Source organism: Ylistrum balloti, unplaced genomic scaffold (genome assembly GCF_031769215.1).
Source record: "Ylistrum balloti isolate Yb309-2 unplaced genomic scaffold, AGI_CSIRO_Ybal_v1 Utg369870, whole genome shotgun sequence".
Classification (NCBI taxonomy): domain Eukaryota; kingdom Metazoa; phylum Mollusca; class Bivalvia; order Pectinida; family Pectinidae; genus Ylistrum; species Ylistrum balloti.
In genome coordinates, this window is record NW_026782013.1 from 340,593 (window position 1) to 484,771 (window position 144,179).

A 144,179-nucleotide genomic window follows, 5' to 3' on the forward strand; every position below is an offset into this window, starting at 1 on the left:
TGTTCCTACAGTTTTAGTCACTAGCTAAATAGTGCAACACCGATTGTATAACGACAAATCGTAGATTGACTTTGAAATGCTTGTATGCTCATCATTGTTTGTATCTGTACATACTCAAGATTTCAATTTGCCCAGGGCCTTGAACTGTCATCCTATATCAGTGAATATGTTAAGGATGGGGATTACTCGCCGAATTGTGTGCGTTATCTAACATTCATATCGAAATATTTACGATTATTACTATATATTTATCGTTTATGCTGAAAACAAAGCAAAGGAGAGGCGTGTTTACATAGTTCGCAGAAGTGGAGACGTTTATACTTTCTGTTAAGGTGAACAAGGTGTGGTATCTTATCTCCCGATGATAAACCCATCACCTCGTCTACCGATGTTCATAGGTCAACAAGTGACTAAGGTTACTCTGTCAATATCCGTAGCTGGTACAGGTGGGGTGCACAGGTGACAAGTTTTTCACTCCCATATCAACGTATCATACCCTTAACATTACTTACAATATCACAACTTCAAATAAGTTATGTATTTAGTAACGTGTCTTGATCGTTTTCAATATCGATCTACCTGTTACCTCTGTTACCACTTGTTAGTTTATCTCAGCGAATGGAGGCGCATTTTGTTGAGTCAACTCGTTGTCCGGTTGTGCCACATAAAAACTAGGATAAAACTTGAACGGTACTTGCTGTTCAAAAGACTCTTAAAAGTGTTTAGGGTAGTTCTAGCTTTATATCGCAAGAAATTTATCTTTAGTGCTAAAGTAGAATATTGTAATGATCCGCCTACAAATGTGATATACTTTCAGGCTGACAGAGACATAACCTAAACCGCTGTATTATTTGATGTTAAAACATGTAAAATGAGAAGCGTCTCCATTGACGACACCTGACATATGAATCTTGGTAAATCCCAGAAAGTAAAGTCTCGTTTTCAATTGAGAACCAGGTATTCAACGATTACTCTGACGACAGTAAAACTCCCCCATATTTCTCATCAACCTGCATCTTTTGAAACTGTGCTATGATTTTGTCTGTCAGTTGACTTCTTGAACGAAAATCGTGACAATGGGAACAGGCTACTGAATATCGAATCAACTGCGACATGTACACGGGTTGGGAATGCTTGGGTTGTTGTTTACATGAAATGAAAAAAATCACAATGGGGCAACCGAAATCATCACGCTTATCATAAAGCTTGGCGGAAAACTGTTCATGTTGGTTTCGCTGTAGGAAAAGATGAGATAAGCGGGTGAAGTATAAAGAGTCTGTCGAGACCTTTATTTCCAATTCTGGTGGGTATATACGATTAAACGACTTTGTCAAGGTTTTTGTGACCTGTGTTGGTAAGCTCTTCGATAAATTCAGATTCGAGTTCCAATAGGTATGCCAAAAGTCTGTTGAAAGTTCATACCACCAAACTCGACGAAGATGTCGTCAACCGGAAACACGATAATTTTTCTATTTTCGTAAATTTCCTCTTCGATAAGGGCGTATTTTCACGAAATAAGCCTCAACATAGCTCATAACCATATACAGGGCATCCCAAATATATGATACTATTACAAAATGCAGCAACTTTGCTCATCTTTAACGGATAATTTTCATTTATACCTCAAACTAAAGGTGACATTTAAAATGTTTTGTTTAAAAACATTACGGGAAAATACGTCAATGCCATTATAACATCGTCAATGACATCATAACTAACTAGTCATATTTCTGGCAGATTCTCAAGGTGGCTCTTTCCAAAAACACGGACAAAGAAAGTGCTAAAGGATGTTAGGTAGTAATTGTTAGTAACATAGATATAAGTAACCTGATAGTGTACGAACAGGATGTTAGGTAGTAATTGTTAGCGACATGATTGTGTACTAACAGGATGTTAGGTAGTAATTGTTAGTAACCTAGATATAAGTAACATGATTATGTACTAACAGGATGTTAGGTGTTTATTGTTAGGGTAACATGATTGTGTACTAACAGGATGTTAAGTGTTTATTGTTAGTAACATGATTGTGTACTAACAGGATGTTAGGTGTTTATTGTTAGTAACATGATTGTGTACTAACAGGATGTTAGGTGTTTATTGTTAGTAACATGATTATGTACTAACAGGATGTTAGGTAGTAATTGTTAGCAACATGACTGTGTACTATCAGGAAGTTAGGTAGTTATTGTTAGTAACCTAGATATAAGTAACATGATTATGTACTAACAGGATGTTAGGTAGTTATTGTTAGTAACCTAAATATAAGTAACATGATTATGTACTAACAGGATGTTAGGTAGTTATTGTTAGTAACCTAATATATAAGTAACATGATTGTGTACTAACAGGATATTAGGTAGTTATTGTTAGTAACCTAGATATAAGTAACATGATTGTTTACTAACAGGATGTTAGGTAGTAATTGTTAGTAACATGATTGTGTACTCACAGGATGTTAGGTAGTAATTGTTAGTAACCTAGATGTAAGTAACATGATTGTGTACTAACAGGATGTTAGGTAGTAATTGTTAGTTACATGATTGTGTACTAACAGGAAGTTAGGTAGTAATTGTTAGTAACCTAGATATAAGTAACATGATTGTGTACTAACAGGATGTTAGGTAGTAATTGTTAGCAACATGATTGTGTACTAACAGGAAGTTAGGTAGTAATTGTTAGTTACATGATTGTGTACTAACAGGATGCTAGGTGTTTATTGTTAGTAACATGATTGTGTACTAACAGGATGTTAGGTAGTAATTGTTAGTAACCTAGATATAAGTAACATGATTATGAACTAACAGGATATTAGGTAGTAATTGTTAGTAACCTAGATATAAGTAACATGATTATGTACTAACAGGATGTTAGGTAGTTATTGTTAGTAACCTAGATATAAGTAACATGATTATGTACTAACAGGATGTTAGGTAGTAATTGTTAGTAACATGATTGTGTACTAACAGGATGTTAGGTAGTAATTGTTAGTAACCTAGATATAAGTAACATGATTATGTACTAACAGGATGTTAGGTAGTTATTGTTAGTAACATGACTGTGTACTAACAGGAAGTTAGGTTGTAATTGTTAGTAATCTAGATATAAGTAACATGATTGTGTACTGACAGGATGTTAGGTAGTAATTGTTAGTTACATGATTGTGTACTAACAGGAAGTTAGGTAGTAATTGTTAGTTACATGATTGTGTACTAACAGGAAGTTAGGTAGTAATTGTTAGTTACATGATTGTGTACTAACAGGATGTTAGGTAGTAATTGTTAGTAACCTAGATATAAGTAACATGATTATGTACTAACAGGATGTTAGGTAGTAATTGTTAGTAACCTAGATATAAGTAACATGATTATGTACTAACAGGATGTTAGGTAGTAATTGTTAGTAACCTAGATATAAGTAACATGATTATGTACTAACAGGATGTTAGGTAGTTATGTTAGTTACATGATTGTGTACTAACAGGAAGTTAGGTAGTAATTGTTAGCAACATGATTGTGTACTAACAGGATGTTAGGTAGTAATTGTTAGTTACATGATTGTGTACTAACAGGAAGTTAGGTAGTAATTGTTAGTTACATGATTGTGTACTAACAGGAAGTTAGGTAGAAATTGTTAGTTACATGATTGTGTACTAACAGGAAGTTAGGTCGTAATTGTTAGTTACATGATTGTGTACTAACAGGATGTTAGGTAGTAATTGTTAGTTACATGACTGTGTACTAACAGGATGTTAGGTGTTTATTGTTAGTAACATGACTGTGTACTAACAGGATGTTAGGTGTTTATTGTTAGTAACATGACTGTGTACTAATAGGATGTTAGGTGTTTATTGTTAGTAACATGATTGTGTACTAACAGGATGTTAGGTAGTAATTGTTAGCAACATGATTGTGTACTAACAGGATGTTAGGTAGTAATTGTTTGCAACATGATTGTGTACTAATAGGATGTTAGGTAGTAATTGTTAGCTACATGATTGTGTACTAACAGGATGATAGGTAGTAATTGTTAGTTACATGATTGTGTACTAACAGGATGTTAGATAGTAGTTGTTGGTAATGTTGATATAAGTAACATTAGAGTGTACCAACAAAATGTTAGTCAGTTATTGTAAGCAACGCAGATATAAGTAACATGATAGCATATAGACAATATGCATCATCTTTGTTGAGTTCATTAATAGTAAGAACTGGTTATTTCATTATCAGTGTAAGAATAAGCAGGCTAACATGACAATACCTAAAATGGAAAGCTACCCAAAATGGAACACATCCCAAAACGTTTGACAGTGTTTTCATTTTGTAATACAAGTGAATAATAACTAGATCTGTTCTAAACAAGAAATAAGGTGTTTTTATATTACTATGGCATGTTTTATCAACATATCTTCTTTATGGCATGTTTTATCAATATATCTTCTTTATGGCATGTTTTATCAATATATCTTCTTTATGGCATGTTTTATCAATATATCTTCTTTATGGCATGTTTTATCGATATATCTTCTTTATGGCATGTTTTATCAATATATCTTCTTTATGGCATGTTTTATCAATATATCTTCTTTATGGCATGTTTTATCAATATATCTTCTTTATGGCATGTTTTATCAATATATCTTCTTTATGGCATGTTTTATCAACGTGTCTTCTTTATGGCATGTTTTATCAACGTGTCTTCTTTATGGCATGTTTTATCAACGTGTCTTCTTTATGGCATGTTTTATCAACGTGTCTTCTTTATGGCATGTTTTATCAACATGTCTTCTTTATGGCATGTTTTATTAACATGTCTTCTATGTTGCCTATCATCTCTATTTAAAATCTGAAAGATGAGATTATAAAACATTTTTGATAGATAAGTGACTGGGTTTAATGAAAAAGTAAGTAAACTTTATAAAAGGAAGAAAAATATTCAAGATAATATTGGTTACTTCTATAGGATATAAGAGGTGTTCCATTTTGGGTACCTCTATCTGTTGAAATGCATTGCTGAATCTAATTGTAATAAGAAATAATCTTCCATATGTAAAACGCTAACAAATAAAGTTTGTATTGGAGTAATATGCACACTTTAGATTAACAATGGAATTGCATGCATATCAAGATTCATATGTGAGAAACTATAGTTTGCAAGGCTGTGTGCTTTCCTTTAATAATAATGTGACAACTTTTCACCTAAAGTTTATGGCAATTCTTTCTCTTTTATTTCCTAATATGTCTTTCTCACTGAAAACCACAACATACAAAAATAAAGCTCAATAGACTCTTTATTCTCTCAGACAAACCATTCACATTGCAGGGAAAGATCTCTCGCTATCAAAATCCTATTTCACTCATACATACAATCTTGCATTGTTCCCCTCCAAACTTCCATCGTTTTATTTCATGTTTTATCATTGTATGATTGTATTACTAAAAAATCTCTAATATTTACAAAAGACTACAGATTCAGATGTAGAGGTGCTAAATGTAAACATGTAACACTGAAAGACCAAATACATACATATCTTTAAATATGCACTGAAAAAACCCAGACAACAAAAAAACTATACAACAGATGATTTTTAAAAGAAATAAAACAGTTTTATTAAAAGACTCCAAGAATACAAGTTCCTATTGGTATTATTTCCTGAAGACTGAGTCACAAGCAACTTTTTTGTACCACAAACAAAATCTTCTGTCCAAAATGAGGTGCTTTTCCCCTTGAGGAATTATAATTCTCCAAAGATTGATTTTGTCACCTGTGACTTTTTTGCATGAAACATGAAATCTCTTGTTCCTTTTGAGATATTTTTTCATAAGTGGCAACACTAACACTGTCACCGGTAACATTTTACTACCACTAGTCACATCTCTTCCGATAACTTATTCTGTCCCTAAACCCACTTCCTCCTTCTGTGATCTAGTGGTTCCTGTACCATTGTGTACTGCCTGTAACATACTGTGTAGCTGTAGAAGTGTCAAGTAAGACTGTTCCCAGGGTAATGTCATATTTGTGTTCAGTGAATTGTTGTGGTCAGGATGATAAAGCACATAATGACACATAATGCAAATGCTGACTTTCCTCCCAATAACCAACTGCATACACAGTCACATCAATCGAAACCCACAGGACTCTGCTCTTAAGACAAATGACAAGATTACAGTCACTTGAGTTTCCAACAATAACATACCAGTGTCCATGTACTGTAGCCCTTGTCTTCTTATTCAACAGTATAATCTGGTATTAAACATTATGGAGATGACAATCTAACATGATTATGATTTGCTGCTTGTGGTGACAGCACCCATTCTTGTTGGGTCCTGTGAGGGGTAGTGTACTGGCATGGCGGAACCCATCATCACTCTTGGAGGGGGACGCATCGGCATCATTCCTGGGGGAGGGGGAGGTAACCTCACACCTGAACAGACGAAAAGACATAATTCAAAGTAAATTCATAACTTTTCTAGTAGAAATTACATTAACTAATATGATAATAGCTGAACGTAATTTTATTTAAGTCATGACAATATTATATCAAACTTGAGCAGTTTTGTGTTACAAACCTGGTGGGGGAGGTCCTCTGAACATTCCAAATGGCATCATGTGTGCACCAGGAGGAACAAGACGAGGAGGCATTCCTCTTGGAGGACCAGGTGGCATTGGAAGGTGGTTGGGGGCATTGGGTAAATTAAAGAAATTATTTGCAATTTCTTCTGGTGGTGGAGGCAAGGCTGAAAGTTGACACCAATGCAATCAGAAGTTATCAATTACACTTAAATGAATCTATTATGGCGACTTCAGCAACACGACAGGTGTCTATATAAACACACATATTACTCTTACTATATCAAAATTACTGAAGCAAATTGAAACATGTTTGGTACATTGCATATGAAGTTATTTCTAATCATATTTATGTAAGAAGGCTATTACTTTTCTGAAGGAAATTCCAAACCTACAAGCTACCTATTACAAAAAAGTAACGTTATAAGTAAAATAAAATATTCTCATTTTTTTTAGAAAATCAGTTATATTTATTAGTTCTTTGTGTTAGCATCATTTTATTCTCATCCAACATAATATCAACATAACTGAAAACATGTCAGACAAATGAAGCTAAATCTGTGACCAAGTACTTACCCCCTGGAAGACCAGGTACTGGCTCAAGAGCTTTTTCTGAGTCCTCTCCATCTTTCTTTGTGATTCCTAGCTGGGCTTGAGATTTACCCCACTTAATGTTGAGACGTCTTCCACCCATAATCAGTTTATTAAAAGACTTCTCTGTGGCATTCTCAGCTGCCTGTCTTGTTGTGAACTGCACAAATGCACACTGCTGCTTACTGGCGATGTTGATTGATCTGATTTCTCCGAACTGGTAAAAGTGGTCCCTACGGACACAAGGTTTGATACAGAATTTACCACTTAAGCTTTGGTTTATTGTTATAGATGTGTAAAGGAAATACTATACATCAGTTACTGGTGTAAGAAGTAAATATGTTATGTGGTCTACTTGTAAAGCTGACATTACAGAAGATAAACATCAAGAAAAGAGTACACTGTTGACTGTTTTAAACATTTTGAAGCTCTTCTGAGATGAACAAAAATTTTGTATAAGTAATGATAGGCAATAACTCCATTTTCACTATGTTAAACTCAAGTTGTTCACAAAATCATGTGAATTTATGCCCAAAAAATTATGTTTGAAATGTTGATGAACAGGTTATTTGCATAACCAGAAGCGTTCGAATATCATGATACAAGGGAGACAACCATTATACACTTGTGCAAAACACAAACCTGAGTTCGGTCTCTCCTATTTTGTCCCCAAGATTTCCAACATAGAGAGTTGTGATGGATTTATCTTCTGGAGCATCTAACTTTGGCATATTACTGTAGCGGTTCATGAGTTTGTCTGCCACAGGGTCATTCATTCCGTAGAATCTGTCCTTTATGTTTTGATCTGCTAGAGGATCATCAGGATCTGTTGGTTTGTCATGTCTGCGGCATAAGATAATTTATTCTAAAATAATAGTAATAAGATATGTTTTTAATTGGATAATTATCTCCAATATACTCAAGAATTCTGATGCTAGCCCAATAATGGCAGCCATCTTTCTGGTTGAGATAGATAGTTGGAGAACTTTATTATAACAATTCTACATCATGTACATGTATTCTACATCATCAATGCTTGAAAGGAGGGTTTTAATTGGCTAAGAACATGTAAAAGACTGTTTCACACGAAATTGTGCAGTTTTCAGTTTTTTGTTGACTTTTGTTGATATTGAGATAATTACATCACTTTTTAGCTCAAGTAAGTTTAGAATGGGGATAGTATGTTTGTTTTTATGCATATACAGGAGATTAGATCGTGAATTTTGTGGTCAAGTGTTTAAACAACAAAATTCCAGTATATGCATAAAGACAAACATACAATTCCCTAATTGATATCATCCATTTGTCTTAATTGTTCAGGCTCTAGTTTCACAAATCTTCCTTAACTTAAGGAAGTTTCCTTAACTAACTTTTGTAATACTTTCTTACATGAAATTTTAACCTAAGGAAAATTCTTTAAGTTAAGGAAGATTTGTGAAACAGGGGCCAGATCAACCTAGAGAATAATATAACTTCATTTCTACAATAAATAATAACAACTGGTAAGTTCATTGTGCCTGTCATATGTTAAGCATATGCTCTTGGATGAATCGGTCCCTGGCTAAGAATTTCAGAAACTCATGTATCATATGTAGTCCTGATGTTATATTTTGAGATACAGTGAGTAGACCTTTGCAGCAGCACCAATTGTTCTATCTACAGAGGTATTTATAGCATGTTGTATTGGGTTTTTATTACTCCCATCATTCACAGTAGATGTTCACAGGAACACACATTGTTCTGCCTAATAAGTATTAGGTTAAGTATCAGGAATGATAAAACACTTAAAAGTTATACGATCATACCTGTAGGGACACTCCTCTCCTCTCTTACACTCCCCCTTCACCCAGAAGGAGCAGATATGAGGTCTATTTCGTTTGTAGTAGGGTGTTGTACGGGCCAGTTTCAGAAGCATGTCACTTGGAGTCTGAGCTTTACCCAACTGTCCAGGTGCAACAGTACCATCACCATTTGCGATCTGAAAATGACAATTATCAACTGCAGTTTAGTATTTTTCCGTGCATTTTTCAAAGTGAATTTTTTTACTATTTACATCAATTATATCGCAACTCATTTAACAAGTTCTAATAATATAATAAATTGTTCTAAAAATTACTGGAATAAAATGTTAACACACACAGTTGCAAACATCTACATTACCACTGCAATACTATTCAGACATGAATTTTATAGTTTTATGATGTTTGAAACAAAATATGCATTCACAGAGCCATTTCGTTGAATCTTTTAAAAAAAAAACAGACAGCACAGATCAGTAGGGAAGCAGATCTCCAAAAACGTTTTGCATATGTAGGATTAGAGGTCCAGTCATGCCTGGCAGAATCTAATGGCAGAAAACCAATAGTCTGCAAAATTATATAAAACAATGTCATGTATATACACATCTGAGAAAAGTTTATGAAATTTTGTGAAAGAGAAAGCAAAAAAAAAAAAAACCCTTATCCTTGGTTTTTCTGAATTTCAGCTCAAACACTCTTAAATTGTAAATTTCAAGCTGCAAGTTGACCAAAATATAGTTAAGTTTATTGTAAACTATGTCTCTGCAGATTCTGTTTTGTCTTGGCGATTTTCAATGGATAAGGAAAAAGTGTCCTATATGTCCTTTAATGTACATGTATATTGTAATAAATTGGTATAGTGTCTTCCTTATCATGTATATAATATATTTGGGTGAAGGCATATAGAGGGTAATGGGGAATGATTTGTTGTATACTTCAGCTTTAACTGACACCGGGAGGGGGACCATGCTGATAGTCGACAGACTGACACGGCTAATGGCTTAGCCGAGAGCTTGACCTTAGGTCAATTGGACTATCAAGGCTTCAGAGGAGTTCCTCTCCAGAGAACAGATGTGTGTGTGACTGTCTCGCTGGATATTTCGTTGAGGTCTATTACCTCAGGGTTTCTTGTGTGTTGATCTGGGCTAATATAGTATGTGTTGTATAAAGTGTAAATAAACTTGTAAATAGAATTTTTGCTGTTGTGATGTATTTCCACTGACTCTGTAGATATATATCCACCCAGTCATGTTACAATATCTATACTAATCCTGGTCACAAATGTTAACTGTACAAACCTCATTCTCCATGTTTTGTGTGTAATACTCTTTGTTTACATCAGACTTCGGCATGTTGTCTTGGATCTTCAATGCTGCATCTCTCACCTGCACAGGTAAGCCTATGGACAAAATCAAGTGTTTATAAGATCTCTCATTAGTACAAGTAGGACTATTGTTAGTCAAGTGTTTACAAGATCTCTCATTAGTACAAGTAGGACTATTGTTAGTCAAGTGTTTACAAGATCTCTCATTAGTACAAGTAGGACTATTGTTAGTCAAGTGTTTACAAGATCTCTCATTAGTACAAGTAGGACTATTGTTAGTCAAGTGTTTACAAGATCTCTCATTAGTACAAGTAGGACTATTGTTAGTCAAGTGTTTACAAGATCTCTCATTAGTACAAGTAGGACTATCGTTAGTCAAGTGTTTACAAGATCTCTCATTAGTACAAGTAGGACTATTGTTAGTCAAGTGTTTACAAGATCTCTCATTAGTACAAGTAGGACTATTGTTAGTCAAGTGTTTACAAGATCTCTCATTAGTACAAGTAGGACTATTGTTAGTCAAGTGTTTACAAGATCTCTCATCAGTATATGTTAGACTCTGACTAGTCAAGTGTTTACAAGATCTCTCATCAGTATATGTTAGACTCTGACTAGTCAAGTGTTTACAAAATCTCTCATCAGTATATGTTAGACTCTGACTAGTCAAGTGTTTACAAGATCTCTCATCCGTACATGTAAGACTATAATGGAGTCACTGAATTACAAGACCTCCCAATGGTTAAATTTTAGACTGATAAAGTATTTACAAAATTTCTCATTGGTACACATAAAAGTATTGCCAGTTAAAAGATTACTGGCTATAGTCAATCAAACAATTACAAGACCTTTCATCAGTACAAGTAATAAGAATTAAGTCATTCATATGAAATGGTGAATATTTTCATTATCTCAGTTGAACAGAGAAAAATCAAAATGCAGTTGAATGATTCATTTAAAATTTTAGCGATTCTTGTTGAAAATATATCAATTTCATGAAAATGTACACAAATGCCCCCTCCCCCAAAAGATGTCATGAACAGTTTTATTACCATACTCAAGATCTAAGAGGCAAGTCTGACACACATTCTTTATCTTTGAACATGTTTGGCACACTTCAGTCTTTTTGAACCTCATACGTGCACCAGGACACCATCTGAACACTGTAAAAGGACGTGCACAAATCTTGCATTCCTTCCCATATTTCTCCTTCATCTGAAAATACAAAAGCAAACAGGTGTAAGGAAACCTAATTGATGCAAATTCTGCCATTCTACACATATAAGACTCATGAAATTTAATACCATATATGTATACATGTATTTGTAAAAAATATCTACAATGTTTCCTCTAATTTTAACATCTGAATTCAAATCTGGCACATGATGTACAATGTAATTATGTATAAATATTTTTTGAACTCTCAAGTTATAAGTAAAGATTGTCATTGATGTTACATGAATGTATGGCTCAACTCTATAACTCTATCAGGACACAGTGGCACTTCTCAGTTTTTATCCATGTACAATAACACTACAATGTCAGCACTTATTGAAACTAAATGACCAGTACCTTTGATTTACATAATAAGTTTGATTCATGATTTACATACTAAAATAGTCTTGAAATGAAAATGTCTATCTTTTCTAGACACAGCTCAGTTACCTGGTCAGCTCTTGAACACTAAACTTATCTTTTGTTGTTTTAATCTTTCTAAGAAATACTTGTCAATGACTAAAAATATTGTTGGGTAAAATTAAGGAGACATGTAATGACTTTTTCCAATCCTATTAAATTTATAGAATTACTTGTCAATGACTTAAAATACTGTTTGGTAACATTAGAAGAAACATTTCAGGACTATTTCCAACACTGTTATAATTACATGCAAATGTTGTTATGTTTTTGCAAGGTCAAATAGTACTGGTGTAATGGTGGATATTGACATCGTCAAACTCAATGCTCCAACATCCCCTAAAAATATTCAGCCTTTATATTTTTGTTGTGGTGACAGTCCTTTTACACCTCAACACACAAATAACAATTTTCTGGATTAATAGTGTTGTAAAAACAAACAAAATAAATTAAGTTATTTTTTGCATTGGCATGTACCCAAAATCACAGATGCATTTCTTTGGAGCAAAACGTGGATTGACATTTCATCCCTACAAACTCGTAATTAAACACACACACACATTAAGAGACCATGCGGAACCTAAACATCACAAATCAAGCTTCAGAAAATATCCTTCCAACAGTCAAGAAATAGTGACAATACACTTCAAATGTCAAATTCCATGATGGCTTCCTGTCAGCCATATTCAGCCTCAAAATTTACTAGACACAACTAGTGATCAAGGATTATTCTCTTTGTACTTCTAAAGAAATGGTTATAGCAAACTTCAACTGTCAAAATCCAAGATGGATGGGCACAACAAGCTATAGCAACTTACATGTACATCTTTAAGTTTCAGAAATATCAATACACTACTTCAAGATATTATGATAACAAGAATTGTTACCTGACAAAATTTCTTAGATGTCAATAGTTAGCTGATATCTGCAAATTTTGGCAACTAATAACTCACTGTTAACTGCTTGTGCATTATAAAAATTGGGGTAAAACTTAAATGGAGCATTGTACCAGTGCCATTTAAGCTACATTCAAAAGTGCTTAGAGTAAGGGGTTTGACTTCTGAACTTGAAAGTAAACATGGATGAGTCCATGAAGATAAAGGTTTCAAAAGTTCAGACCCAGCATATAATTTTCTTTGTTGACTGACTCACAGGATAGCTAAAGTTCATTTTATTATTAAAAACTACAACCAAATCATTTTCAACTTTTTCTATCATTACACGGAAAATGGAAGGTGAACCACATACTTGAATAACGTACTATCTGATGGGCTTAAAAGTGTTTGTCAGGTTGATTTTATTCAATGTATGCAGATTCTGTTCTGGTGTTGCAAACTTACCATGCGTATGTAAGGATTGTCTCCGAGACATGTCTGGCATAAAATCGGAAAATCCTAAAACATGAATAAGAAATTCAATATATATAATGTTCAATGTATACAAATAAATTGAATTCAAAAGATAAAGCATTTCCACAAAAATATATACTTGGGTGGTATGCATGGGTTTATTAATTTTGTCAAGGCAGTTTTCTGATATATAGGCATTCTTATGACCATAAGGTTACGTGAGTCTATCAAAAAAGCATTGAGAGGCAACAAGCGTCATGAAAATTTCTTTTAAGATACATAATGAAGTTAGCGACATCAAACATGTTATTGCCAGGACCATAATACACCTATGTAACAAGTTTCATTTTGTATTTGTGAAATAGGTTTCGTTAAATTTTCTTTGGTCATAAGTACATGTGTGTATCATTCTCTAGCAACACCCTCAAGCTACAGTGAACGAACTTGGCACTCGCCCACTCGCCAAGGGGGAGTGATATCATTATTGGGCGAGTAAAATCATAAATTGACTTGTCCGGTTTGGTGAGTACGACAAAATTCCTCTCTCCAAAATAACGTGTTTAATTTCTTTGACCAATACGCTGAAGTAAGTTTGTAATATATCCGAGTTTACAGTAACTTAATCGTACAGTAGTAATGTGTCCCGTAGTAAGTACACGTAACAGTTTTCTGGCTAAATCGCTGTGAAATATGTCACCACTTGTTGATGGGTTGTGCTACTGACAAATACAACCGTGTTCCGATTGGCGGATACACTGTAATGGGACGCTAATCACTAGCAGTGTTACATCCAGCGTGTTTTCGGTTCATCAATTCAACATGTCCCTATTACGGTATGGCTTCACCGGCGCAAAAGCACCAGTTGTGACGCCGATTGGGAATAACAATAATACCAAACTGAAAGAATATGAGAAAAACAGAAAAAGAATATTCAATTCAAAATGGAAGGTTGGCCATGCTTGGTTAGAAGATTAGGAAGACGGTACAGGTATGTACTGTAAATGGTGCAGAGACAATCGTGAACTGTTGAAGTCTCGTGGATTGATAAAACGCAACACCACTTTTATTGATGGGTGCTCATCTTACAAGTTGGAATCGATTACATACTTCTGTCACCAACTTCAGTAAATAAAATTAACCAGATGTTAACATGTCTCAATTCTTTATTGTTAACCCTAATGAAAATGAATCAATGTAGCCATTAATAATTTGGGCGAGTAGAAATTTGTTTTGGGCGAGTTGATTTCTATAGGCACTCGCTCGGTTCGGCGAATAAAAAAATTGTTAAGTTCCAACACTGAAGCTATATATATTAAAATACTAAATAAAGTTAATGACATGTAAAGATATCTTCTTAATATGATCATAATACATTAGTGTATCAAGTTTCAGGTTCATAAAAAGATATATGAAAATGGGGATATATATATGATAAGGAATTCTGACAAGCCTCCAATATAAATGAGTCCAAAGGAGGAATCCCTAAAAGTGATAAAGTTAAAATTCATGATCATCTGTGACATTTGCACTTAATTCTCACTCTGGCTGCACACTATAGTAAATGGAGAACAAAGTCAGATATATAAAATGTCATTTTAGCACAATGTTATGCTACAGAGGTGAACATTTTTTATGCAGTTATACAAAATCATAGTCACTTAAGCTAGGGGTGAGTCATGTTTGAAACATGACGCCCATTTGGTTACAAAGTTTTAAAATAACTATAAATGTTTCTATTTCAAAATGACTCTGCATTTTGAGTAATTAACTACTCAAAGCAGTACTGTACCTGTCCCTCAAATGCAGGACTTTTTTATTATTATTATTATTTGCGGGGTTGTGCCCAGGCAGATTATGGAAATATTGAAAACATATCTTTTGATGTCGCTACATTTAAAGAGTATATTAAAAATATTTTCTGACGAAGACTCACGTGTTGGCGCTTTTTCGATAGACCAGGTCACACAATATAGCCAATTTCTCTTAACCACGTTTATGAAAATTTGAGCATTTCAAACATACACGATGTTGAGACAATGCTGTCTCTAACATATTAACTGTTATCCAAACTAGTATTCATATGAAAGGACAAAAAACGCTTCTAAAAATAAATGATACGAGGAAAACAAAAATACACAAACTTACAGACTCTTCCCAATTCTGTCGATTGTACGTATTCGCTCCTTTAGAAGCCGCCATCTTTGTAGTCAGTGTTTGGGTGATCTATAATTTCAAAGCGGAACGAAAAATATCATCTTTTTATTTTTTTTGTAAGTGTCAAATACATAATAATAACCATTTGGTAACAAGTTCTTTAAAATCAAATGACAAAATTTAAAGTACGAACTTTTTTTTTATAATGTACATTTCATAATGCGTTTCGAAAGTTTATTTTCACGTTGTTTCGTAAATTAATATTTTCGTCTAAGCCATTGCCGTGTTTGTCCTTTAAGAACATATCCAAGCATCTAGGTGATTCTGGTTTGTTTTGATGAATCTTGGCCATCATCATCATACGTATTCGTGGATTTCGAACAGTTTATACATATATTTAGATGGCGTTTCCCCTACATGTATAAGAAACATATTGTCGAAAATAAGTCAATGATATGATAATGTCCAAACGACTGATTATCTCCGGAAAATTTGTGTAGTGGTAAGTCACGGGTAACAAATGTTTCAGAACCCAGATGTATTGTTATCGTCTCGACCTCGGTTCCGAAACGTTATGTATTTCGGATCGGTCATTTCTTCAAGCTGTATTGTTTCTACCAAATAATAATCATTTTCAACTGGTTGAAGGTTTTGTCATTATGGTTGATTGTGGAAAGACACGGAGAGAAACAGAATTAATTATGGAAGGAGGAGATTTGAAGGAAGATAATGCGCCACGGATACTTTCCACGGAAGTTGGTTCACCAACTTTTTTTGTGAAATATTGATAAAAATATATGAATACACAGAATACCTAAATTATTTCAGAAGTACCAAAATGACTTTATAAAGAGTAGACAAATATCTTCCTTAAAACTAGAAATTGAGAGTAGGCTAGAAGGCACTTTTACTAGCCTCGGTTAGTGATAATTTCTCATTACTCAAGGGATTGAGTGGCCAGCCAGAGATCGAAGGGTTATTCAATCGAACACAAGCAGCGACAGGGTATGTTTTTGATGTGTTTGACCAATCCTAAGGTAGAAGCTAAAGGAGTCGTTCATTTTAAAAATTTACTGAAACAGTTTGATTTTTAAGTACAAAAGGTATATACATCTTCATAAGCATCTGCACTAATGTTTAAAGGCACTGCTAAGTATTTTGATTTGCAACTCACACATTATTAGATAGCAGATACTTTCCACTGGTAGAAACGTCTATGGACAAACAATCAGTTTGGACATTGTAGTGTTTCAGGGATCCAAGGACAAACAATCAATTTGGACACTAGTGTTTCAGGGATCCAAGGTCAAGGCCATAGTCAGTGATGCTGGATGTTTAGAAAATATTGCTTAGTTCAATTTAAACACTAAGCAACTCAATTCTTGCATAGATTTTGGTCCATATTTATACAAGGATAAAGTAATGAGTATACTTTGGACATAGTCGTTTATCAAATTCCACTTTATGCTTTCATGGAATTTGATAAATCTTTATGCAAAGAACAAGTATAAGTGTACTTTTGACATTGTTGTGTTTCAGCAGTAAAGGTCAAGACTTCGAGGGCAAGGCCATTTTTGTCTTCATTTTCAAGTTATATTTATATGAAATAGAAAAGTAATTGTCCTGACAATATTACGTTGTGTTTTTCAGCTATGTTTAACAGACTGGAAATAAGATGATACAAAATGATATTCACAAACATCAGTTCCATTGATTTCTGATAAATCCAGCATGTTACTAAGTTACTTCTAACATGTACTTTACTGAGACTATGATTCCACACGTATGTAAATAGGTATGTAACTAATAGAAATATGTATGTAAATGTATGCTGCTGCAGCCTTTTCATGTGATCACAGAAGATGGAACCCTGCAGAAATACATTGAATTGGGTTGGCTGAATCATAAACAAGTACAATGTCATCCAAGGGAATCTTCTCCATAAGTTTTAACCAGGATCATGGTAAGCATGTCACAGAAGGAAAGCACCATTTACATATCATGATGCACATTTAAATCTTAAAATTTTCCAAAATCTATGTCTTATCAAATCGTTTATGATATTGGTCTAGTGATCATTACAGGAAAGAAAAGGGATCATGGGATGTATTTAGATATCTAAGTTGGTTAGAGCAGTTATCTTGAATCAAAGATATATGATTTGATTCTCAGTCTGATTCTATCTGTTCACTCTCCTCTAACAATATATATGGTATATAAATTCTTTGAAATGTTTCATCAGACAAAAGACCAATACATCAAACATTTAAGATGTTTCAAATCATACATTTGAAAAATATGTGGCAGCTTTATGCAAATCATACTTTTGAATTGGTGTCAGGTCAAGGCAGCTTTCTGTTAAAGTGGTACAATGTATCATAAAAGAAGCCATGTAGATATGCTTGTGGTGGGCTTTACTGAATCAAAATGACCTATTGATCCTCACACATATGGCCTCATAGCAAAAGAGTAACTTTAATGGTCAATGTTATAAATTTCACCACATTTTCTATAATAGTAAAATGAGGTTATAATTCACATATATTGCACATGTATAATTGCATATTATTATATGTATATTAATTTATTAGGAAATAACAATTGTCATCAATGGCTTTGGTGTACATGCCTGAACCAGGTGTAAATTAATCATGATCCTAATCAATTTCAGGTTGTTTCATATGTGCGACAGATTCAGGTCTTCGGATCTATAACGTCGAGCCTTTGACACAGAAGTTATATCTCAGTGAGTATGACATCGAAGTATTAATGTTAAGTATTGGTTATTGCTTAATACACATTAATGATCATTCCAGAAACTTCCTAGTATTTTTACCTTTTCAGAGCATGAGGCTCTTAACTAGCTATATAAGTTTTGATTTAAAACTGAAGCAGTCCTAAACAATGTAAAGATCAGAAAGAATAGAGACAGATTGTATTGTTCTAGAGATTGGATGACATGATGCCTGTACAGTTTCATCAATAATACTCAAACATGTACATTTATTTTTTTTAATGGAATTTATATGTATTCTCTCTGTTATGGATCACACATCATGTAGATGTATATTTACAATGACCTATTCCCTTTACCACATACAATTACATGTAAAAAGCAAAGAACTAATACTTCCAGGTACATATGATACTTTATACTAGATGATAAGGTTAAACAACAAGGAATAACAAGTTTTATTCATGGAAAATGTACATATAGGTACTGCTATCAGTAGGATCCAGACCAACAAGAGTGATGTATATGGTTGGCTGCTATCAAATGCATTGAAATACATTGAAGTTTCCATTCATGACACAGTGATGTGAATTTTATTAATTTCAGATGAAGCTGTTGATATATATTGTATGTAAATATGCTTATGCTGTTTTAAATTCAATGTCTTGCCGTTAAGATTAAAGACTAAATCATTTATAATACCCAATGTCTTTTTATAGACTTCAACCCAAGACTCTCTTGATTTACCAATTATGATAATTAATATTGCAAGTATTGACAAGTCATTAATAATATACATAAAAACCTGACTGTACACCACATGTTATCTGACACAGAAGAGTAGACAATTCAAGAGGAAGTTATTAAAGAAATCTTACTGTACATAAACCATTATCTGACAGAAAGCAGTTGACATGTAAGAGTGACTACATTTAACAAGTCTTACTGTGCACCAAACATTTTCTGACACAGACCATGACACAGTGGGAAGCCTGGCATGTGCTGAGATGTTGTTCCGTACAAACCTACTGGCTCTTGTTGGAGGTGGCAGCTTTCCCCGCTTTGATGAAAAAGCAGGTAATGATCTTATGTCAGTTTTACATGGTTCACAATGTTTGAGATGTTCTTGTTGTCAGCAGTCACTAATATAATGATTTTAATTCAAAGGGTCAAATACAGGTTGATTATATGATCAATGCTGGTAGAGTGTGGGGCAAGTCAAGGTTGTTTTCAGTGACCTGTCATCATCCAGCATTCATCTCTGATTACATTAATCTACTGAATGCCAAGACACCTGGAGAATAGATTAGGGGTGGAAGGTGGCCTCTGGGTTACAGGTTCAAGGTAGTTGCGAGGTATTGGCCGCAGGTCAGTGGTTTTTCATTACCACCTAACCTGGCACATCCTTAAATAATACACCTGTTAATAGTACATACAGCAAATATAAACAAACAAAATAATAAACACCTCAAGTTTTATATCCAGTTTTGAGGTATTAATGTTTGGGATCACCTGTCTGGCCACATGCTTTCTCAGAAAAATACCATTTCTATTTATAAATATATATTTCACTAGATAAATCAGGTGAAGTTCTAGTGTATACAGAAAAAAGTTTATACACAAAAAGAGCTTAAAAGGTTTTCCATGGTAACAATGTGATATGGATATCAATGATATCACTGACCTTATCAACAAGAAAGAGAACTCATTATACAAGGAAGTAAAATATAATATTTCAGAGTGTAACAAAAATACATTAATCAAAATTGTTGTGTTCAGAGTTAAAAGAATCTTAAAGAATCAACCAATCAAGGTAGTTTTGTTTAGTAAAATTTTTCCTGCTTGATCAACAGTACTGATTTGGGATGACTCCCAGAAGGATCCAGCTAAAAAGGTTGTTCTGGAAATAACATTTGCACAGCCAGTAGTGGCAGTCAAAATGAAAAGGGAAAGGTATGATTAAGATTGTATGAATATAAAAAAGTTTATTATTAATATTTTTCATACCTTCTTGCTTCAGTTAATGGAAATTTTAGGTTTTATCACTGAAAACTACTTTGATATCATACTTTAATATTAGTGTACTAAATATTTAAGTGTGTAAATTTAATGTGTTAATGTATGATAGTGTGTAAAGTTGTTGTTATATGTCTAATTTGTGTTAATATCATATTTGTAAATTATTGTTTCAATAAGTAAAGGTATGGCACCATCATAGTATATTAAAAGTTCCAAATGAATATAACACAATGTAGGCATGATCTGGTGCTCTAATACCTATTAACAATGATAATGTCTTTCTTTTCACTAGGTTGGTAGTTGTGCTGAGAAACCAGGTCCATGTGTTCAGTTTCCCTAACAAACCCCAAAAGTTGTTCACATTTGGCACCAGGGATAATCCTAAAGGTAATGAGATATGTTACATGTCACTCTGTTTATCTAATATTTCATAATGTACTGGTGATTTACATGTCACTCTGTTTATCTATAATGTACTGGTGATTTACATGTCACTCTGTTTATCTAATATTTCATAATGTACTGGTGATTTACATGCCACTCTGTCTATCTATCATTTTATAATGTACTGGTGATTTACATGTCACTCTGTTTATCTATAATGTACTGGTGATTTACATGTCACTCTGTTTATCTAATATTTCATAATGTACTGGTGATTTACATGTCACTCTGTTTATCTATCATTTTATAATGTACTGGTGATTTACATGTCACTCTGTTTATCTATAATGTACTGGTGATTTACATGTCACTCTGTTTATCTACTATTTTTATAATGTACTGGTGATTTACATGTCACTCTGTTTATCTACTATTTTATAATGTACTGGTGATTTACATGTCACTGTTTATCTACTATTTTATAATGTACTAGTGATAATATAACTACCAATGAAAGTGTTGATAGAATCACAACATCAATACTGAACAGTTAGACATTAAATTTCATTATTGAAACCAATATAGATAATGTAAGTACATGTATACTTGAATCAGATCCTTCTTGTTATTGTCAAAAAAAAAGTATGGGTATCTCTTAATCTACACTACAGATTTCTTTGAATGGTTTGATATCACTACAAATGAAATTGAGAAGAATTTAATTACCTTATGTATACATATACAGCTCACCAGTCAATTAGTTTCATCATGATCAGTGTAAATGTGTGTGTTAATGTTTTTTGAAATGTAAAGAAAATATTGAGGAAATATTCTTTGAAAGAAGAAGGAAAATGTGACTAATTTAATGATTTAATCAATCATAAATGCCATGACAATATGTGTGAATTAAAGTTACTTTTTCAACTTCCTACATCCTTATCGTAAACATAAAACTGGCATCTCATGTAAAGTGAAATTAAATTCAAGAACAGTAGTTTTTAGATTTTAAGTATGTTTTACTTGATCAGGTCTGTGTGAGGTCAGTGGGTTTGGCCAGACTTTGGTGTTTCCTGGACACAAGTGTGGAAGTATTCAAATTGTGGTATGTAGCACCTACCTAACAAATACATGTAGTTTAAGCAGGTAGATACATAATCAGTTAAAGGCTACATATTTCTGTTGTTTGTTATTTTATACCCATCCACAATGCTGATACCCTCTAAAACATAAGTGCAATAATACTGCAAAACAATACTGTTACAAATATTCACATTGCTGCAGAATTATTATTTGCTGTCACTTTTGATTAAAGTCTATTGTACTTGTATAAATAGATGTGCATAACCTGTAAGATTTGAAGTCTGTAATGTATTTCTGTATATCATCCTTTACTACCTTTACTATAGGCATTATTTTACAAAGAGTTAACAAGACAGGTAGAGAGACTTGTACTATTTATGTGATGAGATTTTAATAATCTTGATTACCTCCCTACTAAAGTGAACCTTGATAATTTCCCTTCCCCAGGACAGGTAATGTAATTTGTAGTAATTAGGTCAATATATTTCAACTGGGATTGATTACCTCCCCATTTCCCGGGTAAAGTGATATGTAGTACTGGGTATTTGATTCAATAGATTTCAAAACACAGACACGATTGGCCCTCTTCCCTCGGACAGGTAAAGTCATGAGTATAACTAAGTTCATAGACTTTTACACACACATAGTTTGGATTACCTCACTTCTTTCAGGAATTGAGTAAAGTCATATTTATAGTACTGAATATATCATAAGGTTTTAACACTCTCTTTTGGTAGGATCTGGAGACTACTCAGCCTGGTCAGTCCTCCTCACCTATTACCATCAATGCCCATCAGAATGACCTTGCTTGTCTTGCACTCAACCAGAATGGCACACTCCTGGCAACTGCTTCTAAAAAGGTAACGCAAGATTATATGTAATGAGGAATACTGTTGAGGAGCAATGTGTTAATTGTATTCATAGTACACAAAATAGTGTTAATACCTGGTAAATTATATTGGTCATCAAATTCTGTAAAACTAGGTAAATACACTGAGGTCTTGTTTCAGGGAACACTAATAAGGGTGTTTGACCTTGTGACCAAAAAACAAGTTGTAGAGCTGAGGAGAGGAGCAGACACTGCAATGTTATACTGGTAAGGCTATCATCCTATAACAAATACTATCACAGACACCACAATGTTATACTGGTAAGGCTATCATCCTTTAACAAATACTATTACAGACACCACAATGTTATACTGGTAAGGCTATCATCCTTTAACAAATACTATCACAGACACCACAATGTTATACTGGTAAGGCTATCATCCTTTAACAAATATTATCACAGACACCACAATGTTATACTGGTAAGGCTATCATCCTATAACAAATACTATCACAGACACCACAATGTTATACTGGTAAGGCTATCATCCTTTAACAAATACTATCACAGACACCACAATGTTATACTGGTAAGGCTATCATCCTATAACAAATACTATCACAGACACCACAATGTTATACTGGTAAGGCTATCATCCTTTAACAAATACTATCACAGACACCACAATGTTATACTGGTAAGGCTATCATCCTATAACAAATACTATCACAGACACCACAATGTTATACTGGTAAGGCTATCATCCTATAACAAATACTATCACAGACACCACAATGTTATACTGGTAAGGCTATCATCCTTTAACAAATACTATCACAGACACCACAATGTTATACTGGTAAGGCTATCATCCTATAACAAATTCTATTACAGACATCACAATGTTATACTGGTAAGGCTATCATCCTTTAACAAATACTATCACAGACACCACAATGTTATACTGGTAAGGCTATCATCCTATAACAAATACTATCACAGACACCACAATGTTATACTGGTAAGGCTATCATCCTATAACCAATACTATTACAGACACCACAATGTTATACTGGTAAGGCTGTCATCCTTTAACAAAAACTATTACAGACACCACAATGTTATACTGGTAAGGCTATCATCCTATAACAAATACTATCACAGACACCACAATGTTATACTGGTAAGGCTATCATCCTTTAACAAATACTATCACAGACACCACAATGTTATACTGGTAAGGCTATCATCCTTTAACAAATACTATCACAGACACCACAATGTTATACTGGTAAGGCTATCATCCTTTAACAAATACTATCACAGACACCACAATGTTATACTGGTAAGGCTATCGTCCTATAACAAATTCTATTACAGACATCACAATGTTATACTGGTAAGGCTATCATCCTATAACAAATTCTAATACAGACATCACAATGTTATACTGGTAAGGCTATCATCCTTTAACAAATACTATCACAGACACCACAATGTTATACTGGTAAGGCTATCATCCTATAACAAATACTATTACAGACACCACAATGTTATACTGGTAAGGCTATCATCCTATAACCAATTCTATCACAGACACCACAAAGTTTTACTGGTAAGGCTATCGTCCTATAACAAATTCTATCATAGACACCACAAAGTTTTACTGGTAAGGCTATTGTCCTATAACAAATTCTATCACAGACACCACAAAGTTTTACTGGTAAGTCTATCATCCTATTACAAATTCTATCACAGACACAGCCATGATAATTCGCTGATGTATATAGATCAGATATATTGACCTAATGAAGGTTTTCATTTTTTAAATTGAAATTTAAACCCTACAATATTTTATTTGTAGTATCTCCTTCAGCCATGACTCAGCTTTTCTCTGTGCATCAAGTGACAAGGGAACAGTCCATATATTTGCTGTCAAAGAAACTCATTTGAATAAAAGATCCTCGTGAGTACACTTCAAGAGATGATTTGATGTTGAGAACTATAAAGTTATCAGAGAGATGAAACATTATTTTTCTAGTTGTCCAGAGCACTAATAATGCAATGTAAATATATCTATGTATCCCTAATCCACTGAAAATATGTGTGTACCTCTGATCCCCTACCAATACATCTGTGTACCTGATCCCATATAAATTTGTTTATGTACCCCTGATCCCTAGTAATATATATATACTCAGTCCCCTGTAATGATATCTATGTACACCTGATCCCCTGTAATGTCTGTATATCTAGTCCCCTATAAAATTATTTGTGTACACAGTCCTTTCATCCATGATAAATATGTCTGTACCATTTATCACATGTTATGATGTCTATATACATCTCTCTGATGTGTAGAAGTATAAAATGTAAACATTATAGAAACATTCTTATATATTCATAAGAAAAAATTGAAATTTCCAGCACATCATATATTTGCATTTTGCACTGATATTTATTTTACTCCACAGCTTCAAACAAATGGGGTTCCTCGGAACTTATGTGGAGTCCCAGTGGGGCCTTGCCAGCTTCACTGTGGCTGCTGAATGTGCCTGTGCTTGTGCATTTGGACCAGGACATTCAGTCATAGGTACAAATTCTTCATCTATTAGTTCATCATAAATCTTTGGAAGGTTCAAACTCCATTGTTAATAGATAATTGTATACAATCATTTTATTACCAAACCACTATATTAATGTATTATTTGGTCAATATATGTGTTAATCTAATTCTATCGTTAAATCCAAGGGTCCTATTCTTGATTTACCATCCATTTCTGTGCCATTGCAAGTATATGGCATTACTTGGTTTGTTTTCATTTACAGTGGTTCTTGAATACTATGACCTTGTTGATAAATGATAAAAGGAACTTTATAAGCATAAAGGTAAAAATTTCTTGGATTGGATTTTTGGCATTGCTCCAAGAAACTTTTCCTGAAGAATGACTTTAATCAGCCTGGTTATTGACCAGTTTCTGAAATATGGAGTTAGTTAATCAGCTGCATAGAAATGAGATCTTTTTGATTTTTGCCATTATGAATACCAAGGATACCTTTATATTATTTCTCTTTTCTGTTTTCAGCCGTGTGTGTGGATGGAACTTTCCATAAATATGTGTTCACCACTGATGGCAACTGTAACAGGGAGGCATATGATGTATATCTAGACCTAGGGGATGACATGGAATAGAGCAAACGGGGAATGGCATTTGCCATACCTTACAAACAAGGGAGATATGAATACAGGATGTATGAACAAGGGTTGACCAATTGAAACTTGAAAAGGATGTTGTTTTATTGTGTCACCAGTGATAAAAGACTTGTTTGTGATTACATTATTGTATAATTATAAAACAACTGATTGATAATTGTTGTTATTAAAGCACTATCTAATGAAATGTATATGTACATATATATATGAAGGATATAGAAATTTTTGACCGTTACAAATGTCTTGGTATTGTATTTAAACAAAGTAGGAATTTTGCAGAAGCAAAAATTAATCTTGTACGACAGGCTACAAAAGCCAAGTGTGCTCTGTATACTAGAATTCATAGTTTAAGATTACCTGTTGACTGTCAATTAATACATTTTGACCAAACAATTGTTCCTATATTGTTATACGGATGTGAAATCTGGGGTTTCTCAAGCACAGCCTGTATAGACAAAGTACATTTAGATTTTTTGAGAAATGTACTTGGTGTTAAAAAAAGTACACCGAGATATATGTTGTATGGTGACACTGGACGTGTACATATCAAAACACGGATGGTTACTTACTGGGCTAGAATTGTCGAGTCACATGACTGTAAACTTGCTCACATAGTGTACAATTTTTTGTTGAAATACAATTACTTTAACAATTGCCAGTCTCAGTGGTTACAAGCAGTAAAGTCTACATTGGACAATTGTGGTATGAGTAATATTTGGCATACACTACTGCAGACAGAGGTCATCAAAATACCATTAAAATCTCATGAAGTTATCATTAAAATCATTAAAAGTGTTAAAAATGGCCATTAAATCTTGTATTGATATATTTTAACAGGTTTCTGCTTAAGCCATTAAAAAGGCACTTAAAATCTTGTTTTAAGATACAATTACAAAGAATTAATTGTCATTTAACACCCAAAATTTGATGTAACATGCTGTTAAAAAAATTAATGTTGATAAAAGATACTTGAAATTTGTATCTTTGTGTTTTAATTGCACTTAACAGAAAAATAATGGCCATTAAAACGTTTCCTTAATTTTGTACACGACCCAAGTTCATTTTAATTATTATTACTTTCTTTGCATGACAACAAAGTGACTTAATTGCCATTAACTTTGCTATAAATTATTTAATTGCCATTAACAGTCAATGAACAAATGCTTTATCTGAAATTTTATTGAAGGTGTTTTCCAAGTGCCATTAAATTTCAACAACCAATTAATTAACAGGCATTAAATTCTTTAAGTAAAAAGTAATTTCATGCAAGTCTATAAATCTCTAAATTTAAGTGTCATTAAAACAATCTTATGTATATATATGCCATTACTTTAAATTTGGATACATATGTATTTGACTGGATTTGCAATTGATCACAAATAAAATTGCATTATATAAATCATGTATTTTCTTGGCTTATCAATTCCTAGGGAAAATTGTAGTTTCTTACATTTTAGTTTGTAATCATAAACATTCAATAAAAAATTGTTGATATTTTTCAATAGACTAAGCTGTGAAGTACACGGCAAACATATATCTATACCTTTTGAGTGAAACACTAATTTACATGCGTTTGTACTGAACCTTGTCACTGTTCAAAATCCATATTTTCTCTGTTTCAATCGCTGTCACCAGGGGTATTGAAAGGCGGTTTGTCAGAATATAACTACATCTAGCTTTTGCAGATTTTGGCAAGTCATTATTCTGAGCAATTGCAAACCATAGTTTGGTTTCTGAATCAAAATGGATATCTTTTATCCATTCCACAAAAGCTAAAAATTGTGAACTACATGCATCATTCATGGCTTTATGCTCTACAAAGTATAAAATACGTCGGAAACCAACAAATTTCCCTGACTTAACTTTTCGTTCAGGTGGACCTCTGTCAAATTCACAGCATATAAATGATGAAATAGTAAGTGCGTTGCTTCTTTCTTTTACTTCAGAACAGTATGACACTTCATGGCGAGTGATTGGATGCGTTTCCTTGTGGTAATAGTACTTGAAGTACCGTTCACAATTACATCCTGATGTATTGCACTCTCTATGAATTGCCTTAACATCTCTCTTTTTCAGTACAACATACTTTGCTGAATCACTTTTATTTTGTGACTCTTCTCCAATCAAATCATTTACATTCATTTGTAAGGAGTTCAAAGAAATGCGTCCAGAGCTCAACATGTAGTGGCACCAGTCATGTAAAAGGAAGGTTTCTATAGTGGTGGCTTCAGGATATCGCTTATTTAGAACTCTCTTACAGATCCAGGAATTGAATCTTTCGTAAGTGTACATCCATGTTCTGTAAACTGGCCCGAACCGCCTTAGACCCTCTGGAATGTCATGTAGAAGACGTATTGTAATGTTCTGCAAATGCAGCGGGAAGTACATTTCTAGCATAACAAGAGCCTTATTTAACTTTCATTCTAAAATGTCAATGTCGGTTGCTGTGATACTCTCTTTACAGATTTCAGCTAAGCAGTCAAATAGAAGAAAAAGGGTTTCTCTACATTGCTGCTCTAATAGGCCATGTAAACAGAATTTAAGAATACCATTTGTGGCGAGTTGTTTCCAGTCATGAGATTTTAAACAAGTAGTTTTACTAATAAAGTTGGATGGTTTTAATCCAAAACCTATTGGAACACGAATACTCTTTGCACGCTCATCCGCAAGGATTATTTCAGTTTTCGATAACTGGAATGGGAGATCAGATGTTTTCTTTTCGTCGCACATTTATTTTGAGAATTAAACTTTTTTCTCTTATTAGAAATTCTTAGTGTCTCTGTTTCAGTGGTTTCACCTTCGGAGTCGGATTGAAGATTACAAGCAATGTTTTCACCATGATCAACATTAGCACTAGTGTTGCCTCTGGAAAGAAGATGGAAGCGATTCATTTTCTTTTCAGAATTGATGATTTTTTCCATGTTGACTTTGTTACCAGTGACCACATTCATAACATTCTGTACTACATCTTTTATTGTGTGACATGCATCGGGGAAGCATTCATTCACTCTGTCATGTCCCTCTAATTTTGCTAACACATTGTTTTTACATCCAGTGGCAGTGGCAACACAGTTTGCTTGGGTTTTGTTTTTTGTCTTTTCATAAGCTTTTCTGTAGTCTAGCACCTTAGAGAAATTCCGTTCGGGGGGTTTCAAAGACTCATCTTTGTTTTTTTTCACAAAATGCAAACAGTCTAAACGAAGAACATCATTCTTATCAATTAACAAAAATTTTCCTTTTCATAGTTGCACCTCAACTGAAACCAAAGTCCAGGGAAGTGTGGCAACGGCTAGGAGCCAATCTGCAAAACCGGAGAAAATACATGTGTGATGAGGACGAAGGAAAACATATTTTAAAACCTGTAAAATCTAGCAGCCACGGTACCGATATTGTGCCAAGTACCAGTTCAGACGGTCCGGATCAATTTACAATTGGGCAAATGGTTCAGCTGACCAAAAAGCATGAATAAAAATAGCATGGCATCAGGGATTATTGTATCCACACATATGGATGACATGTTTGTTGATATTGCCATTCAATCTGTAAATGAAATTTCTTCAGAGGACAGAGACTCAGAGTCTGAACTACCTGAATCTGCAAGTAATGGTGAAACAAACTTATCCAGCAAACTAATAAATCATGTCATCAAGTGGAGGAAAGATCGTCTTGCTGCAGCAAATTTGAACAAAAGGAAACAACCAGATGATGATAAACCAAATGCTGAGAAAATTAAAAAACATGTGACGGTAACTACTGTTGGAAACAGTTCAGGTGGAAAGGGTACAGAAATTCCAGGGAACAGTTCTGGTGGTAAGAGTACAGAAATTCCAAGGAAAGGGAGTTCTGGTGGTAAGAGTACAGAAATTCTAAGGAAAGGGGGTTCTGGTGGTAAGAGTACAGAAATTCCAAGGAAAGGGAGTTCAGGTGGTAAGAGTACAGATAATCCAGGGAACAGTTCTGGTAGTAAGAGTACAGAAATTCCAAGGAAAGGGAGTTCAGGTGGTAAGAGTACAGAAATTCCAAGGAAAGGGAGTTCAGGTGGTAAGAGTACAGAAATTCCAAGGAAAGGGAGTTCTGGTGGTAAGAGTACAGAAATTCCAAGGAAAGGGAGTTCAGGTGGTAAGAGTACAGATAATCCAGGGAACAGTTCTGGTAGTAAGAGTACAGAAATTCCAAGGAAAGGGAGTTCAGGTGGTAAGAGTACAGAAATTCCAGGGAACAGTTCTGGTGGTAAGAGTACAGAAATTCCAAGGAAAGGGAGTTCTGGTGGTAAGAGTACAGAAATTCCAAGGAAAGGGGGTTCTGGTGGTAAGAGTACAGAAATTCCAAGGAAAGGGAGTTCTGGTGGTAAGAGTACAGAAATTCCAAGGAAAGGGAGTTCAGGTGGTAAGAGTACAGAAAATCCAAGGAAAGGGAGTTCTGGTGGTAAGAGTACAGAAATTCCAAGGAAAGGGGGTTCTGGTGGTAAGAGTACAGAAAATCCAAGGAAAGGGAGTTCTGGTGGTAAGAGTACAGAAATTCCAAGGAAAGGGGGTTCTGGTGGTAAGAGTACAGAAAATCCAAGGAAAGGGAGTTCTGGTGGTAAGAGTACAGAGATTCCAAGGAAAGGGGGTTCTGGTGGTAAGAGTACAGAAAATCCAAGGAAAGGGAGGTCTGGTGGTAAGAGTACAGAAATTCCAGGGAACAGTTCTGGTGGTAAGAGTACAGAAATTCCAAGGAAAGGGAGTTCTGGTGGTAAGAGTACAGAAATTCCAAGGAAAGGGAGTTCAGGTGGTAAGAGTACAGATAATCCAGGGAACAGTTCTGGTAGTAAGAGTACAGAAATTCCAAGGAAAGGGAGTTCAGGTGGTAAGAGTACAGAAATTCCAAGGAAAAGGAGGTCTGGTGGTAAGAGTACAGAAATTCCAAGGAAAGGGGGTTCTGGTGGTAAGAGTACAGAAATTCCAAGGAAAGGGAGTTCAGGTGGTAAGAGTACAGATAATCCAGGGAACAGTTCTGGTGGTAAGAGTACAGAAATTCCAAGGAAAAGGAGGTCTGGTGGTAAGAGTACAGAAATTCCAAGGAAAGGGAGTTCAGGTGGTAAGAGTACAGATAATCCAGGGAACAGTTCTGGTGGTAAGAGTACAGAAATTCCAAGGAAAAGGAGGTCTGGTGGTAAGAGTACAGATAATCCAGGGAACAGTTCTGGTGGTAAGAGTACAGAAATTCCAGGGAACAGTTCTGGTGGTAAGAGTACAGAAATTCCAAGGAAAAGGAGGTCTGGTGGTAAGAGTACAGAAATTCCAAGGAAAGGGAGTTCTGTTGGTAAGAGTACAGATAATCAAGGGAACAGTTCTGGTGGTAAGAGTACAGAAATTCCAGGGGACTGTTCTGTTGGTAAGAGTACAGAAATTCCAGGGAACAGTTCTGGTGGTAAGAGTACAGAAATTCCAAGGAAAGGGAGTTATGTTGGTAAGAGTACAGATAATCCAGGGAACAGTTCTGGTGGTAAGAGTACAGAAATTCCAGGGAACAGTTCTGGTGGTAAGAGTACAGAAATTCCAGGGAACAGGTCTGGTGGTAAGAGTACAGAAATTCCAGGGAACAGGTCTGGTGGTAAGAGTACAGAAATTCCAGGGAACAGTTCTGGTGGTAAGAGTACAGAAATTCCCAAGTTCAAAAGTTTTGTGTTGATGGAGTATTCCAACGAACAATTATATTGGGGAATTTTACAAACGGCTGACATGACAAATGATTTCATCATAAGGAACACTTGCAAACCATTTTACAAAGACCAGAAAGTTTCAATTGACGAATTCGAGATGAAAATCAGTACCCGAGATTATGAAGTAAATCCTGACATGAAATATTGTGTATGGAAACTTGCTTGTGAAAACCAGTTCATTAAACTTTTACCTAAAGGGAAATTTGGAACAATAGTAATGAAAGACGACCACATGAAGGACATGTTTTTCAAGGAATTTCAGAAGAATTTGGAAAAATACTGACTAGATTTCACATAATTTCAGCCTAGATATGATGTAGATGAAAATGTATACAAAACAAAGAACATTACAAGTTTTGTCAGACTTTATTTTTCTGTTCTATTAAATATATGTGTATACAAATAACATCAATACAAACATGATTGCAATACAAGTGGCATTGCATATCATAGAGTTCTCTCATACTATAAAAATGATATTAGCATATCGTACAAGCTAGGTATAAATTACCTTTTTTTCATTCAGGGCAGGAAGTCTTGCATCCTAAATATTTATGTAAGACAAATTGTCTTACATTATTCTACATTCTCTGCACTACTGGAAAATTTCATAGTAAAATGGAAGGAACATTCATGTTGAAAAACTTGTCTAATTTCTGCACATTCTTTTCATTTTACCATTCAAAGTGATAGATTGAAGGCATCCTTTCAATATTGTAACAATAGTGCTTTCACAACATAATGATGTAATAAATTTTCTAATGATGCAGAGAATAGATATACATGTCTTATTATATATTCCATAGATAATCAAGAATGCCATATAATTTAATGGTTATTAAAAATCTAGAAAAATATACCTGTAGTAGCAATTATTCCTGAAAAATGTAAGGTGATATATTGCTTCTCTTTAAGGGGCATTAATGTTCATGGCTGTTAAAATACCATTTTTGTATTTGAAATACACCATTAAAACATGGAAGTATTTTTTATTTTAATGGGCTGTTTTCTTGTCCCCATTAATTTTGTACCTTTAATAGTAATTAATTAATGAAAAAGATCAAGTTAATTTCCATTAACAAAAACCATCAAAAAAATTTGATAGGCGTTAAAAATAAAAATGGTTCCCTTTAATTGCCATTAAATTGGCGAGCTTTTATATTCCTTCCAAAAATATATTTAATAGCTATTAATTTTCCTTTTTTAACAGCAATTAAAGGTACAAAATTAACAACTTAATTAATAGCTTTTTAATGGGAAATCTTAATGGGCTATTTAATGGTCATTTTAATGGCTTGTATGTGCAGTAGTGGAGGTTAATTAAATAAAGAAATCTGAAAATCTGAAAAATCTAAATTATTGACTTTAACCAAGATCCCGATATGTCATTAGTCAACTGTATCGGCATGGAACTGAAAATTTGCTACAGATCAAGTTATGGTTCGACTTTATCAGTGCCATATCAGACTTGAGATCCTGGTCCATTTAAAGCTTGACAATATCAACATGCTATTAAACCTTGGGTACTGGCCATAGTTGGTCTAAAATTATTTTAAGTGTAGTTAGCCTTCGGTCTTTGTTGGAGTCAAGAATTGACCTTTAGTTTTCAAGACACTTATTCAACACCCAGTTCATACGGCATTTTGCAATAGATTTAATCATTAATACTTAATATGAAATTAAATACTATATTAACCTTGTGGGATATGTTTTTATTACATAATTTAAATGGCTGAGTAATTTACTTGAAGTTGTACTGCTATAAACTTAAAAGGGACAGCTTACACTCTATCGTAACTATTTAGATCTTCCAGATGTAAAGAAGGCTTTTATATATTACATTTCTACTTCAACTATTGTTTACAGTATCTAACCTATAAGTACAGAACACAAAACACAAAAGCCCTGACTAAGAGTTGGGATTACTTGCGGACAGTTAAATTACTAATATACAAACAACTTTAATGAGTTTTCATTTCATATAAGATTGTATGAAACAAGTCTTTTAGAAGTTTTTAAGAAACTTTTTATCACAGAACTCAGAAAAGTTACAATTTAACAAGTACCAAGTACTATGCACAACTAGGGACCAAGGGGAACCTCCATATGAAATTTGAGAAAGATCCATCCAGTACTTTTCAAGAAATAACGGTAACAAGAATTGTTCACGGACGGACGGACGAACCACGGACGGCAGGGCGATTTGAATACCCCACCATCTGATGATGGTGGGCTAAAAATATGGAGGAAAATATCAAATGAAAGCAGACAATTCTTGACAATGTCATTGTCCCTGTTATGACATCACACTCAATCAGAGGGTGAATCTCCGGATCTGTTCACAATAACAACACAAAAGTATTACGATTCTGGAGTGTAGTTTATTGACAGTGAATCAACACTGTAAACATAGGGTGGATAAGAAACATCAAACATACACAATCACTAAGGTACGTTGATGGCGAGATATATACATGTGCTCTATGTACACGTACCTTTTAAGATTGTACCGACCCCACTAGGGTTAATAACAATATTTTGTACATATTCAATGTTTCTGTAAAATGTTATTTATATTTGATAGTGTAAAAAACTTAGCCATACAAATTCCACAGCAAAAGGAAAACACATGGCAGACTGAATAATTTAAGATCTATATCAAGTACATATATGTGTCCATGTTTACTTTGTGTACATATAAGTTGAACTTAATGTAGAAATTACATGTATTAAACTCACTGTTAAGTATGATTTGAGTGCCAAATTTTTTCCATAAAATCCATTTACAATGAAAAGTGACTGCCTAAATACTTGTATTACTAGGTACAAACAGTTAACCAAGGAAATCCATGTAATACAAAGTAAGCTTTCTTACTGAAACATCAACAACCTAATAGTGAGGATTTCATACGGAGGAAAAAAAATCATTCCTCTATTTAACAAAATTTGGAAGAGCTATTCCAGAATTAACTGATCAGACACCATCCAACATTAAATGACTTAAGGAATATATTACAAAAAACTATAGATGCTTCTCATCTGCACTGCACATTTAATTTAAGAATAGCCCTAAAATGTAGTATGAAACAATTTTTTATGGAAAACTGATATAGTTACCATGAAGAAAAATGTATTTCTGAGAGCTACTATAAAACTTGTGTCTTCAATTAAAATCTGTTTAAAAAACATTTCTATTTTAAAACCCCAAGAAGCAATTCTCATCGAATTTAACTGATGTCCAGTTTTTAGCCTGCTGTGACTTTTCTATAGAATTTGCATTAATCAATGATAGTTTTCACCTTCAATAACGATAGAAGTCATATTAAATAACGATAGAACTTACATTAAATAATGATAGAACTCACATTAAATGATGATTCCTACTTTGAATAAGTTGGTTAATGAAACAAGCGAGGTTGAACTATGACAGCCTCGTTTACATATCTAAGAAGTTGATCAAATATTATTCATATAACGAAATGGAAATTTTGTCTTGTTTTGATCAATCGATACCTTTTGTAGGTCTGAATTTTTTCTATTCATTAAAAGTCTCATTTTTAGTTTTGCCAATGACTGTTCAAGTGTGTCAAATATTTCCTCTACGTAGAGGAGGTAAACATAAACACACATTTGGTTCTTGTGCAATTTTGCATAATACAATATGATAAGGTAAATTGCTGTTACAATTCTAATTTCAGACAGTTTAACACTGCTGAATGGACAATTGCACTAATAATAAACACACCACTACTGACACTGACATTCATAAATAGAAACAGCTTTCATATGTACAAAAATTAATTGAAAACAACACAAAGGATAATGAAAATATCATATATTAACTTTCTCTGAAAAACGTTACCTTTTTTCTGTTATTATACGCACATTTTTATTTATCAACACAATATTCACATCCAATGTTCACATACATTCAAATATTCAGTAAATCATAAAGCCTGCGCTATCCATGGCCAGGATGCCATTTAGATCTGTTTATATACCTATATTCCAAGTATCTGTTTAGTCTTTCATTTTTTTCTGATTTTGAGCCCAATGAATTTGAGTAAAAACTGGAATGCCTCATATGATAGTAAGTTATCGTATCAGATTAATATTTGCAGAACCCCTTGCAAAATACTAGCTCAAGGTATAATACATATATACATTTATAAAAGTATACATCTTTACTGCAAGAAAGTAAATAATGGAAGTTTAGTTGCATATCCAGGCACATTACAACAAAACATCAAACTCTTATGATTTACCAACTCAAAAATTAAAAGAAAGAGTAGTTTATGTCCTATAAAAGAAACTCTCCAAATTAAGAAGTTCCTTGTACATGTGTCAGTCACCAAATCAAATATAAATGCTAACGATTCATGACAACATATAATGTTACTAATGTAACAAGTACTGTCGCAAGTGACTCAAGCACTTCATATTTACATGTGTATATCATTTTCTTCTGTAAGCTACGTACCAACATCACAGTCAGTAAGACAATCCCAATACACACAGACCACACTGGTTCTCACATCGCTCAACATTCACACAAAACATATAGGTCGCACACTCTGGACAAGTAAGGAGAATCCCTGACATTCAATAACACATCCAATATTTTAAAGTTACCAGAAACAATGTGCCCTACCAGATATTTATCTCAACATGAACGCACTATGAGGTTCATCTTACAATTATTATTATAAAAGAAATTACAAAGATATATAGTTTAAAGTCACATTATGTTGCTCATGACAACATGATGAAAGTACAGATAGGCTACCAAAATTGTCATATTTGTTAATTTATGTAATATGACATATCAATCAAAACAACTTTAATTTCCTACTGGAAAAAAAGTCATGTGACCTGATATATCAGATGTGGCTATATAATATAATGATCTCAGGTTATTAGGTACACAAAAGATATATTGAAGGTTTAGTGTGTACAATTACAATTACTTTTACAATTATTTTAAACTACAAACCATCCACATATACACATTTTGTATTTTTGATCTATAACACATTTTGTATTTTATAATCATTCATTGATCCTGCAAGTGGAATTTTTGCTCTAAATTATGACAAATCCTTTATAGGGCTGCATTCACTTAGAATAAGTGAAGGAATTTTTCAAATGCTTAAACTTGTATTTAAAGTCAATCTATATATAACTCTAGTAGGAGAAATCTAGCTAATAATTGATAGCGAAGTTAAAATATCGTGTAGAAAATCTTGTCTTCCATCATGATTTTATAATAGTTGTGTTATACATCATTCCAAAACCTTATCTTTAATGATTTTGTCCCATTAACTACATCTAAATATCTGTATATCAAGTCTCTGATAACCATAAAATTCCAAATTGACATGTTACATGTCATCAAGAATTCACAACTCCATGGGTTGGTCGTTAGGGCCACATGAACCAATAGTTCCATTCTGTCATCACAGGGAAATTGAAGAAAAAAGGAAACCAACATGACATTCCGATCTCACTTGTTTAACAAGAGGTATCATGAAGAATATATCTTGTTCAACTGATCACATGAAGGAGTCTCTAAATTACTAGCTTTTTCATATAATTTTCCATCTGCATAATTCCTGGCTCGCCATAGCATGTTCTCTTCTGAAAAAAAAAGGATTTTGTACATTTAGGAAAATTTTCAGTGAAATACAAGGGTATTAAAGGCCAAACTACTGATTCACCAACTCATTTTGTATATACAAGAACTCTTAAGCTACATGTTAAAACCTTCTGCCCTCTTCAAATTGCTGCAATAAAGTCTTCGGTAATGTTTTCAAATTATACCTAAAACTGAAGTAAAGAAAATATGTCTTAATGTGTATCTAATATGATCAATTAACCTACCATTTTATGCTTTAGGCATGAGAGCATCAAAAAATGTTTATAGGCATTGAGAAGCCACAAATTATTGCCTGGTCTGGTGAGATCTTATTTATTATTGCAGACATATTAGACTGAATTGGTTGTCAATATCTATCAAAAGAACATTTAATTGCATTGTTCATAGCGTCATGTTACACAAAATTTGATGGCAACCTAACAAGGTCTAAAGGTTGATCAATCAGAATTAACTCTGAATTCACCATGACACTCCACTCCACTAACATGAAGATGTATATAGGACATACTGAAGGTTATATACTTGTACTTCCTGGTCATGTTAATTTATGTATTCAATGTTACCAATGAGGTTTCCTTGCCATCTTTATACTTACTATAGCTTCTCTCTCGCCAACAGTTTTGGCGTAATGATGATATATACTCTTCCTCTACTTGTCGTTCTAAACGCCGTAAATCACTCTTGAATTCAACTCGAAAATCTCTTTTTACATAATATGGAACTTGAAGATTTCCTGTTTTTCTCTGAACAGCATATTTTCTACAAAGAAAACCATGTTTTTATATATAAGTAAAGACAATAGTAAATTTTATGTAACACTCTATTACAATGTTTTGAAATATTTGAGTTGGATCCTTTAAAATAAATGAAGGAAAAGCCAGAAAACATTATATGCATATAAAATGATTTCTTTGTAACAGACTTTAAAAAACAATTACAAATTTCGAAAACTTAAAATTTCGAATATAATGTGACAATCCAGATTAATGGGTTTAGTCAGCATTTATAAAAGTTTCATCACTTACTCTGTTTTATGCATGTTGAACAGTGGATCGCTGACAAAGAAACTACTAAGAAGGGATAGAAGGACTAGTAAGATTATTGGCGTTAACTGCAGTAGTAAAGTGTAGCTCCCCTATAACAGAAACAAATGATCCATCAGTTCATATCAAATACAAGTATTTTTTTAGATATTTTAACAAGGGTACCATGCTCTATGTTAATAACCAAACACTGTTAAAATTAACATTAAGCTGATTTTCTGAACCAGTACTTAAACTTTTTTAATTTCCATTACAGATAAATATCAATGGGACTTCTATGTATTATTACTGGCTTAAACCTATAATAAACTGTTACAGACTTATAATAATCTATTATACACTGTTATAGACTTAAAACCTACTATTTACTGTTACAGACATAAAACCTACCATACACTGTTATAGACTTAAAACCTACTATATACTGTTACAGACATAAAATCTATTATATACTGTTACAGACTTAAAACCTACTATATACTGTTACAGACTTAAAACCTACTATATACTGTTACAGACTTAAAACCTACTATAAACTGTTACAGACTTAAAACCTATTATATACTGTTACAGACTTAACACCTACTATAAACTGTTACAGACTTAAAACCTACTATGAACTGTTACAGACTTAAAACCTACTATATACTGTTACAGACTTAAAACCTATTATATACTGTTACAGACTTAAAACCTATTATATACTGTTACAGACTTAAAACCTATTATATACTGTTACAGACTTAAAATCTATTATATACTGTTACAGACTTAAAACCTATTATATACTGTTACAGACTTAAAACCTACTATATACTGTTACAGACTTAAAACCTACTATATACTGTTACAGACTTAAAATCTATTATAAACTGTTACAGACTTAAAACCTACTATATACTGTTACAGACTTAAAATCTATTATATACTGTTACAGACTTAAAACCTACTATAAACTGTTACCGACTGTTACAGACTTAAAACCTATTATATACTGTTACAGACTTAAAATCTATTATATACTAATACAGACTTAAAACCTACTATATACTGTTACAGACTTAAAAACCTATTATATACTGTTACAGACTTAAAACCTACTATAAACTGTTACAGACTTAAAACCTATTATATACTGTTACAGACTTAAAACCTAATATAAACTGTTACAGACTTAAAACCTACTATAAACTGTTACAGACTTAAAACCTATTATATACTGTTACAGACTTAAAACCTATTATATACTGTTACAGACTTAACACCTACTATAAACTGTTACAGACTTAAAACCTACTATATACTGTTACAGACTTAAAACCTACTATAAACTGTTACAGACTTAAAATCTATTATATACTGTTACAGACTTAAAACCTATTATATACTGTTACAGACTTAAAACCTATTATATACTGTGACAGACTTAAAATTATTAAACAATAAGACAGATATTAAACCGACAAAACACTGTTATAGGCTTACATCATTATTTCTACATTTACATCACTAGACCTCTATAATACACCAATAAATGACTTACATCGTTGGATACATTGGTAGCACGGTGGTGGTGCTGATGATGCTGTGCATGCCTTGGTCGGTGTGTTGTGTATACATGGTCTGAAAACATCAAAGAGATACCAACATTTTCAGAAATCTATAAAGGTGAAAAGTATTTATATCAATCATAACAATTGTGATTTTACTAGACTGATACCAAATTTAAATTGAAAATGTTCTCAATCTATATCCTTTTCTTTGTGATGTCACTATGCATATGACACTACAAAGATTCGACATTACAATGAAAACAAAAGGAATCTACATCCATCCACAATTCCACTAGTTTACATTACACATCTTCCCAAGAATTTATTGGTGTTATAACACTGATAGCAGGGTAGGTAAGTGATTAAATTTAGAAGGTATGCCAACCACATCAATCTCAAGATATTCTATCTGACTTAATCTGTTTGAGAGGCAAAGTGAATAATGGCTCACCAGTTCTCTGAAACACAACAAAATCATTCTGATCTGCTATATACATATAATTAGTAAAATAAAGCACAAACATGAACAGGATAATCAACGCCTAGGATGCTGTTACAGACAACTAGTTAATTTACAAAACATTTTCAGATCCTGTTTTCCACAAACATTTGTTGGTATCAACTAACTGATGATATTGTTCATAGGCGGATAGCTAACAAATAAAAGCATCAAGAAATAACTTACTTGTAGGAAATCCTCCCCCGAAAAACATGTTAAACAATTCTTCTGGAGAAATGTCACCTGTAACAGTCATTTAATCATGATTATCACAGAACTACAACCACATAATTAAAGCTGTCAAAATGATAGGCAAAATGTGTAGCATTATATAAATATGTAAACAATACTGTATTTGTAGTGATAATACTATAACTAAAAGGTAGGCTTCAGTCTAAGACCTTCTATACTTATAATAACGTCCTTGATAAATTTTAAGATTTAATGTCGGGTTAACATAAAAATCAATTTCTGGCAATGGCAAGATAAAAAATCAGCTTTTATTTTGTACCTATCTTGGGAGAGCCTACCATTTGCTGGCAGAATTTAACTTTTGAAGAGGCTCTAAAATCAAGTTCTGTATTGTTCTAATATGTTAGCCAATAAACCATTGTTATGGGGAAGTAAAAGGATTATAATAAATATGTAAAACTTGCCTTCAAAACCGTGTGAGTAGTCATGATGGTAACCTCTCCGAGATTCTGTAGTTGTGTCAGTCTCAGGACCATACAAATCATATTTTTTTCTTTTATCAGCGTCACTGAGGACAGCAAAGGCATTACCGATCGCTGTAACAAAATAAAATATCATTTTCAGTGCATCGAACATGTAAATATTTTCCAGTTTGCATTCCTGCTAGTTAGAATATTAAATGTGTTTGCATGAACATGCAAATTTAAACCAAAAATTACATGGCATGTTTAGTAAACAACTGTTTTTGCTCTTAATGAATTTTGAACATTAATCCTTTGAAGAAATAGCAATAATAATCTTTAACTGCCAAATCCAAGATGGTCAGCTGGAAGCCGTTTAGTTTTTTTCTGATCAGTCCCATAATCAAATGGGCACTAGGGACCAAGGGGGACCTACATATGCAATTTGAGAGAGATCCATTCAGCACTTCTTAAATAAAAAATATAACAAACTTTACTAAGTAAAATCCTAGAAGGCTGTCTGTCAGCCATTTTGTTTTTCCCGATAAGTCCCAAAATCAAACGGGCACAACTTGGGGTCAAGGGGAACCTACATATAAAATTTGAGAAAGATCTATGCAATAGTTCTCAAGAAAAAGCAATAACAAATATTGGACAGACAAACCGACCGACAGATATAGGGTGATTTGAAAAGCTCACAATCTGATGATGGTGGGCTAACAAAAAGCTTTAAAGAGTATCTTGTAGGCCAAATTGACGTAAAAAAACACATTTACTGTGAATTCAGGGAATTACCTTTAAATGCTTCCGTTGCTCCTGGGGCTTTGTTCTTGTCGGGATGCATTTGTAAAGCTAGTTTTCTATATGCCTTCTTTAAGTCATTTTCTGTGGCATCTTTTTGAACCCCCAGTATATCATAATAATCTTTACATTTCTTTATTCTGAAAAAGGAAAAAACACAGGTATATTTATTTCAGATCATTTTTTATAACAGACATGGCCAGACAATACACATACTTAAAATTGATTGGCATATTGTGATGAAATAAGTCTCGCTATCAACCTGTATGTGACAGATACATTAAATCCTGGATAGCAGTTAACCATATAAGATAAGATATCAACGATTTTCAAATGAAGATGTTAAGATGTGAGTGACTGAGTATGACAAAACTAATAATCACCTCTTGACTGCCTCTATCTGTTCTTGTGTGTAACTCCTTTCTACTGTATCAGACTCTCCTTGGTTTTCCTCTGAGGCACCCCTTCCTGTACTTCCTCTCCTCTGTCGAACATTTTCTTTTGTGCTTTCTTCAGCATGTGTTTTTTTTCCTGCAGTTGTTCCATTCATTGTGCTAATTTGTTCCATCAATTCTAAGGAAATAAAGGAGAATATCATTACATCATCTTACACAACAATGTGCAAAATATGGTTGAAGAGTGATTGACGAATGATAACATTGAGGCTACTAATACAGGCAATAGTCTATAGATCAATAAATAACACTCTTTACACTTTGTTTTTGTTGGGGGAGGGGGTTCTGTTTTAACTGAACTTTTGTCAATCACAGAGAGCATAGCTCGCAAAGATATACATCACTCCTCATCAGGAAATTATATGTATGATTTCATTACCTATCTTGTACTCTTACTCTTTTCAGACTGGAGTCAATAATCCATCTATCCCTGATCAATACAAGAAAGTTGATAAAATGTCAGAATGATATGAATCATTTGAACTACAAAAGTGACCATTGACCATTAGCTAATAGTATTTGATGACACTATGCTGTCACTGAAATCAATAGGTTGAATATGTTAAAATGTTCTTCAGATGTCTTAAACACAGACAAACATAGTGGGAGGGGGGATAAAGAATGGCATTTTCAATAAACTTAATTGATAACATAATTGGATGACAGTGTGTCCAGTATTCATAGGAAGTGAATGTATTCTCTGTAACAGTAAAATTTTACTTTTCCCCCTATTTTTGGTAATTTATTCCTACAATACATCATCTAGAATTTGCATAAGAATTAATGTTAATGGCAATTGATATCTTTATTACAACACATATTAATTATCTTTTTGTTATATTAAAAAGATTCCATGATCAATTATGACAAATAAGTATTGAACATCACATCTGATGAGGTTAAATAATTAGATAATTGATTACATCCGCTCATCATCCCATCATTAAGGATAAGGTAGTTGTTGAATAAATACCAAGGGCAAGGCAAATAGGATATGATTAGTCATCTTTATGACTGCACGTCTTGAGATTCCCTTTGTATCTAGTACCCATTGCAATTTTTTGTAGACTATAGTTAATGTTAACACTTTGTGAATGATAATAGACTAGTTGCATAGCAAACATGTTGAACTTCATGACACCTTAAAACCAACGACAAAGTCAGTGGCCTAAAGCAACAAAAAGTAACAAGCATCCCTCCCCCAAATGCATAATATGTCCGTAACAACCCTGCATTGCAAATATACAGATACAGTGATTACTGGGGTCAAACCTTTGTCTTCAGTCATGGGATGTATTATACTGTCCATGTTCTTGCTTGTGAACATCAAACTGAGACTGATTGATGGTGCTATCACAGATCTCCACTAGAGCTAATATACTGGGAACATTAAATATATTATACTGACAATGCACAATGAGTTGTCATTCTCCTTTATCATAAACGACACATGTATTGTATCTTTTTAATGTCATGGTTGATTGTGGGGACGATTCGTCCTCCGTTCTTGTTGATGAGATCAAATTTTACGCAATAGTCATTTAATGAGACGATTTACCAAAACAAGACTAATCATCAGATCATTGAATAATTAGAGAACATTTCAACACTAAGAAACGGTTGCGTATAACATCGCGCATACATATAAATACAATTTTGTCATGTTTCTAAACATTAAAACTATGACATTTTACCGAAATCCATTCAACATTTAACTATGTGGTCACCGAAACAACACACACTCTCAATACATGAAAAAACACACCGAAGCCGATACGTGATCGCTGACGATATCATAATTTACGACTTAACTTTAGATTAAATACTAAGAGAACATAATGGTTACCTTTCGCTTTTTGTGAAGGATAAAGCCGTTCTGCTTTATTGAGGAATTTTAAAGCTTTTGATTTCTCTCCATCGGCCAAATACTTCTTCGCAAGCGATATACATCGCTCGCTTTCGTCCTTATTCCCATCCATTTTGTTTTACATGTTACAGGAAGTAGAATTTTGTTGCAAGGACCAATTTGATTGGCTGAAATAGGTAAGGTTCCTTGGACCAAAATACAAGATAGTTCGACATAAAAATATCATGAAAGAATATTGGCAATACCTGAAATCGAAATATTTTTTTACACATAAAATGTGCACTGTTTGTACTTTATTTTGTCAAGAGTGATGGAATGAAATACATTTTCAACAACTAGTCGCAAACATGGAGCAGCCAATAGAAACAGCAGAAACATCTCAGTTCGGCTTGTTAGGAATGATGACGTTTCATTGATTGTCTCCCTTGAAAATGCAAGTTGGACTAAGACCACAATTAAATACTTCCGGGTTCAGTACCCACGAATGAGGTCCCTAAAAAATGTATGTGTATTTGGGAAAAAAATAATATGCCTCTTTGAATTGGATGTTTGCCTATAAATTTGCTGTAGATGTGTTATAGAGATGATAATCTAGCTGTCAGTGTGTAAATCATTCATATTGAACATGTATTTTGTGCTGCAGGATCCGGTGTAAAAAGTCCTGTTTTCACCTTTACCCCTGACCCGGATGTATATAATTGACGTTGGTGACACATATGGAGGTATATCTCCAGAAAATGCCCAACATGATGGGTTGAAACTTTTACATTTTGCTTCTCAGATGTTGATCTTGGCCAGGTGAAATGGAAATTTGCAGATGAAACTTTGGGACTTAGTTATGAATTTTAATGTTACAATGAAACATATAGTGAAATTAATTGTGGTCTTAGTCCTTAATGACATGCCTAAAAATCCATGTTTTTATTTCTCATACCCACATTTTTTGACCGATTCTCATACAAATTGGCATGGTTGTTCTATATTTCATGACTGATTAGGTAGTGAAATAATTTTTAATTCATCACTTCGATTATAATTAAAATTTTAATTGAATTAAATTTTTAGAAAATTTTTAAACTTTATTTTCTGGAGTGATCAGGACATCTATAAATAACATCAAATTAGCATATTTGTGTTCTTGTGTATTCCTACGCCAGATTTTTAAAAGTTAAGATGGAGGATTTTTTTCAAATTATACAAGTACAAGATCTTAGAAAATTCTGTGGTTAGCCCAGATAATGGCTTGTGTAGGATTTGGATTGGACCTGTAACAAGGACAGGGAAATATGGAATTCTGTCATTTAAGGACCCCAGTGATTTAAAATGGAAAAAGAAACATGCACACAGACTTGCTTTTATTTGTTTTTCTGAAAATTTAGAATTGTCAAGTGATCTGGACTGTTCCCATCTCTGTCATAATAGTTTATGTTTAAATGTAGAGCACATAAGTTCAGAACCTCATTTTGTAAATAATAACAGGCAGTACTGTTTAAATTCAAATGTGTGTTATGGTCATTTAGGGTTCAGTGACTGCATGTTGAATTTGAAAATGTAATTGAGTTTTTATTGATTTGAGGGTATTAGCTATTGTACACTGATGTATACAACATTGTCCGACTACCACCACGTGGAGGTTCCCTCATTAGGTAGTCATATATTTTGTTGTTGTTGTTGCTGTTGTTGTTACATTATTTTGTGTTTTTTTTTCTGATTGTTGACATGTCTCTAATAAATTTGTTGTCACCTCTTCTTCTCAATACAGGTGGTCCTGAGGTCGGTTGTCTCCCCTACATGGATGGATGTTGGGATCTAGCTGACCTCTCCTGTAGTCAGACTTCCGAGCGGACCTGGACCTTTTCGCATGCTGCTTGTGCTGTTCTGCTAACAACAACATACTTCTTTTCTTGACAGCAGGTTTGTATTGGTGGTGGCGTTGATATATTTCCTCTGAGCTGAGTTGATTAAGTTTATGTTTGACCTCCCTACTTGATTGAAGAAGCAGTTGTATTCAAACCTAATGACACAGTGATCAGGTGACATCATATCCTTTCCCTCTCAGCCAAGCTCCTGTCCAGCAAAGTTTGTTGTGGAGGGCACGTCCAAGTATCCACTTCTTAGGGGTAGATGTCTCGATACCCAGACTTGACCCCTGTGAGGCATTCATCCCTGGCTTCTTAGCACTTCCAAATGATGTACTGTTGTACCGCCCATCCACAGCTAGTCCGATGGTGCTCGGGGAATCATCTCCTCTCAGGGTGTTGGCCTCCACCACCAGTCTGGTCTTCTCGGACATGTCCTTTTTGTTGAGGGCAGTAATGTCCTTGGACACTTGATTTGCCTGTCGCTGCACTCCACTCTTGGCTCCTGCAGGTATATTCAGGTGTCCGAGAAGTAACGTGGCTCCTTTGGTGCTGACAGCCTGGCCACACAAAGCTGAAGGCAGGTACTTGTTGACAAGGGCTGGCTTTGGTCCGGGCTTATCCGTGTCTGCCTCTCTATGTAGTTTGTACAGTGGAGATCTGTTCTGGCATTTATTACATCGGACAGCACAACTCCATCCCAGAGCCCTTTTCCGCTCGGTGTCCAGTTCAAACTCCGGTACCATGCATGATGTAGTGTTTGGTTGTCCGGCGTGAAGTCTGATGATGGTGTTCCACATTTTCACCATCAACACTATGTCGATGATCCGGTTTCCTTCTATTACAGGCTCAGAGTTGGATTCTTCAGCTGTAACAGTTGCCGGCCGTAGTATCCATGTTGGACAAGGTCTGTCTCCAGTATCTGTTGTTACCAGGGAAAGGCCGTCAGGACTGGGCTTGGTGATCAGCTGAAATTCCTGGGTGGTCAGTCTTCTGGTCAGAGCTGGTCTCTCTTCTCTGGTGACAGGTACCTCAGGATCTTCAACTTTAAATACCTGGCCCTTATTCTTTGGAACATTTCCAGGCTTGAACTAATTGTTCCTTCTCTTTCTGTCTCCCTTCATATTGGTAATGGTCAGTAATGGTCAGTAGTGGTCAGCAGTGTGGTCAGCAGTGGTCAGTCAGAAGTAGTCAGATGTATTAAGAATACAAAAATCAAACTGAAGCTGACCATTTGATTGGTCATTGTGATATACACATCATTGCCTGTTTAATAATATAACATCAAAGGTGTTTCAGAGACAGGGAGAGCCCCAAAAGTAAACATAAAGGCCCAAAGAGAACACCCCACCCCCCTCCCCTGCCTTTGGCATGGGTAGTCTTTGTATGTATACATGTGGCTGTTAGTTAGTCCAGTGGGTGTCATTCACTGTGATTGTTTACTGCAAGTCTTCACTGTTATCTATTGATTATTTCATGTCCAAATCAAAGCTGAAAAATGCTTTAAAGCAGATTAAATGTTCAGTTAATATTAAAATTTGGTAATTGAAAAAAAAAATTTAAATTCTACAAAAAAAAATGAAGTTGTAATTTGAAATTGAAAAACTTTTTTGTATAGGTATATGTAGGAATTATTCAAGTTTATATACCAATTTACAGAACTGAAATATCTTAATAATTGCAAAATCTGTTTCATTTTTCCTGACGCTTGGTGTCTGTGATATGTACAGCAAAGTGTATGTAAAGCTGAGTTAAAATCTCAGTCTGAGAGGGGTTTTTCAATTCTTCATAACTCCTGTTTTATTTGACCTACGCTGATTCTGTTTACGCCGAAATGTTTGAAATAGCTCAAAATCATTCATATTGAACATGTATTTTGTGCTGCAGGATCCGGTGTAAAAAGTCCTGTTTTCACCTTTACCCCTGACCCGGATGTATATAATTGACGTTGGTGACACATATGGAGGTATATCTCCAGAAAATGCCCAACATGATGGGTTGAAACTTTTACATTTTGCTTCTCAGATGTTGATCTTGGCCAGGTGAAATGGAAATTTGCAGATGAAACTTTGGGACTTAGTTATGAATTTTAATGTTACAATGAAACATATAGTGAAATTAATTGTGGTCTTAGTCCAGTTAGACTTGCAAAGTCATTGCGTTTATAAACCGGAAACCTATCTTCCTGTAACGTTGAGGACTGACTTAATCAATACTACCTAAATAGACTTTTAAGAGAAACAGTTTTAGAGATACACGACTTTTTCAAACAAGTTTTAATGACTTCAGTTTGATGTAGATTATCCACAGAGAAAGATAAATGGGTTGAACATCTTTTTAACGATATTTGATTCCATTTATTGCGGTATTTTTTTTTTACATAAAATCTAAATTTGAAAATAATGTTAAAACATGCTTCCTGTCAAAATACATGGAAATCTATCAGAACCTACTCAAAGCTAACAAAAATGAAATACTTTTGTTATGCTATTTGGACCATATGAAACACATAGATATATCAGATTCATGTACATTCAATGTAGTAATGTAAGTCAAAATTACTTTAAAACTTATGACATGACAACCAAGACTGAATGATGTTAGTATCAAATGAATGACCATCTCTATTAGCCCTCCGTCCTTCCTTGATACATGTAAGGACAAAACAATATAATGCCATCGTGTGACACAGTTTATGGCATTGGAATATCATTTTTCATTTCTTAATTTTGAACTATGAATTATGAACTACTGGATACAATGTTTGACTAGATACTTCAAATATTTCCAGTCGTTCATAATAGGATTAAGCAATACAATGGCGTCTTAAATACTAGTCGCGAAATACCGCTCGGATGAGAACTTCTCTCGGATCCTGGACTTGATTTATTTGTCTGCCGAGTTGATCGCCCTGTGAACTGCCACGATCTTGAGACGAAATCACCTCATCGTACCTGGTGGCCACATTACTGAACCATATACGAGAGGCCCGTCGCATGTCACCCAGCGGAACATTTCGGATCCCCACCGGAGTTGTACTTAAGCCAAAATTCTACCGCCCAAGCCATCGTGGTCCCAGAGTTTGATCCCGGCCATTGTAAACATTAAGATTCTTCCAACAGTTCAAACATTTTCCGAGGGAAGAGAAAAGTTTTCGGAACAAGTTTAATTTGCTTTCAGTATGCCTCCCGACTCTCCACATGGGCGCCAATAGAATGTGTTCACTTTTTCATTTGCCTCCGCTACGGATCGAACCCGTGACTTAAAGCTAAATAGTTTTGATCCGGAATATTGCAGGTAGCGTTTATCAGGAGTGCATACAAGCTAGGTATAAATGTAACCCTAAACTGTTTTACAACCAAGACTGCATCACTTACGATAAACCGACGACTGAAGGATACCACATTAATTCTGTTTGATTTTTAAGACCACTTTGGCGTTCCTTCTGATACTATAATGACTGTTAGACAAATACATTAATTCCTAGCACTAAATAACTTAAGATTTCTGGAAACATATACGTTAAGTTTATTTTCGTCTTTCCTTGATATCTTGAAGAATAGTTTGATATTATTTTTACTGAAATGCAACCAATGAGACCTCGGACTTGTTATAAAAAAGAGCCTTGTCTGAAAGCATCGTTTCAAGTTGATTCGTCTCACAGGACTGCGATCAATGATGAGAGCCTTACTTGATATCACGTATTAACACGGAAATTTTACGGCAAATAAATGGAATAAAAACCTGCAGTTAGCTAAGGAACTCAGCCAGCTCTCTAAATCATGATCTACATAAAGACCATCTTTATGATGACCCATCTTGTGCATGTGGTACCCCAACTGAAACAGCTCAACATTTCTTTTTTGACTGTCCTAGATATATTAACCCTAGACAAAGTTTATTACAAACCCTAAACAACCATGATCTTTACCACTATGAACTAAACTATGTTTTGCATGGCTGCCAAATCTGTACCACTCACATCAATAAATCATTGTTTGATGCTGTAATTAAGTATATTGATGATACAGAAAGGCCTTAATGTCCATTGTTTAGTATCTACTGACATGAATTGAAATTGTAAGACAAATCTAAAACTAAGACAAAATATGATTGGAAAAAACTGATATCCTTTCATAGATATAGTTAATTCAACTTTTATCAATAATGAGATGCATGCTGGTTAATAGTTATTTACATTCATAAGATTAATAAAAAATAACAGAGTTGTCTCCCATAATTTAAAATTGAATAGTGATTGTATGTGTGTAATGTATGTATGTATGTTTATGGTGTATTATGTTTATGTCTGACCACCATGTTGTCTAGGGAGAATACATATCGGCTCTAGCCTGCTGTCTAATTCTATTGATTGTTTGTATCAATAAAATATTCTGAAATGAAATGGAGTAATGCTTCTTGGCAGTGGAAAGTTGATTCATGGAAGATGTAATGCTACTATTCGGAAGAGAAACATAAACAGCTTCTGAGTAGAATGTCATCAAATTTGCCAAGGAGTTTAAGGTTTTGTTGTCATTGTCAGGCAGCAGGTACTATAACAGGCAACGTTTGAAAATGGCGAGGAAGAGGATATGGTAGGCCAAATGTCAGTTGTGGAGGAGAAATAAAGACGCAGATGTTGAAATTGGGAAGGACCTGGCATGTGTCGCATGTCATGGCTTTGAAATAGACAACATACCGATAGCTAATAAGTTCACACGAAAGCAATGGAATTAATTATTGCTGAAGTCCACCATTGTTTAATGAGGTTTAACGTGATTTTGGATTCATGAAAACTTGCGTTCATACCGTACCATGAATGGCTTATTAATAAACCGTCAAATCGTCAAGAAATCCTTTATTTCTGTCAATATATTGGCATGGTTTATTTAATTTATTGCACTACCCACCTGTCCATTGCGTTCTCCAATAATAGCGCCTCGCGTTATCTAACTGATAATGTAGGTAGGAATACCTTCAAACATGATAATGTATTATTGACAGAAATTAGATATCTATATAATATATATAATTTTTATTGATCTTTGAACATGAATATGTTCACAATTCGTGTTTTTAATTGACAAATTTCAAAATAAACTTTAAAACTTCGGAGATTGTTACTGCATTAGTTCATTATAACGTCCCCGGTATATCTTGTTTAATTCAGTGGTATAGCTGTTGGACACAATGAGGAAGACTGAGCCGAATCGTTGGTAACAAGGTGTATATTTATTGATAGATGTACAAATAGCGCATTAACTTAAATAAATATAGGTTTTATAACAAAAATAAAGTTCTTTTTCTCTGTTTCAATCATGCATTAAAAAATCCCGATACGTATAACTTTTAAAAATAACATTTTACATAACTTCAATAGTTATCGACTGAAAATGTTTATCTAAAAAAGAACTTAGTTTTCTGCATCACGGTAGGAAAAGGAAATCCCACAAAAATACGAATTCTAAAAATTGTCTTCAAGCCCCGAGATGTCACACGATGCCAAACCGATTTTCATTTCACCGTACAACTGTTTGAAAAGACTAACCTTCCTTATTGATATGATCACAGTATATAGTGCTTGGATTTAATACAAGTACCAACATGTACCTTTTAACGTAATTACAATCCTTCCCTAACGAACTATTTTTAGTATTATGTACATACACGCCCAACCGTTTCCCTTATTCAGGATACATACTCCGCACATCTTCATTATTTTCACGGTAGTATATTAATTAACAAGTCATCCAATTTCACACACGTTCGCAAATACGCACTTATTTTAAACAAAAAAAATCATAAACATATCATAAACTCCGAAGAGGGGTAGAAGTAATGTTTCAAGAATAAAAATATTGCACTGGTTCAAAAACACAATTACATTCTTATCGAAGTGGAATGCACAAATATAAACAGCGTATCTTTTAAAATAACAGAACACCACATGTTTCCTATCGCACTAAGGCAAACAAAAGTTGTTATTCCGAACAAAACTGTAGGGAGACGAAGCACATGTTAGGGTATTCTTACAATAAACGATAATTCCAAATCCGTTATTTCTAGTTTACTAACAAAATTACAGTTTGAAAGAAATATGGACCATCATAATTTTAAAATGTGGTATATTTGACTGAAAGCTCACAAAATATACCCGATGTTTACATAAAATGAAATGCAATATCTCAAAAAACAAGAAAAGTATGGTTGTGTAAGGCTTGCCGGTGAGTGCAATGCGATGTGCAACATAAAAAGGAAGGTAAGAGTATTGAAATAGAAAATTCAATATGGGATATTCAATGGAGATAAAAGTAAGAGTTATCCCGAGTATTTCTTTTCTCGACTTAAGCTCCAGGATGAAGGACTGCATTATCAACCTACTATGTTACTTATGGAACACTGAATTTGTCTCAAATCCGCTATTAAAACATTCTACCTCTTAAACATTTTTTAGTGTATCTTTTAAATAATTTCATTCTTGATATCTCCAAACTGCAACATCACAAAAAACAGTAATTCAAATTCGATAAAAAAATATTTACACGAAAACTGTTAGAGAAGCTGTTCTAGAAGGGTTATTTGCTCCTGATCAATCCAGGTACGTAATATCGCGTTCTCTAACGGGAACAAAGTTAACAACAACATAACAATCCGGGATACGAACGTGCACAGTTCATCATCGTATAAGGAAAATTCAATATTTCTCAATGGAAACTAACATCACCGTATGTCTAAGGATACAAGGATCATGCCAAACGTTTCTTTTTAGGTGCTTTTGATATTGGCGTAAATATTGTTCATCGACATTCTTTGATGTGGAAACTCTAATGTGTTGAACCTCCTATCAAATACTCTCATGGTCTCATGGAAAGATCTTCTGATCGTCTCATAGATAGTTCTTTTGATTGTCTCAAAGAGTTCTTCTGATCGTCTCATAAACATAAAGAGCTCTTCTGATCGTCTCTTAGAGAGTTCATCTGATCGTCTCATAAAGCGTTCTACTGATCGTTTCAAAAAAGAGTTCTTCTGATTTCCTCAGAGAGTGTTCTACTGATCGTCTCATAGAGAGTTCTTCTGATCGTCTCATAGAGAGTTCTTCTGATCGTCTCATAGAGAGTTCTTCCGATCGTGCCTCTGCAGTAAATCTGCAAGACCTGTAACATCCTTGTTAGTATAAGTGATGTTGTTTGTGTCGTAGAAATGTCTAAATGCAACGGCGTTGTAAAGAGACTTTGTGTAAACACTATCATAGCCCTTATTATTCTCTACGTATTGCCCTTGATCATTGAAGTTCTTTGGTCTAGGGCAACCATAATGGTCCTTTCTTGCAACAGACATTACAGGGGGTTTCCTTTCATTCTCACGGTGTATGTTTTCATGTATTTTTCCACACATGAAACATTCAAATCCAGAGAAATGATTATGGAATTTCTTTGAACGATCCATTCCACTCACAGACCATTCTCTGTCTTTTAAAATCTTCAGTAGATTTTCATTGGTGATACCTTCTCTTTTGAAACTTGTATATTCTTCATAGATATAATCATTTTCATCCAGTAGTGTGATTGTTTTCCCCAGATTCCTCACACTAGAGAAGTCTTCTACGACCAAAGCGGACTTTTCACTCGGAAGGAATTCCTGAAACAGGTAGGAGTATGGAAAGCAGTGAACATTCATGTCTGTCCAATTCAATAGATCAAATCAACAACACATTATATTTGTACTTTCAATAGAATACCAAGAAAGTGACACATCTTAATATAAACTTTATTTTATTCCATAACAACATGCGAATAATACATAGCAAAGTATACAGAGGAATTGGAATTTGAAACAAGTTAAACAACTTATATAAATCCTTTTCCATTTCACATCTTCTAAACCATTCATATAATTTTATTGTAGGTTCTTGTACAGCGAGAATGTCTGTATAATGAAGAAGTTTAACAATACCTTGACCTTTGGTGACCCAAACACAATCGGGACAACCCCTAGATGAAGTGGTCGCCATAACTTTTCGGTCATATAGTCATCACATACGGCGTTCTCAAAGGCGAAGGCGAACTTGTACTGGGCCAGAAAACGGAAGAAAGCCTTGTCCTGGTATTTCTCCATGCCCTGTAAACTAGAGTACAAAAAGTCCTATTGATCAACCTATTTTTGTTGGTTTCTTATCAATGATTTTATAGTATTCAACTCATAACATACTGGCCGAGTAAAGTGCACACTGACAAATTATGAATAAAGTATATATCATATTATATCTGGTTGGTATTAAAACGCATTCACATTGATCGCTTTCGTAGCCTTTCACTGGATTATAATATATAAACTAGCGTAACATTTATGAATGGGGTCTAATAGTAGATGATAAAAACAAGCCGACCATTAACCGAATAAATACATGAGATGTTCGGTTTAGGGCAAGAGGGAGATTGGATTTCATTATAAATGTTAACAAAAACAGTGTAACTACTGTACGCAGACTTATATTATAATATGGATGTTAATCGAGAACATTTTAAATGTGTTGTTCTGACAAAGTAATGTGATACTTACTAAAAAGAAAATTGTCAGTAATTGTCAGGATAACATTTTTGGCACATTGCAGTACTTACTGGTCAGGCAATTTCTTGTTTGCGTGACACCTGCCGTACACGTCGACCTTTACATACTTCTGAAGAAGTTTTAGATATGTATCCCGTCCGGAAGGCACGTTACAGTCGCTATGTACAAATACCACGGGTGCCAGACGTTTTTCATTCTGGAGGTTGTTTTTCTGGTTCGCCGTCAGGAAGAACTCCATACTCTTGAGCCATTCCACGCTAGGTAGCGCCATTGTCGCCAAAGGATAAGAAGACTCCCGCTGCAAAAGAAGATATGTCCAAATTAAAAGGCAGTGTGCCGTTCATAGATCATCAGTGCTCCGACCGATGTCTGACCCTAGGGGGATGAAAGATGTTGAAGAGTACCTACTTGCCAAGGATCAATCAAACAGCTATATCCTTAAAATTCATATAATCACATTTCAGACTTACACAAAGCCAGGAGCGGAGGCAAATAAAATAGGAACATTATAAAGGAGAGTTCAATTGTGTGAATAACCGTCACATTTTACGATTATAAGATAAATACCAGTGAGTTGCAACAAATACACGAATGATATTGCGACCACTACCTGTACCTGGTGAAGCCTACGACTATTGTAATAACGACAACACTGCGACATGCAACAATCAGTTAACGGGTAGAATCGTGGCAGACTGATGGAATGCAATTCAATTGCAGGGCAAATGTAATCTTCTATTTCAAATTCCCACATATGTTTTTATAACATGCTCACTGAGATCGGAACCATTTTGGGGTTCTTGCATCTTGGATATTTCCGATAATATTTATGTAAAATGTATATGGTAGGACAGGTAACTTTGTAACAAAGGCGTGTCGACTTCTACCATAAGAAAGTTAGGCTTTGTAACAAAGGCATGCCGACTCCTGCCATATGGAAGGTAGGCTTTGTAACCGTAAGATTACTTACCTTAAATGTTGAGGTAAAATTAAACAGGCTCAAGACTTCCTCATGTGAGAAAATGAAATCATTATTTTTGGGGGATTCATCATGTTCTAGTGCCCACAGGTGATGAGGAAAGCGCGGTAAGGGCAACTGGCTAAATTCGAACTCGGTTCCGTAGAAAAGAAAGGCCTACAATAAATACATATTTAATCTTTAATGTGAAATTCTGTTTACAATATTGCTCTTAAGGTGCTCTTCCAGTGAACTAATAGCTATTATCTCTTTGCACAATTTAATAATCGTTTCGGCAAAGCACATATGGTGGTCTGTGACGCAGTGGTAACGCCCTTGCCTTTTCCCAAGGCGTCCGGGGTACGATTCCCGGAAAGGATATGATAATGTATTGAGTCACCTGCCCGACCGCATGGGTTTACCCCGGGTACTCCGGTTTCCTCCCACTGTAAGACCTCTGGCGCGCTACCATCAGAGCCAATAAAAGTTACTGATATAAGCTCAAAGCTCGTTTCGGAATGGTTGTAAAATAAATAAAGTTTATTTATAAACCATATGAGTTACACAACATAATCACACGTCCACTATCATATTGGCCAAATGACATTAAGGATGAGAAAGCTTACATTTAAAGTGAAAGCAGCACTTACTCGTACACTTGGGTCATGTTTGAGCCCTCTTTTAACCGACACATCACACTGTTTGCCATCACATGTAATCAAGTGATCCTTCATACCAGAGACTGGGGCCCACCATACAAGCACAGGGTGTTGTGGTGTATTCTTAGCGACATTGATTCCCCTGTGTTTGGTCTTTTTCCAGGTCGATATTCGACCCTTCGTCGAAAAATTGGTACGTTGTAGATAGTGATTCAGTATGTTTCGCCGACTTGTTTTTTTCAAAGAATCTTAAATAGAAGTGATTTAAATTTTGAAAAATAATTCAGACATGTCAATAAAAAATGTGTCCATAATACATTGTGCGTTGCAAACGGCATGCTGTTAAACTTTAAGTTTAAAAAACCCGTCAATTAGCATGTTTACTGAATGTACTGTCGTTCTGTCTGCAACAGTACATCAAGGGACTTAACTCTGATAGCGCTAGGCCACTATTACAGAGATACCCAGATACTAACCATCAAGTGAATCTGTCCACCGACCAGCTGTCCATAATGAGAATGACAATAATATTACGAAGACTACACATTTGTAAAAAAGAGAGCGGTTTCTGAAAAAAAAAGAAAAATGTAACGATTACCAACATTCAGTTTGATTATATCATGGTTATTCAAATCTCTGTACAATACTCTACAGATCAACCACCACGTTATTACTTGTATTTTATACCAGTCTATTAAGAAAAACTAGAACATTTGGTTTAAAAGAATACATCTGCTGATAAGTAGCTTTGCTGGACAATACAGTGATAGAGGTAATTCAAGGATATGTACAACAAGTACGACTTTTATAGGATTTATATCAGATTGATAGAGAAAAGGATAAAGATAAGAATTACCTTTTGCAAAACTTCGGTATCATCTTTAATTTCACAACAAACGGAATCCGTCTGAAATACAAGAATGTGACGTATATGATAAATAGTCGGTGTCACATACAACGACAATACACCAAGTTCACCGGTTGTATTGTTATGTCCCTTTTCATGTAATACGAGGGATTAGGTAAGGTTTGGGGGTAGAGCCTCATAACAGCTGTAACCTAAACCACTACATTATAATTCAGACATGGTCGTGTAGTGGAGCAGACCAGCACAAAATGTAATATACATTATGTAAAAATGATAGACTTCAAACTTTTCTTTAATTATTGTCATTTAGTGTCGATGACTGATTTGATGTCCATTTGTACTGTCATGCATGGATGGTGTGGTGTGGATTGAACATCGATATTTTTATAAACCCATCCCGTTCTTAAAGTGTTTTACTTTGATCCAAAACGATACTGTAGCCAAATGGCCATTTCTTCAATATAAACGTCTTAGTTTTGTAAATAAACCTTATAATATGTCGCATCTGCTACTTAAACCACATCAGACATTAAAATACGTGAATGGTAACGCACATGTCTTTTAGGAAGGTGACCGAAGTTCAATTTTCTTATTGCAAATAAAACAAAAATGTATGGGGTGATGTGCCCGACCACATGGGTTTATCCCGGGCACTAAAATTTCCCCACAGTCAGACCACGAAACCCTTGAAATCTGAAAGGCAAGAGTAAAACTGAACATACGTGACTGTCATGACACGGCCGTTTTGTTCATTTTCAAATATCAAAGAATACTTTCCTGACCTGTAAGCGTGACAAGAATAAAATCAAGAGATAAAAACGAATGCCATGAACACATCAATACGTATTTACGAAGTCAACTACCTTGGTGTGAACATTGCGAAGTCCTTAAAGTTCACTTTAGTAACATCTTGTCCTTAAATAAGAAATGTATTGGCCATATCCATCAAACATACGTACTAGAATCGGAAATCAAGGACACAACAGACTCATCTACCACTTTCATCGTTTTAACAAAGAAACTAACACGAGACGCCTGATGATTTCAATTTCTCTTATGTAAGTTCTTATTTCTTGATAGCAACATCAAGCATCCCGACCAATGGCATTAACATGTCACGACTGATGTTATATTCCCTGGCCTGTTACCAATATCACGATTTTCGGGCAAAATAACACAGGGTTCCCATAGATGCTGGTTGATGAGGCTCGTTTATATGTCAGGTGGCGCCGTTGTTCACTTTGTTCTCATTTGGTACGTGATATTACTTGAATTATACAGAAGACGCTTACCCTTCCGGAACACCATGTCTTTTTCAGAACTCTCCATGGTAATCTTTGTTTTGTTCTTATTTTGCCATAGATTCATTGAATTCATGTGCGAATGAAGATTGTCAATATGACTGTTTTACAATACGGATGTGAACGTCACTGTGTCAGAGTAATATGATTCTAGAAATTGTTCTTGAAAAAGACAATGCAACATGTTGTCGAAGTCGAGACTCCAGCTTGTTTGCTAGATTAGCTCCCCGTGATTAGACAGGGTCATTTTGAGGCAGGGTCTCCTTGTAGCAGCTTGTGGCTTTCTCACTGAACATCACTGAAAGCCCAAGTTGTAGCTTCATGGTATTTTGTTCAGAGTACATACACAACCTATCATTATTATGAGAGAAGCTGTGCAGTCACAATATCGAATTAGACGTAGTAATAGACAGATTTACAGCTTTGTAAGCAGTATAATCAGTGCTACACAGAGCTGGTTAAAAGAACTATTCACCCCTTGGATATGAGATGGGGGATCTCCAACTGATGGGAGCAAAATGAGGCTGGCTTTCCAATTTGCGACTTAATAATCTTTTACCGAAGACTGAGATCATTTTTCCTCTTCTCTTACACATTCTTAAGGATGGGTTCCTGTTGTCCTCTTTCAACAGTTGTATGTCTCTAAAAAGTAGTCTGGTCAGTATAAGATTATTCAGAAATATTAAATATCACTTGAAAAAGTACAGAGAAATCGAAAGAGTCGCGGGGCTCATATTGTATTGTATTTTTAAAGTTAAACCGAAAGACTGAAGAAACAACAAATTAGATACCCACATGTCAGCATAATCTTAACTCCAAACTCATTTGGATGCAATTGCTTCATCGACAACACCCGCCATGTAAATCTTAGTTTAAGTAATATGTTGCCAAACGAGAACAGGGATAGCAACGACAGAACCACAAGGCATACTTACGAGTATCAAACATGTCCAACTTCATGTAACACAAGAAAAAAATACAGTATTATTTGATGAAATCATTATGGCGACCATGAAACTTCCCCGTAATATCTATCAGTCTGTAAAACTCGACACGCTCTATATTGTCAGCTGTGGGCATTTCTCACAAAACTCGTCATGTTGGATACAACCCCTTGAACGTCGAATCGACTATAACATGAATAATAGGGAATTTAAAAAATCGCCATGCGTAACATACAGCTTGGCGGAAAACAGTCCCTGTTGATTTCGCTGTAGGGAAAGATCGGGTAGGAGGCTGATGTAGAGAAGTTAGTCGTGTCATTGATTTACAGTGTTGATGGGTATATACGATAGAAATAGTCAACACTTTTCTTGGTTTTTGAAGGATATTATCAATATATCTAAGAGGTTAAATGAAGGATTTGGCGAGCTCTTCGTAATTTGCTTTGATAAATGCAACCTCGTTTGAAAACAAAAAAAAATCAGCTATGACAGATCATTTTGTTCTTTTATAGGTATTCCAATAGTCCGTTGAAGATATAACCATCAATCTCGATTTAACCAGAAATTCGACCAGTATACACGGCATAAAACAGTCCCTGTAAAACTCATTATTTAATCCAATCTATTGAACTAGGACTGCTTCGTACCCTATCTTAGTCAACAGGGATTTCAGAGCAGGCGAGGTTTGTTCAACAGAACAAATACAGAAGTTAAAAGCACCCCATATTCGACACATAGTTCTTCAAGGCCACACATCAACGCACACGTGTCAACACTATTAGCAATAGGTTCACTTAAGTAATCCTTATCAAAGTATGTTTATATCAGTATTCGCGAAGAGCTCTATCGACACCTACCTTATTCAGAAAGGGCTGCATGGGCCCTTCGATGACGGTAATACAGACCAGCAAGTTCTGTAATACAAACTGTAAAACACAGATCAGCAAGTTCTGTAATACAACTGTAAGACACAGACCCGCAAGTTCTGTGATACAACAGTAAGACACAAATCCGCAAGTTCAAAGTGTAGCAGATTGAGTCGTAGCTACCAGCTTGTAATAGCCAGACGACCGAGGAACTATACCTGTGCTCATATGTATGACGCTGATATACAAGTACAGTAGTACACTTATGGTGGTATACGTGCTTACCGCGTTTTAAAGCCATCCAAGTATAAAACATTAACATATTTTCTTTACCACATCTACCCGCATGGCGATCAAAGGTGTATATGTACATAATTGTTTTAAAACAGTGTGATATCGAACATTGTTATCTGTAATTGGTTTCAGAGGTAGCTGGTCGATAGCATTCTGCATCAATTATTAACAGACAATCATTTACAACTATCGTTTCAGACACTTAATGGTGATGGAAAATTTAGATAAATCGTAATTAAGATTTTAAAATGTTCAACCGGTCGTGGATAGTTTTATTTAAATAATATATAGTTTCGAAGTGTTATCTGACAAAATTGTATTGGGTGCAGAGAATGTGTTAAGTAGAAGAATTTTTACAGAGAATATAGACAACTATACATATATATATACACATATAATGAAAATGTACAATGTGAAGATGAACTACTATGATACAATTAATGGATATGTAATATAGTCTGTACTAGGATGAGTCACACTGTGTAATCAAATTATCAAATGTTGTATATGTAATAAAATGATGTTCGTTAAAAAATATATAAACTCTAAGTTTTTTCTCCCATCTCGGATGTACAATATGTGTGTGTAAGACTGTTGAATTATTGAATACCATTAAGTAGTTGCCTCAAATCATGCTTATTTTGCCACGTAACATTTTATTTTAGGAATGTAAACTTTACTAACATTAAATATTTTATACATTGTACATTACTGACACAACACTGATAACAGATGCAACGTTCGTTCATGGCTGGAATAGCGTTGTAGCATAATTGTCATCAAAGAAATAAAGTATATATGAGAGAAGCCCGTGTGTTTATCGTTACTAAAGCAATACCATTTAGACATGTATGTTAACCTTGACACCAATATTTCCATGCAAATACAATTTGACCGATGACCTTTGGTAATCCTATATATACAAATGAAAAGTACACTATATTGATACGTATTGATAAACAATTCGATCTGTGACGTTTGGTGACCTTTAACAGAACTAATTTATGTTTTTAAGATGTAGAATTTAAAAGTACATCCTAATGATCGATTTGGAATGTGACCTTTGTTGACATTAACAATGACCCTTGATTAAACTTAACTTGGTTGTAACATATGTAAATGTAAAAAACAAAGTATATAATATTTATAAAAAGCGATCTGTGTCTTTGGAGATTTGTGAAGATTTTAACATTTCTAAGACAATCGAAAGAACATACATGTATAGCATATTTATCAGTATTTATGGAATATTTGACTTGTGACCTCTCAGAGTCAATCGATACATTAACACACCTTTCAGAAGATGCTGATCACTTTTATACACGTGATTTTTAATATCTTCACAATATCGTGGTCGGTAACCTATGGGCCTGGCGCTCACCGTGGGTTACCGATGATGCCTGATATATACATGAACTATCGTTACATCAAACACCCAACAGAGTGTAGCACCGTACTGCTTCCTTTTACGATCACTACAAAGTACGAAGATCCATATATTGATTGGAAACTTTTATTCTGAAGAAAATAAATTCATAAATAAATTAACACTTTTCTCATACTAAAACCATATATATAATAGCATGGTGTTTAAAATTGTGTGATGTCAGGGAGAGGAACTGCGCGGTTACAGGAAATGTTACTGTGTAGTTACAGGAAATAGAACTATGTGGTGACAGGAAATAGTATTGTGCTTTGACATGAAATGGTATTGTGTGGTGAAAGGAAATGATACTGTGTAGCGACAGGAAATGAAACTGTGTTGGGACAGGAAATAGCACTGCGTGGTGACAAGAAATAGAACTGTGTGTTGACAGGAAATAGTAGTGTGCTTTGGTAGGAAATGGCACTGTGGAGTGACAGGAAATGTAATTGTGTGGTTACAGGAAATGGAATTGCAAGGTAACAGGAAATAGAACTGTGTGGTGACAGGAAATAGTATTGGGCTTTGACAGAAAATGGTATTGTGAGGCGACAGGAAATGATACTTTGTGGTGACAGGCAATAGCACTCTGTGGTGTCGGGAAATTGTGCTGTATGGTACCAGGGAATGACACAGTTTGGTGACAGGAAATGTAATGTGTGGTGACAGGAAACAGTATTCGGTGGTGACAGGAAATAATATTCTGTGGTGACAGAGAATGAAACTGTGTGGTGACAGGAAATAGTGTTGCGTTGTGACCGCAAATGGTATCGTTACTAGTTAGTGAATAGTGTTCTTTTAACTTCCTAGTAAACCATTGGTCCAGATACCTATATATCTCGTATGAAACAGATCACTATTGCGCATCGCCAGACTTTTCTTTGAACATATTAAAGATGGTACGTCTCCCCTATGGCTTTGCTTGAGAGAAAAGACGATAGTTAGTGTGGCGAATGACGACTGCAACGAGGACCGTGTCATAGCTTCATATCGAGTGACCATTGGATGAGGGCAGAGCTACGTCTCACATCAATAATGGTATAAGCGAAACATGAAGTACATGTAGTTTTTAATCTTCAAACTGAAATGTTTATGTGTTTTTATTTGATCGCTGCACAGACTTAAATCTAGGTCTGTGATCGTTGTCATTATGACAAATCATTTCATTACATGTCACTGTATTAAAATCATATACTGAATGTCAACCGTGTAAGGGAAACGTGTTATTTTCAATATTTCATATTTTTATTTATTTATTTCTCGCGAGGTAAAAGGGATGTTTTTCGTCTAAGCAAAGTTGGTGCGTAATTATTTTATTATACATAATTTGACAATTAAATTTCGTCGTAGTTCCAGCCTAAATTTTCAGATTTTTTTCAATAGAAGCCAGCGTGTAATTTATGCATGTCTTTGTTGTAATTAATGCAAACGAATAAAAATATATACAAATCGTACAGTATGTACCGGTAATTATGATGATATTTCCTATGATTTGGAGTCGAATATAATAAATTGATGTAGTTTTTGGTGTCCTGTCTTTATTAATTTCAATTTCCCCGTAGACTTTAAGTTGACTTTTGCTCTGCTTCTATCAAGTACACATGTGTATTTACAATCACTGATATCTGGATTTACTGCAGTATCGTTTGTTTCGTGTCATTCATTCCGCTTGGATTTTCCGCTCCGTTATTTGTACATACCCTGCGGCCGGAAGCGGTATGGTATACACGTGTGTATGTTGACACTTGTGTTGGAGCAGACGGCTCGAACATAATGCCGTCACATCGGCTTCTCTTTCGGGCATTCCTGTATCTCATCTGCCTTTCTGTCCTTGTGCCGTTCATCATCTTCGTTAGTGAGAACTACGTAAGTAAACGATTTTATTAAACCAGATCGAACAAAATGAGATCAACAGTGTTCAGGTTAGACTGTTTTTGTACGTGTGCTACTTCTCGTACATCTAAGTACACAGGACTGTATTTCATTTTTGGTAAGTTTTATTACTGTATAGTGTATACACAAAACATGATGTGGAGGATTTCAATAACAACCATGCGTATTTTGTATGTATGGAGACCGTGATTTGACTTAATATATCTTCAATCATTGATAGATACGCTGATAACTATAATCATGCACAGTTCTCCATATAGTATACGTACATGAAAACTACTTGTTATCAATGTTGTGGTGGTTAGATCATAATGATTCAGCGCTATTACTTGTCAAATAATCAAACAGTGTATATTAAAGTATATAGCTAGACCTGTGAGTCTGACTCTGGTTAACACACAGTCAAGACACAACTCCGTGTAATATTACAGGCGCCCCACAAATCTAGCTGTGGGGGATAGGAAACACGATCATTTGTAGACCTACACTAGACTTGACCGGTGAAATTGTAGATTTGAAATTAACGTCGCCGCCCAATATTTATATTAACAGTTTATCATACGGTTAAGTAAATTGACATCTCTGATCAAGTTCGTCTTTGTAAATATGTTATGCTGAATCCAATCTAACTGGTATGTGGTCATAATTAAAGTTTGCATTAGGATCAGGTGGTAGATACAGTGGCAATTTCCCTTTAGTTGAGCGATAGTGTCAGAAACGCTGCTACCTCGAACCCAGCGATGTCAGGATGTTTCTCATTGTTCATGCCTATTGCGGATACGGTCCCGTTGGCCATCCAGGGTAGAAGCTATAGATGATTGATATACTACCTTGTATATATTGAACCTGGGTTGATGTTGTTGTCTTCGGTGGTCGAAGTGTTAATAAAGGAGGGGGTAGTTTAGAAGTTGAGAGTAAAGGAGCTGTGGAGTGTCCCACTAGAGACCGAAACGTCACTAGTTCGAACCCCAGCGATGCCCTGGATGTTTTTCATTATCCCTTCCTTTTCACCATAATATGAAATCTTTCTTGAAGGAAGGCTTTGTGAAAAAGTTCAGCGAAATGATGCTCCCATGTGGCTGTCGAAATAATATGCTCCCAGTAGAATGTTAAATCAGGATATATTATTATATATATCAACTTATCTAGTGACACATTGGTGATATACATTTAATACATGATAATATGGTGGAGTTTCATATTTGACATGGACAGAGTTGTCTTGTCGTGATGTATGAAATAGAGTTCAAAGTCTGTACTTTTTATGTGAAACTATGTAACTAGGTATCTTTGGTTTGTTGCTTAATGTTCGGGGGACGGTACATGTCAATTATCTACTGTTTGTAATGAAAGTGGGAATTCAAAAATGTTTTTTTGTTACATGAATAATCACTTTTTTTTTTGTCAAATTCTTTCCTGAAATTCTACGGTACAGTGTATTGCTGTTTTTTTTTTTTAATTTTGCTCATATGTATTTTCTCGGCTCATTTATCGACTCATCTGATAAGTTCTAATTAGATTATACCGTTTTATAAAATAACAGTACAACACTGTAACACGTATTTTTATTCATTGATTCTAGTTCTACGGACATTCCGACAGTACGAGTGAATTTGAGCAGGAAGGTATGTACTCTGCGTGGCCAGTGTGTCATACTATACTAAACTATATGTTATACAAATACCTAACTTTTCTATAATGTCATGTTGTCTGTGAAAGAGAAAATTTCGTTACGGTCCCGCTTGCGATTGCCAGAAATGCGCGTTTACATTATTTTATATGTCTGTCTGCCTGCACATATTTTGGATCTATTATTCAATTTCCTTTAAACTATATGCTTCATAGAAATGTTTTAGTTCAATATGTTGTACTGTTTTAAACCGGTGTAGTGTTTATTGTCTATTTTCGGAAATGTCGCAAGACTTTATACAGTTTTTAGAAGGGAATCAATTTGAGAACGGTATTGGAAATGGTTTTGGTAAATTCTGCCTTCGATTTCCAAGGACACCGGTCACCGTAACATTGAATTACGTCATCGCAACGATGAAGACATAGTTCATGCCTTGGCAATGATATGAAAACGAAAAGGACTGCATGAGAGTGTGGCATCTTTGAAATATTTAGATAACATGTAATAACCTAGAACTGAATAGTTAATCTGTTATTTGCTTTGGTCTTAATTAATCCAATGATAAATCTTGGTTGTACGATTGATCAATGTTCAAAGGAAATCGGGATCTGTACATAATGAACAAAACTTTGGGATTCTTAAAGATGAGTTAAGATAGTTTTGATTTGTTTGGGTTTAGCTTGATAAGTACGTGACTAGTGCTTAAATATAATCCAATGTTATCGGATTAACCTATTTAACACTTCAAATCACAGCTCTAGAGGAGACAAAAGACCGCCATGATCCGTCTGGGGAGATGAAGGCCATAAAAGAGGTTATCACCACGCCCATAGTTCTGTGGTGGACCCCGTTTACTGGGGATCCTGGTTCATACAAACGGTGTGGCGAACACAGATGTTTCTTTACAGTAGACCGGCATTACAGGAGACACAACAAGACCAAGGTATGTTATTGTTAAAAGAACTAAGATTGGTCGGTTGCGTGTTTGGTTTTCCATCTTCATGACCCTTCCTGTTACCAAGTATGATTTCAGTAATGATAAATTTTGATTTTCTTTGTTACGCAGGGAGAGTAGCAGCATAACATCGAAAAACACAAACAAACAAAAAAAACATGTAGATACAAACGCGCAGACTACTGCCTCAAAGAAAGCAGGTACCTGCACCAAATTGTCTCCATTAACGTGCTGTTACATTTTTAGCACACCATCAGCTGGTCGGCTATTCAAATCACTCTGCGTCCGTGTTTCGTCCGTCCGTAATCAATTTTTGTTATCGTTATTTCTTGAGAAGTACTGGATGGGTCTTTTTCAAATTACATATGTAGGTTCCCCTTGGTCCCTGCTTGTGCCCGTTTTATGTTGGGACTGATAAAAACAAAAACAAAATGACCGACTCACTGCCATCTTTGATTTTGACTTTGCAAGGTTGTTATCGCTATTTCTTAAGAACCACTGTATAGAATTTTCTCAAATTTCATGTTTAGGTTCCCTTAGGTCCCTAGTTGTGCCAGTTTGATTTTGGGTGTGATAAATAACCAAATGGCTAACAGGCGACCTTGTATTTTATCTTTGCCAGTTTGTTATCGCCATTTCTTGAGAATTACTGCAAAGAACTTTCTTAAATTTCACATGCAGGCTCTCCTTGTTCCCATGTTGTGCCAGTTAGATTTTGGGTCTGATCGGAAAAACAGAATGACTCACAAGCGGCCATCTTGGATTTTGACTTCGAAAGTTTGTTATCACTATTTCTTAAATACTTCTCTATGGATCTTTCTCAATTTTCATGTATATATCCTTTTAGGTCCCTAGTTGTGCCATTCGATTTTTGGTCTTATCAGAAAAAAATGGTCGAAAAGCGGCCATCTTTGATTTTAAATTTGAAAGATTTTATTTACTATTTCTTGAGAAGTCCGGAATGGATATCTCTCAAATTTCATACGTATGCTTCCTTTGGTCTCTCCTTGTGCTTGTTTGATTTTGGGACTGATCAGAAGAAACAAAGTGGCTTCCAGGCGGCCATTTCGGATTTGGCAGGTAAACATTATCGCTATTTCTGCAAAGGAATGTTCACATGTCTAATCATTTAGAGCAAAAACAGAGAAAAGAAGAGAAAAGATCCAACTTTCAATGAGCATATAAAGATTAACCAATGATGGGCACCAAAATCCCTCTGGGATCTCTTGTTAAGACTGCCGACTTTATTTGACTAATCTGTAAGGCAAAATGACACACTTCGCTCTAAAATTGTGACAAAACGAATTGAAATAAAAATACATGGAATATCATTTTGATTTTTAGCATTAATGAGACCATAACAACGTAAGATTTGTGAACATATTTATCATGAATTGCGATTCTTGGAAAATGCCCCGAAACACAATGCTGTTATAACTCCATTAATGCCGAAACAGTTTTCTAAACATTAAGACCTAGAAAGCTTTAAAATCTTAGTGAAATTTACACAGAGAGAAAGCCTGATCGTATGTAAGTATAAGACTATTCTTAAATTTAGTTGATTTTCATTCTGTCCCTTTCCATTGAAGTGATATTTAGTGTCAGTTTACATGTATGCAAACACAAGAAGTTGTAATTAAGTTAACGCTGAATAATATCGTGTTAAATGGCGACAGACTTGCAACAGTTCATCTTCCACATTAATAGCTAAATATGTTGAAGATGTCTCCAAGCAACCGTATCTGCATTAATAGGAAGCCTCATTTTATGGAGTGTTTCAATGTAACCGATTGTAATCGAGTGTGTTTGGCAACCTTGATCTCCACTCGTCAAGGTGCACTGGCTATATATAATACACTGTTAATGGGATATGTATTAGTCAATGGCAGCCCTAGCATGTACCTATCGATTGTATAGGTATACAGAGGATGCCTTCATGGGACTGAAACAATTATCATCCATTTAATAGAGTATTCATTCATTATTGATCAGAAACAGGTTTTGGTCTATGCCTGTCGAATACACCCACTGGGAAATTTAATTGGTTATTGTCGTTTGGAGAAATTCCCTATAAACCAATATATGTGTTGAACTAACGCAGACATTGTATCGATGTATCTATTCTATTAAATTTTCAACAGAAATTTTTATGTGCTTGGCTAGTTTCTTTTATTTGTCTATAGCGTTCACACACCTACCACAATATCAAAACATCGATTGTTTTATAATGATGATCAAATCGACTGATTTTTAACTAGAGGGATTTGTTAGCAAGCAACGTCAAGGAAGTAAAAAAAGTATGGTCAGTTGAACTGGGATGTCTTGTTGCTCCACACATTGTTACCTAAAGACACTACCAGCGACAATCACACATTGTAACCTTAAGAAACTACCAGCGACAATCACACATTGTATCCTTAAGAAACTACCAGCGACAATCACATATTGTATCCTTATGGAACTACCGGCGACAATCACACATTGTAACCTTAATAAACTACCAGAGACCATCACAATCACACATTGTAACCTTAAGAAACTAACAGCGACAATCACAATCACACATTGTAACCTTAAGACACTACCAGCGACAATCACACATTGTATCCTTCAGACACTACCAGCGACAATTACACATTGTAACGTTAAGAAACTATCAGCGACAATCACACATTGTAACCTTAAGAAACTACCAGCGACAATCACACATTGTAACCTTAATAAACTACCAGCGACAATCACATATTGTATCCTTATGGAACTACCGGCGACAATCACACAATGTAACCTTAATAAACTACCAGAGACCATCACAATCACACATTGTAACCTTAAGAAACTAACAGCGACAATCACAATCACACATTGTAACCTTAAGACACTACCAGCGACAATCACACATTGTAACGTTAAGAAACTACCAGCGATAATCACACATTGTATCCTTAAGAAACTACCAGCGACAATCACACATTGTAACCTTAAGAAACTACCAGCGATAATCACACATTGTATCCTTAAGAAACTACCAGAGACGTCAAAGGACAATTTCGCCAGAGTCCGAAATTTCTCAGGGTAGTGTTGTAGACATATAATATTTTAAACCTAGCAGGCACTTTCGTCCTGAAATGTTTTTATCGATGTCCTCAGTTCACCCAAACCTCTGGTCTAACATGGTTGACCAGGATGTGAAGAGTTTTGTGAACTTACTTACATTCTTATTTCTGATTTTGACGTTATGACGTCTCTGTGAATCTAATGCTTCACACACCTCGTCCTTAAATACGTTGCACCTTTTCATGATTAAACCATGTTCAATACTATGATTTGGTCACAAAGGCTGGGAACTGTGATTAATGTAATTATATATCTATAAATTGCTATTGTTTTTTTCAGGCGTTTATGTTCTATGGCACTGACCTTGACGATGTAGATCTTCCCTTACCAAGGAATTCACATCAGCATTGGGCACTTCTGCACGAGGAATCTCCGAAAAACAACTACATTTACTCCCATAAGTCTGTGGTAACTTTATTTAACCACACTTGTACATTTAAGAGAGAATCTGACTACCCTATACCTACGCAGTATCTCCCTAGTTTAGAATGGCTTTCTAACAGAGAATATATGGTGCCAACAGCTGAAAAGAACCGGTTACAGAAGACGGAATTATCTCCCCTTATGTATGCCCACAGCGACTGCGGCACACCCAGTGACCGTGATACATACGTAGAGTTACTGATGAAACACATTGGGGTAGACTCGTATGGCAAGTGTCTCCACAACAAGGATCTACCTCCACAGTAAGTCATGGTAGTGGTTTTCATGTCACTCTGATGTTCTTGATCACTTTGATGTTATATTCATGAGTCACGTCATCAGAATATTCACCTCAATGTCCAATAACATAGACAGCGTTTCTATCTGAATTTTTGTTTTGAAAAAAAATGTAAATGAAGAGTATTATGAAGTTAAATACACTGACACTGTTATTTCACATAAAACAGTTATTTGCAATTAAACTGGACATCATGAAAACGTAATGGCTAACGATAACGGGAGATGGAGGTCAAACATAGAAGCCACCTTAATACAGAAATTCGATGAAAGGGAATGCAGAACTTGAAAGTGTCAACATAACTTGCCTGATACAATAGAGTGTTATGGTTATATTCAACATTCGTCAGCTTTAAACCATTGATTGTGAGCTTTACCCCGTGAACGCGAGGTAATTGTACACAAAGTTTGCTTCGATAACATGTTTAGATAGTGATGTTTTTGTGACCACGATGCATTCGAGACTGTTAAAATTCAAGGTTTTGGAAGCTGAATGTCGACTGTCTATTAAGAGTAATTTTCTTACCGAACTTATAAAAAACGACGAGCCTTCTTTTTTACTGTTCATGTGTTATAATGTGTTATAATGCTTTTTTGTTGTTTTATTTCAGTTTACAACATCCTATTCAGGGCATGGATCATGTAGACTTTTATAAGCTGATATCCAAATATAAATTCTCACTGGCCTTTGAAAATGCTGTGTGTGACGACTATATGACAGAGAAATTATGGCGCCCTCTGATGGTGGGATCGGTTCCCATTGTCATGGGATCACCGAAGGTCAAGGTAGGTTACTTGGAAGTCAGGAATAGAAACGTTATTACATTAGATATAGTAACACGATAGATTCTTGCTACGGACCCTAATGTAAGATGTCTATTAATTTCGCTCTTGCATGTTTAACGATCTACTAATATACCGATATAGTTTCAAATCTTGGTCTGATATTGAGACACTGCTTGAGAAGTGAAATATCAAAAATGCAATATGCTTTGAACAATTAAAGAAGTAATATTATTTTAAATCATGTTTACTCACGATATCAGACATTTAAATTAATTACGACAAGTGGTTAACTTAACTTTCAGATCATTTTTTTCTCTTTTGTAGGATTTTTTGCCTGCCAAACACTCCGCAATAATAGTAGAGGACTTTGTTTCCATAAAACAGCTTGCTGAATACATCAAGTTTCTTAATGAAAACGACGATGAATATGAGAAATATTTAGCCTGGAAAAAGACAGGGATAGAAAATAAGTATTTGATAGAACTAATGAAAAATCGCGAGTGGGGAGTGGATGGATCCCACGGTACGAAATATCATAACTTTATCGATGGATTCGAGTGTTTTGTATGTCAGAGAATTAACGAAAATGAAAAATTAACGAAACTAGGTAAGAAACCAAGAGCCTACCTCTCCTCTCATAATCATTATGGCTGTCCGGGCCCCATAGCTTATAACAGTGAAGGTACTAGGTATGGACCCGAAGGCGTAAACAGTTGGGACTACGAGTTTGCCAACAGTCGTTACACTGCGGCGGCGATAAGATACCATGTAGACAGGGGTGTTCCATATACCAAACAACAATTACTCGCAACGGCGAACAGGATGAAAGATGAAGACCTGTAACGGAAATAGTCTGGGTCCTTGTTGTATATTTCTGTATCTAGTCGTTGGATCTGTTAGGAGTGTAGACATGTCATCTGTTTTACAAAGGAGGTATACAAAGGGAGAGAGAGGGAGAGAGAGAGAGAGGGGGGAGCCAAGAAATACGACAGACAGAGCGATAGAGCAAGCGGGCAAACAAGGAAGATTGTAAGAGAAGCGAGCATGCGAACGTACTACGAAAGAGTGTTTTTAATATTTGTTTTATTGTGATTTACGAGGTTAACTTTACTCGAAACTCCAAAATGAAGTGCCATTACAACAATTGTTCGAAAGAAATCCACGAGGAGAGATGAAGCTCTTTTATATGTGATAATTATATCCTTTCAGTAATATGAAAGTTTTATTAAAATCTTTTAGACTGATAAACGGAGATTTTTTAAAGTGTTGAAAACGTTTTTATGTTTATGGTCCTCCGTAAAACAATAAACAGAGAGGAACAAACATCTAGTCTGTCATGAATAAATTACATATAGATACATACAACACCCAAAATGACACAAGTTAACCCGAAAGCCTACCCGTTGGCTGATCAGTTATTCACCATAAAACTCTTGGATGTATCGCAGCAATATGTCAACCTCACGCATCTCAAAAAAGGAGTCGATGAAGCTACAAAAACTTTGAATCTTTGAATTGCTGAATTCATCGACTTGGCAGCAGATACCGAACAATTGAAGATTTTACGTCATCTCCCGTTCTTGTATGAAGATAAGAATGTACCCTATGATGTCTTGGCAAGCTGTGGGTTGAGCCTGTGGAGTATAACGCCAGTTATTGCAGCCTGTGTAATAATTGTCAATGAAGGTTCCCAACTGAAGACTCGGATCCACACCGTTCAAAGTAGCATTGAAAAACTTCTGCTAAGCATTGCCATCATAATCACCTAGACAATGAATCTCAAAGGCAATTTTTCAGTTTAAAGTGTCTGCTTAATTTTACTTTAGAAGAGACATTGTTGTTATTCGAAGAAATATTCACTGGCAATAGTACAATATTCAAATGTCACGAACTTGCTCTGATCGTCATTGTCTCTGATGGACTTTAGGCTCTATCATTATACAGTAATCTTGATGTTAACTGTTAATGTCATTGAAATTATATATATTTATATATACAGTTATTGACGAGGATGGGAATCCTGTAATGTGAAAAATCTGTTCATGAATTTTATGTATAAATAAGAGTGCTGTATAAAAAAATTTAGATAAATGCAACGAAACACTCGACAATAGGAGCTACATATACGGAATACTGAAGTAGGATAGTCACAGTTCGTCAGGAAAAAGAAGCCTTTGTTTATGATGTCGCATTCTAGTCCACTCTTTAGTGAATAGATGATCGATCGGTACACTGTATATATCTTTATTGAAACATCTGTCATGAGTTCACGCGGTGTTCGAAAAAAAAATGTACACAACGACGGTCTAGACATCAAGTTTGGTATGGATAAATAGAACTCTCGATCAGAGGAATGGCATTCTTGATCAGCAAATCTGTTGGACTAGTTTTCACCAACGCCTAGAATTTTGTAAGCGTCTGTTGATGGCTTTATATAATCCATCAATCATTTAACCGACGGATATCCTGTAAGTAGAATCCGACCATGCCAAAGACGGAAGTCAAGTTGTCAGCTTTCTACTGGTTAAGACGCCATCGCTCGAATGGGACACAGCTCGCAGACATAACTAACAATATCGGGAACATCCAGCGACAGATAGAAATACTGACCTTACTTCGACGTGTCTGAGATTTTGATCACGTGTGATATCAATGACTGTGTTCTCCCAGATATTGGGATGAAATCTTTAAATTAACGACACAACTGAAAATCACTATCACATGCTTTATTACATTTACTTAGTAACAATGATATATTGGATACAAATTAAATATATATATATATACTGTAGCTATCAACGATGTCTACAAAAAGCTACACTTATATAGAATTGTATTGCGTATCAGTTATTTTTAGACACTACCATATTCCTTCAAGGAATTAAACACTATCATTAAGTCTTCTGTATCATCTATTGTCATATAAAACAGTTTCATTTTTTATAACATGTATTTAACGATATATACAACATTATATTTGAAATAGTGAATTATCATTTATAACCAACACAATCGGTATTGTCATATCTTTATCGGTAATAATACATATCAAATTGTTTTAATACGGTTTTTTTGTATGATGTAATATACAAACGTATTTTTACCGGCAGTGCTTGAACTAGGCAGCTTAATAAAACTCGTGCACTAGATGAACGGAAACAGTTCTGGAAGTATAACGCTGATGTAAAGTGATTTACATTTGATACTTGTTATAGGAATTGGCACTATTTATGTTGTACGTAATATTTACATGCACTATGAAACCGATTTGTTAACAATTGTGTATAATCTGAACAGGGTATCATTAACGGAGTATATCGTTATCTCCTCAATATAGGACTGATGATAATAACTTCCACCAAACCGTTTCAGACAGGACTGCCATGGTATGTGCCGGTTATAACTTTCATCACATGTTTCAGACAGGACTGACTAGGTTTGATGATACATGTTTCAGCCAGAACCGCCGGGGTGTCTGCTGATAATTCCTTTACCCAGATGTTTCGGACAAGACTAATGCGTGGTTTTGATACCGGTTAACAGGTAGGAGTTTACCATCTGCCTTTTCCCAGGGGTTTTATCTAGCGATGAGAGAATGAACGATGATATATCAGTTTTATTATAGGTACATTAGAGATATAGTGGTGAATATGTCCACTTATATTTCGGGTTTTAGTGTAGTGATGACTGACTGGGTGATAAAATGCCGGACTTAATCTTGGATCTTGACAGTATTGACCAGGTGGGTGGATGATTAGCTGCAATAAGAATCGATTCAATGTTTCGGGGTAAATATTTAAGAATCAGATCAGATGAAACTAATAACAAATATCAATCACACAATAACGCACATCTTTGACATTTTAGAGTCCGTATTTTCTTCTCGTCTGTGGATTTTTGGAATTCTGAACCTCGTTCTAGTTGCCTTTGGTGTTGACTTTGGTGGTCCCTTAATAGGTGAAAGCTGCAATGAAAATGATCAGGAGAATCAGAAATTGATTACATAAAACAGGTATATATAAAGTGCATACTACGACGAACAAATAAGACAAAAGTTTACCTTGATCATTTGTGGAAGGCTGGATACCGAACTTCTCTTCCTTTTAACTGGTAGTTTTGGCACAGGAAACATCCCCGAATTTCGATGTGGAAAGGTATGTTTCGGAACTAGAGGCAAAATTGATAGGGCATCTGAAAAAATGTATGAATATAACATTAATGTTTAGGTTTAAAACGTATTTTGATAATCAATATTAACTCTGTGTCGAATTTTACCATGTATATCCTGACCTGAGATGGATGGTGTCCATTCATTGTTCGGTTCCGGATCGACAGGGCTGTTGTGTAGACACAGGAGAGGTACATGGTGATCGTTCTCCAGATGTACTATAATCCGTTTAGCATCGGATGTAGTCATGAAATTAATCACCGGAATATGCATCGACAGCAGCGTCACCTGGATTCCATGTCGAATACTCCAAAGCCTGATCGTGTGGTCACGAGATGCTGCGAAAAAGATACAGTGCCATTTAGAATGCACTAGAGAATTATTCTTTAAATAACTTGACATATAATGACTTTTATGGCGCATTGAGGATATTAACGTTTGTATGTTTCTTTAAGTACTGACATGATATGTGGTAAGAGGATTGCGTTTAAGATGATCAAAGATACGTGAGATTATGTGCATTTGATGCGTAAGGCTAAAATTAATGCAATAAATGTATTTGTCCACGTGAGGATGTAAGAGTATGAGTGGTACCTGTGAGAGCGAAGGATCCATCCCTGGTAATGCGAATTGTTGTGATACAGTCGGTGTGCCCAATAAGGCGGTGACGAGGCTCCCCTACTGACAGGTCCCACACCAGCACCGTGCCACGCTCGGAACCTGATACCACTTCCGTATGCATGGCCACCGCCGTTACGGCACAGTCGTCTTCCACCAAAACCTACAAGTACATAATAATGGAAACACAATGGTAACACAGAGGAAACAATGGATAACGAGTAAATAATTCAAATTAAATTGAATAATGAATAAACTAGTGTATAAACCTACATCATTTAGGCAAAAAGTAAAGGTTCCCAGTCATTGTTACATTTCGATGTCAACAGAACAGAGATTTGGGACCAACATAATCAGTTCATAAGAATTCTCAAACTGAACTGAAAGTGAGTTTTAGCACGGTTCTTTAAAATTCTATGTTATAGAACATATAAGAATTATATTTGAAGCATGTGAAATGTCATGAATACAAAAACAATACAAAGGCTGATAAGAGACGACAATACGTTTCGGCATGAAATCCTATTTTGGTTACAGCGAGCTTTAGCAAAACGGTGCAAGTAACCTGTGTAAGTTTTGCAGTCATAAGTTCCCAAACTTTCAAAGAACCGTCAACAGAAGCTGTCACAAAGTAAAGGTCATCAACAGAGCGGGCGACACACGTGATCCTCTCCGTGTGACTCACACATCCAATAAGGGTGGCATCAATTGTGTTCCAAATCTTCCCGCTGTAATACGAAATTGGACGTCAAGAATACGGTAATATCATAAGCGGTACAGAATAAAAAAATTTGTTTAAACTTTATGCACGTTTATATGCAAAATACATGTACGTATGTTAGTATTTCAAGTAGTATTTGAAGTACATACAGTATCATTCAATAACGAAATATACCTCTGGTCGCCTCGGCACGTAATTAGGTATTGGCCATTACTAGACAAAACGAAAGTGGCAGCAGGGATAATGTATGATGTCAGAGTGGCCCCGGTTTCCGCTTGCCATATATGGAAGTAGCCTTGGTTATCGTAGGACAGGATTCGTTCATCGTCAATGTATTCCACATTCTGAATCATGTGTTCATGGTGCTGTCAACAGTAATATTACAATAAAATTAGTACAATATGCAATAAATATATATTTGTTTAAACGATGTTGAGAAATGATGTGGATTCAGAGGAGTAATACAGAGCTTCCGTTTCTAGTTCAGGAAGGAGAGGATATGTTATAATTAGCTAGCTGTCTAGAGAGATACATAAATCACGTAAATATACTCCGTTTTCCATAGCAAACCACATCTTAATGAATACTGTATTATTATAGGCACTAACTAATATTTATATCTCTGTAGTCGCATTACCTTGTATGACAAGACCCATGTGAGGAGCTCGAGGCTCCAGAGGAGGAGAGTTCTGTCTCTAGAGCCTGTCACACAGCATGATCCGTCAGGGGATACGGCAATACACGTGATACCAGCAGAATGTCCTAGCAGATTCTCTTTGAATTGATTTAGCTCCAAGTTCCACATTTTTAAAACGCCGTCCTCTCCCCCTGGAAATATGGATTTTATTTAAGGTAAGTTGTATTCAGTGATCTCTATACATGACTTACCTAATCCTATCCTTTATCTTAGATATAGATTCACATGAAAACATATACTAACTGCTTTATGGTTCGGTAAGGTCTTTTTGACTAGCTTTAATATGTTGTTAGCGTACCTGAGAGTGCGAACCGACTTTGATTGTCAATGTAGACACATGTCACACTACCACTGTGGTCGTTCTCTGTAGCTTTATTCATGGTCTTCTTGTAGAAGTTCCAGACGTTGATTTTTGTCTGTAAACAAATTTGATACGAGTAGTGTAACAGATTTAGAAAGACAACTTGATTATCTACGGTTATATGTTTTTACTGTGGCGTTTGTTGAGAGTAAAATTCTACATCCATACAGAGAGGTAACATAATGACAATAAAATGCCATTGATACAGAGATGATAACTACAAAGAACACGTTGGTGTTGTGTTTGTAGACTGGCACAATCAATTGCGAGAAATGAGACATGTGAAAGAAGATATTGTGATTCGAGCTGAAAAGCTCTGATATCAAGGGAAATACGTGGAAAGGAATTAATGTTATGGCAACCTTTGAAAGGCATAAAGTAGAAAATACAAATCAGTTGCTCCAGAGAGGTGAATGTTTCCAATTCCATGGATAACATTTACTATACAATCTTTATATCGAAGTCTTTATTCAGCAGAAGAAAATACATTCTATATAAAGTAATAATGACGGCCAATGAACCTTATAAGCGTATACAACATTCGTAATATTCTAAGCAAGCCTGTGAAGATAGAACACACAAATCACAATCATAACATATGTTATTAGCGAGGCAGCAATACTAACGTCAGAAAAATAAAGAAAGATACATCTAGATAGACACGGTTGTTATACAGATAAAAACACGTAAGCCATCCTTTTTGTCTAAGGTATAAGCAAGTAAAATGGCTGATGTGTTAGTGATATCTCTATCGATGTTTTAAGTACTACCTGTCCTGATAAGTTCAAGCCAAATATAAAAGGAAACAACTGGAGTTCTGCCTTGGGAGAGGTTGTGAACAATTTCAAGAAAACTTTGAAGTCAACAGAATACATTGTTGTTCAACCAGTCAGTGCCATTGTTGCAGAAATGAAAAATCAAATGTAGTCAAAGAAAATTGACATTTTAAAATTGTTTTCCTTCAAAATCCTTATTCTGCTACGAATGTGTCAGAGTGGATTTGTTAACGTTTCGTAAAACATGAAACACCACAAACAAAAATATCAAGCAATGAATAAACGATAACAGGATTAACGGAAAGTAGTAGTATCAAGTCTGGTTTGCTACTACCTCATGTTTGACTGATATTGAATGAATTCTTTTCATGTTTATTGGTACTATAATTATAACTATAATTACCGCTGTTGCACTGAATATAAAAGAATCGTCTCTAGATATGCAAATATCCCAGACTGGGTCACTGGAACTGCCCTTCAGTGTCTGCAGTAAATCTGTAGTTCGTAAGTTGTACAGGTATACGTTTCCGTCCAGGCAGCCCACCACCACGTGGTAACAGTCGTTAGAGACGTCTATACACGTCACCTGTAACAGAGAATATACTGCAGATTCATTTTACACAAACAAAATGTTCTTAACATTTATCTTATAGAAAACAACAACAAAGAAATTCTTGGTATATAACTCCTTAACAACGATTGTTCAACTGAACAGTTCACAAAACTATTATTAATTCACAGGACGACAAGTTACACGCAAGGGTTTATCGACATAGACAAGGTCTTAACAACAGTTTATCGACATTGACATAGTACACACAAGGGTTTTTCGACATAGACAAGGTCCCAACAACGGTTTATCGACATTGACAGGGTACACACAAGGGTTTATCGACATAGACAAGGTCCTTACAACAGTTTATCGACATTGGCATGGTACACACAAGGGTTTATCGACAGAGACAAGGTCCTAACAACAGTTTATCGACATTGGCATGGTACACACACCAGTTGAACAACATTTATAGAACACATATAAAAGTAACTAATACATACTAGGATCATCCATTTAGCAGATACGATGTGTATCAATCGATGCCACACTGCACGTTCTTATTCCACTTGAACGTTAATCCATTTGAATGGTCGGTATCACATTTGTTTCAATTTTCATTAGCTATTTCATTAATATGATTGTCCACTGCCTCTAACAGGCAACCTAGCAACCCGAAATAGACACGTCTACGTAATTACCACTTTACATACTTCAGTGACAAATGAAAGCCTCGTTACCATAAATAGTTTTACACCATAGAGTTTGATGATTAGCAGCTAGAATATATCCGGTTTAGGTCAAGTACTTTTCTGAAGGCCAAACGCCATTTTGATATTTACTTTACGTATCTGCACATCATCTTGTTGAATTACCATCAAGACTTTTTTATGATTAAAATTATAATACATTATCTTAGTCAAGTCATGTCCTTTTCAATTATGTTATTAAGTAAACATGTTAAAATGATATATCATTTAATGAAAAGCTCTCCCAAAGACAAAATTCGATTTGAACACGTTGTAATATATTGGTCAATATCGATTTTATATGTAGGAATAATCTGATTACATCAAGAAAAAGCGAAAATCGACTATATAGAGTGTTATGTCTTAAACGGATAATTCAAAGAAAGAATCCTCGACACGGCGATACAGTAAAGAGAGAGATGGAGGTAGTATACGGAACTGTAGCAGTGATCGGAGCCAGTAAAGGAATCTCAGGAAGAGATTGGAGGTAGTAAAGCGAAAAGGTGTGATCGGAGCCAGTAAAGGAATCTCAAGAAGAGATTGGAGGTAGTAAAGCGAAAAGGTGTGATCGGAGCCAGTAAAGGAATCTCAGGTAGAGATTGGAGGTAGTAAAGCGAAAAGGTGTGATCGGAGCCAGTAAAGGAATCTCAAGAAGAGATTGGAGGTAGTAAAGCGAAAAGGTGTGATCGGAGCCAGTAAAGGAATCTCAGGAAGAGATTGGAGGTAGTAAAGCGAAAAGGTGTGATCGGAGCCAGTAAAGGAATCTCAGGAAGAGATTGGAGGTAGTAAAGCGAAAAGGTGTGATCGGAGCCAGTAAAGGAATCTCAAGAAGAGATTGGAGGTAGTAAAGCGAAAAGGTGTGATCGGAGCCAGTAAAGGAATCTCAAGAAGAGATTGGAGGTAGTAAAGCGAAAAGGTGTGATCGGAGCCAGTAAAGGAATCTCAGGAAGAGATTGGAGGTAGTAAAGCGAAAAGGTGTGATCGGAGCCAGTAAAGGAATCTCAGGTAGAGATTGAAGGTAGTAAAGCAAATAGGTGTGATCGGAGCCAGTAAAGGAATCTCAAGAAGAGATTGGAGGTAGTAAAGCGAAAAGGTGTGATCGGAGCCAGTAAAGGAATCTCAAGAAGAGATTGGAGGTAGTAAAGGGAAAAGGTGTGATCGGAGCCAGTAAAGGAATCTCAAGAAGAAATTGGAGGTAGTAAAGCGAAAACTTGTGATCGGAGCCAGTAAAGGAATCTCAGGAAGAGATTGGAGGTAGTAAAGCGAAAAGGTGTGATCGGAGCCAGTAAAAGAATCTCAAGAAGAGATTGGAGGTAGTAAAGCGAAAAGGTGTGATCGGAGCCAGTAAAAGAATCTCGGGAAGAGATTGGAGGTAGTAAAGCGAAAAGGTGTGATCGGAGCCAGTAAAAGAATCTCAGGAAGAGATTGGAGGTAGTAAAGCGAAAAGGTGTGATCGGAGCCAGTAAAGGAATCTCAGGAAGAGATTGGAGGTAGTAAAGCGAAAAGGTGTGATCGGAGCCAGTAAAGGAATCTCAGGAAGAGATTGGAGGTAGTAAAGCGAAAAGGTGTGATCGGAGCCAGTAAAAGAATCTCAAGAAGAGATTGGAGGTAGTAAAGCGAAAAGGTGTGATCGGAGCCAGTAAAGGAATCTCAAGAAGAGATTGGAGGTAGAAAAGCGAAAAGGTGTGATCGGAGCCAGTAAAGGAATCTCAAGAAGAGATTGGAGGTAGAAAAGCGAAAAGGAAACACTAGGAGTGATCGGAGCCGATAACAAAAACATTTGAAGATATCGAATGTAGAATACTCTGGTAGTGATCGGAGCCCGTAAAGGAAGCCATGGAAGAGATTGGAGGTAGAATAGGGAACTCTGTCGTGAGTTATCGGAGCATAGTAATGGAAACAAACTTTGAAAGTGAAAGGGGCACGTACAGAGAGTTCAGGTAGATGTTGAAGCTTGTTTAGGAAACTTTCACCCTTGCTACTCCGGGGTTACGCTCAATATCGTTCTCTACACCCATGGAACATTTCGTGTCAAAATTGAAGGTTCCATGTAAGACACCATGTGGATAAAACGGAAAGGCTAGTTTTATTCATTAATGTACATCCAATGGATTTCGAGGTCGCATAACGGTTTGTTTTACTGACTTTGACGTTTGGTGTTACTCCTTTGTAATCTTAAAAGGACCATATCAGTCTGTAATTGGGCAGTTGTTTTTCTTCCTGAAGCCCGTTCTATACCAATCAAATTACTTGCTTGTGACTTCAGTTTTGTCATGAAATGTTTCAGGAGTCCAGACTGCGAAAGTGATCGAAAGTACATGAAAATATGGGAGATTTTGGAGCCAAAACAGGGAACTAGTGGAGAGATCAAATTACATATTGTGACTTCAGTTTTGTCATGAAATGGGACTAGAGCCAGAACGTGAAATCCATGAAAATATGGGAGATTTTGGAGCCAAAACAGGGAACTAGTGGAGAGAACGAAACCATCATATTTGACTCAGGGAGGGACTAGAGCCAGAACGTGAAATCCTTGGAAAAAATGTATCCGTCCTTAAATCGATTTCAGCAGTCTTGGATTTCATGATTCCCCGTGAAATGTAAATTTCCAGCTCTTAATTATCCACTTATGTTTCCCTCTTTAATTGTGATATTGCCTGGTTCTGGGCGCGTTATGTCATCTTTTGTCTCTTTTGAACGGCTTTTTGATAGTTCGGACCTCTTCGTGCCAAAAACATGTTTATGCAAGTGGTCATCATCTTCACTTCATTATCCATACTGCATGCATGATAGCGTATTGTAGTGTATTTAATACACACCCTCCTCTTACAGGTATGATTTTTTTTACCCTTTATGTGCCGTTGTAAATTTTTCAAGGTAAGAAGGTGGCTCAATCAATGTAAAATATGTAGTTTCCTGGCTTCATGTTTCCTCGGAGAATAAGATCTCATAGCACACTTTATCAAGTAAGCTAACCGTGCAAGTTGTTCCTCACGTTTTAAGTAATTGCTGTAGGATAAATGTATTTGGACTAAGTCAGGGTTTTCTTGTCTGGATATCTTAAATCTTATCTATATTAAGTTTGGTAAAAATATATATCTTTTTACCTGATAATATCATAATATTACTGACACCTCCTTTGAATATCATTCAATCTGAATTTCTTGCACTCTTTTCCTACCTTCTATGATATATTTGCATTCATAACGTCCACTGATATATTTAAATTACTCATGTTCTCTTCGTGCCCCAGCACTATATGTATATTACTTACGCCCCTTCATACATCATGTGATATAATTGTATTACTTACACCCCCTTCGTGCCCTCTGAGCTGATGTATCCATGAGCCAGTGATGAACGAGAGAACGTGTAGGGAATTGTCTTCACATCCTGGAAAACATAAAACATATTTTGATCACTTATTCCAATTTCTTTGTAGAAGACAGTTGTGTATCGGTGTCAGTAGCAGCACGTGTTCGAAACACATTACTGTAATAGCAGGTCACACCAGCACTTTTTGATTAAATCACATCTTTATTGCAAGGCGTTTCACAAAGATGGAATGAACCGCAATCCAATCTTAATGAAAGACAATGATGAAATGGGCGAAACTGATCTTCAATCTAATTAATTACAGTATGTGTTGCGAACTCTGTAAAGATAACGGGAATAATAATAGTTTAATATGTTATCGTTACTTCTCCAGTAATAAGTAACCTTTTGCATCGCAACACAAGTAAATGCTGGACACGGCTCAGTGGCTTATTTACCTCTGGGTACTTTGGCATAATCTTCCACATTTTCCAAAATTATAAATTTTCTTCACAAGCCAATCACAATATAGATAGATTGCTGTGACTACAAAAACAAATACACTTTACACGTGTGTTGTCGTGGACAGAATCTTACAGCTAATATATATTGTGATTGCTTCTTCGGATTTGTTTTGTACAGTGTAAAGTTCATGTTGATAGCAAATGGCGGCCATCAAATTGAAAATATTACTAGTGCAGTAAGATGAATTAAAACAGCTCTAATTGAGAAAGAATCTTCCTCAGCTTCTAGGGGAACAAACCAATTTGCAGGTACAGTGTTCATGATTGCGCAAGAGATGTGGTAAAAACGCTCAAGAGTACACACACCGATGTACGATTATCACCAAGGACCGTGGAGGTGATACTATCACTTCGTGTCAATTGCAGGCGGCATATCAGTTTGGTTTGCTTACCCTTTAGTAGATATGTTTAAATACCTGGTTTAAATTCTTGACTTTCTTTGGAATATGAATAGTATGAAAAAATCTTCGGTTTGTTGCGTAGCTGATACCTTTTTTTTGCCTGGTTTGAAGCTTCTTTTAAACAGGAGGTCTGATTACAGAAATAAGCATGTGTGACGCATGAAAATGACAATAAAGAAAATGTCAACAGGATTTAAAGCCAATTTAGGGCAAAATCTTATCAAATTACTGTTACGGAGACGTTGTTAAGGTACGAGAATTATTTTTTTCAGTTTGGATTGGAGAAATAAAGTGGTCAGAGTGACAACATAATAATATAGAAGAAAACCGATAGACGTTATCATTTAAGTTATTGATTAATTCTTTACTAATATAGCCGGTATGGTTAATTTGAAAAATGAGTTCTTCGGGTCCAGGCGGTCTACGTTGTGCAGCGATCTCTTTTCGCAGAAACCTGAGGAAGGGACAGCTTTCCAGTAAGCGGTGGTAACTGTACTGGTTTGGTCAAAATTGAATTTACAAATCTCATGGGAAGGTTACATGCCCTAAAATTCAATCAATTTCATTATTAAAACATAATTTTCAATAATGAATAAATACAAAACAACGTACATGTGTATAGATCAGATATTATTAATATTCTAGAAGAGGATCGTTACTATGAAGGAGGTATAAACAATTGTATATACAGTATGCGGCATATGAAACCGTACTTCATTCTTCATCATTTACGCCTTCTGATCCATACCCTGAAACCAATGTATCAGAAAATGTACAGCCCTATGTACAAGTGCTTCATGTGGATCTGTACCCTTACAAGTTGCTTCAAATCGTAATCACAGAAATATACACATTAATTTTATTCTCTGATGGCGTATCTCTCAATGTCTTCTCTTTGTAATTATCCGGAAACTGCTATTAAAACAATGATCAAAAGGTTAAGCATTGATTTTCTACTCAGATGCAGCAGAGAAGCTAGATGACAAAGACGCGGTACAGACTAATGGTGTATCATTAGATCTAACAAGATGAATTGATAGCGTTGGTATGCCATTAATGTATCTAACAGCATAGTCAGGTTTGCATAAAATGGCTAAGTAATTAATTTATCGATCTATATTCTATGTTACCCCGAATATATATATAAATATATATATATATATATATGCGTGTGTGTGTGTGTGTGTGTGTGTGTGTATCCGTCCAACACACATGCGGTTAAGATTAATGATATTACGTTTTGTAGTCATTGTGTCGTGTTGTGTATGATTCTGAAAAAGGGCACATAGCCTAAACAATTCGACGAATAATTTTGTTTCCATTGTTGTCTAAATTTCTCTTTAGATATTGATATATATACACTACAATAAGTAAATACCGTCTGATCTCACAAAACTTATATTATGTGTTTTAACAGAGAAATGCCAGTATTAAGTCCGTAAACATTTATGTTTTTCGAGCTGGGTGTTCTGTTACAAGTAACGAAAAACAATTCATTACTGCGATAACCGTAAAATCCAATCATCGCAGTATCCATAGCCCTTGGTTATAGATCAGACTCCAATATCTGGTTTCTTCACATAACAAAAACGAATTCTACACCTGACAGATAAACTGGAGAGTATAAAAATACCAACATTGACTTATACATAAAAATTGTTCGATTCTGACCACCTTTGTTTCAAAAATGAAAATACGGCGTTTTCTAAGGTAAAAGGAAAACGATATCAACATTCTGACAAGAGGACATTGAGTTCTTTTTAAATGACGTCTTGCTTGATTTTCGTCGACTGTCATAAAAAAGGAAATACCAATATGTCAACATATAGATTTACACAAGATTAACCAGTTCTGATTTCATAATTTACTCGTGAACTTTGGATCCGATGACTTTTTAATTTCTTCTCGACAAGGTGGAGATAAGTGGACACAACGAGAATGGTGCATTGAGTCAAATACAACCTTACAACACGTCTACGTATTACAGAGAATCACTATCAGAAATACATAAGAAAATACTTGGAAACCAAAGTGAAGACAGAATCACACCGTATCTACTTGTGAAGTTGCCCACAACCATGAAATATTAACCGCGCGAAATTAAAGAACTACACAGTACTCTGGTGGAACTACAACTACCCTTACTTAATGATGAGAAGATGTTGTCACGAGTAAGTTCCACACAAGTTACAGAAGAAGGCTTCATACTTAACTACTGTCATAAATATGTTATTACAGATAAGTTCTACACAGGTTACAAGTGAGTATCTACTTACCTATACTCAGGGAGGTGTTGTCACAAAAAGTTACACACAGGTTTTAAGTGAGTATTTAATTACCTACATTCAGGCAGATGTTGTCACGAGTGAATTCCACAAAAGTTACAGGAGGCTTTATACTTAAAAACTATCATGAAGGTGTTGTCACAGGTAAGTTACACACAGGTTACAAGTGAGAATATACTTACCTACTATCAGGAAGGTGTTGTCACAGGTAAGTTCCATGCATGAAATAGGTGAGTTTATACCATCCGTTATGCTTCCGAGCTTTACTAGATCTTCCAGACTCCACAAGACAATGGATTGATCCCTAGAAGCTGTTAATAAATTTAATGAAACAAGCATGTTGACTTGACATCAGACTTTCACGACGCCTACTGAAAAGACGACATATTTGAGAAATCGATTGAATAAGCATTGAACGTAAACACAATGAAAAACATTGCAACGAAAACATAACAACACACTTCGACTAAAACATATATATATGTATTTATACATTTTTAGCAAACAAAATGACACATCTTCAAAAATATGTGACTTTAATGTAATCTATTTACATGTAATGCCATACAAACACAATCTAGATCGGGAAAAGAGCTTTGACACGTAGACAGTTTTGTCGTGGAAATCTGTATGAAAGATGTCAAAGCGATAAGAAATACAGGATACACAGTGTGTTGATACAAAAGCTTACAGTAATCAGTGTAAAACAACAATAAAACATATCAACAGACGAGTAAAATATCAGTACAATGTGCCAGAGAAGACAAAGCAGGTGTGATGCTTACGAAAATTACCCAATTATAGAATAAATATTGAAAGATAAGGTATCAAGAGGCCTTGACGGTCACATGAGGTAAGCAATATCGAATATATGTAGCTTTACCGTGTCATCATTGCAATATTGATGGTAGTAAAGACTTTAGAGATATGATTTAAGCCCCCGGGAGTCAACCCGGGCCAATATATGCATACATCACATTTTGCCATCTCTAACCAAATTTGATAATTTCCATTTATGCTCATTTTTTTCTATATGAACTAGAGTAAACTTCTCTTCCCAAGGGAGAACTGTGAGACACTAAGGTCAAGAAATTTACAATTTTCATAAAGCATCTTCCTTAAGACTCTCCCATCGTTGAAAAGCATTTTCTTTTACCTTGTTAAGGTGTAAAGATTATTGTTAAAATATGAGTCAATTTGACGCCTTCTGGCTCTGCCCATCAGCGCCTGGAATTCAGCCAGGATCGATATGTGCATATTATCAAGCCGTCATCATATACTTATAATTATATACAAGTTTGAAATATTTCCAAAGGAAATTAATGAATTATTGCAAATGGAAATTAAACAATTTCGGCTTAAAAATATATTTTAAAAAAAGGTATTGTTATAAAATATACACCCTTCCCAAGGTAAAATGTGGGACCTTAGACCACAATTTTGGTAAAGCACTTTAAAAATTGGAGTCAGTTTGACCACATATGACTCTGCGCATCAAAATTACAGTGTATCGGTTAAGAAGAAATTAAAAATGTGAAACAGTTTACGAACGTACGAAGCCAGAAAAAAAATGCGATCGCAATAGGTCACAATGAGACTTCGTCTAAGGTCACCTAAAGTACAGAGACAAACCAAAATTTGTTCTTTAGATATCATTATATGACCATTTTGATATCACACTCCTTATCAGACCGAACGTCCTGATACAAGCAAGAAGGTCGAAGGCTCGAGACTTATATCAAGACTCAATTGCTGATTAGGGCTGTGATATCAAAATGGTCATATGATTGTCTTTTTATCGTGTTTTTTTTAATTATTTGAAATAAACAAACCAAATAAAAAACAATAATCGTCTAAGTTCTTCTAGAGTTTCCCAGCAATCTTTAGTCCTAGTCACCATGCTTAGCTGTTAACGTTTGCAGAAGACAGCTGCATACGTATCACTAATAAGGAAAACCGATACGGAAACGGCACCATGCGGAGATTTGAGTGGGATTCTCAATTACTTTTCGTAAAAAAAAGGCATTCTTCCAGGCCAACAATATCCATGTCCAAATCCAACATCTATAAACGGAAGTGACAAAATATAAAAATAAACGAGAGTGGGTGAGATATCACTTTCTAGGGGGTGTGCTGTCACTTTAAGGGATGTGATAGCACCCAGGCTGATATCAACTGAAATGTCAGACTTGTCGCAAACAATGGTGTCATCAGTAGTAAAAATATGATGATGTAAAATAAAAACGATGTGACAGTCGTGCATCAGGATATGTCATATGAAGATAAACAAAAAGCAGACATTATGATGACGAGAGATAACAGGAGAATACAGTCTGACAATAGGAGGACATGTGATACCAAGGGAACACAGTCTGATAATGGAAGGTGTGATATCAGGGGAACACAGACTGATAATAGGAGGACGTGTGTTATCAGGGGAACACAGTCTGATAATAGGAGGACGTGTGTTATCAGGGGAACAAAGTCTGATAATAGGAGGACGTGTGATATCAGGGGAACAAAGTCTGATAAAAGGAGAACGTGTGTTATCAGGGGAACACAGTCTGATAATAGGAGGACGTGTGTTATCAGGGGAACACAATCCGATAATAGGAGGACGTGTGATATCAGGGGAACACAGTCCGATAATAGGAGGACGTGTGTTATCAGGGGAACACAGACTGATAATAGGAGGACGTGTGTTATCAGGGGAACACAGTCTGATAATAGGAGGACGTGTGTTATCAGGGGAACACAGTCCGATAATAGGAGGACGTGTGTTATCAGGGGAACACAGTCTGATAATAGGAGGACGTGTGTTATCAGGGGAACAAAGTCTGATAATAGCAGGACGTGTGATATCAGGGGAACAAAGTCTGATAATAGGAGGACGTGTGATATCAGGGGAACAAAGTCTGATAAAAGGAGAACGTGTGTTATCAGGGGAACACAGTCTGATAATAGGAGGTGTGACATCAGGGGAACACAGTCTGATAATAGGAGGTGTGATATCAGGGGAACACAGACTGATAATAGGAGGACGTGTGTTATCAGGGGAACAAAGTCTGATAAAAGGAGAACGTGTGTTATCAGGGTAACACAGTCTGATAATAGGAGGACGTGTGTTATCAGGGGAGCACAGTCTGATAATAGCAGGACGTGTGTTATCAGGGAAACAAAGTCTGATAATAGGAGAACGTGTGTTATCAGGGGAACACAGTCTGATAATAGGACGTGTGTTATCAGGGGAACACAGTCTGATAATAAGAGGACGTGTGTTATCAGGGGAACACAGTCTGATAACAGGAGGACGTGTGTTATCAGGGGAACACAGTCTGATAATAGGAGGACGTGTGATATCAGGGGAACACAGTCTGATAATAGGAGGACGTGTGATATCAGGGGAACACAGACCGATAATAGGAGGACGTGTGTTATCAGGGGAACACAGTCTGATAATAGGAGGTGTGACATCAGGGGAACACAGTCCGATAATAGGAGGTGTGATATCAGGGGAACACAGACTGATAATAGGAGGACGTGTGTTATCAGGGGAACAAAGTCTGATAATAGGAGAACGTGTGTTATCGGGGAAACACAGTCTGATAATAGGAGGACGTGTGCTATCAGGGGAACATAGTCTGATAATAGGATGTGTGACATCAGGGGAACACAGTCTGATAATAGGAGGTGTGATATCAGGGGAACATAGACTGATAATAGGAGGTGTGATATCGGAGGAACACAGTCTGATAATAGGAGGGCATGTGATATCAGGGGAACCCAGTTTGACCGTAGAAAGACGTGTGATATCAAGGGAACACTGCCTGACAATAGGATAGCGTGTGATATCAGGAAGACATGCTTAACGTAGGAGTAGTACACACAACTTTGATCACATGTAGCTTAATCTTACAATACACTTTATTTCCTACCTGACGCGAGAATGCTATTAGAACTGTTTAGCCGAACACTTGTCACGCCTTTTACATGCGCCTGTAAGACACAAATCTTCTTTCCCTGGTAACTACAGATGACGACGGTGGTATCGTCAGAACCACTGATTATGTAATCGTACTTGCTAGCAACGATTAATGTATTCACGTCCGCATCATGCTCTCTGAAAAAAATCGTAAAAAAACAGACAGGTTTTATGTACTATGTTGCTTAGTTACAAGGACAAAATGTTGATATTGATTTAGAGAGACGATTTGTATTACAAATCAGACGTTAGAAGTTACATGTGAATTCTTGAACATAATACATAATTGCTATCACTGATGACGAGTATTGATAGACAATAACGAAGAAGACATAATTATCTATGTGATCAATTATAAGATCACAACGCAACGGCCACTGGCAAAACGGTAAAAATGAAAATATAACAAGACAACAAGATACACTTGTCGGTAACTTCCCGAAATGAATAATTGAGGGAGTGGGAGTAGAGGGTTAACAATAGGAGTAGGGGTGAGCGACATCAGGGATTACCTGATTACGGCTGTACACTGGCTGGTGTTAGTATCCCACACCCTTACAGTACCCTCATCGTCACCGCTGACAAAGTCCCTGCCTCCTCGACACACATGAACGCACTTCACTGTACCCTTGTGCCCTGGAAAAATGTCAAATAGGCAATTAAAATAACTTGAACATTTCATAAACTTTTTACTATAACCATTGGTAACACATACAGATAACGGATGTACCCGTAACGACACATTTAATTGATAGTTTAAACTTACCTGAGAACGCCTTGACGATCTTCCCAGTTGACACATGGTATAAAGCTATATCCTGCTGTCTTACACTGCATATCACGTGCTGGCTGCTAAAAACTGTACTGAGAACTCTGCATCCCCAGACATCCGATATGGTGGTCGCGAGGGGCACGAAAGGACTGGATAACCATGAAGTCAATGGTATCAAAAGAGGTAGACTATAAGCGTCACACCATTGCATACACTGGGTAACCAACGGCTCGAGATACTCTTGATAATGTTCTGTCAAATTAAATATGTAAGAGTATCAACATGGGTGCTCTGCTAAGCAGAGTATAAAGAGATCAACAGCAGATGACCAAATATATTGGAGTATTATACAAAGACATCAGTAAGGATCTTATACATCATAGAGACCGACCACATAAAATTACCCTGGATAAGCAATGCTGATCTGAAACAATGGATTGAAGGGTATCATAAGAGCTATAACTGATATTGGTTGGGGCTGGCCACACAAATTTTGAAACCAATTTTTTTTCAGTCGTGTCAAAGAACTGTCAAATTATTGATATTCCAATATAAACACAATGTTTGCGAACAATGACGAAAGATACATTGAAACAAGAAACAATGCTGATATTTTGTCATTATCAAGCCTTTCGATTGCAGTAGTAAGTATAAGTTATAAGATATATGAGAGATAAGCACAACCTGTGATGTGTCTGACGCGTCCGATCAGTTCGTTCGCCAACTGAAGATAGTCTTCGATGAGAATCAGCCGAGACATGTTTAGTGTGTTTGAAACCATGAGGATGTCAGCGTCCAATAGGTTGGAGGTGGTCAATCGAAGGTTGTCAAGTAGAGTTTCCGAAGACTGGGAATGGGCCATAGCCAGCATGTACTCAAAATTACAAAACGTTTTCTCCTTTAGCAATGAGACACTACCTGCGCCGAAAGATACAACATAATATGAAACGAAAATGATCAATGAAAGGCTGTGCTAGTAGTAGTTAAGAAGGAGATCTTATTGATGATTTTATGTTGAAATGATTGTATACAGGCAGCACGAATATCCCATTATCCGTCATTAGAGGAAACATAGAATAGGGACGAGTTGCTTACCCGATTGAAGTAGTTGCATCCAAAGCATGCCAATCCTACGCTGGTTGTATTGGTGTTCGTTGTAGAGGAGAGGCTGAGGACAAACATAGCGGGATGCACAATCAATCATCTGCAGTCCGCGCTCCTTGTCCACAATGGGTTTACCACGTACCCACGTGTCCATAAAGATATCAGCAAGCTCGACTTGGGCCTTACATATGTCATCAACATGACAAAGGTACTTCTTACGCATGATTTCTTGAATACTCGGATGTGCCCATCGGAGCAAGTACTTTCCATGCATAAGGCGGGTACATAACAGACACCCTTGAACAAAGAGGCATTATAAGCAGTGTTTCGATCTGTGAAGGATTGTGAAACCCGATACACTTGTTAACCCATCTAAATATTTGTATTTCCTTTAAAGGCAGACATGGTTACTGCAGTAATTTACGTAATATGCCTACCCCGCTAAATTAAGTTTTCATTCTGTTCAGTGAATACAGATAAATAGCGAAAAAAACATTGAACAAAAGCATACCTAGGTCTTCTTTGACTTGCAGCCACTTGTGAAAGGGGAACCGCAGATTCTTTGGAAGTTCTGTGGGAGTTGTTGCGAGCAGCACATCATTGTTACAAGATAGAACATCCATAATCTCCATCTCACTTAGTCCATCCTTAGCAAGAGTGATGTACCGACACACAGCGCGGACCAACTTACAGCCAAGTGTTTGTTCCAGTCTCGTTAGACGCCTCACCACCAACTGGTCCACAGCTATCGGGGCGGTCAGATCGCTGGGTGTATAATGGGAGGGCATTCTAACGGCCGTTTCTAGTACCAAATTAGAAACTATGGGCATGCGATTCGTTTGGAGCAAATCGCGGAAGGAGCGTTCTTGTTCCTTAGTCAAAACTCTCATTTTCGACTTCAGATTGAACTGGATAGTTGATTTTATCTCATCCTCTGTCCAGTTCGAAAATGCGATCATGTGGTCGTTTGCGGGTGCTTTGTCCTCGAGACGCTTCGTAGCTTGAGTCAAGGGATAGGAATCATAACTAACGAAAAAGTGAACTTTTGCAGGAAGCTTACTGGCTACCCAGTCCAGCATGGCAAGAGGGTCGGTCTCTGTTGTTGGCACTTTCATCCTGTCTATACCAGCTACTGCTAATACTATATGGCGTTTTCCTTTGGAAATTCTATTAAGCAGACCATGAAAGTAGTTTCTGAGTTTACTCATGTTGTAAGATTTTAATGATACGTTCTGCTGTAAAATTTGATTCATATGACTACAAATAGCTCTTAATATGTTTTCACAACACTTTGAATCAGACGTGAGTCCAACAAATCTGGTAATGAGAACTGTATCTTTCCCAAACATTTCTCTCGCTTTATGACATAACTTGGATATAAACATGGATTTACCAGAATTCACAGGTCCTTTGATCATAATAGCATAATGCTCATTTTTAGCTCCAAAAGTCAGCAATTTTTGTACATTTGTCAGTTGATGCTCTACCGCTGCATCGCAAAGCATTGAATTCAGAGACCTGCAATGGTGTAAATGCAATAATGTTTCGTTGTAAAACATGCGTTCGCTGGTTTTTAAACACTGATTGTTTTTGATTATGCAGCTTTCAGCTAGTTCCTTAATTTTTGTTGCTGCAGCACCAGAAAAGTTGTCCATGTACTCTGCATGGTCCTTACAGTTTCCAGGGGTAATGCCCTCTTCTTGCCACTTGATGAGAAACTCGAACCTGTTTGCGGACGGGACCGCGGCGTTGATCTGGTTCTGCAAATCCTCGTACCGCAGTCGTCGCTCATTTGGTTCCTTACCACCAAAAACAGGATTTACCTTGTTCTCGGTGTCAGGAGCATCTACAACAAATAATTGTTTAATTAAGGTGTAGTCGATTGTATTCTTACATAGAATGTTCTTAATCTAGATCTGACGGCTAAATGAAGTGTATTTGTCATTTTAAGTTATAGTTACTGAGACTTATTCGCTCGTATTTAAACGTTGCAGATGAATGTATCATTGTGCTCATGTTGTTGACTTGTAATTGATGTCATAAGTTAGTACGGCATTCAAACAAACTGGAGAGTTAAAACAGTGTTCAATGTATCACATCTCTTCCGTATCTAATTCTAAATTCATCTATAAAAATATATATTCATTTGTATGTCATTTATACAATCTCCAATCATACTTGCTTCCTTTGATATGAGCAGTTGGTGAACATCTTACCTTCGATCGTTCGCTCGATGAAGATGCAGCCTTCTGGCGACAAGTTTATGGCTTTCTGTATCTGTAGGTCTAGGCCTGTAATGATGAACTTTTAATATGTAATCATATACGGAGAATTTATCAGTTATGAAATACTTTAGAATTAGTGTGTCCTTATTTTACAACATGAAGTACAAGCAATGAGAAATAAAAAAAGACAAAAAACATTGAAATATGATAAATACACAGAATGTTATCTGGTGTTTTTGATAGGATTAATGCTCAGTAGTGCGTTAAACACATCCAATGAAATATAACAGAACTGATAATAAATTTTAAATCTTGGTGTTATCATACACCAGAAAACGGTAACGATTCTTTATGACATCAGAGTGTGAAGGTGTAGGTATGTGTATAAAAACAGGTAGAACACCTGATGAGAGATTCTTCTGCAATACTTTTGCTATATCCTGTTGTTTGGAGGATTTGGACAAGCCGCATTTGACTGACATGGTGAGGATATCCAACAGGATTGGGTACACTTCGTCTCTCTCCGTCTCCACGTTGACAGTTTCCTTTGCATCCCTGCTGTCAGAGTAATCACGGTATTAAACACGCCTATAATTCATCTAATTTTTGTCACATTAGTACACATAACAAACATATACATGTGTACATTATGAGCAATTAATAAATTCTAGCCTTGTTTTGTATAATATATTGCTTGTACATTGACGAAAAAGTATATTTAGAGAATGAAGAATGACATTGTTTACACTGATACGATGTATAACAATATACATTGTTTACAATGATATGATGTATAACAATATACATTGTTTACACTGATACGGTGTATAACAATATACATTGTTTACACTGATACGACGTATTACAATATATATTGTTTACACTGATACGATATATTACAATATATATTGTTTACACTGATACGGTGTATAACATTATACATTGTTTACAATGATATGATGTATAAAAATATACATTGTTAACACTGATACGATGTATAACAATATATATTGTTTACACTGATACGATATATTACAATATATATTGTTTACAATTATACGATGTATTACAATATATATTGCTTACATTGATACGATATATTACAATCTACATTGTTAACACTGATACGATGTATTACAATATACATTGTTAGCAATGATATATCATAATAATATAGATATCACCTACACTGATACGATGTGTAAGAGATATGTTTTACACAGATACGTTGTATGAAAAAACATAAGAAAAGCCGTCTTTTTTCCAGTAGAAAGAGTAGTCCCGTCATATGTCCCTGTTTATTGTTGATACTTTAACACCTACCTCTGGAACGGGTCAGTAAAGGACTGGAGATAGTACTGAGGAGGTACAGAGTTTTCATCCAGTATGTACCATTTTTCAAGCACGCTAACATCTGAGTAAACAAATTTGAAAGGTGTTAGATTAAAATGAATTTCATTTATCGTCTTAATCCATAGCTTTTGTAGACACACAATCACCAGCTTTTGTAGACACACAATTTGAAATAATCATAATGGTAACAGACTTGTGCCACACATATTGGGAATGATGTGCCACTGATTTCTTATTAACACAAACACTTTGGTAGTAGCAACAGAGACATGAAGACTTTAGCAATGATAAAACGTTAAATATCTAATAACACAAAAACTTGGACACTTAGGTTAGGACTATTGAAACAATAAGATAAGTCAGCGAAACTCACTTTTCCCTTCGTCGATGGCATATTTTTTCAGATAGTTGAATTCTTTGATCGTAAGGCAAAGTGGAAGGGGGGCATCTCCATACGTATTTCCGAACAAGCACTAAATGATTCAAACAAGTGCTCAATCATAAACATATTAATACATAAACATAAGTTCACAATCAGAGACAGAAGCAACAAAATATCACATAGCCATTAAGTTATTTGAATGAAAACCTCTAGAACATCAACACAAGCACGCAGAATCGTACAGAAACACTTCAGTTTATATCAATGCTATATGTTGTTACTAACTTGTTATAACTCTATTGGTTCCGTTATTGTAATGTTATCAATCTTATGGTAGTAAAGACGAACTTGCTGTTCTAAGACATTTGTAAAAATAGCAAAATAGTCAGTACCTGGTCTTTTGTAAATCAAGCAAAAGGAAATAATGTAACAAACAATGACAAAACCTTACAGGGTTTCATTATGTATGTCAAAAATACCAATTTGTGTTACTGTGTTATCAGATTGCTTAATCATGAATTTTCTTCAGCCTGACAGCACAAAAAGCATTTATTTCGTATACAACACTAAAGAGAAGTCTGAACCTCCTCAAGATAAGCTATAACAAACCAATAATTTGTAAAATTCTAACATAAATTTGGTAAAAGTAGGTCAAATATAAACAAAACCAAATTTACACGAAGACTCATGAAAAATCAAGGAGAAAAAGACCAGGTGTTTAAAGAGTCAGTGTCTTCTTCATTTATGTAAACCTTGGACATCCAATTGAGCAGTTTCATCTACCCAAATGAGAACAAGATTGAGTACATTAAAAACGTATAACGTTTCAGTTCCTTGGCTGCCTCAGTATTTTCATATGTCTCGAATTTACGACTTTACAATGAGAATATTTTGTCTATCAATTAATATATGACTAAATCAAGAAATAAGGGAATAAATAATTACAAACATTGTCGTGTTTTTCTAATGCTTCGGGTTAGATCAGTGTATGAAAACAATATTTTATTAAAGAAAATGGTAATTATAAAGAACGACTTCTACACAATGGCAACGATCGATGAATCTCACACGTAACACCGACAATCTCCCACAGCTTATTACGTCTGTCTGAGGTCTAGAAAAAATAGAGTTTATCGAAATCCCGAGGGGTTTCTTCGTCGCAGAAGATATGAGGTCCCTGCAGGAAAGTCGTGGCGAGTTAATGACATGGTGTCATTCCGATTATCAAAGTCAGGCTAGTTTAATCCAGGTTTTGCAGAAATCAGCATTTGTGTCACAACCGAAAATGAATAAATGACCTTGATAATGTCATCTGAAAGTTCAAAATTATGTGCGTTCCAACCTCATGTCACACCACCGACCGTATTTACTAAACTCTAGGGTGCCAATAATCGATGATGTCATATGTGTGAATCATCTATCCTTTATTTATATCCTTTCCTAATTGCCTGTCCCATCTGTATTAACCGTTATTGCAGTTATTTTGATCGTCCCTAGAGAATGAAATTCAAAAATATCTAAGACCCAATTACCTTTTATCGTACTGATACTTTGATTTATATCTCTTACAACCGTTGTTAAAACCGCCACATTTCTTTCATTACACACAATATATGTTCAGTTGGAAAAGACAGAAAAAAGACGACCGCTGCGTATAATCATAAGAGTTACATATTCGTCAGGTCTTATTCACTCAAAATGCCTTCAACATGGTCAAACCAACGGAACATGAGGACTCCCTGAATGGTCGTTGATTGTAGTGGTAACATACTCGTCTTCCTACTAGGCGACAGGTTTCCGACAACATGGGTTTCATCCGGTTAACCCAGTTTCCCATAGTAAAATATTTTGTTTACCCTATGTACGATTCAATGCAAAAGAGCGAGAGTGTTTCGTGAATGATTTAAAAATGAATAGTTTACATTTAATGACTTTAAATAAAAACAACCCGCAACCGGAACCACACAGACGTATACTTCGAGCCACAATATACGAGACACGACTAAACACGTGTGCTGAAATGTAGTAGACAGTTACACTGGCCACTTTTTCTTCGATAGATGTAGTGGTGAAATGAATAAACAAACCGAGAATATAATCGATCGTGTTTTTTCTGTATATTGAAACAACGAAGAAAACATGGCAAATTACAGTGTTATACAGACCAAAAATTAATAACAATGGTCCCATTGTTGTCGAGTCAATCCTAACAAAGGGCAGATGTAGATTTCTAAAATGTTCAAGGAATTATCTACTTGTTTGTAACGTTTCTGGAATTACAAGCCCCATCCTAACGGCAAATGGAAAAACCAAAGTGGCATCCGTATAGAAAATGGAGTAGACAAAGTGGCATCAGTTAAGCAAATAAAATCCTTAGCAAACGAAAAAACCAAAGTGGCATCTGTTTAGAAAATCAAACTCTTGGCAAATGTAAAAACCAAAGTGGCATAAGTATAGAACATCAAACTCTTGGCAAATGTAAAAACCAGAGTGGCATCCGTAAAGAACATCAAACTCTTGGCAAATGTAAAAACCAAAGTGGCATCCGTATAGAAAATCAAACTCTTTTCAAGAAAGAATGTAGGACAGAGTTCTGGCAATTACTTGGCACTATTATACCTAATTCATAGCTATCGTTGTTCGATCGTGTTGTATAATCATTCGGGATGGGGGGGGGGCATAGTTCAATAGTAAAGGAAGGACATAAATATTCCTTCAACATTCCATACTGATATAGTATAATTCAGGCGACAAGTACGTCTGATCATGGAAACACCTCGTCATGTCTACAATAATTCAGACAAGTACGTCTGATCATGGAAACACCTCGTCATGTCTACAACAATTCAGACAAGTACGTCTGATCATGGAAACACCTCGTCATGTCTACAATAATTCAGGCGACAAGTACGTCTGATCATGGAAACACCTCGTCATGTCTACAACAATTCAGACAAGTACGTCTGATCATGGAAACACCTCGTCATGTCTACAACAATTCAGGCGACAAGTACGTCTGATCATGGAAACACCTCGTCATGTCTACAATAATTCAGACAAGTACGTCTGATCATGGAAACACCTCGTCATGTCTACAATAATTCAGGCGACAAGTACGTCTGATCATGGAAACACCTCGTCATGTCTACAACAATTCAGGCGACAAGTACGTCTGATCATGGAAACACCTCGTCATGTCTACAATAATTCAGACAAGTACGTCTGATCATGGAAACACCTCGTCATGTCTACAATAATTCAGACAAGTACGTCTGATCATGGAAACACCTCGTCATGTCTACAATCATACAGTGTCCGTTTTTTAAAGCTTTATTAGACGTAGCCAGCGGGAAGTAAAAAAATAAATGGTCGCCAATAAGAAATTCCGAGCTTTAAAAGGAAAATTATCACTCAAAATCTTCAAAAATGTCCTGTCTGAAGAAATCTATAGCTGTCGAATTATACAGAATGTTCTCGATTTGTTTCATTACTAATTGATGTTTCACAAACCACTAGTTACCTCAGGCGAAACAATTGGGCGCAGAATTCCAACAGAACTGAATCAACAGATATCATATTGCCAAAGGGTAACATAGCCATACATTTAATTCGAAGGTAGTCATGGAAACAGTAATCTGCTGTTATGTCTCCTTTAGGATCATTGATATCTCCAGAATTGACAACCACCAGTCGTCCCGCGAGACTGGTGGTGCTGTCGGCAAGATGGAGGATTGTGAGGTCACAATTAACTATCACGTTAATCTGTGGTTGAAAAGTTGTATGTGCGAAACAGTGAGACTCGTTCCCGGTACGCCATGGGGAATGTTGGTCGCTTATAACATTTCTTACGCTATTTCTAGTCATGTTATTATTCTATATCTATATATTGTAGTTTACTAATCAATGAAATGTTAGCGTGTGTCAGTCAACTAATGAACCTTCTGAGGCAGTTGTACTTTAATAATCAGACGTCCATTGATATAACAGAGAAATAATTTCCTAATTCAAGACACATTGTAATATTTTAATTGATTTCTTCATAAATAACGGAAATTTTAAAAAAAAAAGTTGAATTTAAATATAACAGTTAAATATAACACGAATGAACAAGTTGATGGGAGGTGTTGTAATTAAGATTTCCAAGGATGTCATTGTATATGAGAAGCAGGGAATTTACGTCATAAAAGAACCAATATTTTGTAATATGTAATACCCGTGTCTACAAGATATACACACATGTACTTACTCATGTTAACTCCTTACACTCGCAGAAAACAAGTAATGAAGACAAGCGGAGCAGTCGTTACATGTATTTCTGGTAAAACCCCCTGGATAAGTGTGTATAACGATCAACCGCACGCAGCTGTAAAGAATGTCCTGATCTCTGAATGGATTTTCAGGAGGACTGAACTAACGTAATGGTTGTTCTAGGCTGCTTTGACCACAATTTCCGTGAATTAAACATTGTTCTATTTTGTACTGGTTGTCTAACATGTTTTAATTAATTGTTTGGGACATCAACGTAGACAAAAGGGAAAGAGTAGATATGGACTTCGACAAGTTTCCAGAACTAGGAGTTATGTAAAGTTGTCTTTGAGTAAGTCGGTTAGGATTTCAATGTATATATTCTAGTATACGACATGTGTGATTAAAAACTCATTTCAGAAAATGTAAAGCCAATTGAATAGTACGCATGGAGTTAGTTTGAAGATTTCACTAATGATATCTCTCCATTGAAAGTTGAATTTTATTGTAATTTCATTCACTTACACATAATGAATGTAGTGTAAGCACGATTACCCATCCATTTAAGCGGCTCGTTTAGTATTTTGCATGGTTTTCATCGGTGAAGCTTAAAATTCGTTTCGTGAATCAATTATTCAGTTCTCACAAAAATAACATATTTGAGGAAATAATTCTTTACATTTCACCCGCAGCAATGTTACAATATATCAAATTACCAAAAAGAATGGACCAATAGATGTTTCATAGCTGTGCTCTATTTCTGACAGATGTCTGAAGAAGCCGTGCGAGTCCGTAACTTGATCCGTCTTCCTTCCATGTTGAACGTCTGCCCAAATAAGGTCAAGACCGTGCTGAACACAGAATTTCTGAAGGTAGGGAACGGCGTCATTCCATAAACGCGTTCGTTCCAACTCAAATTCTGTTCAAAAGAAATTGAATACAAACCTTCAGAATATGTGATAGCATGGTACACTAAAAAAGGCTGTTAGCACAACAAACTAAATGATTTTTTACCTAGAGGTTAAATCAAGGGGACTAAATGGTCAAATTTTCTTTTCAATATCTGTTAAAAGTTGTGAACTTTCTGTTAATTATAATAATCAAAAGTTTACATAACTTTTTGATAAACACGTCAAACAAATAAAAAATAAAATAGAACAGCAGCGACCAACCATTAATTCATATCACTATTGTTCGAAGGGTTTAAACAATGTCATTGTGCAATGCATGAAAGTTATAACAGAGAGGCAAGTTAAAAAGTGGTTCCGAAAGGTCACGCGATGAGCCTCGGCGAGTGTCGACCAGTGTTAGTTTGAGACTGATAATCTTTATCAAATTTTCTCATAAAACGCTATAATTTTGTGATTATTCTCATTTTAAGTATTAAAACGCTTGCTCGAAATCAAACGCCTGGAAAAAAGTCATGAAATCTAACCATTTAATCCATTTAATGTTATAGAACTTCAATCACGGTTATCATTCACGACCAAGCATTTATCTAAGACTTCAACCAAGGCTAACTCACCATTATATTATATTTTATTAAAGACAAATCTTCTATAAAGAGCTGCATTCAAAGCTATGTTTCACGACTACTAATTTGTCAATGACTTCAACAAAGGTATAATACTTTAACTCTGATTACAACCAATGTTATCAACTGTAATCAATTTATGTAGGACTCCAAGCAAGGTTATCGTTAACCAAGTGTTTAGGATTTAATTAATGCTATCGTTAAGCACGTGTCGAGGATTTAAATAATCCTATCGTTAAGCACGTGTTGAGGATTTAAATAATCCTATCGTTAAGCACGTGTCGAGGATTTAAACAAGAAGCCCAGAGGGCCTGTATCGCTCACCTGGATCCTTATGACCAACAGTACTGTATCTGTGCATATGTTCCACAGTAGATGGTTAAAGCAATATGACTATTTTTTCACACACTATGTGGGCACCATTAAGGGGACCTTTTGGCCAAATATTATGATCCTAGGCCTTTAGGTTGACCAGAAATTGTTCAAAGGTTTAACACATTTGACTGTTGTGACCTTAAATATGGGTCAAGGTCATTTCTGTTCTCAAATATTACCGGGCATCATTGAGAACCTATTTCAGAATAATATCACCCTCATAGACGTTTTGGATAATCAGAAAATGTCATTTAAAGGTTTAACACATTTGACCCCTGTGACCTTGAAGATTGGTCAAAGTCATTTCTTTTAGCAAACTTTGTAGTACACCATAAGAGGGACATAGTAGCCTAATATAATGATTTTAGACCTTATGGTATTTGGGGAGATGTCGTTAAACGGTTTTAACACATTTGACCTTTGTGACCTTGAAAATGGGTCATGGTTATTTTTTTCGCAAACTTTGTTGGGCTTCATCAAAGAAACCTTCCAGCCATATATAATGATTCTAGGGTTTCCGGTATTTTGGAACAAGTCGTTTAAAGGTTTTATCCCATTTGACTACTGTGACCTTGAATATGGGTCAAGATCATTTCTTTTTGCAAACTTTGTTGGGCTTCATCAAAGGAACCTTCCAGCCAAATATGATAACTCTACGCCTTTCGGTATTTCAGAAGAAGTTGTTTAAATGAAAAGTTGACGGATGCAGGACGGACAGACGACGGATGGACGACGGATGGACGACGGACGTACAACGGACGCCACGCTATGGCATAAGCTCACTTGGGCCTTTGGGCCGGGTAAGCTAATAATGCTATCGTTAACTAAATGTCTAGGATTTAAATAATACTATCGTTAACCACGTGTCTAGGACTTAAATAATGCTATGGTTAACCACGTGTCTAGGATTTAAATAATGCTATGGTTAACCACATGTCTAGGACTTAAATAATGCTATGGTTAACCACGTTTCTAGGACTTAAATAATGCTATCGTTAACCACGTGTCTAGGACTTAAATAATGCTATCGTTAAGCACGTGTCTAGGACTTAGGTAATCCTATCGTTAACCAAATGTCTGGGATTCAAATGATCCTATCGTTAACCCCGTGTCTAGGACTAAAATAATGCTATCATTAATAACGTGTCTAGGTTTAAAATAATGCTATCGTTAACCACGGGTCTAGGATTTAAATAATGCTATGGTTAACCACATGTCTAGGACTTAAATAATGCTATGGTTAACCACGTTTCTAGGACTTAAATAATGCTATCGTTAATAACGTGTCTAGGTTTAAAATAATGCTATGGTTAACCACGTTTCTAGGACTTAAATAATGTTATCGTTAACCACGTGTCTAGGATTTAAATAATGCTATGGTTAACCACATGTCTAGGACTTAAATAATGCTATGTTTAACCACGTTTCTAGGACTTAAATAATGCTATCGTTAACCACGTGGCTAGGATTAAAATAATGCTATCGTTAACCAAGCGTCTAGGATTTAAATAATGTTATCATTAAACACGTGTCTAGGATTTAAATAATGTTATCATTAAACACGTGTCTAGGATTTAAATAATGTTATCATTAAACACGTGTCTAGGATTTAAATAATATTATCATTAAACACATGTGTCGGACTTAAATAATGCTATCATTAAACACGTGTGTCGGACTTAAATAACGCTATCGTTAAACACGTGTGTCGGACTTGAATAATGTTATCGTTAAATACATGTCTAGGATTGAAGTAATCCTATGGTTAACCACGTGTCTAGGATTTTAATAATGCTTCCGAATTGATTTATAAAGCATTTCATCATCAACGACAGATAAAACCTAATATAATAATATAACATAAATGTCAAATATCTTATAAAGAATGTCACTCACTCAATCCTTAATGCATCCTTGATGCAGGACTTGCTCTTTAATCCCGTCCTGATGACATATAAACTTACTCTGCGTTCTAGTGATACCATGTATGGATAGTTTCCATATCTATATCAAACATTAACGTTAATCAATATTGGCGCGTAGGAAGCCACATATTTTGAAGATTACGAATGTGTTTATTTCTAGCTTCAGCTATTTCCTTTATGTGCCAGTAAATGATATACTGAGCTTGTCTTTGACATGATGTCCAGAGTCACAATAACTCCGATAAACATCAGTACTCGCAAACATCTAAGATAATACTATAACTAAAGTTGATGTACCGTTTAGACCATCCAGTTTCACATTTTAAAATACGATTACTTTGTCTGACAAGACTGAACCCTACTTTCTTAACACGTTTGAGAGTGTTTGAAGTCTTAACGAGTATTTCGGCATTTCCTGTGACACTACTCACCCGACTTGTTGCAACAGACGTAAACCTTCAGGGTTTTAGCGGGAAGTGGTGGCAGGAGGTCCAGTTTTCCGCACAGCACACAAGCTGTATTGTCTTTTTCTATAGAAATGCTCTTTTTGCGGTCCATCTTCTTAAGATAGTGTTGAGACCAGCAATGACTGGAAGTAGACAGATAAAACGTAAATTCACACCTTGGGAGGTCTAAACTGTTTCTCTTCTAAAAGGCTGGTGGAGCAAAGGGGTTACAATGGAAGTCATTATCAACTAATTGGTACACGGGTTTGTTTGGGGACATGAGGACCAAAACGAGAGACACGTGGAATATAGCACGTCAGAACTACCACTATCCTTCGGTCCTAAGGGCATAGCACGTCATTATAAAATTTTGAATGTGGTGTTCCCGGCATTATAAGATTTTAAAAATAATGTTCCCGGCATTATTAGATTTTAAATATGGTGTTCCCGGCAATGTCAGATTTTAAATGTGGTGTTCCCGGCATTATCATTTTTTAAATGTGGTGTTCCCGGCATTATAAGTTTTTAAGTGTGGTGTTCCCGGCATTATAAGTTTTTAAGTGTGGTGTCCCCGGCATTATAAGTTTTTAAGTGTGGTGTCCCCGGCATTATCAGTTTTTAAGGTTGGTGTTCCAGGCATTATCAGTTTTTAAGTGTGGTGTTCCCGGCATTATCATTTTTTAAGTGTGGTGTTCCCGGCATCATAATTTTTTAAGTGTGGTGTCCCCGGCATTATCAGTTTTTAAGTGTGGTGTTCCAGGCATTACCAGTTTTTAAGTGTGGTGTCCCCGGCATTATCAGTTTTTAAGGTTGATGTTCCAGGCATTATCATTTTTTGAGTGTGGTGTTCCCGGCATCATAATTTTTTAAGTGTGGTGTCCCCGGCATTATCAGTTTTTAAGTGTGTTGTTCCAGGCATTACCAGTTTTTAAGTGTGGTGTTCCCGGCGTTATCAGTTGTCAAGTGTGATGTTCCCGGTATCATAATTTTTTAAGTGTGAGGTCCCTAGCATTATCATTTTTTACGTATGGAATCCCGGCATTATCAAATTTCTACTTTAGGATCCTCTGTATTCCTTGAGTGATTATTTGAAGTTGAAACGAGTTACTTTAGCAGGACATTACAGATAGATTCTTTTATTTTTTTTAACTACATGATTGTATACACAATAGCAAACACGTACAAACACATGGTTTTAATGTGTGTTATATTCCCAGTTAGATAATGATACGATGATGTTTAATCAGAGAAAAGGTGTGCGTTTAGACATTCATGAAGTTAAAGTTTAGGTGAAAAATACACTTATGTGACACATCATAATGAGGTAATTCGTCATTATTTGTATTTTAGTGTTCTTGAAATTTTCTGATAGACATTGGGTACAAATCTACAACACAAAGTTAGTTCAAGATAATACATACTTGACCTGGCATACATATCAGCAGTAACGTGACTTATTAAAGACGAGGTAAACGACCTTCACAGTACATCAAAATATCAACACATTCTGATGTACCGACATAGTATTAACTCTTAAATCAAGAACGTCTCTAGATTTTGAAATTATAAAAGAAAACCTTAAAAATAATCATTTTTTATGACTTATATTAGTATATTGTTACGCCCTATCTTCTCCATCACAGGGTTTTGCACGAATTCCAAACCCACGGTCCATATATATGTATGTATTATAGTCAATATGATACATTTATTTTTATGGACCGCGGGTTTGGAATACATGCCAAGTGCCTACGTCCTCCACACCAGTGTAGTGACTTAGAAGTATTACTTAAGCGATAAATTATATACATGTACATACGTATAAAATGTGTAGAGATGAATTATATCTATCTAAACCAATAGAAAATCCATCTCGTAATACATCCATCGACCTTTATACTTACCAATCTGTCGACACGGAGCTATATACTGACAGCGATTATCGGTCCTTGAATTACGTCTCGACCGGACTGCGAGTGTACCCAAGTGTCGACATCTATTTTGTACAAAACAGCCATGTCTTCAGAAAAGCGATTTAATTGCACATGAGTTTGGTGGCAAGCAACCTTCGTTAGTCAAAACAGACAGGGATCGATAGAACCGAAAATATTTCCACTACTATTTGTGTATGACATTTAGATGTAATTCCTCCTTATTATTAACACCATCCGTCAGCAATTTATCATTACAATCATAAAAAGACAGCATCGAACAGTTTAGCGGCAGTTGTCATCAATTTTCCAGTTATCCGTGTAGAAGGGTTTCTGTCTATAACCTGTGTCTCCATCACCTTATCCATTTATGAGTGTACAGTGCTATACATCTGTATGAAGACTTTACTGCTACGAGACACGATGTTAGCACAGCCAGCCTCGGTGTAATAAAGTTTATGTTCATTATCACTCAGGGCTCGTACGTCATTGAGCACGTCATGGCATTAGCTAAGACCTTGCATGACCTGACTACCACTTTGTCGCAGTCAGGTGTAAATCTTCAAATCTAATTACCTAAAGATGCATTTCTATAATACCAACTATCCGTCTTTATTTCAGCGAAATTTTCCTCGTTTATATAATTTTGCCTAGAATATGATGCTTAAATCAAATATAATTATTTTATTAATTCAGTTGAGTGGTAGATAATGAGTGGACACAGTAAACCAGAATTGCTGTCCTCTTCAAGGACTTCTATATCCGGTTGACAATTAGGAATGGATGTTTTATTCAAGAGATACATATCACAAGAAAAGTGCATTGTACATGTATATTGTAAATATAGAAAGTGGAAGATAATTCAATACTGCCGGAGCCATAATGACTTCTATATTTTGTGATAATCGTGACACTAATGATGAATGTTATTTTATCAAATGTAGCGCCCTTCATGATGAACACAAACCGTCAATTGTATTACGATTGGCCCAGGTAATAATACTCAGTTATGAGTAGTATTATTGACATTCCGATACACTTATCAGGGATCTTCAGCATATCTTTACTGTTATATTGAGTTGTTTATTATACTTGATTTTCAACAGTCAAATTTCGCCTGGTGATACGCATTTGTCGGAATATTAGAGTAAGATGGTGAGACCTAGTTCATATTATACAAATCAACGGTACTATAAAGAAAGAAAATGAACGTTTCTTGTCACTGGATAATGCACACTTTGATTTTCATGTTTTCGCTATTCAGGTTTTTTTTCTCTCCTTCACGATATGTCGGCGTAAAAATGCATAACGTCTTTATTTTAATTTGCATTTACTAATTATGGACATCCAGACGGAAATCAAGAGTCATTTCTCTCTTTTACCTCACAAACAGACACCAGTAAAATGCTAAGTTGATGACCCAAATAAACACTATATTGTAACAATTAAAAGTTGTTTAACTATACGAAAGCTCCACGTCATCAAGACATCCATTTTACGGTAACTGCATTGAACTTGTACACGGACAATGTGTACTTGCTATAATTAGTGCAAACATCCTCCAAGAAAGCAAATTGTATTACCGGTTAAAGACGCGACATTTTACGACAGCTTCAAGCACTAAATAAAAAATGTTCGCTTTACGACATTTAAGAGAAAAAATATCCGTTTCCCGCAAGCTAGCTTTACAGCTAATAAAAGACCTAATTTACGACTGTTGCAAAACAAGCGTACAATGTATAGGACGAAGTTCAAATGCACATTTCAGGAAAGAAGCAAATTGTACGTGCGTATTAAATGTACATGTATGCAATTTACATGTGCATAAGATCAAATGTCCGCTTTACGGCAATAATAGGTACTTACGATTAGATGCTCCTTCTACGACAGTTACAGAACTACAAATAAATGTCGTTTTACGACAGTTACGGGTATTTACGATTAAATGTCTGTTTTACGACAGTTACAGGTACTTACGATTAAATGTCTGTTTTACGACACTTTAGAGGTACAGTCTGTTTTACAACAGTTACGGGCACTTACGATTAAGTGTCTGCTTTACGACACTTTAGAGGTACAGTCTGTAGTATGATAGTTACTGGTATTTACGAGTAAATGTCTGTTTTTCGACAGATAGGTACAAAAACGACTAAATAACAAATGTTAACAAGATCGACTTTTCACGGTACGAGTTAATGGTACTGACGATCGAATGCCCGCGTTACAGGTAAGCGCGAATCAGTGTGTACTTTACGACAGGCACACTGTACGGGTACAGAGGATGTGATACACTTTAATTTCACGTATTCATGTGTAAAATCAGGAAGAAAACATGTACTTGTCGACTGTCGAACAGGAAGAAAATGAGAGACTATTGAATAATACAAATCACACCGACCCAGTTTTCAGTACTACTTCCCGTTTTCATTTCCTAGGTTACATTGTACCAGTGGGACTTCGCCTGTCACCAATCCAAACGAACGAGGAAACAATTCTTGATTCATTTATTCAATTCATTTACATGAAGATATCGTGAACCGGGAAATATTGATGGTCAGTACCCATATTTTTAATCGGACATGGGGTCTCCGGCTTATACATGTACAACGTATATCCGTTATTCAAGGTATTTACACGCTTGAACAACCTCTTGTACTGACGATTGCTAAATAAACAAAATGTTGAAATATGGACTGAAAGTCAGTTCAGACTCGTTTTTTTTATTGTCATGGTGCTATGAAAGGTCAACGGGTACATCCATATTGAAAACATTATGATGTAAAATGTATTTTTCGCACCGAAAAAATTCTTGCCGATCGGAAAATCTGTACATAACTAACAGCTTTCTGCGGTGATAAGCTCGTGGTCACTTCGTAATTGTTAAAACAACACACAACAAAAGGAAATATAGTCTGTTTGAGAAAATTTATTTATGGGCCATTTCGTGTCGTTTCTATTAAAGATTTTGTACTTTCTCATTTAGAACGTTTAAAAAAGAAAAGTTGATGGTAAGGCAGGTAACCAGTCTAATCTTCAAGCGGACGACAGAAGTGACGATATTTCATTGTTCTTAAGCAATAACTCACAAAAAATATTTCTTTAACTTCATATATATATATAATTGTTTTGCTTCATTTTTGAAACATTTTTTATAATCTTTTTTTCGTGCATTATTTTTTACGTTATTTTTCAGTTAAGCGAAAGACAAGTGATAGTAGGAGGATTCGCCTACAAAAAAGGTCATTCGTATCGCCAAACACACGAAAATATTGTTCCAAAAGGTACGTGAATTAGTTCAGCCAATTATATTTCTGGTGTGCTTCATATAGCGGATTGTAGCGCGAATGTAAACATATAGTTATAAATGTGTTAATACTGTGCAATCTTATACTTGTATACGATACATGTCATTTCGTTGCAAAATCTTAACCGAATACATCTCAGCGTCACAGCGTTAAAAATGCTTCGCTAGATCTAATGGACTGACAAATGTGTTCCGAGGAGCAACAAAACAGAGCTTTCGGCTGCCGAATGAGCCTCGGGCCATCTGTAGAAATGCACAGTATCGATTTAAGGCACATCCAAGGTCAATGTCTGACATTATTTCACACGTCCAGGTGGAATCAGCTCCGGGAACACTTCCACTGAGCTCCACGAGGGGGACGTAATTGGATTTAGAGGTATGTGGTTGTCAGGGAGCTTCAAATGAACATATCCTAGGATCTAGATAGTCTCGCCGAGTATCCCATTTTCAACCCCAGCTTTGCGTTTAGAAATAAGGATTTTCTAACAGATGGTTAAATATGGTAACACTGAAAGAAAATTCAGTTTTCTCCCATTTTCACCCTTAAAACATCAATAATTTGCCTCTGTTGACCCCAGAAGGACGTCGTGTTTTCTTAATCTTTTCCCTGGTGCATTTGATTAAAAATTAACTGCAAAAATCGATTCCCCACACTCGAATGTGTCAACTTGTTAATCAGCATTACTAATCAACATTCAAGCGACAAAATGGACAAGCTAAATTTGTATACATACTCCCTAAAATAGCAATCTCTGTTCTTTTAAGTGTAACTGGCCATTTAAAAATGAAACCAGTTTACAAATGAAGGATATATGTTTCCCCAGATAGGCAAGGATTTCCATATCGGACCACGAAAGCACAAGTGTGCAAAGCTACATGGCATCACTTGTGTACCTAAATGTAGTATAACCACAGATGTATTTATCCATTAACGAATTTATTTTTTGAGAAAATTAATAACTTTCGAACACATAGCATGATGTCTTTTAGTATCACAATTGATCAATGACAAGTATGTAATTAAAAATAATATTTAATACATTTGTATGCATATTGTTAAATATAGGGTATGTTCATCCGTGGCAGTTTCTCATTAAGCCAATAAACGGTCTAGTTTGTGCTCTCTTGGTTACATCAATAGGCAAGACACTTTTCCTTAATTGGTCTGGATGGCACGCAGCGGGCCTCCTGTATGTTGTTCAGTGATGTATTTACCACTCCTACAGAGATTCTACCTCAAAATTACCCTATCTGTTCAAGAGGCGATAAATCTATGAACAAATAAATCGCGTGCTATTTAAATATTTTGCGTTTAGAACATTTTTACCTGGGAAGTACATTTTTTGTTTGTAATATCTAGACTACAAATCGAACTGTTGGAGTAGCACCGGACCATCACAACTATAAATACATATGTACAATCCTGACAATGACAACCGTCTTGGCTATCAATCTCATCATTGATACTACTTACACTGACTGTTGAAATGTTCTCATCTACCAAAATGTAGTTTCAGAGTAGTATAATATAAAGACATAAATTTCACTGCAGTATAAACCTGAATGAAATTTTAAAAAAAACCCTTTACGCCTGCATAGACCGAGACAAACCCATTCATTACATCTATTTTCAATTCACACCACTATAACAATATTGACAATAAACCATTTTCGAGATTTCTAGACATTGGTACATAGCAATAATACAATGTATACTAAATATGTACATTGTATATACAGGTACAATATTCCGAGGACACTGAATTTTGTTGTCGTATATATACATACAGTGGCTGCTTTAAATAAGCTGTAGAATACAGTACTTGACCAAATACGGGTTAAAAGATTATATGGACCAGTACGTATCGTAATTATTCAATTCCTCAGTTTTTTGTGTATTGATCAGCAGTATCAACTTAAACACATTAGGATGTATGTAAAAATAAGTTCTGGTATATCTTTGCCTTGAACCAGCAGGACGTCACACTTGATCTCTCTGGCTGTTTCTATATCTTCATTGTTCAATATTTAAATTGTGTGAGCTGAGCTGAAAACGTGTTGTATGAACTGTTAATATTTTTTCTTAGATAAAATTGAAGAGTAAAGTTATGTATACGATGTTGTGGACGGAAACTCTTCGTGTTTGTTTGAATGTTTGATAATATGTCTTGCCGATACAAGTCATATAATCGTTGCTGAATAATTTTATAGTTCCCATTGTTTGACAATGCAACTTACTGAAGTAACTTGTGTATTACCTGCCCATGAACTATCAACAACGTAGGCAGATGTTGCAAGTAATGTAAACAGATTGAGCTGGTCTTCCCTTGTGACCAAATTACAATTGAAAACGGTAAAAATAAGCATATAACTGCTTTCAGTTGCCATTCATGTGCATATGAACTCGGATAAGATCAAATTCAACATGAAGCTCTAACGCATCTTCATCCTGTTGGTGTTCACATGCCTATGAATGCTAAATGAAAGTAGTCCAATAGTTCGATTCAGTTCATATTTTTAAAATTAAACTGTGATTAGATAGTATGCGGATAAAAAGTATTCAAAATACAGCTATTTTTTTCTTAATGTTTTACATGCTGATCATAGTAACGTTCCCTACCCACAATACACTTATCATTATTCTTTTTCCCGCCAAGAATACCTTTTTTTTCAAAATGTAATGTGAACCTACTCAACATCTTCAACCCTGTAGAATCTCCAAACTCCAGCACTGTAACTTTATACGCTATTTACATAAGTATCAAATATTGAGCATTGTGTAGTTATTGTATCATAAAAATCTGGATTTTAGAACTTGTTATTAACTGCAAAATCAGTCTTATTGCCTTGTTCTGCGTCATGCTTTTGTGTAACATAAGATTTATCCTTATTTTGTAAACCATTAGTGGTTTGGTATCATTGTAGACCATTTTTCATTAATTCGCCACCATTTCTGAATACTGCTATATTCGTTTTGTCTGTATTCAAGTTAAGACTATAAACGTTGAACATGATAACACCTAAGGGGGTCTAAAACCTGTAATTTTTCTGAGGTCTCTGCTTCAACACCGTGTCATCAGTATACTTTATGATAGATAATAAAATACTTATTAGATAAAGTGAAAATGATGGACAACATTCACTGATAATATCGTTTTCATAGTCGTTTACAAATAGTGATTTCAAAATTGGCAAGAGAATTTCCACCTAAAGATAGTACGTGACAGAGCGATTATGATTGTGTGATCTGTAAAATATCCCCTCTAGCACATTGCTTTATGAGTTTACACAACAAATAAGATCTTTCAATAAGATAGAGGGCTTTCTTGTAGTCAGCACGGCAGCAGTATAGCCTTCCGCATCTTTTACTTAAATACTTGCAGCTCAAATATCGCATCAGCGGTAGAATGATTTGGTCTGAAACCAAATTGAGCTTGTGTTATAACATCACTTTCGCTTCTCCCATACAATTTACAAGCGTATATACGTCTGTAGTTATTCGTATTTGGAATATCGCCTTTCCTAGATACATGTTAATAGAACCAGCCGCCCAAGCGCCAGGAAAAACGGAAAATAGAATTAAACCGTTTTGTTTAGCAAGATGAAAGTATATATATAAAATGTTGATTGGTATCCTTACATTAACTTGTTTCTCTATAGGTAACATAGCGGAGAAAACAGAACTTGCTAAATCATATCTTCTAATTTCTCAAATACGCAAGTACATCGTTTTCGTCAAGATTAATTCAGTTCTGCTCGTTTGAACAGCGAGATATTTAAAATGGTGAAAAAAATCATGAATTAAAATGGTGTTACATATCTTTATTCGTCGATTTCCACAGAATTTTTATTTTCTTTTTTTCGAAATTCTTCGTAACCTTGTCATTGTCTCCAATGTATTGTCAGCGTACCATTTCAAGGCATTTTTTCCATTCTTTTCAGGACGTTGTCTTGAGATAAACTGAAGTATTGCTAACAAAACGTAAATGAGACCTACGTAAACAAAGTACATGTATATGTTGTTGTTACAAAAGTAACTTTATCATTGGTGAGGTTGGGGGGAGTTGGGGGGGGAGGGTGGTGCGTGAATATGTTGTTTAGTTCAACTTATTAATAATATTACAAGAAAAGTTATTTTCATCCATTCAGTCTCATGTGGTCCTCAGGGGCTACGGTTAAATGGTCGTGGATGTAAATAGGACGTAAATCAAAACTATAAACCAAACTCCTGTGGCCTTCTGTGTATGGCAGTTTTGTCATTTGTTATTGTCGTTGTTAAGAATAATAATTCAATACACTTGATCGTACATTCTTATATATGATTAGTATTTGTATTGTTCATCAATATCGATCTTTTCCTACAACGAAACCAACATGGACAGCTTTCCATCGAGCTGCATGATAAGAGTGATGATTATACTTTCTCTATTATGAATTTTCCATTTCTGAATAGCAAAATTCTCGCATCTCTCACCTATGGGCTTAACATGTCGCAGCTGATTCGATATTCTAGGGCCTTTTCTCATTATTACGATTTTCGTGCGAGATATCGTGAACCTACAGACAAACACGTAACACATGGTTTCAAATGATGCGGGATGATGAAAATTATGGGAAAATTTTACGGTCGCCATAGTGATCTCATTGAGAAATATCATATTTCTTTGTGTGAAATAAAGCTGGACGTGTTTGATGCTCGTTAGTTTGCTTGCTGGTCCCGTTGTTCTCATTTGAGAATGTAACATTACTTACTTGGATTGACCAAGTTTGACATGGTGGGTGTCGTCAATGAAGCAGAAGACGCTTACTCTTCCGGAACACCAGGTTTTATTCTCCTTATACTTTTTATAGAGTCTTCGTGTAAATCTATCTTTTGTTCTTATTTAGCTCTACTTTTATTGAATTTGAATTTGGTTTATTATTATGCTGGCATCAAGAACAAATATATGACGCAGAAAAGTTGTCAAGCAATGAAATATATACATACATGGACTTGTTTCTGACAAAATAAGTATTTTCCGATCATTTTATATATAACATAAACACACATAAAGTGTTGTCCATGCACGTGGTCGTCAAATCGATGATGAACGGTACTAAATCACCAAGACAACAGTACATATAATAATAGTCATTACACACCATACATATTGGATAGACCAAGCTTACATGTTACAGTAGTGAGAAAGATGAACCGTCTTATTGTTCACAGGTAGAAACACACATGTAGTTACGATTCGGCCCACGAACACAACACAGTCTGAATAGCATCAATATTAACCAATAGTTACAGTGAGAGCATGTAAAGAACATGGATGTGCCTAATGACAGAATCGATATCTCTATAAGGGATATAGACATGTTCTGATTGTATCTACCGTGTCTTGGTGACGAGCAATGTACTCATACAGAATGCATTATTGAACATACCACTTGGTCAGTATTTAAATTATATATCATACCCTTATCCTTATTGAAGAAATAAATTATATTCTGTTCAGACCAGGCTATCGAGTAATCACTATTGCACCAATGGTCAATAGTACGTGGACATCAGACAGGACAGCGTGACTAGCTCTCAAAGTAATGTCATCCTTCGTTCTGATTTAATTGTTTTCACGGTACATTTTAGTAAAAATTTTCATCCAAAATTTTAATGAAAATTCAATTTACTTATATTTGTACTATAATTATATATCAACGATATCTTTTTGAGAGAATGACCGTTTTCACGAATCTCTAGGGGTGTAAAACGTGGTTTTTATCCAACCTGCTGAAGGGACTCCGTACATTTTGTCCGCTCGGATACCTGTCTGAATTAAGGGTGTATCTGAGCACCAAACATTTGTTTTCTGTTTCTTTTTGATATGTTCCGTTTAAATAAAATGTTGTGCGAAATAAATTATGTCAATTAAGTGAAATTCTGCCTCAAAATCGATCAAAAGGACAAAATGTATACAAGACGATTTACAAAACGTTTGTTACAGGTAAAACGATTTCCAAGAACCAGGTAGTACTGAAATGTCAGAAGCTGAACACGATACCATGGCATCCCATACGGTCAAAGTAATGTCACTAAAACGTGAATGTCACAAGACATGTTATGTCCCAGTCTGGGGACAGAACCCGTGTCCTTCCACGGATGGGCGAGGTCATGTCAAGTCAGACGCCAGGAAGAAAAACAAATCGTACGTAAATCTTTAATGATCCTGAAATACGGGTACATGTACATGTAGATAAAGGTATGCCATGTACTCATCGTTAAAGATTACAAATTATTTTTTTAAAATTTTGTACTTGTTATACTTGTTCATTAAGCTCAATCAAAGAAAAACTGATACGTGTCAGGCATGCAATAAAAAGGTTATCAGTTTCCGATCGATAGAGACTTCACTGCTGACAAGTTTTGTTTTAATAAATGACGTTCAATACAGATTAATCTTATTTGTGTAAAAACCTGTGAAGTGGATGGACGGATGGATAGATACAGCATGATGTGTCATGGCGTCAATTCTCCTTGTTTCTGGAAAACACCGTTTCTATTTTGAGAAGCTGGGGTAGAAAGTGATGTAATTACCGCCGAGCATTCAGTAAATGAGATATGTTCGTAAACAATATATCGTCACTGTGCAGACAAAACAAGATTTACTTAATCATGATATCGATACAACTAGCCAAGCACGTGAACTCTAATTATATGAGAAACAAATTAATCTTCTTATTATCAGCAGCGAAAGACACTCTTGATAATTACCGTATTTGCCACGGATTCACTTTTCTTCTCGTTGTGATGCCCTGTTAACATTTAAACCACTTACCTCCCTGTGGTAATATTCCTGGTAATTATCGGCTGTAGTCAGGAGACACATCTCCTCGTGGTATCAATAATACCGTTTACTTTTCCATCATCTTCTTTAACTGACAGCTAATCTCGTCGCCATGGTAACAATTAGGGTTGTCGCGAGGGAATCCATATTAAAGTCAAAACTTCCACCGGTTTTGGACCAATCATTGGGTGAGAAAGAGGTGCCGGTTAGTAGTGAAGGGTAGTTTAGGATGACAGTACCGTCACTTGGTCATTTGTCCAGTAATCTATGCACAATAATCACAGCGTGGTTTGTCTCAGCTGGCGATGTCCCACAGAAATACACAGAGATCGATACAGATGTGATGTAGACTCGGACATAAAGTGGACACGTGGAACTCGGATACCGATTTAAGGTTAGACAGATTGTCTAACACAGATTGTTTCAGTAGAGGAATTCATTCCAATGCTTTTAGTGAGACCAAGCGTAGTGGCAAGCTGCCGTGTCTGATCGTCTCACTTCTGGCTTGTGTTCATCGTATCTCCTCAGAGCTCGAGAAAGCACGAGCTGATCAACACGAAATCGTCAATCGCAAAAAGCGAATCCTGCGCTTGTTACCGCCATTGACGTTTTCTGCTTGCGTCGTGTGCATTTCTGTACGTGTTTTAGGTTCGTTTGGTGTGTTGATTGGTGATAGGTATTTCCTGTCTTCTGACTGCTTTTGTATATGACATGTGGCGTTGCGCATGGCCAGTGGTCTGTGATTTTTTGTTCTGATACACCATGCGTGATACATGTGCAACTGTTGCAGGTTAATTTGGAGAACGTAAACACTACACCATACCTTAAGTGGCTGGTATTCGTGGTGTATGATTGAAGCCAATGGGATACATACATTTTGATTGTGATGATTCTCATTGCGTTCATGCTATCGTAGGTGAAGACGAAGCAGAATTTTATTTCTTCTTTACATTGTTTTTATTGATTTTTTGTTTATTTCATAGATTAAAAATAATTTTCTGGGTAACAACAGTACAGCACAGTATTCGTGGTATTAACAGGACAAGTTTCAAACAAGGGGGAGATAACCTAGTAGAAAAATGTAACTGGCTGATTATTTATAAAACATTCGGGGCTGATAGCCAGACTACATTAGACAAAACGGTTTTCATGGTTATTTTGACTGCTTTTAATGTGTTATATCAATTATTAATTGACTAGAATACAGGTATAAAATTTCATTTTGCTAACGACTCCATAAATGGTCCGATTGAAAGAACTATTCGAATTTGTAGACATATTACAGGTAGTATACTTTAAAAGTTCGCATTTCAAATATTGTACAGAGGCTTTGTCCGTGACCGTGTGTAATTCTTAAAATTGCACTTAGAGAGTCGGAATTTTTTCTAGCTCTTTAATAGTCTTTAGCGCTGTTGATACTATAGTTTCATCTTTGTGTCTGTCATTGTAACGATGCACGAAGACAAAGTTTCACTTAAGATCACTTTCTATGTAAAATGTTTTACATTAAAGTAGCTAACAAACAGAACTATGCTCTAAACACTGACGATACGAAACATATTCTCATGCGGCAGACTTGACAGATGACGTCTGATCTAGAATTGACAGGAAACTTGGACCAGTCGGACGTATTTGCGGTGCCGTCATCAATTAAATAAACTGCTAGCGCATCAGTTACAATTAGTGATGACGTCAACAGGAAAACGGTAACAAACACCTTTCCATCAACTTGCACTACATCCCTTTAGAGATTTCGTCGTGTTGGAAGATGTATTTTAATCCTAACGTCTTTAATGGTTAGTTGTGTATGTTTCGTGTTTTACATGTAGGAAGTCACTTGTGTGCTAATGTGTATCCAGACGTATTTTACCAAGTTTAGATATTTTATATAACAATACAGCATTCTTCATTACATTTCATATCCGATGGGTTTTTTTTAACTAGGAAAATATCACTTTCTCTAGTTGAAAATCATCGTATTTACTGGAAAAGGGTCGATAACTGTTTGATTACAAGATATTTCCTCAACATTTTCTCTTTGCAAGATATCACTTGATTGAGCAGAGTATGATACGCCCATACCACAATAAAAATAGACAAAAACAGAATAAATTTAAACCTAATAGATAATTTATTATTGTTTCAAATTCAACAAAAATAAGAGGCAATTACATGATAGTGTACAACACTATTCCGTTTGATTGTAACAAAAACATTGAAATGATGTACACAAAGGTATTGAATCAAAATATGCTAACCTGATATTATCATGTACTCTGTTATTTGTACAACAGGTCAGATTTAACACAGGCCTTTGAATACTATGTAATTTGTTGAATCTTAAGAGAACAACCGCGTGTAAGCAAATCAGTTCTTGAAAGGTTTTCGAAAATTGACTGGCTCATTTTTTCCAAATATCTAGGAACGAAATGTCTACTATATCGGTTTCCCGCCTTTTTAAATTATTTCCCTCCAAAAAACTTCTAAAACTATTCCTCTTTTATCGTGGCGAATTTTCGCCTTCCTCGTTCTTGTTAACAATTGTCATCGGCACACGCTCTTGTGACGTCATAAATAGTTCGAGGGTTGTTGAATGGTTGAGCTCTAGTTTATGGTTGACATAATGTTTAGAATTGGTTAATTAGGGGTAAATATCTATCTCTTTACACTTCGTAAATTGTCTATAAGATGTACATGCATTGCTACATGGCATTTAAACAAATGCTACATAAACAAACATCCTTTATACCTGTCTAACCATATCAAGGAATGCAATACTTGTTGACATTAAATTACTAGCATTCCGCACGATCGTAAAACACATGCGATTTATATAAGTTAACATGTGACGGTACAAGTCGGTGAAAGGTGTGAGAGTTATTTCCCTTCCAACAGTGATAACAATAAAGGTCGTTACACACTTCACGATTTATGTATTAAATAGCCATTCTTGTTATTCAAAACATTACCTAAATGTCAAGGGTACAAGATAAGTGAACAATACATACCTTGTAATGTTATCCATATCACTTTCGTGCCGAGGAATCCGGTTATTGTAATGTTATCCATATCACTTTCGTGCCGAGGAATCCGGTTATTGTAATGGCCCTGGGCCAAGATATATGTGTCTGGTATTTCTGATAACAAAATCTTACCCCCTTCATACAGTCCTTATTCTACAGGCATCTGAGGACTGACCTGCCACAGATCGTGAATATTGTTTTGTTATTTTATCAATCGAAACATTAAATTTATATGTGTATACTTTGTAATTTCACAAATGGTGACTTAAAAGACTGTACAATGTACTTGGGGTGAAAAGGGATTTTTTTTATTCGAAGCATTGCTTTTGGTAGTTGAAACAGACTCAAATAGGGATTACTTACTCAACACACTAGTTTAAACAATTTACGTTATAACATACACTATGTCATATATTACATTAGCCATTATGAAGTCATGCAACACTAAGATAAATAAAATAGATATGGATTTGAAGTTTATGTTTTTTCTTTGTGTTTGTTTTTGTTTTGGAGTTTGTTATTTATCTTAAATGTGCCGGACATCAAGGCTTATTTACAATATGTTCATGTAGTTCAATTAAATTCTACTTTTTAACCATATTGTCATCACTCTTCGTGAGAAGGCAGGAGAAAACCAGCATTTACAGTGCTTGTTTCAATAGGTAGTGACTATTTTTATCATACGACATTTCCCCAAAGTTTTCACTTTACAAAATTATCATTTCCTGTCATTTGAGAGTGTGAACGTATAAAATAATCTATCATCAAAGTCCCTTCTACAATAATTTTCACAAATTTAATAGGAAAATACCTGTACATGATATTGTAAAACACCATTCCATTTACCGTTCTAGCCTCACTATTTCATTTAAATCTATCCAGCTCAGTATTCGAAAAGTTTTCGAAATCAGCTGACTTGATTTTTTTCCAATAGATATAACTCCAAAATCTCGACTGCTAAATTTGTTGCCTTAACTTGTATGTATAACTTCCTGATAAAAGAATAAAACATTAATTTGGTGAGACATTCACCATGATATATCACAGGAAAGAAGAGAAAGACGACGATACGTGGATGTAATAAAGTACGACTGTCTACAATGAATAGAAAAAGGAAGATGATGGGATATGAGGAACGACGATGACAATGAGATATAGAGCATAGGATAATAGGACAACGATGCTTTACGATGAAAGGACAACGATGCTTTACGATGAAAGGACAACGATACTTTACGATGAAAGGACAACGATGCTTTACGATGGAAGGACAACGATACTTTACTATGAAAGGACAACGATACTTTACGATGAAAGGACAACGATACTTTACTATGAAAGGACAACGATACTTTACGATGAAAGGACAACGATGCTTTACGATGGAAGGACAACGATACTTTACTATAAAAGGACAACGATACTTTACAATGAAAGGACAACGATACTTTACGATGAAAGAACAGCGATGCTTTACGATGAAAGCATGACGATACTTTGATATAATAATATGATATATACTTCGATACAATGAATAAATTATGATGTGATTTGGTAACAACAAGATATGAAAGAATACTTCGGGATAATAAAATTTAAGCACGAAGGGACATCGGAAACAATATAGAACAATGAAACTTGAAAAGGCTGACATAACCGAAGCAAGAGGGCGTGCCGCGAGAGCAACCAGTGAGAGAGATGGATCTCAACTCTCTATTATCCACACGTGCTATTAAAAGTGACTATCTCCAGTCCTTTGCTTGACGACCATAAATATTTTGATCTTATTGACATACCAATGACTTTTGTTTGTGGAGTTCCCTTGTTTAAACGATGGGGCCTGATAAGATGTCTTATGACGTTTCAGTATGACAGCACTATATAATGGCTGTTTAGTTGCCTCCACCAGTGGACTAGGTCAGATATAGCTTATCAAACGAAGCCTCCTATTATGGCAGACTTCCTCACACGTTATTACTTACTTGTAAATGACATACCACTTAACTAAGATTCGATCAAATACACTTACATATCTTGATCAAAAACACTTATATATCTTGAACTCTGAAGCAACATTACTTCTATCGCTAAGAACGGTTTTTTGTTTTTGTTTTTGCACAATGTGAATATGTCTTCTCTCGGGAAACGTTTCTTATCCCGATGTATTTGCTTTTTACCGCCAACAGGGCAAAAGATAACACAGAATCATCTCTAACTCAAAGATATTTCTCTAAAGATTATCAACGTACTAAGTGCCCAAAGGTTAACTTATGAACCATTTCCGCCGTGAAAACATTCGGCGTGATGTCGCGGAGAATGGGAATGCGATGCAGCTCAAGGCCGGGGCCGGGGTAACCGTCTAGTCGGTGAGGCCGTCTCATCACTGCTGGGTCCTACTTATTGGAGACACGCGCTGAAACATTACAAGATAACAGGCAGTGATGTTACCGCCATAAGTAAAAAACAAACTCACAACACATACTTATACAAATGGTAATGTTTCACTCAATAGATTCTTTATCAACGGGCGAAATTGTGAAAGACATCTCGATCCATTTTACACTCCAATATGGCTTAGACGGTTGAAGGAACAAGGATCATCGCCATTTTTCCGAACAAATATTTTCGGTATTAAAAGTATAGCAGGTTTACGACTAAATCCACAACATATATAACAGTAAACTTTACCACAATATAACGGTACACCTTGATTTGATCGTATTAACTATGAATCAAAATGATTGGATGAATGTTTGGTTGAACAAGAAGACGAGTCAGCAATAAAACGCGAAGCGAAGGGTTATCCTTATCCTTAAGTGTTGCCCGGAATCACAGGCACCTGTATTAATAATATCTGGAACGTAAACCATACAAGAAAAAATCCTGTCCACTATGCATCATACGAAAAGGTAGATCCTCGGAACGATGTCCGAAGCTTCTCAAAAAAACAACAACAACAACAAAAACCCCATAAAAACCAAAAAAATAAATAAATAAATACTTTCACTATTTGCGCCGTTTAAAAGTCAAGTTTACCACTGAAACATGTTCCCTAGAGTCAGACAATAAGCTAGCATCTCTAACGCTGTTAGACTAAGAGACCACCGTCCCAGTCCAAAAAAGCACGGACATACTAGGAGACCACCGGCCCAGTAAGACAAAACAGTGACAGACTAAGAGACCATCGGCCCAGTCCAAAAACGCAGTGACAAAGAGACCACCGGCCCAGTCCAAAAAAGCAGTGACAGACAAAGAGACCACCGGACCGATCCAAAAAACAGTGAGAGACCAAGAGACCGTCGGCCCAGTCCATAAAACAGTGACAAACTAAGAGACCACAGGCCCAGTAAAGAAAAAACAGTGACAGACTAAGAGACCACCGGCCTAGTCCAAAAACACAGTGACAGACTAAGAAACCACCAGCCCAGTAAAAAAAAAAAAAAAAAACAGTGACAGATTAAGAGACCACCGGCCCAGTCAAAAAGAGCAGTGACAGACTAAGAGACGACCGGCTAAGTTAAAAAGAAACAGTGAGAGACTAAAAGACCACTGGACCGATCCAAAAAACAGTGACAGACTAAGAGACAACCGGACCGATCCAAAAAACAGTGACAGACTAAGAGACCGTCGGCCCAGTCCATAAAACAGTGACAAACTAAGAGACAACAGGCCCAGTAAAGAAAAAAAAAGTGACAGACAAAGAGACCACCGGCCCAGTAAAAGAAAAAAGGTGACAGACTAAGAGACCGTCGGCCCAGTGAAAAAAATAGTGACAGACCAAGAGACCGTCGGCCCAGTCCATAAAACAGTGACAAACTAGGAGACCACAGGCTCAGTAAAGAAAAAACAGTGACAGACTAAGAGACCACCGGCCCTGTAAAAATAAAAAAGAAACGGTGACAGACTAAGAGACCACCGGCCCAGTCCAAAAATAGTGACAGACCAAGAGACCGTCGGCCAAGTCCATAAAACAGTGACAAACTAGGAGACCACAGGCTCAGTAAAGAAAAAACAGTGACAGACTAAGAGACCACCGGCCCTGTAAAAAAAAAAAAAACGGTGACAGACTAAGAGACCACCGGCCCAGTCCAAAAAATAGTGACAGACCAAGAGACCGTCGGCCCAGTCCATAAAACAGTGACAAACTAGGAGACCACAGGCTCAGTAAAGAAAAAACAGTGACAGACTAAGAGACCACCGGCCCAGTCCAAAAAATAGTGACAGACTAAGAAATCACCGGCCCAGTCCAAAAAATAGTGACAGACTAAGAGACCACCGGCCTAGTCCAAAAAAACAGTGACAGATTAAGAGACCTCCGGCCCAGTAAAAAAAAACCAGTGACAGACCAAGAGACCACCGGCCCAGTCCAAAAAACAGTGACAGACTAAGAGACCATCAGCCCACTCTAAACAAACACTGACAGACTTAGAGACACACAGATCATTTTAAACAAATGTTGTTAAATTAGAATGACACAACTTTCATTAGAACGGTAGCTACGAAACGAATAGCATTACAAATGGCTAGTCACAAACGATACGAAAAGGTCGGCAAATATTGTACCATAATACGGAACGACAATCCAAAATCATGTCACAGTACGGAACGGCTTGTCAAAGAACGATGAGTCACAACGCGAAGTGGCATGTCATAATCTAGAACGGCTTGATATCGGTTAACCACTCCCGAAACGACACGCAATATCACGTCGTTGTAACGTCAGATCTCTCACACACTAGAGCTGTTTTAATATCCTGTTTCCTTACCACAACCCCCCCCCCCCTCCCCCCTCCCCCCCCACCCCCCCGACTTGTTTCTTTATTTAAAGTCACAGTATCCTCCCTCCTCTAAGATTGTACAAAAGACACACAAGTGAATTGCATCTTTTGATGTCAATTTATATTTAGATACAGTAGAGCCAAAGAATTGAAATACACCCAACCGCTGTTTCGTCCCTCCAGGACTCGACAGTGATGCTACATCATACAGCTGTTTCGTCCATCCAGGACTCAACAGTAATGTTAAGAGCCTAAATTTCGAACCCGAGGAGGTCTCTGAGGAAATTACAAAGTGATCGAATCAAAATAAAAACCCAGATTGATGCACTAGCCCCCATAATTCAATAAGTTTCGTCATTTTCATATATCTGGTATTTTTAAAACAATGGCCTGTATATGCGTTTATTATAAATCATGCCACCATTCAAAGAATGAAAATATGTCCACCAGCAGGGCTGGTAAAACAAATTTAGGTTCGACGCAGTTGCTCCGAACAAACTAATTAAACAACATCAACTTTAACACTGTCTACGGGCGTATTACGGGTTTTATACAACCATTATTTATAAAATGAGTAGAATATTCAAATTACTTCAAGGAATCCAGTCGGTCATGAAACATACACGAAACAACGTCCATAGTAATCTGTTACCCGGACACGCTGACGATGCATTCAAGATGCATGTTAAAGACAGTTTAGACACTATTTACTATGCATGGAAACACGAAGCCAGACGTGTTAAGCACGTTTCTAATGTTTGTGTAAGACACGAATTTCGTGTAATAACCATTATCGTTCTCAAACTACAATTACACGTGCATCAATGTCACATCATTGTCTGAAAGGGACTAAACAATAAATATGGCAGTGCAATTTGCGAGGATCAAATATCATTTAGATCAGTCATTATAAAACTGTCATTATAACAATGTCTTTGTACTACTGTATATGAATAAAGTCAGGAAAGTAACAACAATGCTTGTCATTTGATTTCAAATGTCACTAAGCTGAATCTACAAAAAGAATGAATGACTTTGCATTGATATATAGCACAGGATTCCTTGAGAAGTAACCAGTGGTGTGTTGGTGCTTAGCAGCGTCCTAAAATAAAATCAAAAAGTGCGGGAAAACACGTACATGAAACATGAACGCTTGGACGAGTCACGGTTTTTGTAACGTTTACTGAGTTTTAAAAGTCGTTATTTTCTTCAAACTTGGATAAAATTGCACCTTAATAATTGGTTATATGTCGTGACGTCACTGTTAGAAATATCATCATTTATGTCGTGACAGCATTGTTAGAAATATCATCATTTAAACCGATCAGTTAAAATATAAAAAAAACAATTCAATTAATTTTTATTTCATCGAATGGGTGTGGGGTGATTTCGTTAGCTTAGATGTATGTACATACATAATCCCGAACTATTAGCTTTTTGGTAAAAAATCAGTCTGTGAAGTTACACAGCAAGTTCTCTTCCTAAACACAACATCAAATTTCGATGATGTTTACATTTGCAGAAATAGTTGATATTTTCAAAGTGTATCGGAGCTGTGTTTGGATGTATGTTTCGCCACGGTCAGATCTCCTGAGTACAGCCGCCCAAAACTTGGCATCACACCAATAAGTCATCCAATGAGCAGACTAGCACATCTTCAGATCAGCGAGGCCGATTTAACAGACAAAACATCAACACGCAGTAAAATTGCGTTTTTGAACGTGACCTCCAGGTGAGTATTCACGTAATGTTTGACCCTCTCTACAGATCAACACTCACTGTAGGACAATACGATACATCTTGTAAGATTCGGAATGAATTTCATGATCGTGGAGTTTCATGCAATCTTAGATGATGGGTCGATGTCGTACTCAGACAACTTCTAAACTCAAACATTGTCAATGATTCAGGGGCTCACTATTATCAACAAATACTCCCGGAAAAGCACCCAACACCCTCAGTTGTAATGTGCTTCCAACTAATTGTTAACACAGGAGAAACCGTTTGTTTATATGCAAAATGACGTCACGGAGACTGTAGATGTAAACTTGCGAGGTTTCTGGCCGTAGATCCTCCACGGAAAGCCATAGTAACAACAGCGCCACCTGTCCAGGAGGTCATTAACTAGACATGACCTCCGGTACACCGTGCTACCGATGACCTGATTTATGTCCTTGACCTTTTGTCGTGAAAAGCACTTAAAGGTAAAGTTCCATCAACAGGTAAATAAAACAAGAACATCTTACTCATACTGGCAGCACTGAGGTCACGTGTCTGGATGTATTCCAGACGTGAAACCAGAAGTAGCATCTTCCTGGTTTGTTGAGGTTCTCGAGTCCTCTTTTCGGTGAGACGTAGAAGGCTCTTCATGTGATGATGTATTAATTCTATAACTTACATCAGACGAATGTCACATTTCCTGCTTTACAGTGGCTGATGCATCTTACTGAAAATCACTGCGTTCCTACGTTATAGAATTGGAATATCATGCCATGCATGTACGTATAACAGGATGGAGTTAGAAAATAAAACAAGAACACCTTGCTCATGATATGATCAACATTCCCAATAATATTCCGTTCCAACACAATATTGTATGGCGTTCATTCCCAGCCACCGTAACATTTTTCTCTTTATGTACGTTATTTCGACTGAGTGTGGTAGATGGCTGAAATCAAACATGAAAATGTTAATGGGCTCAAATGCGTTTGTGTTTTACAACATTTTGTGATTTTCATGACTTATTTTTCCTGGTGAAAATTTGATGGTGTGGAGGTTGTTACCTATAATGTTGATGGTGTGGAGGTTGTTACCTATAATGTTGATGGTGTGGAGGTTGATACCTATAATGTTGATGGTGTGGAGGTTGTTACCTATAATGTTGACAGTGTGGTGGCTGTTACCTGTAATGTTGATGGTGTGGAGGTTGTTACCTATAATGTTGACAGTGTGGTGGTTGTTATCTGTAATGTTGTCAGTGTGGTGGTTGTTACCTGTAACGTTGACGGTGTGATGGTTGTTACCTGTAATGTTGACGGTGTGATGGTTGTTACCTGTGATGTTGACAGTGTGGTGGTTGTTAACTGTAATGTTGACAGTGTGGTGGTTGTTACCTGTAATGTTGACAGTGTGGTGGTTGTTACATGTAATGTTGACGGTGTGGTGGCTGTTACCTGTAATGTCGACGGTGTGGAGGTTGTTACCTATAATGTTGACGGTGTAGTGGTTGTTACCTGTAATGTTGACAGTGTAGTGGTTGTTACCTGTAATGTTTACCATGTGGTGTTTGTTACCTGTAATGTTGACGGTGTGGTGGTTGTTACCTGTAATGTTGTCAGTGTGGTGGTTGTTACCTGTAACGTTGACGGTGTGATGGTTGTTACCTGTAATGTTGACGGTGTGGTGGTTGTTACCTGTAATGTTGACAGTGTGGTGGTTGTTATCTGTAATGTTGTCAGTGTGGTGGTTGTTACCTGTAATGTTGACGGTGTGGTGGTTGTTACCTGTAATGTTGACGCTGTGGTGGTTGTTATCTGTAATGTTGTCAGTGTGGTGGTTGTTACCTGTAATGTTGACGGTGTGGTGGTTGTTACCTGCAATGTTGACGGTGCGATGGTTGTTACCTGTGATGTTGACAGTGTGGTGGTTGTTACCTGTAATGTTGACGGTGTGGTGGTTGTTACCTGTAATGTTGACAGTGTGGTGGTTGTTACCTGTAATGTTGACGGTGTGGTGGTTGTTACCTGTAATGTTGACGGTGTGGTGGTTGTTACCTGCAATGTTGACGGTGCGATGGTTGTTACCTGTGATGTTGACAGTGTGGTGGTTGTTAACTGTAATGTTGACGGTGTGGTGGTTGTTACCTGCAATGTTGACGGTGCGATGGTTGTTACCTGTGATGTTGACAGTGTGGTGGTTGTTACCTGTAACGTTGACGGTGTGATGGTTGTTACCTGTAATGTTGACGGTGTGATGGTTGTTACCTGTGATGTTGACAGTGTGGTGGTTGTTAACTGTAATGTTGACAGTGTGGTGGTTGTTACCTGTAATGTTGACAGTGTGGTGGTTGTTACATGTAATGTTGACGGTGTGGTGGCTGTTACCTGTAATGTCGACGGTGTGGAGGTTGTTACCTATAATGTTGACGGTGTAGTGGTTGTTACCTGTAATGTTGACAGTGTAGTGGTTGTTACCTGTAATGTTTACCATGTGGTGTTTGTTACCTGTAATGTTGACGGTGTGGTGGTTGTTACCTGTAATGTTGTCAGTGTGGTGGTTGTTACCTGTAACGTTGACGGTGTGATGGTTGTTACCTGTAATGTTGACGGTGTGGTGGTTGTTACCTGTAATGTTGACAGTGTGGTGGTTGTTATCTGTAATGTTGTCAGTGTGGTGGTTGTTACCTGTAATGTTGACGGTGTGGTGGTTGTTACCTGTAATGTTGACGCTGTGGTGGTTGTTATCTGTAATGTTGTCAGTGTGGTGGTTGTTACCTGTAATGTTGACGGTGTGGTGGTTGTTACCTGCAATGTTGACGGTGCGATGGTTGTTACCTGTGATGTTGACAGTGTGGTGGTTGTTACCTGTAATGTTGACGGTGTGGTGGTTGTTACCTGTAATGTTGACAGTGTGGTGGTTGTTACCTGTAATGTTGACGGTGTGGTGGTTGTTACCTGTAATGTTGACGGTGTGGTGGTTGTTACCTGCAATGTTGACGGTGCGATGGTTGTTACCTGTGATGTTGACAGTGTGGTGGTTGTTAACTGTAATGTTGACGGTGTGGTGGTTGTTACCTGTAATGTTGACAGTGTGGTGGTTGTTACCTGTAATGTTGACGGTGTGGTGGTTGTTACCTGTAGTGATGACAGTGTGGTGGTTGTTACCTGTAATGTTGACGGTGTGGTGGTTGTTACCTATAATGTTGACGGTGTGGTGGTTGTTACCTGTAATGTTGACAGTGTGGTGGTTGTTACCTATAATGTTTACAGTGTGGTGGTTGTTACCTGTAATGTTGACAGTGTGGTGGTTGTTACCTGTAATGTTGACGGTATGGTGGTTGTTACCTGTAATGTTGACAGTGTGGTGGTTGTTACCTGTAATATTGACGGTGTGGTGGTTATTACCTGTAATGTTGATTATGTCGTAGTTGTTACCTGTAATGTTGACGATGTGGTGGTTGTTACCTGTAATGTTGATTATGTCGTGGTTGTTACCTGTAATGTTGACGGTGTGGTGGTTGTTACCTATAATGTTGACGGTGTGGTGGTTGTTACCTGTAATGTTGACAGTGTGGTGGTTGTTACCTATAATGTTTACAGTGTGGTGGTTGTTACCTGTAATGTTGACGGTGTGGTGGTTGTTACCTGTAATGTTGACAGTGTGGTGGTTGTTACCTGTAATGTTGACGGTGTGGTGGTTGTTACCTGTAATGTTGATTATGTCGTAGTTGTTACCTGTAATGTTGACGGTGTGGTGGTTGTTACCTGTAATGTTGACAGTGTGGTGGTTGTTACCTGTAATGTTGATTATGTCGTGGTTGTTACCTGTAATGTTGACAGTGTGGTGGTTGTTACCTATAATGTTGACGGTGTGATGGTTGTTACCTGTAATGTTGACAGTGTGGAGGTTGTTATCTGTAATGTTGTCACTGTGGTGGTTGTTACCTGTAATGTTGACGGTGTGGTGGTTGTTATCTGTAATATTGTCAGTGTTTTGGTTGTTACCTGTAATGTTGACGGTGTGATGGTTGTTACCTGTAATGTTGACGGTGTGGTGGTTGTCACCTTTAATGTTGATTATGTCGTAGTTGTTACCTGCAATGTTGATTATGTCTTGGTTGTTACGTTGACAATTTGGGTGAACTTTTATACGTATAGGAAATGTAAAGCAGAATATAAAGCTGTTGATGACCTTGTGCGGTTTTCCAATTATCTTAAGATACACTCCTTGAAATGAGTTTTAAGAACCTTTCTAACACAAATCTTCTATCGGGTATTTCTCAGTACTGATAAATCATATCATAATTGAATCCTAAACCGCGCGTCCAAGTGGGGCTCAATTCGTCTTTGAATCGTATTCAATCACAAGTGGTCATTTGTCTCTCACAGTAATTGTAAATGTAGGAAATCTTTTGACTACGCCATAGAACCAAGGTCAGAATTACTCGCACAGCAGGTTGTTTCTATAAGCATCGACACAATTTCAGGAACATTGACCAAACATGCTGAAACCAAATTATTACAAAACCGACAGATCATGTGAATTTAGATACTGACAGAGAATGCTGATCCTGAATACTAACAATGCATGCTGACCCTGTATACTAAAAGAGCATTCTGAAATTTATGCTGACAGATCGCGCTGAATTTAGATACCGAGAAAGCATGCTGAAACGGTATATGATGAAACTAGATACTGACAAGACAAGCTGAATTTTGATACTGACAAAGCATGCTTTATCTGGATACTGACAATACAGAATGAAACGATGAAACTTGTACTGACACATTATGCTGAAGCATGTGTAATCTGGATATACTGAACGGAGAATGCTGAAACAGAATATAGAAAAAACAGGCTGAAAATGCATACAGACACACTATAGTTGAATCTGCATACTTATCTAAGAACACTGAAATTCGATATTACACAATGTTACAACAGGATACTGAGAAAGCAAGCTGACTGTGGACACTGACACAGCATGCTGAAGCTTGTACTGAAAGCTTAATCTGCATCAACTCCAAAACTTTTGTAAAATTCGAGTTGAATTTCATTTTTTATCACACTAAACGACAAACATGTCGTGTTTTAAACCTTGAACAAAGCATTTGTATACATGTACTTATGCATGTACAATAGTTAAACTCTAAGTTTGTAAATCCTTTAGTCCCGTCAATATGAAAAAAATCAAAAGGTACAATGACAACCTACAAGTAACTGGGCTCGAGACTGTCTTGAATGTAACCATATAAGGAAATATTCGGACCACATATACCCGTCATTCAAAATACATTTAAATTCAGAGCAAAGACATGTAACATACATGATATGATTAAAATTTGTCACAATGAAACGACATTTGATAACCTTTCAACCTCGTTTGATAATGAAACAAACACTTCCGGTTTCGTGGTAAAGAGTGTAAAAAATAAAACACGAGATTGTAACGCATGTTAAGATTTTCTACGTACCGACAAATACATGCTAGGTACTTCTTTTTGGATGGGGGTAGTGTTTCTTAAATTAGTGTGTGCGTTTCATTAATCAACCACGTGTTTGGTTTGTTAAGCATCTCCTTCAGTCAATCTGGGCCGGCTAAACGCTTGGCCATGATAGTGTAATTAACCTATTAATACCCACAGCGATGCAATCATTTACGTGACGTGGTTGTTGAAGCAGACATGGGAGGCCATTGATTACCGCCACCGAATACAGACAATGGCATTGGTCCATTAGGCCGTGACTCAACACGAAGAGCTCAACATAGAAATAACAACAGGGTCTCTGATGTCTACCTTAGCTCTCAATAGTACACACCATTTCAAATTCTAGATATAACTAAAAATAACAGGCACCACAAACAATGGCGAGCACAACGTACATGCCTCACGCAACATACACACAAAAACACCATGTGCCATATACCTGACTATCTCAACATACAGATATCATCAGCACTGGTCAACACAAACCTGTCCAGGTAGTAAACATCAATATAACAATACTTATCACCACTTACCTGTCTACATTAACATACATACAACAATACCTGGCACCACTTACCTGTCTACATTAACATAAATATAACATCACCTGGCACCACTTACCTGTCTACATTAACATAAATATAACATCACCTGGCACCACTTACCTGTCTACATTAACATAAATATAACAATACCTGGCACCACTTACATATAACAATACCTGGCACCACTTACCTGTCTACATTAACATACATACAACAATACCTGGCACCACTTACCTGTCTACATAAACATAAATATAACAATACCCAACACCACTTACCTGTCTACATTAACATAAATATAACAATACCTGGCACCACTTACCTGTCTACATTAACATAAATATAACAATACCCAACACCACTTACCTGTCTACATTAACATCAATATAACAATACCCAACACCACTTACCTGTCTACATTAACATAGATATAACAATACCCAACACCACTTACCTGTCTACATAAACATAAATATAACAATACCCAACACCACTTACCTGTCTACATTAACATAAATATAACAATACCTGGCACCACTTACCTGTCTACATTAACATAAATATAACAATACCCAACACCACTTACCTGTCTACATTAACATCAATATAACAATACCCAACACCACTTACCTGTCTACATTAACATAAATATAACAATACCCAACACCACTTACCTGTCTACATTAACATAAATATAACAATACCTGTCACCACTTACCTGTCTACATTAACATAAATATAACAATACCCAACACCACTTACCTGTCTACATTAACATCAATATAACAATACCCAACACCACTTACCTGTCTACATTAACATAAATATAACAATACCCAACACCACTTACCTGTCTACATTAACATAAATATAACAATACCTGTCACCACTTACCTGTCTACATTAACATACATATAACAATACCCAACACCACTTACCTGTCTACATTAACATCAGTATAACAATACCCAACACCACTTACCTGTCTACATTAACATAAATATAACAATACCCAACACCACTTACCTGTCTACATTAACATCAATATAACAATACCCAACACCACTTACCTGTCTACATTAACATAAATATAACAATACCCAACACCACTTACCTGTCTACATTAACATCAATATAACAATACCCAACACCACTTACCTGTCTACATTAACATACATATAACAATACCTGGCACCACTTACCTGTCTACATTAACATACATATAACAATACCCAACACCACTTACCTGTCTACATTAACATAAATATAACAATACCTGGCACCACTTACCTGTCTACATTAACATATATATAACAATACCTGTCACCACTTACCTGTCTTCATTAACATACATATAACAATACCTGGCACCACTTACCTGTCTACATTACCATACATATAACAATACCTGGCACCACTTACCTGTCTACATTAACATACAGATAACAATACCTGACACCACTTACCTGTCTACATTAACATACATATAACAATACCTGGCACCACTTACCTGTCTACATTAACATACATATAACAATACCCAACACCACTTACCTGTCTACATTAACATACATATAACAATACCTGGCACCACTTACCTGTCTACATTAACATACATATAAAAATACCCAACACCACTTACCTGTCTACATTAACATACATATAACAATACCCAACACCACTTACCTGTCTACATTAACATACATATAACAATACCTGACACCAGTTACCTGTCTACATTAACATACATATAACAATACCTGGCACCACTTACCTGTCTACATTAACATAAATATAACAATACCTGTCACCACTTACCTGTCTACATTAACATACATATAACAATACCTGGCACCACTTACCTGTCTACATTACCATACATATAACAATACCTGGCACCACTTACCTGTCTACATTAACATACATATAACAATACCTGGCACCACTTACATATAACAATACCTGGCACCACTTACCTGTCTACATTAACATACATATAACAATACCCAACACCACTTACCTGTCTACATTAACATACATATAACAATACCTGGCACCACTTACCTGTCTACATTAACTTACATATAACAATACCTGTCACCACTTACCTGTCTACATTAACTTACATATAACAATACCCAACACCACTTACCTGTCTACATTAACATACATATAACAATACCTGGCACCACTTACCTGTCTACATTAACTTACATATAACAATACCTGTCACCACTTACCTCTCTACATTAACATCAATATAACAATACCCAACACCACTTACCTGTCTACCTTAACTTAAATATAACATCACGTGGCACTACTTACCTGTCTACATTAACATACATATAACAATACCTGTCAGCACTTACCTGTCTACATTAACATAAATATAACAATACCTGGCACCACTTACCTGTCTACATTAACATATATATAACAATACCTGGCATCACTTACCTGTCTACATTAACATAAATATAATAATACCTGGCACCACTTACCTGTCTACATTAACATACATATAACAATACCCAACACCACTTACCTGTCTACATTAACATACATATAACAATACCTGACACCACTTACCTGTCTACATTAACATACATATAACAATACCCAACACCACTTACCTGTCTACATTAACATAGATATAACAATACCCAACACCACTTACCTGTCTACATTAACATCAATATAACAATACCCAACACCACTTACCTGTCTACATTAATATACATATAACAATACCTGACACCACTTACCTGTCTACATTAACATATATATAACAATACCCAACACCACTTACCTGTCTACATTTACATACATATAACAATACCCAACACCACTTACCTGTCTACATTAACATAAATATAACAATACCCAACACCATATACCTGTCTACATTAACATAAATATAACATCACCTAGCACCACTTACCTGTCTACATTAACATACATATAACATCACCTAGCACCACTTACCTGTCTACATTAACATACATATAACAATACCCAACACCACTTACCTGTCTACATAAACATCAATATAACAATACCCAACACCACTTACCTGTCTACATAAACATCAATATAACAATACCTGGCACCACTTACCTGTCTACATTAACATCAATATAACATTACCTGACACCACTTACCTGTCTACATTAACATAAATATAACAATACCTGGCACCACTTACCTGTCTACATTAACATACATATAACAATACCTGGCACCACTTACCTGTCTACATTAACTTACATATAACAATACCTGTCACAACTTACCTGTCTACATTAACATCAATATAACAATACCCAACACCACTTACCTGTCTACCTTAACTTAAATATAACATCACGTGGCACCACTTACCTGTCTACATTAACATACAGATAACAATACCTGACACCACTTACCTGTCTACATTAACATAAATATAACAATACCCAACACCACTTACCTGTCTACATTAACATCAATATAACAATACCTGGCACCACTTACCTGTCTACATTAACTTACATATAACGATACCTGTCACCACTTAACTGTCTACATTAACATCAATATAACAATACCCAACACCACTTACCTGTCTACATTAACATACATATAACAATACCCAACACCATATACCTCCTATACTGATTTGTCTGCCTACTTAACAGGGTAATGATTTGGATGTAGGATTATTTACACGACTCCATCGAGAAATACATTATCTGAGAGTAAATACTCTTCATATTGCCTGGCAACCGAGGTCATGGAGACTGACAAAGCACGCAAAAATACACAAAGTCAACAAATGTGCATCGATTTATAAACAACAATGTAACCAACATTTAAAATGCAATTAAATTTGTTTCCTCATTTGCTGTTTTGTAAACAAACAGAAGGGCGACAACTCCGACAGAATTTCGACGTCAGAGGATACGTTTCAATCAAACACGGACACTAATTCATACAAACATGATTAATGGTAATTACAATTTTTCTAATAATGGAGCTTTTAAAATCAGAGACATCAGGTAAAAATAGCATCAATACATGTAAACACAATCGATAATTTTGATGGTAGTTGAGTGTGCATATAACATCTATACTATACCATGAAAACATGTAATGGTAGACTACAGTCATGTAGTCTCTATACAATGCCATTAATACATGTAATGGTAGACTACAGTACAGGTAATCTCTATACAATATCATTAATACATGTAATGGTAAACTACAGTACAGGTAATCTCTATACAATACCATTAATACAGGTAATGGTAGACTACAGTACAGGTAGTCTCTATACAATACCATTAATACAGGTAATGGTAGACTACAGTACAGGTAGTCTCTATACAATACCATTAATACATGTAATGGTAAACTACAGTACAGGCAGGCTCTATACAATACCATTAAAACATGTAATGGTAGACTACAGTACAGGTAGTCTATACAATACCATTAAAACATGTAATGGTAGACTACAGTACAGGTAATCTCTATACAATACCATTAATACATGTAATGGTAGACTACAGTACAGGTAGTCTCTATACAATACCATTAATACAGGTAATGGTAGACTACAGTACAGGTAGTCTCTATACAATACCATTAAACATGTAATGGTAGACTACAGTACAGGTAGTCTCTATACAATACCATTAAACATGTAATGGTAGACTACAGTACAGGTAGTCTCTATACAATACCATTAATACATGTAATGGTAGACTACAGTACAGGTAGTCTCTATACAATACCATTAATACATGTAATGGTAGACTACAGTACAGGCAGGCTCTATACAATACCATTAAAACATGTAATGGTAGACTACAGTACAGGTAGTCTCTATACAATACCATTAAACATGTAATGGTATACTACAGTACAGGTAATCTCTATACAATACCATTAAACATGTAATGGTATACTACAGTACAGGTAGTCTCTATACCATACCATTAAACATGTAATGGTATACTACAGTACAGGTAGTCTCTATACAATACCATTAATACATGTAATGGTAGACTACAGTACAGGTAGTCTCTATACAATACCATTAATACATGTAATGGTAGACTACACTACATGTAGTCTCTATACAATACCATTAATACATGTAATGGTAGACTACAGTACAGGTAATCTCTATACAATACCATTAAACATGTAATGGTATACTACAGTACAGGTAATCTCTATACAATACCATTAATACATGTAATGGTAAACTACAGTACAGGTAATCTCTATACAATACCATTAAACATGTAATGGTATACTACAGTACAGGTAGTCTCTATACAATACCATTAATACATGTAATGGTAGACTACAGTACAGGTAGTCTCTATACAATACCATTGATACATGTAATGGTAGACTACAGTACAGGTAGTCTCTATACAATACCATTAATACATGTAATGGTAGACTACAGTACAGGTAGTCTCTACACAATACCATTAATACATGTAATGGTAGACTACAGTACAGGTAATCTCTATACAATACCATTAATACATGTAATGGTAAACTACAGTACAGGCAGGCTCTATACAATACCATTAATACATGTAATGGTAGACTACAGTACAGGTAGTCTCTACACAATACCATTAATACATGTAATGGTAGACTACAGTACAGGTAATCTCTATACAATACCATTAATACATGTAATGGTAGACTACAGTACAGGTAGTCTCTATACAATACCATTAATACAGGTAATGGTAGACTACAGTACAGGTAGTCTCTATACAATACCATTAATACATGTAATGGTAGACTACAGTACAGGTAGTCTCTATACAATACCATTAAAACATGTAATGGTAGACTACAGTACAGGTAGTCTCTATACAATACCATTAAACATGTAATGGTATACTACAGTACAGGTAATCTCTATACAATACCATTAAACATGTAATGGTATACTACAGTACAGGTAATCTCTATACAATACCATTAATACATGTAATGGTAGACTACAGTACAGGTAGTCTCTATACAATACCATTAAACATGTAATGGTAGACTACAGTACAGGTAGTCTCTATACAATACCATTAAACATGTAATGGTAGACTACAGTACAGGTAGTCTCTATACAATACCATTAATACATGTAATGGTAGACTACAGTACAGGTAGTCTCTATACAATACCATTAATACATGTAATGGTAGACTACAGTACAGGTAATCTCTATACAATACCATTAATACATGTAATGGTAAACTACAGTACAGGTAGTCTCTATACAATACCATTAAACATGTAATGGTATACTACAGTACAGGTAATCTCTATACAATACCATTAAACATGTAATGGTATACTACAGTACAGGTAGTCTCTATACAATACCATTAAACATGTAATGGTATACTACAGTACAGGTAGTCTCTATACAATACCATTAATACATGTAATGGTAGACTACAGTACAGGTAGTCTCTATACAATACCATTAATACATGTAATGGTAGACTACACTACATGTAGTCTCTATACAATACCATTAATACATGTAATGGTAAACTACAGTACAGGTAATCTCTATACAATACCATTAAACATGTAATGGTATACTACAGTACAGGTAGTCTCTATACAATACCATTAATACATGTAATGGTAGACTACAGTACAGGTAGTCTCTATACAATACCATTGATACATGTAATGGTAGACTACAGTACAGGTAGTCTCTATACAATACCATTAAACATGTAATGGTAGACTACAGTACAGGTAGTCTCTATACAATACCATTAATACATGTAATGGTAGACTACAGTACAGGTAATCTCTATACAATACCATTAATACATGTAATGGTAGACTACAGTACAGGTAGTCTCTATACAATACCATTAATACAGGTAATGGTAGACTACAGTACAGGTAATCTCTATACAATACCATTAAAACATGTAATGGTAGACTACACTACATGTAGTCTCTATACAATATTAATATTGTGTAATAGTAGACAATAGTTCACCTCGCCTTTTCCTCAGCAACCTGCGTAAACTTTGTTCGCAGAACGTGCAGCGTCAGTTTGTAAGAAGGTATATTTATATATACGTATATTTATTAGATTTTTGGTAATGACGACAACGGTAGGTTGGTTGGTGAGAGCGTTAAGCTGTTCTCCCTGAGTGTGAAATCTGACGGCATGCTACACAGCTGTAGATTTGGAATGACGACCGAACACACACTGTGTTATTAAACATTACTGTAATTCAATCATCATTATTCGGTTGTTATTTAATTAAAAATGAACGATATATAATCCCCTGACCTATTGACCGTAATTCTGAGCTATAGGATACCCCAAGGACAAACGGCAACATTAGCCGGGCGTTCGGCTGCAGAAGAGATGGCGAGGATCCGACAATTGTAATCGTGGGCCAAGATCGACAGCAGGCACAATTTATACTGCACCATTGAAATATAACGTTCTGCCTTATCGAGATAATTTCTGGAGTCTAAGTCAAACATAGAACTCTTACAGATATTGATGTGTTTGTCAAAGAGAACAGCGCTATCGATGTCTTTAGCATATAATTGTTTTGTTTTCTAAATGATGACCAACAATTGTTGGTGATGAAGCGGCAGGCTTTGGTACCCGGCTCACAGTCTGTAATGTCATCCATCAATCCCACGGAGCTTAGTATGACTATTGTAATTAAAATAACAGAATTCTCCCATTTATATGAAGACGTTAAGATTGATTTTGTGGCCTGCATATTTGTTATGTATGTAAGTTATCTTGACGTTGTCATATAAAACATGTTTTCAACTTAATATAGACTGGCATACGGGCAGCATTGGGTGTAACAAGCCATACTGGTCATTGAGATAGAATAACTGTCAATAAACTCAAGTGTGATGTCAATCTAAATGATATATCAGAAAATAGGTCATCGAGACTAGGTCAAATACGTGTTGAATGTAGGTCAGCAAAATATACCATTGAGATTTACCTGAAAAACAAGTTAAGAGATACGTTAGAGCATAGGTTAGCGACCTAACGCGATATCGCGTTCCTAGTGATATTTTAGAAAATAAATGGTGGGCGACATATGTTCGAATATCGGTCAGTGATATCAGATCGGAGATCTTACAACCATAAGGTTGACGGTAAGATTACAGACGTGACGCCTGTAGGTACCCCCTCACATGGGAACAACAAATAAGATAGCTGTTAGTTTAGACTACATTTTGGAGGTGGTAACTAACATTCAAATCAAACATCATCCAAGATAAAAAAAAAAAAAAAAACCGATTGCTAACCATTAACCGGGAATGTGTATATACCTATAGCGTGTTGAAGAAACGCTATTTTCTTTCGCTTAATAAAATCTAACACACGCTTTACAATCCTGATAAAATATAATCCGATTTTTTCTGAGTTTACGATATAAGAGACGTTCCTCGCACCTGTTTTCAAAAATAATGTGGTGTACTAAATATTTCCTCCCAGACTTTTAACAACCGATATTAACCACATCATCTAGATACTTGTAAAAGATATATGTTACCCTAGAGGAAGCCCATTACATATCGAGAAACTACAAACTGGATACAGTGAGACAAGATACAAGTTTGATATCACGACATCATCATAATGTAACCCTGTACCGTGAAACATTCATTATAATGTAACCCTGTACCGTGAAACATTCATTATAATGTAATCCTGTACCGTGAAACATTCATTATAATGTAACCCTGTACCGTGAAACATTCATTATAATGTAACCCTGTACCGTGAAACATTCATTATAATGTAATCCTGTACCGTGAAACATTCATTGTAATGTAACACTGTACCGTGAAACATTCATTATAATGTAACCCTGTACCGTGAAACATTCATTGTAATGTAACACTGTACCGTGAAACATTCATTATAATGTAACCCTGTACCGTGAAACATTCATTGTAATGTAACACTGTACCGTGAAACATTCATTATAATGTAACCCTGTACCGTGAAACATTCATTGTAATGTAAACTTACACCGTGAAACATTCATTATAATGTAACCCTGTAGCGTGAAACATTCATTATAATGTAGTCCTGTACCGTGAAACATTCATTGTAATGTAACCCTGTACCGTGAAACATTCATTGTAATGTAACACTGTACCGTGAAACATTCATTATAATGTAACCCTGTACCGTGAAACATTCATTGTAATGTAACACTGTACCGTGAAACATTCATTGTAATGTAAACTTACACCGTGAAACATTCATTGCAATGTAAACTTACACCGTGAAACATTCATTGTAATGTTACCCTGTAACAGTTGACTAACGATGGTGTCTCACTAATCTCGAAAGATGTTACCTAGGGATGATGTTTCAGGTAACTTGAATAGGTGTTGACTAAGGATAGTGTTTCCTGTTACGTGGAGAGGTGTTGACACTAACTATGGTGTCTCTTATTAATAGGAAAGGTGTTGACACAAGCTATGGTGTCTCCTATTAGTAGGAGAAGTGTTGACACTAGCTATGATGTCTCCTATTAGTAGGAGAAGTGTTGACACTAGCTATGATGTCTCCTATTAGTAGGAGAAGAGTTGACACTAGCTATGGTGTCTCTTATTAGTAGAAAAGGTGTTGACACAAGCTATGGTGTCTTCTATTAGTAGAAGAAGTGTTGACACTAGCTATGGTGTCTCCTATTAGTAGGAGAAGTGTTGACACTAGTTATGATGTTTCCTATTAGTAGGAGAAGTGTTGACACTAGTTATGAGGTCTCCTATTAGTAGGAGAAGTGTTGACACTAGCTATGGTGTCTCCTATTAGTAGGAGAAGTGTTGACACTAGCTATGGTGTTTCCTATTAGTAAGAGAGATGTTGACACAAGCTATGGTGTCTCCTATTACTTGGAGAGATGATGACACTAGCTATGGTGTCACCTACTAATAGGAGAGATGGTGACACTAGCTATGGTGTCTCCTATTAGTAGGAGAAGTGTTGACACTAGCTATGTTGTTTCCAATTAGTAGGAGAGGTGTTGACACTCGCTATAGTGTCTCCTATTAGTAGGAGAGATGTTGACACTAGGTATGGTGTCTTTTATTAGTAGGAGAGGTGTTGACACAAGATATGGTGTCTCTAATTAGTAGGAGAGGTGTTGACACAAGCTAAGGTGTCTCCTATTTTTTTTGCAAATGTGGTAACTTTATCACTGATTTTTCGATCATTACTTGAAAAGTGAAGAGGTGTTGACTAGGGATGGTGTTTTTCTACCATTACTTCAAGGGGTGTTAAACGAGATATGGTGTCTCCTATTAGTAGGAGAGATGTTGACACTAGCTATGGTGTCACCTACTAATAGGAGAGATGGTGACACTAGCTATGGTGTCTCCTATTAGTAGGAGAAGTGTTGACACTAGATATGTTGTTTCCAATTAGTAGGAGAGATGTTGACACTAGGTATGGTGTGTTCTATAAGTAGGAGAGGTGTTGACACAAGATATGGTGTCTCTAATGAGTAGGAGAGTTGTTGACACTAGCTATGGTGTCTCCTATTTTTTTTTTTTTTTTTGCAAATGTGGTAACTTTATCACTGATTTTTCTATCATTACTTGAAAAGTGAAGAGGTGTTGACTAGGGATGGTGTTTTTCTATCATTACTTGAAGATGTGTTGACAAGCGATAATGCTCCTATTTTTCCAGGTGTGGTGACTGTATCACTAATATTTTCTCTAATTTGGCTAGATTTCCAGAATCAAAAGTGCAACAATGATTTCGTGCTGAGGACTAGCTCTTCTGTTAAGTTTCTCGCGCCAGACGGACGATTGAGAGTACATGGTCTGGGCACGTATCAGTTCTCGTGTAGGGTATGAACGGTAAAAGTACGATTGTACTAAAACATGTCGACGCCTTACCATACTATGCACATCACAAGATGGAGATAAGAGCACTTTACCGCATCTCATTTGGTCAGTTGTTTGTAGATTTGTAGCTCAGTTATCGTGTGTCATTACTATAATATTTAATCTAACACTAATCATATCAGGGTGCTATACTTGTTCAGACATGTCTTCATATGTTTGTAGGTGTATAGTTACCAAATAGTCATAAACAAATTTTAATAATGATAAGAAAATCTTTGAATATTTCAAGTACTTAAAAGGAGAAAGAGCGATGTTTTGTTTGAATATCCAAATGAACAGCAACCACAAGAAGACACTGAAAGCGTGGGCAGATGTCAACCTTGAAACTCTGAATCAATTAAAGATTGTGCCAGAATTCTACCCCTCATGCAATGATTGTTACAGGAATTGCACGGGTTCATGGGGAAAATGGCCATCGCTTGGAGAGGAATGATACAATATTCACCCTCTACGTGGTCCTTATTGTACCATATGGTGAAATAACATACGATAACTATTTGTAGTTGTTTCACCAAATTTGTCCCATTTTTCTACCTTTTGATATCCTTATTTTTACAAAGACGGTTGACTTAACCACCTCTGGTCTAACCTTAGTTTAATATTTAGGACAAGTTGAAAGGAACTTGAAAATTTGTCCTAGAAACATTTCCATGTGTGTTAAATCACACAACCAAAAAAGGTCAAACATTTTCTTGAATGAACAATATTTCATTTACACAACTGGCAGTTCAATATCAACTCCCTACGGTAACGGACGTGTGGTTATAAGGTACCAAGTAGTGAACGATTGATTCATCTCCCACCTACATGTTTACGGGGTTTTTGTAAATAAATTCCCTGTGTAAACTTCAGAAGTCATGGAAACCGTACACACTGATAAATGCTGACGTTTTCACGTGGACTTTTAATGCTCAGGGCACGCGCGCCGACAATATGGATTACTTGTTAGCGCTGAGAAACTTTGTTTGCTATTGATATTCATACATAATTAAGACAAACTAAATTTAGAATGTTAATGTCTAAAGAGGGTATCGTTCGTTATTTTCGGCCAGAATTTGCCCGTATTTAATTGTCAATCATTGATACTCTTGACTACTTCCGGTGGACTGTCGTCAGCAGAATCGGGGAAATGCTTGAGGGGTATTAGCCTATCCTAACGTATTGGTGTGCTAAAATCACAAAGATCAACAAGCCGCCCTGAATATTTACATGGACTAGACTACGTGTTTGAATAAAAAGGTTTATCTCGTTTCCTCTTTCTGTTACGCAGTCGCTGTAATTTTGAGTTGAATTGAATTCATATGGATTGACAGTTTCAGTAAGCTGTACGCAAGTAAATGGCGACA

General features: G+C 35.9%; 7 protein-coding genes across 8 annotated transcripts; 3 read left to right on the plus strand and 4 right to left on the minus strand.

Moving 5' to 3' along the window:
- Nucleotides 1-5,578: 5,578 nt before the first annotated feature.
- Nucleotides 5,579-15,461, minus strand: LOC132545979 (pre-mRNA-splicing factor RBM22-like). Its single transcript, XM_060209662.1, has 9 exons — nucleotides 15,408-15,461; nucleotides 13,254-13,307; nucleotides 11,331-11,493; nucleotides 10,256-10,356; nucleotides 8,964-9,136; nucleotides 7,801-8,001; nucleotides 7,144-7,391; nucleotides 6,567-6,734; nucleotides 5,579-6,421 (listed from the first exon to the last, which is right to left on the minus strand). The coding sequence occupies exons 1-9, from the start codon at nucleotides 15,459-15,461 to the stop codon at nucleotides 6,279-6,281; spliced, it is 1,305 nt and encodes a 434-aa protein (XP_060065645.1). The 3' UTR covers nucleotides 5,579-6,278.
- A 310-nt stretch (nucleotides 15,462-15,771) lies between these two features.
- On the plus strand, nucleotides 15,772-27,080 carry LOC132545976 (WD repeat domain phosphoinositide-interacting protein 4-like). Of its 2 annotated transcripts, none has more exons than XM_060209659.1 (12): nucleotides 15,772-15,918; nucleotides 17,257-17,379; nucleotides 18,088-18,162; nucleotides 19,123-19,227; nucleotides 20,004-20,103; nucleotides 20,462-20,556; nucleotides 21,582-21,655; nucleotides 22,371-22,493; nucleotides 22,644-22,729; nucleotides 24,329-24,430; nucleotides 24,939-25,057; nucleotides 25,551-27,080. In XM_060209659.1, the coding sequence occupies exons 2-12, from the start codon at nucleotides 17,334-17,336 to the stop codon at nucleotides 25,655-25,657; spliced, it is 1,032 nt and encodes a 343-aa protein (XP_060065642.1). In that variant the 5' UTR covers nucleotides 15,772-15,918; nucleotides 17,257-17,333; the 3' UTR covers nucleotides 25,658-27,080. The 2 variants fall into 2 exon arrangements, with proteins under 2 accessions (XP_060065642.1, XP_060065643.1); XM_060209660.1 differs by having other exon boundaries at nucleotides 17,276-17,379.
- Nucleotides 27,081-29,154: 2,074 nt separating this feature from the next.
- On the plus strand, nucleotides 29,155-31,665 carry LOC132545971 (uncharacterized transmembrane protein DDB_G0289901-like). The gene has a single exon (XM_060209654.1). It carries the CDS (start codon nucleotides 29,155-29,157, stop codon nucleotides 31,663-31,665), a length of 2,511 nt encoding a protein of 836 aa, XP_060065637.1.
- Nucleotides 31,666-33,743: 2,078 nt separating this feature from the next.
- On the minus strand, nucleotides 33,744-44,021 carry LOC132545975 (dnaJ homolog subfamily B member 14-like). The gene is made up of 9 exons (XM_060209658.1): nucleotides 43,889-44,021; nucleotides 41,971-42,160; nucleotides 41,582-41,727; nucleotides 40,790-40,921; nucleotides 40,320-40,376; nucleotides 39,625-39,704; nucleotides 38,064-38,173; nucleotides 37,634-37,797; nucleotides 33,744-37,019 (listed from the first exon to the last, which is right to left on the minus strand). The coding sequence occupies exons 1-9, from the start codon at nucleotides 44,019-44,021 to the stop codon at nucleotides 36,907-36,909; spliced, it is 1,125 nt and encodes a 374-aa protein (XP_060065641.1). The 3' UTR covers nucleotides 33,744-36,906.
- Nucleotides 44,022-52,762: 8,741 nt separating this feature from the next.
- LOC132545972 (alpha-(1,3)-fucosyltransferase 10-like) lies at nucleotides 52,763-58,150 on the minus strand. Its single transcript, XM_060209655.1, has 8 exons — nucleotides 58,114-58,150; nucleotides 57,685-57,736; nucleotides 56,430-56,521; nucleotides 55,945-56,201; nucleotides 55,307-55,471; nucleotides 54,387-54,634; nucleotides 53,722-53,893; nucleotides 52,763-53,406 (listed from the first exon to the last, which is right to left on the minus strand). The coding sequence occupies exons 1-8, from the start codon at nucleotides 58,148-58,150 to the stop codon at nucleotides 52,876-52,878; spliced, it is 1,554 nt and encodes a 517-aa protein (XP_060065638.1). The 3' UTR covers nucleotides 52,763-52,875.
- Nucleotides 58,151-63,414: 5,264 nt separating this feature from the next.
- On the plus strand, nucleotides 63,415-72,040 carry LOC132545983 (alpha-(1,3)-fucosyltransferase 10-like). Its single transcript, XM_060209669.1, has 6 exons — nucleotides 63,415-63,515; nucleotides 65,125-65,167; nucleotides 65,928-66,115; nucleotides 69,524-69,930; nucleotides 70,576-70,750; nucleotides 71,075-72,040. Exons 1-6 carry the CDS (start codon nucleotides 63,423-63,425, stop codon nucleotides 71,591-71,593), a joined length of 1,425 nt encoding a protein of 474 aa, XP_060065652.1. The 5' UTR covers nucleotides 63,415-63,422; the 3' UTR covers nucleotides 71,594-72,040.
- Nucleotides 72,041-74,585: 2,545 nt separating this feature from the next.
- Nucleotides 74,586-104,373, minus strand: LOC132545964 (protein qui-1-like). The gene is made up of 23 exons (XM_060209646.1): nucleotides 104,247-104,373; nucleotides 100,698-100,900; nucleotides 95,728-95,827; nucleotides 95,325-95,415; nucleotides 94,405-94,559; nucleotides 93,993-94,067; nucleotides 92,288-93,622; nucleotides 91,768-92,073; nucleotides 91,357-91,590; nucleotides 90,667-90,924; nucleotides 90,413-90,536; nucleotides 89,854-90,038; nucleotides 86,101-86,229; nucleotides 82,707-82,786; nucleotides 78,495-78,677; nucleotides 77,253-77,370; nucleotides 76,895-77,085; nucleotides 76,432-76,622; nucleotides 76,102-76,264; nucleotides 75,513-75,699; nucleotides 75,041-75,256; nucleotides 74,811-74,941; nucleotides 74,586-74,714 (listed from the first exon to the last, which is right to left on the minus strand). Exons 1-23 carry the CDS (start codon nucleotides 104,371-104,373, stop codon nucleotides 74,586-74,588), a joined length of 4,911 nt encoding a protein of 1,636 aa, XP_060065629.1.
- Between the last annotated feature and the right edge of the window lie 39,806 nt (nucleotides 104,374-144,179).

Excerpts from the sequence above, each read along its gene's own strand:
- LOC132545979 (XM_060209662.1), bottom strand. The coding sequence starts at position 15,461 with ATGGCGGCTTCTAAAGGAGCGAATACGTACAATCGACAGAATTGGGAA. Across the intron at positions 9,137-10,255 it reads CACAAAACATGGAGAATGAG|ATCGCAAATGGTGATGGTAC; the intron begins GTTTGTACAGTT and ends TGTCATTTTCAG. Across the intron at positions 8,002-8,963 it reads GGAGAGGAGTGTCCCTACAG|ACATGACAAACCAACAGATC; the intron begins GTATGATCGTAT and ends CTTATGCCGCAG.
- LOC132545976 (XM_060209659.1), top strand. The coding sequence starts at position 17,334 with ATGTCATCCAAGGGAATCTTCTCCATAAGTTTTAACCAGGATCATG. Across the intron at positions 18,163-19,122 it reads GACACAGAAGTTATATCTCA|ACCATGACACAGTGGGAAGC; the intron begins GTGAGTATGACA and ends TTTCTGACACAG. Across the intron at positions 24,431-24,938 it reads CATTTGAATAAAAGATCCTC|CTTCAAACAAATGGGGTTCC; the intron begins GTGAGTACACTT and ends TTTACTCCACAG.
- LOC132545971 (XM_060209654.1), top strand. The coding sequence starts at position 29,155 with ATGGCATCAGGGATTATTGTATCCACACATATGGATGACATGTTTGTT.
- LOC132545975 (XM_060209658.1), bottom strand. The coding sequence starts at position 44,021 with ATGGATGGGAATAAGGACGAAAGCGAGCGATGTATATCGCTTGCGAAG. Across the intron at positions 39,705-40,319 it reads CGGGGGAGGATTTCCTACAA|ACCATGTATACACAACACAC; the intron begins GTAAGTTATTTC and ends TGATGTTTTCAG. Across the intron at positions 38,174-39,624 it reads CTACCAATGTATCCAACGAT|GGGAGCTACACTTTACTACT; the intron begins GTAAGTCATTTA and ends TTTCTGTTATAG.
- LOC132545972 (XM_060209655.1), bottom strand. The coding sequence starts at position 58,150 with ATGGAGAGTTCTGAAAAAGACATGGTGTTCCGGAAGG. Across the intron at positions 54,635-55,306 it reads ATTTTACCTCAACATTTAAG|CGGGAGTCTTCTTATCCTTT; the intron begins GTAAGTAATCTT and ends CTTCTTTTGCAG. Across the intron at positions 53,894-54,386 it reads AACAAGAAATTGCCTGACCA|TTTACAGGGCATGGAGAAAT; the intron begins GTAAGTACTGCA and ends TTTGTACTCTAG.
- LOC132545983 (XM_060209669.1), top strand. The coding sequence starts at position 63,423 with ATGCCGTCACATCGGCTTCTCTTTCGGGCATTCCTGTATCTCATCTGC. Across the intron at positions 63,516-65,124 it reads TCTTCGTTAGTGAGAACTAC|TTCTACGGACATTCCGACAG; the intron begins GTAAGTAAACGA and ends CATTGATTCTAG. Across the intron at positions 70,751-71,074 it reads TGGGATCACCGAAGGTCAAG|GATTTTTTGCCTGCCAAACA; the intron begins GTAGGTTACTTG and ends TCTCTTTTGTAG.
- LOC132545964 (XM_060209646.1), bottom strand. The coding sequence starts at position 104,373 with ATGGACCGCAAAAAGAGCATTTCTATAGAAAAAGACAATACAGCTTGT. Across the intron at positions 100,901-104,246 it reads CGTCTGTTGCAACAAGTCGG|AATTTGAGTTGGAACGAACG; the intron begins GTGAGTAGTGTC and ends TCTTTTGAACAG. Across the intron at positions 90,537-90,666 it reads GATCGTCAAGGCGTTCTCAG|GGCACAAGGGTACAGTGAAG; the intron begins GTAAGTTTAAAC and ends ACATTTTTCCAG.